Source organism: Periplaneta americana, chromosome 1, assembly GCF_040183065.1.
Source record: "Periplaneta americana isolate PAMFEO1 chromosome 1, P.americana_PAMFEO1_priV1, whole genome shotgun sequence".
NCBI lineage: Eukaryota > Metazoa > Arthropoda > Insecta > Blattodea > Blattidae > Periplaneta > Periplaneta americana.
In genome coordinates, this window is record NC_091117.1 from 84,136,241 (window position 1) to 84,267,162 (window position 130,922).

Below are 130,922 nucleotides of genomic sequence, written 5' to 3' on the forward strand. Positions count from 1 at the left end.
TCTTATCTGGACTTCTTGAAATGTGAACATAAAGTACTAGCAAAGCTATTTCTTCCCGAAGTAATGACTTTTAAAATTCAAAAGTCACTTCAGACTTTAAATTGTTATAAATTGTATAATATTATGGGGAGAAAGAAAGAAAAACATCACTATTTGGGCAAACAATTAGGACTGCAAATTTTGACAATAGTCTGTAATTTGAAAGATTTCAGATGTATTTTCTAATTTACAATGTACGAAAAGGACTAAATTTTTTAATAGACTACTTTATTTACTATTGCTTTATTTTATTTCAGTAGGTTATTTTACGACGCTTTATCAACATATAGGTTATTTAGTGTCTGAATGAGATGTAGATGATAATTCCGGTGAAATGAGTCCGGTGTCCAGCACCGAAAGTTACCCAGCATTTGCTCATATTGGGTTGAGAGAAACTATTGCTTTATTAATTGTAACCTGATATAAATAATAAATAATCAATTCTAAATTAACATGACGTAAACAGCTATCCAGGAGCTCATTTAGGAGGTGATTCCCCATTCCTCTCATTCTCCCGATCTTTGTATCCTTAGATTTCTACCTTTTCCATTCTCTATCCAACAGTCTTCAAAGGAAAAATCTTTGATAACAAACATGACATACAAACTTGGCTTCATGACTTCTTTAACTTCAAATTAGTAGCTGCCTTCGGACACAGACTCGAAAAACTACCCCAGTGTTGGCAGAGGGTCATAGATAATGTAGGAGAATATATTACTGATTAATGTCTTCCATTCATCTCGAATAAAAACTTTTGTCATAGCGACAAAATGCTACGAACTTTTGCGTCAACCCAATAAAATAATTTTAGACCATTATATTACTGCAAAGTACAGATGCAGAACAACTGTGAGACCATCTAGTGCAAAATAAAAATATGTTGAAATAATATAATTTTGGGGTAGACATAATTGGTGCATTATATGCTCGGAAAAACATTACACATCTTATGAAAATACACACAATTAATTTAATTAACTCTGTTTAATGATTTATTGCATGAAACATATCGATGATGTTTGGATATAAGGGCTTATCACTCATTCTTTTAAATTTGACTGTAATTAGTTAAAATTTAGTTACATAATGTGAACACAAGGTTTTGACAATTATGTTTACATTCTTCATATATTTTTTTACTTGGATATTTAACGAAACTGTACCAACTACTTACTAGGTTATTTAGTGTTGCAAGGAATGATGATATCGAGATGGTATTTAGCGAGATGAGGCCGAGGATTCACCATAGATTACCTAATATTCGCCTTACTGTTGGAGAAAACCTCGGAAAATCCAACCAGGTAATCAGCCCATGGGAGGATCGAACCCGCGCCCAAGCGCAACTCCGGATCGCCAGGCAAGCACCTTAGCCGACTGAGCTACGTCGGTATCTAATAATAATAATAATAATAATAATAATAATAATAATAATAATAATGTGTTAATCCTAATGGGCAACTGGAACTCAGTAGTAGGAGAAGAACAAGATGAAAGAACAGTTAGAAAATATGGAATGGGAAAAGGAAATAACAGAGGAGAATCTTTGATTTTAGTGGTTGTTGGAAATACATTATTCCAACAACATAAACGAATGCGATATACATGGACATGCCCAAGGGACGAGCAGATATCAGATAAACTATACAGAGTGTTTCAAAAATACGGGGCATAATTTCTGGTATGTATTTCCCACATGTAGACAATCAAAATAGTTCATTACAACATGTGTCCGGAAATGCTTCATTTCCGACTTATGGCCTTCACAACATTGAAATTCACCGGAACGTTTTTCTTTCCGCAGGTCGTTGTCATTACAGAAGATGTTCAAAATGTCCACCTCCTGCTTGAATACAGACCTCACATCGATGTCTCATTGACCTGCGAACACGATCCCAAACTCCAGGAGTATTGCGTATGTCCTCAGAACATGCCACAATTCGATTCCGAAGGGATTCCAAATCAGGCACCGGAGACGAATAAACCAATGATTTTAAATGGCCCCACAAGTAGAAATCGAGAGGGTTCAGATCAGGTGAGCGTGGAGGCCAAGTAATTGGGCCACCTCTACCTATCCATCGATCAGGAAACCTTCGATCCAAGTACCGGCGAGCCGTACGACTAAAGTGTGCAGGAGCGCCATCATGCAAGAAGTGAATGTGTTGACGATTGATCAGTGGAGTGTCTTCTAAAACATGAGGTATGTTGTTTACCAGGAAGTTTGTGTACGCCTGCCCCGTAAGTCTGTTTACAAGTAGCCTACATGGGGTCCAACTAATCGATCACCAATGATACCGGCCCACATGTTGAGGGAGAATCGCACCTGGTGATGAGATGGAACAGTTGCACGTGGGTTTTCATACGCCCATACATGCTGATTGTGGAAATTTGTTATGCCATCTCGTGTGAACTGTGCTTCATTTATAAATAATACTAAGGCAGGAAAGTTCGGATTTACATCACACTGCTGCAAGAACCACTGACAGAACTTAACTCGTGCAGGGTAATCTGCTGGTGACAGGGCCTGTACACGTTGCAAATGATAAGGATACAGTACAATTGATACTCTTTCAACAGTCTCCAGACAGTCGTATGAGGAACATTGACTTGCAACGCTACCCTTCGTGTGCTGATAGAAGGAGTCATGTTCACAGCCTCCACAATCTCCTCCTGTACTTCTGGAGTTGTAGATATTGGTCGTCCCCTTCCCAAACCAGGAGAGTTAAATTTTTTCATACTCGCACAGACGGTAATGGAGACGTACAAATGTCTTCCGATCTGGACATTGTCGCTGTAGGTACCTCTCCTGGTACAAACGACGAGCCAGCGCAGCATTGCCGTCCGCCTTACCGTACATGAAGTGTATCTCTGCCAGCTCTTGATTTGAATACATGTCGCACAGTCTAACCCGTACACAACACTGAATGTAACCTTCGCCTCGGAATGAACTGTCAGAGTGCCCTCTTAATGTCTCCTTTGACGGCAACGACCTGCGGAAAGAAAAACGTTCCGGTGAAGGCCATAACTCGGAAATAAAGCATTTCCGGACACATGTTGTAATGAACTATTTTGATTGTCTACATGTGGGAAATACATACCTGAAATTATGCCCGTATTTTTTTAACACCCTGTGTTTTGGTACAGGAAAGATTCCAAAATTGTTTAAAAGTTGCGAAGACTTTACCAGGAGCGGATATTAACTCAGATCATGTTCTCCTGACAGGCGAAGTAGATATTCGTCTGAAGAAAATAAGAGGAAGACAGGTGACGAAGAAATTTGACATGGAAAAACTGAAGAACGGAGACGAAAGAAGAAAATTTGAAGCAAACGTTCAAGAGAAAGCCGCTACATTAGAACCCACACCTGAGAAAAGTAATGAGTACTGGACTCATCTAAAAAGCTGTATACAGAAAACAGCAGAAGAAACAATAGAATACAGAGAAGGAGTGAGAACGAAGAAACATTGAGTCACAGGTAAAATGTTGGAGAAGATGGAGGAAAGAAGAAAATGGAAAAATAGTAACTCAGATCATGTTCTGACGATACACGACGTAGATATTCGTCTGAAGAAAATAAGAGGAAGACAGGTGACAAAGAAATTTGACATGGAAAAACTGAAGAACGAAGAGGAAAGAAGAAAATTTGAAGCAAAATTTCAAGAGAAAGCCGCTACATTGGAAACCACACCTAAGAATAATAATGAGTACTGGACTCATCAAAACAGCTGTATACAGAAAACAACAGAAGAAACAATAAGATACACAGAAGAAGTGAGAACGAAGAAACCTTGGGTCACAGGGAAAATGTTAGAGAAATGGAGGAAATAAGAAAATGGAAAAATATCAACACAGAAGAAGGTAGAAGAAACTACAGGAAACTAAACAACGAATTAAGAAGGGAAACTGATAAGGCCAAGGAAGATTAGATGAAAGAGAAATGTAAAGAAGTAGAGGACCTAGAGAGAAAAGAATGATATGATTCAATGTACCGTGAAGATAAATGTTTGGACTTCACAAATAAGAACAGAAAATCCATATCATTGATAGAAGACAAAATAGGAAATGAAATAACAGACAAACAAGGAATACTGAACATATGGACGAAATATGTAGAGTGTTATATGAGACAGAGAATCGTCCAGATGTTAGACATAAAAGACGGAAAAAAAATCTATTTTAAGAGAAGTTTAACTAGCGCTTAGGCAAATTAAGAATGGGAAAGCAACAGGAGTTAATGGAAGCCCCATTGAGCTAGTGAAATGCTTGGGTGAACAAGAAGCAAATTCTATCATTATGCAACGAAATATATGAGAAAGGCGAATGACCTGAACATTTTACGGAGACGATGTTGCTGCCAATACCGAAGAAAAATAATGCCAAGAAATGTAAGGAGTTCAAGACTATCAGCCTAATATCGCACTCGGCGAAGATTCTCCTGCGAATAATCGACATTTATATTCTGAGACGAAAGGACAGTTGAAAGAAGAGCAGTTTGGCTTCATAAAAGTATAAGGTACAAGGGATGCCATTGGACTACTGCGAACAATCGGCGAAAGATACTTAGAGAAGAATAAAAAAGTATATATAGGTAGTATTTGTGGACCTAGAAAAGACGTTTGACATCGTAGATTGGAACAAACTGATCGACATCCTGAAGAAAATGAGTGTGGATTGGAAATACAGGAGGCTGTTCAGTAACCTATATATGAAACAAAGACTCAAAATCAGGATAGGAGAAGAAATATCAGAAGGAAGTGAAATAGGGAGAGGAGTACGACAAGGATGCTCTTTATCATCTATCCTGTTCAACAACTACTTGGAGGATTTGGTGAAGAATTGTTTTCAGAACATGGAGGGGTAAAAATAGGAGGAAGAAGAATAAAGAGCATAAGATTTTCTGCTGATATGACGATGTTAGCAGAAGAGGAGACGATACTAAGGGATATGCTACAGAAGCTAATGACAGCTGTGAGATGAAGATAAATGCAAACAAGACGAAGACCATGGTTGTCGCAATAAAAATAAAGAAGGTAAACTTGCGAATTCTAAATTAAACAGTACAGCAAGTGAACAGCTTCAAATACTTGAGAAAAACTATAAGCAGTAACATGACCTGCAGCCAGAAAGTCAAGAGGATAGCAATGACAAAGGAAGATTTTACTAGAAAAAGGAGCATCTTTTGCGGACCTCTCGAAAAAGAACTAAGGAAGAGACTAATGAAGTGCTTACTGTGCAGTGTGGCATTGTATGGAGCAGAAAATGGATATTACAATGAAGATGAACGAATAGAAGGATTTGAAATGTGGATATGAAGAAGAATGGAGCATTTGAAGTGGACAGGCAGAATAAGAAACCAAGCTGTGTTGGAAAGAGTGGGTGAAGAAAGAATGATGCTGAAATTGACCAGAAAGAGAAAAAGGAATTGGTTGAGAAGAAACTGCGTACTGAAGGGTTCACTGGAAGAAATGGTGAACGGGAGAAGAGTTCGGGGCAAAAGAAGATATCAGATGATAGACGATATTAAGATATGTGGATTATATGAGCTGTTCCGTAAGAGAAGGGTGAACCCGCCAAATGTACCTGTAGAGATTATCGATGTTCAAAGTATTTTACCTGCAAACGAGATAAGGGCGAAGCCGCCAAGGACACGTCTGTAAATGATAATGATTACTTTGTACACTGACAAACGAATACCTTTATTGAAAATTGCAATTAATGTCCAATTTAATATTCCAACTTAATAGCGATCATTAAAGAGAGCAGATGGGGTACCTTATCAGTGGACACAAGTTTACTATACCGAGAGCTTTGATTACGTCACGAGGTGGGGGAAGGGGTCTTACCTACAAGGTGCAGTCATTGTACGCGCTGAGCTCTCTGATGTTACACGTGCTGTCTGAGATAGTTTTGAATACTTGTGCATTTCCTGAGGTATTTGAATTTCCTGAAACAGGTAACGGGGGGAGGGGATTGGTGAAAGAGTGCAACAAAGATTGGAAAATGTCCCAGCAAAAAATACAGACTATTCCGTTATGTGTGATATGAGGGACAAACTATCAAGGAACGAAACGAATGGAAATAGTGAAACACATCTTTCAAGTTCGCCCCGATCACATCATGAGATGTGGAAAGAAGTTTTTCTCACAACCAGTATAAACGCTGATTCACGGAATATCGTGCAAATTCAACTCTGAAAGCTTAATGAGTCGTGCACTGTACAAATTCAGTCATGAAGAAGAGCAAAATAGTACAAAGTAAAATACTATGTCTTCTATGTTGTTGTATTTATATACAATATATATTGTTCTTATGTGCATTAATATCATGTAACACAGAACTATGTATGTTGTAATTAAATGCACAATATAAAAATAGGTTATTTAATATTATAAAGTAAATTACTGAATAATAAAGATAAATAATTTGCTGCAGGAACTGTACTCCAGTCGTCGTTATTGTAGCGACACGATGACATTCCCTCCCCTCCCCACCCCTCTCTTCCTTGCTCCCTAATACATTACGATATAGTGCGTGTAGCAGTTAACTCAACGGTTTACGTACAACAAATGCTCTCTCTAGTGATCATAGATGACATTATAAAATCATCAATATTATAGAATAATTTGAAAAAGGTATATTAGAAAAAGCAAAGGGCATAGAATGAACACAATGGTGGCGGACATCAATATTAATAGTAATAGTATTAATATTAATAATAATAATAATAAATAAAAACACTTAATCGGACTGTGATGTCACATTTACAAAGTGTCTGAAACTATTGAGAAACAAAAATAAGTAGATGCCTGTCATGTTACCCTTGCTATCAAAAGTGGTCTTACTTGTTCTGGGAACAGAGGCGCTAATAATCCATTACATCATCTTCATGAAGATGTTCCTCTGAGTCGGTCACTGCTAGTTGCACGTTTTGTTTGCCGATCACGGCGGCCAGAAACGTTCTGTGGCACATAGATAAGGAGAGCTTTCAGATCCTTTACTTTATCAGAAGTGAGCTTTATTGGCGTGGCATACCTCTTTGGCAAAATCAACTGAGAGACATCGGCCTGTTCTTAATGCGACATCTGTTCACATCAACACTGGTTACGAGCTTAGAAATATAGGCATTCTGGAGGTCATAATCACCCAACTCTCAGGTTGTGTTTTCTGCATACTTAATGCGTTGAAGCATTCACAAGTACATGGCGGCCTATACCGCGAGCTAGCACATGTCGAGATGTTTTCGTACTAATGTACGATTCACATTCGCTCCTTTTAATCTTTGTTTGTACGTTTTTCCATTTTTCGACATGCCTCTGACGTTTCCTATACTAACCAGATATGCCTGGTTGATTATCACTGTCACTATTACTCATACTAAGCTATTACAATGGTCATAAATACACGTAATTCTTCACTACGGTTATACTCGTTTGTGTGGTTACAACAAGACTGACACAATGAATGGCGCGCCTTCAGGCGGAGTGACGTATTCGCCCTTCTCGTAAGGAGTAATATGAATATTATGAACGTGTCACAGGCTACGTAGTTTCTCCAACCTTACAAACAATGATAATTTCGATGTAGTAAGGGCGAGCTGGCCAACGTCTTCCAGAATTATGATGCAGATATGTCTTAAATATTTGAAGGTTTAAAAAACACACAATACGACCCTTGGCGGGCTCGCCCTTCTCTTACGCAACGTCTCATATGTGGAGACTAAGAGGAAGGAGAAAATAGGAAAGATTGGAGAATGCTGGGGTTGCAGTGAAAGACCTGCCCTTGGGCTGAACACTTATGTATGTAAAACTTGATTTTTTTATCTTGAAAAATACTCTTTTGTGGGATATGCCCTTTTACCTAAACACCTTCGATTTCATAAAGAATAAAATTATGCGATTTACTAAGCGTAATTTTTATTTTTAAGAAGCAGAGTATTAGGAAAGCCGATGCGGGGTTCCGATGGCCGCAGACTGCGAATGTTTGTTGTCTTGCTGCTCCTACCCATCAACTTGGACTGTAGATCTGCCAGTAGCACCATAGACAGTTTCTTCGACTCAATTCTCAGTGAAGAAATGTGCAGCAATGCTCTTACTGAGAACTCAACTCTGCCCACATCATGCGGTGACGAATATAATCAAAAGGATGGATTCATGGGGTTGGTGGAACGTTTGCTGGAGCACCAGTGTGACCTCGTTGACCCCTTGCGAGGTAGTGAGTTACAGCCAGCTCTTCAAGATGAACAGGTAAGAACGGCTTAAATTAATTTCATAAGTCTGCAATTAAAATACTGTAAAATAAAGGAAGGAACACACAGATTCGACTTTCAAAATTGCACGAGTTGTTTTGATATAATATTTCACAACTGAAAATGTTCAAATAAAATTTCTTGTGATTAAGAAAATAATTTGGATAAATATATTTACTTGGGATAAGTTACGTACGTATATAAAAGATAATATTGAACAAAATATTTAGAATGGAACAGTTTGAAAACTACATAATAAAATTTGTATTTTTAATGTGAACTTATGTAGAAAGAGTCCCATGTACCCAAAACAATTTTAATAAACCTAGATTAAATAAATTAACGTAATTTCTTGAGATAACTAATTTAAGAATATAATATAAAATCATAAAGAGAAAAGACATTCTTGAATTTGTTAAATCCAGCCAACGCGCTAAGAGAAATATAAGCAGGTATGAAAAGTTCGCTAACACAAAATTTTAACATTTTCCATATATTAATATTAGGTCTGAGAAATATATGCCGTTATACTACCAGTGTGAATCGTGTGCCTCTAACTTTGAGTACGTCTCTGAGTTGGGGTGAGTTAACGCAGTGTCTTTCGTTCGTTTGACTCATGCTTATCATCACGGTAAGTTAGTCCTCAGCATTTGGGTGCTTGAAAACCACTCCTTTGACTTCGAAACACAACTATCTGCTAAAGAAAATTTTAAAGATATCATTTTTTTTTTTTTTTTTTTTGTTAACGAAAAATTGTACTATTTTAAAGACATGTTATTTCTGTCTGTAGAAAATATCAGTGGCGTAGCGTCAATGTAAGCTAAAAAGCTTAGCTTCCCCAGTTAATAATAATTTTATAATAAACCTGCAGTTTATGGAGAAAATTATTTATCAATTTTAATAGAATTTATATTTACGCGTTAAAAGTTGTGATACGGCAGTTCAGGATGATTTGTGATGAAGCAGTAAACAAGAAGCTTGCACACACCAGCTTCCAAGCAGACTGGTTTCTTCTGTGTGATCCACCCCGCAGATTTTCCATCCCTTTCTAACTAAACTACCCTATTCGCAAGGCTTCCAAGAAGCTAGCTTTAACATTTAAAATAAGTAGTTTCTGAGTTATCCCTTTTCGTCAGTTGTGTTCAGTTGAAGTGTTAGTGTGCACTGTGGCTGATATAATAAATAATGAGCGAAATAACAGTTCCTGACACTAATTTACTTGAATTTTTTAGGACAATTGTATTATCAGGACTGACTTACGAACAAAAGTGTGATTTAAAAAACAAATGACCGACTCCCTTGCTATCAATGAAGGACACAACCAAAAGACAGACGCATACTTACGTAATGATACTAATATTGTGATTTCTCTAAGTATGACAGGGAATGAGCTAATGTTATACGTATACGGGTCTATTTGTTAGAGATATGTGTAAACCGTGAAATCATATTTTATTAAGTCTCATTTCAGGTCATGCCTTATTGGTGTTACTTACGAGGTTCCAACCAATCTTCGACTGCTGACTTGAAATTGACTACTATTTATTTTAAGACTGTATTTTTGTAATACGTTTTCTCATATTGCATGAAAGACAACTTTAGTTAGCTTCCCCTGCTCAAAATTTCATGCTACGCCACTGGAAAATACACCTAATACAGTATAACATTGAAAAGTATCAGCCTTTTTATTTCAGTATGTTAATATGATGTTGTATTATGTTTTTGTTTTACATAATTTTTCATTTCATAATATATTATATTGTTGCAGTGAATAACAAACCATATTTTCAAATTTTCAAAGGAGAATGATTGTATGTGGCTAGAAAAAACAGCCTTACATCTAGAGAAACTTCGTTCCACTTCTGCAGAAACGATGAGGACATATTTGAAATAATTTACACAAGCATTATCTATCTCAAAATCTGTATCATTATTAATAAATTTCCTCATTTGAAATTGTCACAAATTTTACGTAGAGCCAAATATCCATAATGTGTATGAGTACTATTTTCATCTTGTTTGCTACATTTTTTCCTATTTCGTGTTCCAACTATTCAGTTTCGTCATAATGTCACTGACTACATGTTATTTTCTGTCTGTAGAAAATACACCTAATATAATATTGACAAGACGTATCAGCCTTATTATTTCACTATATTAATATGATAGTGTATTACGATTTTGTTTTACATAAGTTTTCATTTCATATATTGTTGCAGTGAATAACAAACCAAATTTTCAAAGAAGAATGATTGCCTGTTTATATAAAATACAACCTCGTATCTAAAGAAACTTCGTTCCACTTCTGCGGAAACAATAGGGGCATATTTGAAATATTTTACAGAAGAAATATTTATCTCAAAATCTGTATCATTATTACAAATTTCCTCACTTGAAATTAAGTCACAAATTTCGTCCTCGGCATCTTGCTATTATTCTTCTTTACAGGACGTTGAATGTTGCCTGTTACGAATAGCAGTATTCGGTCGTAATGTAACCGATCAACTGAAGTTCACTGCTGAACGAAACACACTGAAATCCCCACCCCAACGCAATTACGTACCGATACCTAAAGTCAGAGGCGCATGAAGCGCTATGTAACAGCATACAATACTTAGCCCTAATTATTATTATTATTATTGTTATTATTATTATTATTATTATTATTATTATTATTATTATTATTATTAACGAGAAATGAACATGGTACACGTCATTTTATGATGAAACTTTCAAAGTTTCTGTTGTAAGTTTCGGAAAACGTGTTATTTCTGTTGCCATAGGAGACTATTTAAAAATTGCAACTCCATAACGTAAATCGTTTTGCGTTCTACAGCTTACGGAAACAAATTCAGTAACAATGGCATATCGTTGGATTGGACGTACTATTACCGCCGCTGATTTGACCTATCGCCCTTGACCTCCCAGGTCACCAGACTTGACACCATGTGACTTCTTTCTTTGGGAAAGCATGCAGTTTATACACCACTTCTTCCACAATAACTTAAAGAACTAAGACGTGGAATCATTTCTGCGATTGCATCCAGGGATATGTTGGCGAGAATATGGCAAGAATTTGACTATCGTGTTGATGAACGCCGTGTAACAAGGGGTACATACACTGAGAGTTTATAACATGCCAATAAAAACTATGAGGTTTTCTTAAATAAGTTATATATTTCAAGCAGTTGTATCATTAATAATATAATCATGTGGAAATATTATAGCCATTGGAGTAGTTCAATCGGCTTAGGAGTCTGCCTGCTGATCCGGAGTTGCGCTTGGCATGGGTTCGATTCCCGCTTGGCCTGATTACCTGATTGGTTTTTTACGAGATTATCCGAACCGTAAGGCAAATATCAGCTAATCTATGGCGAATCCTCGGCCTCATCTCGTCAAATACCATTTTGCTTTCATTAATTCCATCGATGATAAATAACCTAGTAGTTGATACAACGTCGTTAAATAACTAACTAAAAGTGCTACCATAATTTTGAAACATTTTGTATTATCAAATTTAAAGAAGTGTCCCTAAAGAGTTTATAGTCCGCATTATAGCCAACTCGAAAAAAAATACATTATTATACGAGTATGTTCACAAAAATGAAAAAAAAAAAAAAAAAAAAAAAAAAAAACTAATATTTTGTCCTGGAGTAGAATATCTTTAAAGCAAGAAACATATATAACAATTTTCTCTAGTTTGAGAAAAATTAATTTTTAAAACAGTTAGAAACACCTGCAAATTTACAGATACGAGGTATTACTTCTTAGTCATCGATATAACAATGAAGGAACATTTTTATTACCTGGGTAATTTAAAATCATTAGGCCTATTTTAATTTCGTTTTCCAGGAGGTGGATTTTGTGGTTGTAGGAGCAGGAACTGCCGGTTCAGTGGTGGCAAGAAGACTTTCTGAAGCTTCCGAAGAATGGAAAGTGGCTCTGCTGGAAGCAGGGGGATCTTACCCCACGGCGACGATGGTGCCTAGCACTTATTACAGTTACTCGAAACCGAATATGACCATCAACTGGGACTTCGAATTGGAACCGCAAATGCATGCGTGCCATGGCATGCATGAAGGAAAGTGTCGCTATCCGAGAGGTAATATTAGCTTCCACTCTGCTCTATTTGGGCATTGTCTGTCACGTAGATATAAGGAAAAGAACTTAAGAAATGCCTCCGTTAGCAGAATATCTGCCAGTAATGCAGTAAATACTGTCCCTGACAAGGAGAATGAAAACGAGTGTTCCGATGTCTTTTAACGTATAGTTAATCATCTCGACTGAGATACATCCTGATAGAAGAATCCCCTGGCCCTCCATTAACCCCAACTGTTACACAGGGTGATTCACGAGGAAAGGTAAAAAATTTAGGATACGATGCCATTTTGAGTGAAAAAGTTCATATGAACATAGGTCCGTTTTCGAACGATGCGATGGCGGAGCTAGATGCATTTCTTTGGTAAAACGTCTCGCCCCAATGTGAACCAGACGTTACCATATGCTGCTGACGTGACGCGAGACGTGAGACAAGGTCAAGGTCGCAATAAATGACATAACATTGGAATCTGCATTGTGAACGATGTAGATAAGAGGAAGAAACCAGATGGTGGGGCATTAAATGTCCCATCGCCTGCCCTTGTCTGATGTAACGACACAGAACCAGCACATAACACAAATAGCCTACACTATCATCAATCCACAGCATTCCAGTCAGCTATCTACAGTACAGTAGTTATACAGGTACAGTTATCGGAAGTGTTAAGTTGTGTTTTTCAACATGCCTTATAAATTTTAGACTACAGAATACGCCGATATTGTGTATGTTTATGGTTTGTGTGATGGAAGTTCCTTGCGTGCCGTCGCTGAATATGAACGACGCTTTCCTAACAGAAGGGTACCATATGGAAGAGTACTTACTGTCTATGGGATTGGATGAAAGACTTGGTATAGCATAGGAAGGGGGAAACGAGAGAGGCGCTAATCGACCGTATTTTGGATGCGACATAAAGAACAGTTACATGCAACTCTCCCGAGCGATGAGCGCGATTCACGCCCGAGTGCAACAGTGAATTGAAGCAGAAGGAGGTACCTTTGAAAATGTGCGAAAATATCGACCCCGAAGTCTAGAATATTAGGTATGTATGCATACATGAATATAAACTTTAAATTTGTCCGTTATCTGTCTCTAAATGCGAGTTAGTAAAACGGAATCTTATAAGTTTTTGTGAAATCAAAGAGCCATATCTCCGTAACCGTTCGAAAACGGACCTATATTCATATGAACTTTTTGACTCAGAATGACTTCTGATTTCCCATCCTAAATTGTTTACCTTTCCTCGTGAATCACCCTGTATATCACTTTTGAAAAGCACAAAAAAAACATAATACAAAAAGAAGAAAGCAACAATGAAGTGGTTCCTAAATGACCTAAGTTTTTCACTATGTCTTTCAAACGTTACATTACAGGTGGTTTTGGATGAATTTCAAGCGCTACATCAGAGGTGGTTTTGGATCAGTTCCAAGCACTACATCAGAGGTAGTTTCCGGTGACCTTCAAGCGCTATATCCAAGGAGGTTTCTAGTCAGTTTCAAGCTTTAAACTGTAGACGTTTCCGATATTTTCAAGAATTTCATTCGAGGTGGTTTCCTGTCATTTTCAAGCCTTACGACAGAGGTGGATCAAGCGTAAACCTGAGAATGTTCGCGGTCATTTTTAAGTGCCATATTCAAGGTAGTTCGTGGTCAGTTTCACCGTGGTTTTCGGTCAGTTGAAGCGGTACATCTGAGATGAATCTCGTTTAGTTTCCAATGTTACGACCGAGATGATCCCCAGTCAGGTTCAAGCGTTACATCCGAGGTAGTTCCCTGTCAGTTTCAAGAGTTACATCTGTCATTCGCGGTCATATTCAAGTTTTACAATTTTAATTTATCAGAAAATCTCAAATACTATGTCTATTACAATGACTAGGTGATGGAAACGTTACCCGAAGATTATTATGAGGGATAGATAGAGGGAAGGGCACAAGAGAAACATATCCAATTGTGAAGATCCAGTCGGTTCATATAATTGTATGATGTCCTGTATTGCAGGTAAAGTGATGGGAGGAACTGGTATGCTTAATGGAATGATGTACATGCGAGGAAATCCTTATGACTACGACGAGTGGGCCAGAGCTGGAAACAAAGGGTGGAGCTACCATGATGTTCTCCAGTATTTCAAGCTTTCAGAGAACAATATTGACCTAGGGGAAATATATCGAGAGGTAATTACAAATCCGTACTTCTCACTCACTTGTAGACAAGATGTGAGAATAAAGTAACGAAGTTGCATATAATATTGACGGTAGTAATGCTTCAACATAGAAATTTACTTTGTATTATTATTTTTCGGGTCTGTCGTAGATTTCAGGTTGGGTTCCTTCGGAACAAAAGTAAAATTCTGCATCTTATGTCTTAGCGACTTGCACATCATAATTATATTTCATATAAATGACTGTAATGTTTCAAAGTAGAAAAATAATTTTAGGCTGATATATACCTTCATGTTTTGTACTCTTTTCAGTTTTGTTGGTAAGCTTTCATTGAGGAGCTGAGATCAAAAAGTGACTTGTCGTCAATTTGATGTATCTGAGTTAAGAGTGTTACCATATTATATGAGCGACCCTTCATCATTTTATGTAAAAGTGGAAGGTGTCATTTGAATGGAATATTCTAGAGTTAAGTTCTCAAATGACTAGTCCCCTTCTTTCAACAAAGTGTTTCACGCGCTTTGAGATTCAATGTTAAACAAAATCACCCAGCATTCCAAATTTCTTGGAGTGAGTTGTATTGTACTGTAATGTATTTATTTACAATCCTTGGTAATCGTACATCGCTTCACAGATAGAATATGAAACATGTCAAAAAAGCTTAATAGTACTATAAAGTCTTAATTATAGTCACAGTCTAGTTAAAATATACTCAGCAGAGTTTTACAATATACAGTAGTCTACTAGTACAACACAAAAGTCTAGTATCAATACTTTATACAAGACAGAAATATTTATGCAGTGTTGTTGAATGTCATTCATAAATTCACCTACAGAATAGAGGGCGCGAGAAATTGTACTTCTTTAATTTGAACCTAAATAATCTACGTTTTGAGTTTGATTTTTTTATATCCATACGGACACTATTACAAATTTTTACTGCTATATGACGCATTCCTTTTTGATAGCACGATAGACTTGCTAATGGAGTATGAAAGTAATTTTTGGCGCGTATTTATGCTATGAACTATTTAATTATTACAAAACTTTCATGATTACATACGAGAAAGTTTATTAATGAAAAAATATATTGACAAGCCATTATTTGTATTTTTTTTAAATGGTCCTACATGATTCCCTATAATTGGCACCTACTATTATTCTAATTACTCTTTTTTTGTAATAGGAATATGCTGTTAATATCTGTAAAATTTCCCCAGAATATTATTTTAAAACTCATTACCAAGTGGAAGTATGCAAAGTATATTGTTTTTAAGGTATTGATATTTACTATCTCTTTCATAGCTCTAATAGAAAAACATGCTGAATTTAGTTTTGGGGTGATTTCTTTAATACGAATTTTCCAATTTAACATTATCGATTTGTAAGCCAAGAAATTTGGTTGTTGTTTCTTTCAGGGACCTATTTTAATTGTCGCGTTTGAAATTTTCGAGGTTGAATTTAGGCAGGATTTAAATTGAATTATGTTAGTTTTGTTACAATTTAATACTAATTTATTGGCTGAGAACCAATCACATATTTTGAGGAGAATTGCCTCTGTTGAAGATTGGAATGCGTTGGAGTTATTGGCTGTAATTACTATTCTTGTGTCAGTTGCAAACAATATGGAATGACCTACATCTTTTATTAGGAGGAAAGGTCATTTATGAACACTAGAAAAAGCAGGGGACCTATTATTGATCCTTGACGATTTCCTCTATTAATAGTTTCCCATATCGAGGCAGATTTCATAGTTGTATTGATTTCGACTTTCTGTTTCCTACCTATGAGATATGCATGAAACCATTGGTCTGTAACCCCTTTAATTCCATAATCATCTAATTTGTCTAGCAGAATTTTATGATTTATACTGTCAAATGCTTTGGATAATTCACAGAAAATCTCTTCAATATGTAATTTTTTATTACTTGCCTCCAGAATTTTGTCAGCTAAACTAAATGTGCATTTTCAGTGCATTTATTTTTCCTAAATCCAAATTGTTCTGAGACTAAAATGTATCTTCTAAGATGATGATATAAAGAAGTGATATGGTCTGTAATTTTATGGAGACGTTGTTTCTCCTTTTTTGAAGATAGGAATAATTTAATCTCTCCATTGAACATTGAATAGTAACATAAATAACTTAGTGGCCTAACTATAATATGTGAACTCATATTTAATATTTTGCTTGTTATTTCATCATGCCTTGAGGAGTTTTTTTTACTTTAGATTTTTAATAATTACAATTATTTCTTGTTTGTATGTTGAAAATATTTGAATATTTGGAAATTTTCTTGGAAAATATTGTGTTAAAGAGTCTAAACTGTTAGTAAGATTATTTTGGGGAATGTTGAGGTTATCAGTTAACCGGTATTGAAAGAAAATATTTGTTAAATATATTTGCAATTTCATTTGGGTCTGACGTTTTTGTATTGTTAGATATAACGGTATAGTTTGTTACTTTACTTTTTGATTTTGAATAGTGAAGATGTCCGTATTGAATAGTGTGTCACTGAGGGTCAACTTGTTTGTAGGTATAATTTTGTGCTTTAAAGTTTATAAAATATTAAAAACAAAAAATAATTACCACTTTAATTTAGTTACTTTTTTAATGAAAGTCTGTTTCTTTAGGTCAAAAAGGGACATGTCACCTATTTTCAAATGTAGACCTATGAATATATATATATTTTTTTTTTTTCTAAAAATATTAACTCTTTATGGAACAAGTACATGTGGTGATTAAGGCTAGCACAATGCAATGTGTAAAGTTTGTGTGTTTCTCAAAATGACCTCTTCATGTCTTTGATTTCAGTTTCTCATTTCCGTTAAGGGATATAAATCTAACGTTTTATGAAGGTACATATCTAACGAAGACTTTTAATTGTCTGACAAATCATATTTATATTGCTTCAAGATATTAAGAATATCTTCGGTTTGAAATTGAAATTTTCTCTATGTTTATACCGAATTGTCTAGTTTTTGTACTTCAAAGCCTATCTCCCTAGTCAAATGGGACACAAGTTTAAACAGATTTCGTTCTATAGGAGTTCCACGGAACGTCAGGTCCTGTGACCGTCTCGAAGTTCAGGAATTATCCACAATTCGCCGAGAAGCTCTTGGCAGCAGCACAGGAGATGGGGTACAGAACGAACCATGACATGACCGGAGAGCATCAGATTGGCTTCAGCTTGGCGCAGGCCACAAATTTCAATGGTTCCAGAGTCTCTTCTTATAATGCGTACATCTCTCCTTATGTGGGAAATAAGGAAAATCTTATCATCAGCCCTTATTCATTTGTAAGTATAGGCCTATAACATAGCCTAATTTATTATATTTACAGTTTACAGATCAAGTGGAAGGTCACTCATTATAGTCTGTCCTCTATGTTGTTTTGTATAATCTTCATTTATTCTTAGAGATGATGTTTGAAGCTCTCATGGTAAACGAATAGTTTAATTCCTATAAAAATACCTGTGGCCTATTCTCAGATCCCATCTTGTTTCTACATGTTTAAATTCCCTCGTGGTATGTATGTACAATTAATAAGTATAGAAACGTCATGCCTACTAGATTGTTTTTACTCAGATAAAAGAGAGTCACACAGAAAAAAGAATGTATAGTAGTAGATTTTCGGATGATATTGCAATATTATCAGTTTCTAAGAAGGATATGAAAAGAATGTTAGAGATATTATTTCCAAACAAACTGAAAATTAAATTAATTGTTAGGAAGCTCGGATTATAGACCAATTGATGGTGAGTGAAATGCCGAGCCTTCCTGTCAACATCAAAATTAGAGACGTTAAAATAGAACAAACTAATCAGTTCTGCTACCTTAGCAGTTTCACCACAAACAGTAGCATTAGTCTAAATTAAAAGAAGAATTGCTTTAGCTAAACAAGACTTAATTATTAAAATTAGTACCTTGACCTGCCGCCACTCAAACATAGAAACAAGGAACATTTATCAAACGTTTCATCTGAAGTGTTTGCCTGCCGATCAGAAGTTTCGCTAGGGCATGGATTCGATTCCCGCTTGGGCTGATTACCTGTTTTGGTTTTTTCCGAGGTTTTACCCAACCATAAGGCGAATTGCAAGTAATAAATGGCGAATTCTCGTCTTCATCTCGCCAAATACCATCTCATTATCACCAATCACATCGATGCTAAATAACCTAATAGTTGATAGAGAGTAGCTAAATAACCAAATACAATATCTGGAGTGTATTATTTATATAACAGTGAAAGTTAGCAAATTGGAAAATAAGATAGGAATCGTTTAAGAGCCACAGAAATATGGATCTGGTGCAGCACTTTAAAAATCAGCTGGCGTAATAAAGTGTCAAATACTAAAATTTAGAGAGGGTAAAAGAGTACTGAACATTAATTAACAAATTAGGAAAAATAAAATTAATTAGCCACACAATCAGTCACAATATATTATTTTTAGTTAGTAGAGGGGAAAATGTTTCGCAAAGAAAAAGACAAAGATCGAGCAGAAAATATATTTATGTTAAGTACAACTACCAAGAATTTTTTTAAACTATGTCGGGTCCGATAAGTTGTTTGAGTAATCAAAGTTTATTACTAGTAGGCCGTCAAAACTTATCTAATTGTATTACAAAATCACAATGTTTTTATTTTAGCATATCGATGAACGTTTTCAGTTTAATTAAACCATCATGAAATCTTTTGTAAACTCCTTAAAATTATGAACAAGTTTTTATGTATGTATTTATTTACATGCAAGTGGACAAGCACCCGGTGGCAGTGGTATACACAATATAAACAATACACAATAAAATTACAATATACAATATAATTATACAATACACAATACAATTATACAATACCCAATATTATACAATACCCAATACAATTTTACAATACACAATACAATTATATACACAATACAATAAGAATACACAATACAATTTTACACAATAATTACACAAATTGTTACATTGTAAACCCCTTAAAATTATGAACAAGTTGTCACATTGTAAGGGGTTTACAAAAGATCTGATGATGGTTTAATTAAACCGAAAACGTTCATAGATATGCTAAAATAAGAACATTGTGATTTTGTAATACAATTAGATAAGTTTTGACAGCCTACTAGTAATAAACTTTGTTTATCAAGAATTTAAAATAATAATATAGTATTGAAAATATAGTATACGAAAATTTGAGTGCCAAATCATAGTGTATTATTTTGGTCATGCTTTCATGGTGGTATATGTACTGTTTTCCTGTTATTATTTTACAAACTCATTTAACTCGTTAATTTTCATTTCTGAATGGTACAAGCCACATTAATCACTCCTAAGTCCGCATCATTCGCAATATCCTTGATATTTTCCACCTTTCTCCACTTAATCCTGACTAGAAACCACATACCTACCTACAGTAGAGTCCGATTATTAGGATTATACAGGCCGAAGGCAATCCGGATTTAAAAAATCGGATAATACGGAGGGTGAGAGCGCCATGTGGTTTTGGATGATGTAATCTCAAAGGGACAAAAGTCGGACCCAGTAATGTAGAAAGACGTTATTCACATGTACATAATAAACGAATTTTTATTCATGATACAGTACATTGTGGGACTTATTGTTCAGTACTACATGTATGTACACTATTGTAATTAAAAAAAAGATCCGGAAACACGTAGGGCCGGATAATCGAAGTCCGGATAATCGAAACTCTACTGTAGTCCTCTGTTTGTGGAAATAATAAGTAGATTGAAGATACTGGGTTCAATTTCGAGTGATTGACGGGTTTTTTCTGGTCAAAACTTCCAAAAAGACCCCTAGGTTCACTCAGCCTTCTATCCATTTGAGCACTGGCACTTAAAGGGGTAAAAAGCGGTCGGGGTATGATGTAGTGCCGAGGTCAAGATAGCATGGTCTCTGCCTCCTCGCTCACCGAGAACTTTCATGGCGTCGTTAGGCAATACCTTTGCCACGAGTAATAGGTTTCCTTAAGTGATGCTAATATATTCTTGACCATACACACTGTATATTCCTGAAGCTGATTATTAATCACATTATATTCTACAAATTCGTTTGATTATTCTGTGTTATGGTAACTGAATTCCTGTCTATGTGTTGTAAGTCAAAGTAATGTAAATCTGGCATTTATTTATGAGAACTACGAAGATAAAATTCTCAAATAAACTGACAACGAAAATAAGCTGACACCACTAAGTTATATTTTCGTAAGACAAAATAAGTAAATACATGATCATACAAGTAATACTAAATTATTCAGCATTGAAAATGTGAAACATACAACAAAAACAGCCAGTTTACTATGAATTAATTTTATTATACTGTTCAGTCGCACGTCTGACTTTATTGAAATATTTTTCATCAAACATTATACTTATTCATGGCACTTTCCCTCGTAGTTTAATTTGCAACATATAATGAAAGAGAGATTTCTGTCTATCTTCATTGAGGAACGAAATTGGATTTTATTTTGTCGTTTTTATAAAAAAAATGTGAATTGAAAATTGAAATAAACAAAGTTATAAATAATAGAAAATAGAGACTGGCACAACATTTGTGAAAAAAGCTGACAAACGGGTACCTCGCGCTCATAAACTGACAAACCTTAGAAAACACTGACGTCAGCTTCAAAAGCTGACCTTGACAGCCCTGTATTACTGTATATAACGAATTAAGATGTATTTCGTATGGTATTAGTCTCTTTGTTGCCATATTTGAAATATAAATATTTCTACTACTGTCCTCTTCACATTATTATTATTATTATTATTATTATTATTATTATTATTATTATTATTATTATTATTATTATTATTATTATCTGTCTCGTGACTTTACATATTACAACAAACCAATGTAAAGTTATATGACCTACATATATTATGACCTATCTTCTTGGTCTCCATGGCACACAACTTTTGCTGGAGAATTATTTTCGGACAATGCCACATGGACTCAGCACATTAGTTACCTTTCAGATTTTTGTAGTTTTCATTCGCAAATCAATGTAAATTTATTTTGAGATGTTAATTGTATATAAAGATAATGAAATTGATATGTTTGGGATTGTTAAGTATTCTTCGTGAAGAGACTATAAAGAAACCGTAACACGGCGACCTGACTCTCGGCCGATCCGTTTGCAGACTCGCTTACATAGAGAACCTTAATATCAATGATACGTAGAGTCATATTGGTAATTCGACATATCATAAAATATGAACGTAAAATCTTGCTAAATTTAAGTAGTTGCTCCCTATATAAAAAATGCATACTGTTATTTCAAACATTCGTCGCAGTTGTTTAAGTGATGCATCACTCGCTGTAATTCCCACTGAGAAAAGTGAAGTGATGTATTCCGGATAATATTTCTCAGTCGTTACAGTGTAGGCTCTATGTGAATTATTTTTGTACACTTTGTCTTTTAGAGTTTGTCACATAAAGTCACAAGGTGTTACTAGGTCCGGAGATCGAAGGGGCCACTATTTTTACTGGTAAAAGCTAATGTATAATATATATTACAAAACAGAATTATAATAATGATAGCTTATAGTGCGTATTAGTAGTGATTATTTATGGGCGGTTTTTGATGCAGAATGTTAGCTATCAGATAAGCCTACCTCTGTTTATAACAACACTATATTTTTATTATTATTATTATTATTATTATTATTATTATTATTATTATTATTATTATTATTATTATTATTATTATTATTATTACTATCATATCGTTATAAGAAAAATATAGATTGCTTTTTCGCAAGTTGTGCAGTTCTGCACAATAGCAAGTTTATTTATTTTATTGCTAGTAACTTTTAAATGAATACAAGTCAATACAATATAACATAAACTAGTACGCTCCTGAATGAGTAAGACTCGTGCTCAGAAGGGAATTCCAATACAAAGAAAAATAAAATTGAGAGTGAATAAATTAGATTGACATGTGTTAAATATCTAAACCCAACTATAAATGCAATATTTTTTTTTTTAGTTTTTATTAATTTGGAGATGACTAGTAATCAAAATAATATTAGAATAAAATTTGTTTAATAGTCTAGGACCATGACTCATGCTATAATAAAAATCTGTATTGGTTTTACATTTAGATTCAGATAAACGCAGATGGTTCATATTTTTAGTTCTACATTTATGTATATGCCTTTCAAAGTTATTAAGATTTCTGTGAAAATATTTTAATAAAATAAAATAATAAATTTGTTTAATGTTGAAAACTTTGAAATATTTAAACAACAATTCAGATGAGTAATCTTTCTGCTTTTTTAAACAAATGTTTAATATTTTTTCTGTAGCCTGAAAATGACAGCAAATTTAGCAGCTGTTCGTTCCGTTCCCGGCAGATCTCTCGACGTTACCCAGTGCAGACATGGCTGCTGCCCGGAATTTGAAACTTTAGCACACGTCTTGGGATTCTGTGAACAGGGTTGCTCTTGAAGAACTCTAGACACCATCTTATAAGATCCAAAATTTCTGCCACATTAAGAAATAAGGGCTGGATAGTAGAAGAAGAAATCTCCTGTCTAGTTGAAAATGGGTCAACGAGACGAGTAGATATTTTAGCGTACAATGCTGACACTAAACAGGACATCATTGTGGACCCCACGATACGTTTTGAAGTAGAATTTCATCAGTCAGCCGAGGTCCATCTTGAGAAGAAGTCGATCTATGAGCCTACAGTCAACTATTTCCAAGCTGAAATATGCCTTAATTCACTTTGAGGTATTCGGCTTGCTCATAGGTGCTCGAGGGACTATACCAGTTTTTTTCGAAGAATGTCGACGGCAGTTTGCTCTGCCACATCTCTGAGAGATGACATTGTGATAACTGTGTTAAAAAAATCTGCCAAATCCTAATTAATCACATGGTGCCACATTAATTGCAATTGTAATCTTTCACGCCCTTTTCCTTGTTTCCCTTTTTTAAAATTTAATATCTATGTTTACATATGTATATTAATTTTTTTGAGGGTATACTGAGTCCGTAAGGGATACCCTCAATGGGGAGCAGTTCAATATTATTATTATTTAACGGATAAAGGTTGGATTTGTAAGTTCCACCCCAACTTGTAATACCATACATACATATAGATTGAAATAATGCTAAATAAATGTACGTAAACAGTTAAATGACAAAGTATTTCTTAGAACAACAAAAGAATATGTTTTACGTAATTTACTGTATTACACACATAATGAATATGATTATTCCATTTTAAATAAATACTCTACGACAATAAAAAAAGTTCCTTTCACATCGCTTTGCATGGAATTTGCTTTCACTTATTAGCAATGTAAATAAGTTAGATATTGCAAAAAGTACCAGCCAAGAAGAAAGGAAATGGGCGTAGTCGATGTAATTCGTTGACCCTGATATTCTGAAATCTCATGTGAATTTATGACCACTTACAGAATTGCTGTACTGTCGAGAATAATTGCAGAGATACGTATGACTCGTGAAAACGAAAGCTATTTAGAAAGTTGCCAAACACGCATAATTTTGTCTGAAAACAAAGTGAGCATTGATAATAGTCGTATTTTATTTTCGTCATTCCGTAGATATACACACGTATAAGTATACATTCACAGAGCTATTCATAATAAATTCAAGGTATATTACACGAGTAAAAAGAAATAATATATATTATCTTGGGAAAGATAGTGTGTACGTTGTATGTTGTACTGTTCCATGTTAAGCATTACAATCATATTCAGATAATGCTGAAGTTTTTTCATGTCGTATATATGTGTGTTTTACAAAATTATTATCAGAATACTTAAGTAGCTACAAATGGCTTTTAGACAAGCCGGAAGTTCATTTCCGCCCCCACATAAGCCCGTCATTGGTCCCTACCCTGAGCAACATTAATCCAGTCCCTAGCATCATATCCCACCTCCCTCAAATCCATTAAATATTATCCTCCCATCTACGTCTCGATCTCCCTAAAGGTATTTTTCTCTCTGGCCTCCAAACTAACACTATATGTGCATTTCTGGATTCGCCCATACGTGTTACATGCCCTGCCCATCTCAAACGTCTGAATTTAACGTTCCTCATTACGGCAGGTGAAGAGTACAATGCGTGCAGTTCTGTGTCGTGTAACTTTCTCCATTCTCCTGTAACTTCATCCCTCTCAGCCTCAAATATTTTCCTAAACACCTTATTCTCAAACACCCTTAGTCTCTGATCCTCTCTCAAAGTGTGAGTCCAAGTTTCACAATCATATAGAACAACCGGTAATATAACTGTTTTATAAATTGTAACTCTCAATTTTTTAAAGCAGGCTAGATAACAAAAATATGTTTTCAATCAAATAATAACAGGCATTTCACATATTTATTCTGCGTTTAATTTCCTCTCGAGTGTCATTTATATTTGTTACCCTTGCTCCAAGATATTTGAATTTTTCGATTCTTCAAAAGATAAATTTCCAATTTTTATACTTCCATTTCGTACTATGTTCTGGTCATGAGACATAATCATATACTTTGTCTTTCGGAATTTACTATAACAATAGGCATATTTAACTTCACTTCTTTAACAACAAAAAGTTTTCAAATATGACTAATAGTACGACAACATATGCAACTAGCCAAGTTAAACGTCGATCAATATCTCTGAACGAAATTTCTTATTTTTATTCTCAACTACAAATATTTATTGAAAATCCGTCCTCAAGTGAGGTTGACATTGGAATCCGGAATTACAAGCATCAAAATATGAAGAAAAATGATACGAGTGACATAATTATTCGTTTATATATATATATATATATATATATATATATATATATATATAAAACCAATATTTCTGTGCTGACATGTAAATTATAATGTAGGCCTACAATTTGATGAGAGGCCTTCAGAATTTTCCTGATTAAACTCCACATATTATCTATCGGGCTCAGTTTTGTATTTTATTTCTTGATCATTCTAATTGAGGACGTTGGTTATTTTTCGAATTGTATCGACAATATCATCTCCATCTAAAAATTATGAATTAAGTAGCGTGGGAAACATTTATAAAGTGTTTGGAAGGTCAGTGAATCCCCCATTTTAAGGTGTAGAATACTTGGCGTTTGAAGAAAATCATCTTTATGAAAAGTAATAAGATTGTCTAAATTAATTTTCACACTCGTGTACTTAACTATTTCGAAACATTCCTCTAAATTAGGAAACCAATCATAAAAAGGTGGAAAGGTAAACAAAGTGAATGATGGAATAATTGGTACAATTACCATTCGTTACAAGAGTAATAAGCCCTGGGAAGTTCAAGGGTCCAGGATCAGGAAAAGGGAAAAAAAATTCTAAGTGACTGCATAATATTTACGGAACCAAGTTTGGATTAATAATAGATCTATGGCAACACTGAAACACCTTTACGAAGTTAATCAGCAATCGTCCCGTCATATCCATAAACATCAGCGTTTGAAATGTTTATAGTAGACTATTGTTTAAGTTTGAATTAATCAGTAGCAATGGCCAAGTATTCAAATTCTATGAAAGCAATAATAAACAGAATGATGTTAAATTTTCCTGATAGTGCTTTGAAACCACACAAAATATACACTATCTACCAAAAAGTAATTGGGCACTGTTTTTGCCCCTTTAGAACCTCGTGGTACCACCTCTTGTTGCTATATCAGCAGCCACCATACTCTCCACTAGTTTGTGTAGGATATCCACTGGAATGCGTCGCCAATCCTCTTGCAACATGGCACTCAGTTGGACAATGGAAGTCGGCCCCATGTTTCGGCGACTATTATGCAGTGATATGCAGACAATAATGTTCACCGGTTGGACTGGCCTGCACAGAGTCCTCATCTCAATCCCATTGATCACCTTTGGAACGAATTGGACCGGCGATTGAGGTCTCTGGAGATGCGGCCAACTTCCATTGTCCAACTGAGTGCCATGTTGCAAGAGGAATGGCGACGCATTCCAGTGGATATCCTACACAAACTAGTGGAGAGCATGCCTGACAGGGTGGCTGTTGTTATAGCAACAAGAGATTGTACCACGAGGTTCTAAAGAGGCAAAAACAGTGCCCAATTACTTTTTGGTAGATAGTGTACTACAAATATAATATAATTATTTTAGTCTGATATCTCTTATTCCCTTCTACAATGATATGCTTGCTCTTCTACACAGGTCACCAAAGTCTTGATAAACTCGGAAGGAAGGGCAATCGGGGTGGAGTACAAAAGAGATGACAAGACATACAAAGTATATGCACGTAAAGAGGTCATTCTGAGCGCCGGAACCATCCAGTCACCGCAAATTCTACTGTTGTCTGGTATAGGTCCGAGAACACATCTAGAAGAAATGGGTAAGTTACAGCTGTAGTAAAAGACTTCATGAATGGTAATGGTCCCGTAAATTTCAGATTCCTACAACGGTAACGCTTTCAAAGTGATATAAGTAAAGCAAAGCTATCATGTAGATTCTGAAAGGCTTTTAGAGTAGCAGGATGTTAAGGCTCCCATCTAACACAAAGTAGTTTCCTTGCGAAGAAAGACGATAACCACATAGCACTGACATTCCTACTACTACTTAGTTTCGATTGTCACAGTAGTAGGGGTGTCAGTTTTATGTGATAACCGCCTTTGTTTCCAAGGAAACACACTACTAATCATGTAAGTTGAGACTCAGTGCATAGAGCGGCATGAAGAATTAGGCAAGCGGGAAAAATCAATAACACAATTGGAAAATGAACGCGGGACTTTCTGGCAAATAGCACAACGCCTGAACCATCACGTTTACGCGTTCACTTCTATATAAACCTTCACCATTCGAATCAGTTATATCCAGAGCTAGAAAGTTGCTACCAAAACTATTAAGTTGTGTGAGCTTGGACTATATCTCTACTGAATGAAAAGTCTAGTAGCGCAGGTCTCATTGTCAGTGAACCAGAACGACTAACATGTAGTACAGCCGTGTGGTAACCAAACATGTGCTCCAATCGTCCACGGTCTTGGAACAAGAAATAATAAAAGAATAATATATGTAAAACAATAATTTATAATTATAAACTTCGTAACTCCCACTCTAAAATAATTTACCCATAGGCCTACATATAAAAAAACATACCAAGTATACAATTATGATTCTTGCATCATTATAACAAATAACAATGAATATTTTCATTTTATCAAAAGAAATACTCCTTTTATGTTCAGAAAAAAATGTAAAACAATATATGTGCTCTGAAAATACTCATTCTATGTCAAAAGACGTTACTGGAGCAAACCTAAAATATGATACAATGACAACAAGTTTAATCCCATGATTGACTACTCTCAAAAGTTTATTTCACCATTTCTCACAATTTTATAGGCATACAACCTTTGTATTTTTACCCATCGATTTATACTATGGTCTGTCCAAAACTACTTCCGACCTGACAAATGGTACCTTTAGCATAACCATGACAACCATTCAAATCAACCAATCATGAGAGACGCGTAACCATGGTAACAGGTTGGTGTTGCCGTGTCTATGTTTACAACTTGCACGTGAATACCACGGCCTAGTGGTGAATACAGTGCCCGGCTGGTTAGCGCGTGCTTTGTGTGAATTAAAAATATTATTTAGTTGTATTATTGTTTTAGTGTATCGATAATTATTGTGTTTAAATTATATTATACGTATTATCTTCGTTATCATTGGTGGTGTGTGTGACTAGTGTGCGTTTTCTAGTTTCTGCGAGAGTTTCTAAACAGGTGACTTGTGCAATGTCGGAAGAAAGAAAAGGCAGGCGAAGAACAAAAAATATTGGACAAGATGCTCCGTTAAAGAGTCCAGCGCGAGAGATGGTGTGTAACGTAAGAGAGTATTCTGAGAGGGAAAAGATAATGGCGGGCCTCTTTTACCTTTGGCGCAAGTCGTAATGAGAACTGCTGCTTGTGTTAAAATTAATAAGAGCACTGTTATCGATATTGGAAAAGAAAAAGACCGTGTAAATTTTTAATCATAAATATTTTTACAGTTTACAATTTTCTCAACGCCTTTCTAACAATATTACATTGAAGAACACCGGCACTCATAAACGTAACGGCTTCGTATTACATTTAAACCTGTTTTTACAGTTTACAGTCCTTTCGACGCATTTCTAACGGTATTACATTGAAGGCTACTGCTACTGCTACTACCTACAATAATAAACTAATAAAAATAATAATGTACGCCAATGTTAATGCCTAGTGTTAAAAAAATTGGTTAGAAATATATGTGTCCATGTCAGCCGTTCATTACTGCACTCTATCGGCAGCGCGCTCGCTTACACGAAAGATAGGCAACATGACAACATTGCTCCCCCTTCTCTGTAAGCTGTCAAGTCGGAAGTAGTTTTGGTCAAGGTATCATCACAGTCTTATACATACAGTCGCGCAACTTCAACACTTTTTTTGCCAACATTCGCGACACTAGCGCCCAAGCGGCAGGCAAGGCACTGGTCATAGGGTTGATACAGCCAGCACGTGCTTTAAAGGGATGCGAGATGTTATAATAACGTTTTAATCATGCGTCGGAATAAAGGCAATGTGTGCAATGAAGAAAATTGCAGTAACAACAAGTTTAAATCTCCGAATTTGTCGTTCTTCAGATTCCCTAAAGACCAAGAGAAAATCATAACTCAGTCATAACCAATAATCCACGTTGTAGATAGCCTACGTCTTGTGTTCTATAAAACATTTACTAGTTATCAGTTACCTATTTGTATGTCAGGAAGGAGAGTTTAAATAAAAACAAAGTAAATACCTGTTACAGTATATTATTTTTTTGCAGAGATCATATGTGTAAATGTGTAACCATTCCGATTTTGGATATTATATCTACAGTTTTTAATGCAAGTAATTCCATAATTTTTGTATTCGTGTTTTTTTTTTCTTTATATTTTTAAAAAGTTGAATGTTATATAGCATTCAAGTGGGTATCATGGTGTTAATTTTGCAAGAATACATGGAGTATAGTAATCCTTTTGCAAAATATTCACTTCTTGAATAAATCCAGACTGTGTCGATAAATTTCTGATGTGTTGGTGTAGATTCATGTGGCAGACGTATTAAGTTCTCAAGAAATAAAAGAGCCTTTTTAAATTTAATATAAAAAGCAATCTTTTCTGTAATAATTTGCATGACTGTTATTGGTGTTGATTTTACATTCCCAGTGATTATTTGAGCCGTTCAGTGCAGAAGTGGTGTAAGCCAAAAGCAGGTAATGAGGTTTAAAGTAAGAATTCTGTAAAATACAGCGCAAAGCAGCAATTAATATATCCTTCGTTCTATTCACCGACTATTAATAGTTTAAATACATTCAATATTAACTGCCGCATTGTGCTGTATTTTACAGAATATTTACTTTAACCCCTCATTACCCATTTTTGACTTACATCACTTCTGCTCTGAAAATAAAATTAGGCCTACATTTTCTGAGTTAATTGAAGTTACAATTTTTTTTAACAAAATTGTGTGTTCATTTATTTGTTCTCACCTACGTCATATTAACAGTAAGTGCATGTAAATTACGTATTATATAGGTAGGATAAGTTAAACTTAGGCATTATGTGTGAAAACTGGAAATGTAATGTAAAATGCGGTAAACTTGCCATAAAAATTTAAACCATAACATCAGCACTATTTGTGGCTCAAAATAATAAAGGAAATACAGGTTCTTAAGAAATGGAAAAATAATGAACTTCATATTAATGTTTAAATCCTCCCCTTTTCTTTATTTTCAAGTTTACCTCAGCGGCCGAGTTTACCCCAATTTGCGGTATGCAAAATCGTTAATTTCTCAGGAAATAGGGAGAGGAGTTCACCACGCGATGTGCCCTACGAGATATGCCCTACAATTCTGAAGCTACTAATTTTTACTCTTCTGACAGGAAATACAAAGTTCCAATGATTCATAAATATATTTAGGAATGAATGAACTAACCGACCACGCACGAACAATTATATTATTTGAAACCATGATACGTGATCAGAGCCATGATTCAGTTGTAAGGAGCAGAAAGAATTACGTTTATTCCCAGCTTCTGAAACTTGTAAATTAGCTGCGTGTGAAATTCTCCCAGGATTCTGAAGTAGAATTAATAAGAACCATATACACTTATTGTATAGCATAAAAATATAAAATAAACTACGCAAAACCCGTTTTATAATGTGTTATCATAAGTCGTGTGCACACTTTTAACTTGCCTGCCGCTAGAGGGCTACTGTCGCGCCAGCTGTCAAATGTTGGCATATTTTATACGTATGAGTTGCGTGACTGTATCTATTAGACTGTGGTATCATTTTAAAGAGTTTCATAGTCTATTTACTGTCCACAACGTTTAATTCAAATGTACGCAAATAATTGATCTTGAAGTGCCATGAGAATTTATGCCTTATGAAATATAACATAATTATCATCATCCTCATAATTATCCTCTGCCTACTACCTCCTCCTCCCTGATCTTGATATACCAAACGTTTCAGTGTTTAATACTTTCTTTAATGACAACTCGATGTTAATTGCAGATATATCTGTTGTGAAAGAGCTCCATCGGGTGGGAGAAAACCTACAGAATCACGTATCGTTCAGTGCCCTTTTCGAAATTAAAGAAGAGTGTTTGGAAAATAATAACCTGAACGCAGAGAGCCTATTACTTTTCCTCACTAAAAGACAAGGTCCGATGACGTCCACAGGTCTGTCACAGGTAAGGAAAGACGTCTATGATTTGAAAATAATAGACAATGTTAATGAGTTAAGTAACTAAACTAAAAACTTCAGTCGTGTGAATGAGTTAACATAAGTATTATTAGTGAATGTATATAAACATACGATAGTCTGTCCGCAGAAACTCTACGTGATTACAAACTGGCATAATTTCGTAACGGTGTACATTACGATCTTTATACGAGTGATACAGAAAAAGAATATTGTGATGTCCAAATCCCGTCGGAAACAACAGATGGTAGCAGAAGCGAATAGAAATGGTTAATATTGGTTTCGTTCGTTCCGGTTTGCCAGTCCTTTGTTATTTGTGCATTGTTGCATTGTAGTAAATGTTCGTGAGAATCTTAATGATTAACTGGCATGAAGGTGGAATGGGCGCGCTGGAATCAAGACATCTGCAAATGGCCACCCAGGTTCCCGACTTCAATATTTGACTTCTTATGGGACTACATGAAAGATATCACCTATGTACTTCCACTGCCTCGGAATATGCAAGAGTTGCGACATCGTGTTTCCTGTGTCATTTATTCCATTCTAATAGATATGATGGAGCGCGTGTGACATGAGTGGGAATATCGCCTTGACGTCTGCTGAGTAACACGCAGGGAGCAAATTGAGTGCCTGCGAGTTATTCACTTAAATTTTTTTGGTTGCTCTTTCTAGTATTACCATATTCATGTCATATGACTACCGACGCTATACCCGTTTATAATCACGGATGGTTTCTCTGGACGCGCTGTACTATATAGAATAGCATTTAAATCGTTATTAATTTTTGTTTATGAAACTTCGGTGCTATAAAAGACAGATATACTGAATATTTCTTAACATTTGGAACCCCCATTTCATTGGTGAATAAGAGACACAAAAACAATGCATTGCACATAAACATTTGTCCCGTTAAACTGGAGAACTCACAGGCCAGCCATAACATACAGCAAACAGTTCGAGAGATAGCATGTAAGTACATCTGAGTTTAATTTAAATCTGCAAAAAGACACATGTGATAAATATGTAAGCCTATATATATATATATATATATATATATATATATATATATATATATATATATATATTTCAATGTTTTTGTGTTTCCCATCCACCGGTGAAGTTGGTACCACATGTTACGAAACAACTTGTATCATCAATGTCATCAAGGTGATACAGACGTTCTCAACATACTTTTTAATATTCCGAAACAATTTAGTTTCAAACATCTCTTTTTGCTAAATAACAACATTCTTACATTATACTTGATTATATTTGATCTCCGTTACTTCGATCCACAGATACACACATGCTGACACCTTCGAAAAACGATCAGACACAGATTCACATGAAACAGCTATTTATAGAAAGACAAGAAAAAAGGAAAAAAAAAACAGAAGTAAACAATGAAAGAAAGAAAGAAGAAAAAGGGGAAGAAAGAAACAGAAAGGCGACGTAGCTCAGACGCTATCACGTTTCTTTTCTGATCCGGAGCTCCAATCGAGTTCGTTTCCCGCTTGGGCCGATTTCATCTGGTTGCCATTTTCCGAGGTTTTCCCCCCAAGTGTAAGGCAAATGTGGGTAATCCCACGGCGAGCCTCGGGTCATCTCGCTGTCACTAATTCATTGACGTTGAATAATCTAATAGCTGATACAGTGTCGTTAAATAACCTACTAAAGGGGTATACTCTATCGAATAATCTTAAGTAAATTGAAGTGGTTATGAAAAGAATTGAAGGGAATCAAAATAGACATCAAGATTGTTGAACAATACTGTATTAAGCAGAAAATGAGCATACCTAAGAATGAGAGCATATCACGCTCAAATATTCCTCCTTCCACTTCAGGGCACTTGGTCACACGGATGTGAATCGTGCGAGTAGCATTTCTTAGATCGACACTGCTGATGGGCGCAGCAACGTTCACAATACGGGCAAAAATTGTTCCCTTATTTGTATAAAAAAATATTTTCGTCTGAATTACAAGTCTTCCATTTTTTTTTTAATTTTATTTGGTTATTTTACGACGCTGTATCAACATCTTAGGTTATTTAGCGTCTGAATGATATGAAGGTGATAATGCCGGTGAAATGAATCCTGGGTCCAGCACTGAAAGTTACCCAGCATTTGCTCGTATTGGGTTGAGGGAAAACCCCGGAAAAAACCTCAACCAGGTAACTTGCCCCACCGGGATTCGAACCCGGGCCACCTGGTTTCGCGGCCAGACGCGCTGACCGTTACTCCACAGGTGTGGACTACAAGTCTTCCATCAACTCCCAAATACAAAAATACAAAAGTACAAAAAGAGGTTACGTCTTTTGACCCTCATACAGTAAGAGAGGGCAACATCGTGTTATTAATATTTACATTGCCTGGTGTTTAAATGGATATCTTTAAATATAAGATTCCAAAATGCAGATGACAAGCCTACTCGTCGATAGCTGATATCAGCAAAACTTACCTATACTACGCCTCTCCCCGTATTTCACGTAACATTGAACTCCAGTTCCCTTAGTGCAACTTAGTGTTCTGTTGTGATTTGAGTACCTGTGGTTTTGTCGCTGTGATAGGTTTGTCACTGGTTCCGACTGTGACAGCTCCGAGATATCGCCATTTCTGATTGATGCGCGATTCATAGCAATGGCGACTGATATATGTATATCACAGGTTCAGGGTCCAGACAACTGCAAGTCCGAAGATTAACTTAAAGGACAACATATCTGGGATCTGATTACTATTGTCCCACTCTAGAGGTTAACGAGGGCAACTCTTTGATACTGAAGCTATAATGACTCATCTTCTTATAAATTCTTGGAATACATCGCGGTAACACAGATCAGGGCGTTCTGTTTTTAGTATACTCGTCGCATTAATCATTATTGTTGCTAACAGACATGGCAGCGGCATATCAATTCAATTCGCAGAACGATGCTCGTGATGGGAAACATTGAAATGTCTTGATTAAATATAGGGTGATTTATCGTTCGGGGAATGTCAGATTTAGATTATATGTCACTTGACAGCTAAATTGCAGAATGGCTTCGTCATGATGGAAGAACATGACCATCCTTGTAAAACTAGGGAACTACAAACACCTGCTTCTCTATACCCATTATTTATAGTGCTGCCCTCAGACGATTTCAGAAGAGCAACATCCCTTAAATATTACTATTTCTGCTGAGTCACCCTGTATTTATCATAATATATGCATTTCTATGATAACAGCAATATAACGAAACTGCGATTAAACGACATTTAACCTCTAAATAATAAACAATTGTTATTTTAAAATTAATTAGTGACATCAAAACCAGAACATTCAATAATGTGATTTCTATTTCCGACAGGTTGCTGGCTTCATTCGATTGAATGAAACGGACGTATTTCCAAAAACTGTTCCTGACATTCAAGTATTTTTCGATGGATTTCTCGCCAACTGCAGCCTTGATGGTCATTCTAGATGTAGTGATAAATATTTAATCAAAATAACGCCTACACTTCTGCGCCCTAAAAGCAAGGGAGCTATCAAACTTCGGAGTTCTAACCCTGCAGACCCTCCAATGATTAATGCCAACTACCTATCCCACGTACAGGATAGGAAAACGCTGATCGAAGGCATCAGGTAACGCACACAAATTTTAGATTACTAAGAATTTCAACGATGGAATATATCGTCGTTGTTCCTGCAATAACTCTTATATGCAAAATATAAATTTTTTCGGTAGGAAGAAAAATCACATTTATTCATTCTATGGCAGTGGTACATAGGAGATTATGAATTCTTACATTTTCGAAAGAAAGAAGTATAATTACATATAGGAGATTTTATTATTTGCTATATCACTATTTAAGTTATTCAATAGAGCAAAAATCTGAAAATCGATAAATATGTAGCATAGGAGATACTGCAAGAACAACGACGATATAAGGTCCCTAACGAAATCTGTATGATTCAATGTACATATAGCATAACAAGAATATCTCCCGCATCTGTGGCTACAGTGCTAGCGCGCTGGTCGTCCATCCAGGCGATCCGGCTTCGAACCCTGGACAGGTCATGGTGAAATTTTGGTGGACAAAGCAGACATTGCATTTGGTTTTTTCTCAGGGTACTCCTTTTTTCATCATTCCACCAACACTCTCCACCTCCCTCTCATTTCATCTATCACACTCAATAGTAAAAATATGCCTGGCTGAAGTCTGGGGATAGTACGGGTTTCCGATCCTAACATAGGAAAGGCGTGGGGCTCTGGGAACCTAGGACTCATCAGGCTACTCGTCTGCGGACGAGAATGGATGGAAGCGTTTATGATCTTAATTGCTAATTATTGAAGAAATTTATTGCAGAACCCAAAATTGTTTTAGTATTTGCTCAGTAAACTTAGGTATAGTGCCCTAAGTATTCAAATGAGTCCTATAGTATATTGTATTTTCTACAGCTGAATTTACAGCCTGGTATTTTGTTTTCAGAATACAGGGATTTGTCAATAAATGTGTACGGTACAGTAATATCTTACGTTCAATGCGTGGTATATTTTGTAATGATGAAATGTACACTGAAATGTAACACGGTTTTACATTGCATAAGAACACACACTCAGTATGGAATATATATTTTGCTTTCTGCATTCGAAACCAACCATCTATAGGGGAACAACTTACAAAACTCCGTTGGTCTGCGCATGCGTCAATCTTAAAGAGTGACACAATATACTATTCACCTTCTCCTTATTAATTGTCAACAAATAACGAGTGAAGGTGGTATTCACGTAGACTTCCAATGAAATACAATATTTTCGCATTTTCTATACTTAATAATAACTCAAAAAGTAGTAGTCAGATTCTAATAAGGAAAAAAGCATGTTGAAGAGTACCGATATTGTTTGCAGATTTCTAAAATGTTTGATTCGCTGTAATATAACAAATGTAAGACTTCTTAATTGAGGTTTGTTATACTATTGTAGTGTGGAAAAATATGTTTTTGAAGTAGAAAATCAATCAACGATAACTTTTTTTCCTTAAAAAGATAAGTGGGTAGTTGCAGTGTATGAAATCGTCTAAATACATTATACTTTATTTTGAAAAAACCACGTTAATAGAATGAGTCTACAAGATTTTATCACATGTTAAGTTTATGTCTGACTGCTCGCGGTCCGTCACGTAGCTCGCGCATACATAAACATTATTTATCTTCAAAACCCAACAGTGCTTTAAAAATGAGAATTTATTGTTTTGATTTGTTTCCTTTACTTAAAGGCCAGAGTAAAATATTTAATCAGTTGTCTCCAGCCTTTTCAATTGGATTTTTGTAACAAAAATCCCACTTAACATAAAGGAACGATTCTGTCGCCGCTTTTCGCAGAATATGGAAAAAACAAGTGGAAGGAATGTGCTGATCACGTTAAAAATAACTAAGAACAATATTTTTGTAGTGCTAATGTAATAGACAGTGAAACTGACAGAATAATTTCGTTAGAAGTTTAAGTGATGCATCGGATGACTTGTCAATCAGTGCGACAATGGTTCAGATTAATGGAGGAACACTCCACCTCCAGCGCAGCGGTAAAGTTTAGTAACCTCCTACAGCGGAGTTTTGGCAGTTGTAACCTATAGATCCCGATATTCTATGGTCAGAACCACAGCAGATAATTGAAGTATACTTGTATATTCAGTCAATAAATTTGTCCTATACAGTAATTTCTTGTAGATATGCCATGTATAATATATTTTCTAATGAATAAATGTTCAGGTTTGCAATGAATATGTCCAGAACGGCAGCACTGAAAAATTATCTAACACTTGTCAAATATTCTGGACACTGTTATGAAGAAGAGTTTGACACTGACGAATACTGGGACTGCGCAATTCGTCACTGGACAAATCCTGAGAATCACCAGGTAAAACATTTCGAAATATATATTTCTTCATAGTTTCAATAAGGTCTCAAATACTGTACACATTAGATAAGAGAATGATTGTTCTGACCATAAGAACTACTTTCAAATTCTAAGTAAGAGTCTATTCGTTTGATTTATTATGTACTTCATTTTATTTATTATCACGAGTAATATCAGTTGCTTGTGAACTTATTCAAATTATATGAATGGTACGAGTGATATTTGTTTAGACTATTTCATGAATATGATACAGAGTCATCGAGAATGATAACCGAGATTTTAACCTGTTATTAAAAAGAAAGCACTTAACAGATATACAAGTGTGAGGTCTCAAAATATTCATAAATGTTTAAAGTTTTAAACTTACTTTGTACACTTCTATATGGACGCAATTGGTAGCTCTGCAGAGTCTAGACGATTTTCTATCTCCTGTCATGTCTTGTGAATCGTGTCTGGAGTTACAGTTGCAATTCCTATTTAAGGTACTGAATGTTCTTTATCTTCTCAGCATACACAATGTTTGTAATATGTTCCCACAAAATGTGGTGTTAGATCTGGGCTTCGGGATGGCCAGGATATGTTTCCACACTTTCCAGTCCAGGCATTTGGGAACCTTTAAGGCCTAATACTATCAGACTTTTTTTGTGGGGACACATTGTTTTTAACGTGTTCCCATTAAAAAAAAATGTCTAGTGGTGTTAGGTCTGGGCTTCGAGGTAGCCCATAATATTGGTCCCCCGCTTCCAAAGAGGCGTATGGGTACTGTCCACGCAACTTATCTAGGCAGCTGGGTTCCCTAATGCTCTCTCACTGCCCCGTAGCTATCTGATAGCTACCTGACCATCGCTGCAGCAATTGTACGTACAGTTACAAAAACATCATTCGGGATTTATCTTCAGTGCATTCCATTGGATATGGTAGGTGAAAGTGCAAATATAAATAAATTATATTTTTCTTCGTCTATGTACAATACAGTATAACCACAACTCCAATTGTTACAATTCGTATCTGATCTTGAACTACTGATGGTATGCGATACGTAAAGTCTTTCACGTAGAAGAGATATAGGTCTGTTACAGGGGCATACGCAAGGGGGGTTACCGGGTTTGAACCCCCCTCTTTGAACTTTAAAATAAAATTACATATATTTCATTACATTTGATTGTTTCCATGGATTTTCCTGTTATATTAAGTGTCTTAGCTATCATATACAAATATCTGTTGACTATATAATATAATAATTATCGTGTAAGTGTAATAATGACACAAGCATTTTTTATTATATAAAATTAAACATACGTAAAAATTTGTTAAAAATTGGATGGCTGTGAAAAAATAACGTTTCAAAGATTTTATAAGGATACCCATGAATATGTTCTATTAGAACATAGTATAATATTAATAAATGTATCGTAAAATAATAATAATAATAATAATAATAATAATAATAATAATAATAATAATAATAATAATACACAACTGTAAGTACATCGGACTCTTCGATCACACTGAGCAAGCAAATGTATTTTACCCGTCTCGTAGACTATCTTCCCTTCTCTTTCTCCGCTAGAAGAGACCTCTCTACACCCCGCGCGTCTCTCTTTTAACTGCCCAGATAAGTTTTGCGGACAATACCTTTCATTTAAAACAACACAAACAAAGTAACTGAAATGAGCAGGATTTCTGTCCTGCATGAAAAATAACTTTGTGTACGCTGAGAAAATAAGGAACATCCAGCATCTTAAAGCGAGGATCGTTGCAGTAATTGCAACTATACTGTAACTCCAGACACGGTCCAGAAGACGTGGCAGGAGATAGAATATCGTTTAGTAGTAGTAGTAGTAGTAGTAGTAGTAGTAGTAGAGTAGTAGTAGTAGTAGTAGTAGTAGTAGAGTAGTAGTAGTAGTAGTAGTAGTAGATTTATTTCTACTGGCAGAGTTAAGGCCATAAAGCCTTGTCTTCCACTCAACTAGAGAATGATCCCAAGTCTAAGTCCAAAACTTTAAATATTTCTGAACATTTTAAGAACCTACACATGTACATCTATTAAGTAATTTTCATTTACTAATAGGTTAAAATTTCGGTTATCATTCTCGATGACCATATATATATATATATATATATATATATATATATATATATATATATATATATAAATAACTTCAATAAGCTAGATATATACATAAGAAATAAGTCGTTTAAAACAATACATTAGGTGAAATAACAAACTCACGATGCTTATTCACGTTCATTTTATTACATTGCATCTGGATTACCTTCGATGAGTCTGTTCGTGTTCCTTCACATCGTACACCGACAGCTGCAAACAAATTTAATAACCTAGCTCACTATTTTGTAATTAACAAAAAGTTTATATGACATGGTCGACTGCTTTTATAGTATTAAACATTGATATTAAAGGTATTCAGATGTCAAAAATTCCAGATGCCCTAACATTGCGATTAATTTGTCACGATATCTGCTTACGAACTGCAGCTGCCGTTGAGACTTCGGCTATAACTGATCTATCTTACGGTATAGACAAGAGAAAAATCAATACTTCATTTCTGTTACGTAAAACCAATAAGTTCAAATTAAAACTTAACATAGAGAAGCTATTGAAACACAGTTCATGGTATATCAAGGCAAGTGTAGATAGGTAAATGAACAAAGCAAAATTAAATTTCATACCAGCTTTGCAGCTACGCATTACATTCACCGGTAAACATTTTTTTTTTTTTTTTATATATTTGAAGCCTTTAAATATTTAGGTGCGCATTATATTCGAGTAAATTCGAGTCAGCAAATAGACGTAATAAATACATCATCTTGGTTTATTGAAACCCGTGAAGTTATGAAGTTATGAGTCCATAAATTCAATAATAATAATGCAATTATTTCCAAAATTAATAGGCAAAGTCAATTACTTAACATTTCATGTTTCAGTCTGGGACTTGTGCGATGGGCGGATCTGAGGACGACTCTGTGGTGGACAGTTCCTTGAAAGTGCATGGCATACGTAGTCTGCGAATTATAGACGCTTCTGTAATGCCAAATATCATCAGTGGCAACATCAACGCTCCAATCATCATGATCGCCGAAAAGGGTTCTGACATGATTAAAGCAGACTGGACTATTGGAGTTTGATAGGGGATCTAGGAAATGGAACGCTCTCATTGCAAACTTCAGAAGATTCTAAATAACATCTTGAGCAAAATCTGTCTAAAATTTTATAATGTGAGCCTATATTATCAAATAGTCTTCTCATTCATAATTCGGCGGTAGTTTGACTTTTCGGAAATACTGAAACTTCTCACAGTTTTCATCTTCACGTATATCAAGGATGTTGAGAGAATACAAGGCATGTCCATCTTTAGCGATTTTATGGTGTATAGTGCTGTTCATAAGTAAGTGGTAACTGGAACTACAGAATTATTCAACAACAAAAAATTTAAAAGTGGAAATGTTCATGTGAGGCAGTGGTTAACAAACGGGAGGTCGTATAAAGATCTGAGGGAGGTGAGAGATTATTTACAAAATAAAATAGAAACGTCTTTTTAACATACACTTACTGTGTGTTCAGAAACATGAACAACATTTAACATTAAAATAAAAAACAGTAGTTTATAAACTAAAGTAAAATATAATTTTATTAATGCAACAAACGTGCCTGTTATACAGAAAGTCGCTCTCAAATCTGAACTGTGTATTCAACAAACATATGATGATATCACTTTCAAGTTCAACGAGATTTCTCGTCTTTTGTTTGATGACAATCATAACGAGAAGCTTATTTTATCTAAATATGAGGTTGTGAATGTTATTTAAAATGTAAGAGCTTCTTTTACAAGCTCGAGGTATTCATGTATTCCAAAACTGATCTACACTCTGCAAAAACCCCAGTTCCAACATCTTATCAATAAGTACGTACATACCACTTAAATGAATTTTTCCATTTCTTTTTATTTCAGCCAGTTAAACGCAACTTTTTAAAAACGGATTTAATAACCATTTGTGACAGTCTTATTGTTTTGAGAGTCTTCCGGAAAATACTCAAAAATCTATTGCTTAGAATTTCGCAAACTTAAATGCATGTTCGTAAAGACAAACTTAGTATTTGTCATATCATACATAACAAAATTTTCCAAGAGTTCTTTCCTACACTTCAATGCATCTCTTTCCTTTTTGTCAAGAAATTTCCACCAGAAATCAAGTTTCTTTATAAATCTTTTGACTGTTATGTTAACATCTTGGCCTTGCAAACTAATATCCAAATTGTTTAAGTGTTCTAAAATATCAGCATAGTAGGCTATTAGAAATGATGTTCATGTAATACTTCGTGTCATTGTTCCACTATATTCTTCTATTTTAGTCATTCTTTGGGTGGTATTCACTAATTTTGAGTAAAACTGTTGTTTTCGATTTTACAGACATTTGTATTTTCCGAGTCCCGCGCCGTGACGTCGCGGTCTAAGGCATCCCGCCTAGGACTCGCTTTATGGAATGCGAGCTGGTTCGATTCCTCATGGGGGAAGAAATTTTCTCATGAAATTTCGGCCAATATATGGGACCGGTGCCCACCCAGCATCGTGACGCACTTGGGGAGCTACGATAGGTAGCGAAATCCGGTTGCGAATACCAGCTATAACGGCTGGGGGGATCATCGTGCTAACCACACGATACCTCCATTCTGGTTGGATGATCGTCCACTTCTGCTTCGGCATGTAGGCGTGAGGCCAGCAGCCAGCTGGTCGGTCTAGGCCCTTCACGGGCTATAGCGCCACGGATTATTATTATTATTATTATTATTATTATTATTATTATTATTATTATTATTATTATTATTATTATTGTATTTTTCGAGTAGGGTTAAGTACCGTATCAGTTCCGCTGTGGGGTTGCATATAGAAGTCTCGCACAAAAGTAGGTCGCACCTTCACAAGTTTGTGAACCACTGATGTCAAGTAAATATTTGGTACACCGCTTAAAAAACAGGAGTGTTCAGATATTGAAACTTGTTTGTCTCGATAATGATGCTCTGCGACATTCCCTGTTCTACCCCCCCACCAACACCCTTTATATGTCAGCTATGAATGATAGAAGATTTTGTGTGATCCATTACACCTTGATTATTCTTTTCTCCAATACCATCTCATCGCAGCGTGGCGTAGACCTGTCTCCTATGGCGCACCCTGGGCAACGACTCTGTCCGTAAATTGGTCTACACAACCGGCTTCACATGGGTGAATGGCAAACAGTAGAGTACCAACCATCAGTAAAAGAGAACAATTTTGGATGAAGATAATTTTGTGACATGAAAAACTATTTGTGTGATCACACGTTGCGTCATAGATCAAAATCACAGTCAGTGATCAGTAATTGTTAAACTACTTAATTTCAATATGTTAAAAATTTTGTAACTTATTGTAATTGATATGTTCCATGTGATGTCAAAAATGGGCACTTTTGTGAACAAATTATTACAGCGACAGTGAAAATGAATGTTGAATCAGCTGTGTGAATTGTCTATTGTAGGTAGATTTCGTCTCAGCAAAGGTGAACGACCTTCCAATTGGTATAGAGTAATCCTATGTGATCAACAGGTTAGCAGATACATGGTCCAATACTGAAATAGGCCTATCCATATTACGAAAATTTTCATAATGTGGTAACGACCATTTATGTAAAATGTCCAAGCTCAGAAAATGTCCAATTACATAAAGTCCAAAATTAAAGTGTCCGAACTGGTCATGGGCCAGATCTGAAAAGGTCCAATTCTTAATTGAATATGATCCAATGCCTAAAATGTCCACTTGGAACGAAGTTGTGTAAAATGTCCAGACTTACTAATAATATATTACTAATGAATAGTGATTAAAAAGTGTTACGGTAACTGTATTTAAATTAGTTCAGTTAATTTATTCAGAATTGTTATAACAAGGCACTGAAGAAATACATTAAAGTTCACCTTGATGATCATCATTATCTTCAGGTTGTGGATCAGGAAGCAAATTTAGGCGGAAAGAAATTGCTCTTAAGTAGCGAGGTGTATCATTCTCGTCTTTGAATTACTGGTATCTGGTTACAAGATTTTCCACTTGTTGATTGTGAAGGTATTTTCTACTCAGTGGATGTTTAATATGTTCATGTCCAACTAATTATTGTGTCACCAATACTTCAGTTTCATTCTGCTGTTGTTTTAAATGTTCTATAAGTCGCCATAGGCCTAGGCTTATATTTACATGGTGAGATATAACTAATCTTTGAAACTGAGAGTGGAATCCCTCCTTAGTGTTGTTCGTTCGTTGGCGACCATTTAACACTAATTCATAAACATTCCACATTTCAGGTAGGAACTAAGAGAAAACAGCCCTCCTCCTTCCTCTTGCTGGCCTACTATTGATGTATTTAGTACCCACATATTGGACGAACTCCATAATTTCTTCAAAATTATCATTGAAATTTACTACAAAGTACTAAGAATTTTCAGAGACTTTGATTTCCATAACAAAAACATTGCTTTCGTGAGTTAATCACTTGTGTGTCACCTTGGAAACATTTCCGTATAGAGTTTTTTCTCGTGGTATTGCTTTCATACGTTTGCTCCCTTTTTAAATTAACATTTTTATATAATGGTCCATTTTGCCTTTTGGACTTTTTTGTCTATTGGACATTTTAAATTTGAACATTTATGCTTTTGGACTTTTTGTTTATGGACTAAATATCATGGACGAATACGTATCTGGAGTTTCCTGTATGGACCTTTTATATATTTGGACCTTTTCGTTTGGACCTTGTCTCTGGGAATGGATTAACACGATGATCTCCCTAGTGAGCATTTCATAGATCTTAAATACAAAGTTGTTCAATTTGTGATGCAGTTCCTTTAAGAAAGACAATAAACCATATATAATAAGTTCCACTTATTCAATTTTTAAAAAAAGCTATAATTTACTTGAAAATATTTATGTTATATATGCAAAGCATTAAAATATTGCTTAAAATAGTGTTTTTATAATGTTCATTTACCTTATTCATTTTCCTTTAATATGATTTAAATTTCAAAACTGATAGAGATATTACAATAACCACGGATTTCACAACTTCCTGAACATGATTTGGAATGGAAAGGAGCCTCCTCATTGCTGGTCAAAATCACTTGTGATACCAATCTGCAAGAGAGTGAATAGATAGGATTGTGAAAATGGGGGAATTAGTTTATTAAGTACTGGTTATAAAATATTTGCAAATTTAATCAAAAATAAATTATATCAATATTGTGAGAACATTTTGGGTGAAGAACAAAGCGGATTTAGGAAAGGCAGATCATGCTGTGATGGTTAATTTTGATTGAGAAAAATCGAGAATTCAACATAGAAACACACATAGCATTTCTGGACTTCAAAAATGCTTTGATCTTGTAAATCTAACATCTTATTGAATATATTAGTAGAAGATTTTTTGCATCCCACAACAAATTGTTCAAAATATTTATAATATATATTTTAAAGGTAGCCTATTTAATCTCAATTAAAATTGCAGATAAATTGTCCGCCTGGAAGTTGGTTTTTTCTGGTGTCCGACAAGGATACCCACTGTCCCCTCTTCTATTTAACATATATATGAATGCCATGATATGTGAATTTAGGAAAACAAGGCACGGTCACATACAAATAAACCGCAATTTAAATTTGGACGTATTGTTATCTGCAGATGATTTAGCTTTGCTAGCCTGTTCAGAGGACGATTTACAAAGATTAATATACAATTTTAAACTCATAGCAGATAAATACTCATGTAAATTTCTACCGACAAAACTAAAATTACGGCTTTTTGTGACAAATAGCCCGTTCCTAGCAAGATTTATATTAATGGAAGTATTTTGGAAAGAGTTAAAGAATTTAAATATCTTGGCTACAAATTATCTTCCTTAGCAGATTTAGACATTCATGACAAAATTTTACAATATAATAAATCAATGGGCATCATAAACAGAATCATGAAACAATCTCTAGTTCAGCAACATAACCGCACTCGTGTGTATAAAACCTTAGCACGATCAGTCCTGCGCTATGGAAGTGAAGCATGGACTCTAAGGAAATGTGACGAAGTAGAATCACTGCTAGTGACATGAGATTCATGCGCCGAACAGTTGGCTGTACCAAGTGGAACCATAAAGAAATGAAGTCATTATATAGGAACTTGAAATGAACTCTATACTAGCAGACACGTATGTCTGCTAGTATAGAGTCACTATCAAGATAACTGGCGTCGCATGTGAGGCGTATGTCTAGGACTAGAATCCCTCGTTAAATCCCGCATTACCAACTTAGAGTAGATCAACTGGACGTCCAATGAAGAGATTGGGCTCAAAACTTTTTTTGGACCGTAACAATCCTTCTGGGACTATAACCTATATGGATTATGATTATGATTATGATTATGATTATGATTATGATGTTATTAATTACTCTATATGGCAGTGATCATCAGCATGCGCTGAAACGAGTAAAGGGTAAGGAGTGTCTCGGAATATGCACCGTCGTGTAGAAGGTAGAGAAAGAGAAAGCATACCCGCCAGCAGCCACGGATGCGCGATACTGCAATGTCTTATCCGCGGATAGGAGATGCTAGCCCGAGGGTACACTGTGCTGATGACCGCTGCTATAAGGCTATAATGAAGTCGCTTGGGTGATTCATTCATGCCCAAAGCCATCAATCAGTGTTAACTAAGACCTTCTCTTTTCCAATAACCTGACAGAGATGAATTCTATATCTGAGATGGATTATATCTTTACGAAGTAATTACAATATGTACTGTTAGGTTAACTGGCAACAATGTAGAATAGCAGAAGTATTTTTACGTCATTCTCACAAAGTACTATTGACGGTTAGTCTCGCGTGGTGTGGTGTGGTGTGGTGTGGTGTGGTGTGGTGTGGTGTGGTGTGGTGTGGTGTGGTGTGGTGTGGTGTGGTGTGGTGCGATGCGATGCGATGTGATGTGACATCTGTGTGGCGGAAACAATTCGGAAAGTAACAGATCTGACATTTTGATGCATTTTAATTTTAAACTGTATTATTAATAATTTTACCAATGGTTGGTTGTGCGGCTCCAAATTGTACAAATAGGGCTAATAGTAAGCATGGAGTCTACAAATTCTACAGTTTTCCTGCTGACAAAGAAAGAAGAGGCTCATAAATTCGAGACGAAAGGATTGGAAGTCAACAACAAATAATTACCTTTGTAATATAAGTATGATGAAATATTCCAAGAAATGAAATGTGATTTCAATATCTGCATTCACTAGGTAGTCATCAGGAATTCTAAGTGCATTCATTGAAACATTTATCCAGCAGGGGCGGTTATTCAGGTGAAGTAGGTGAAGTGTCACTTCACGTATTTACGTGTAAAACACAATTTTATCTCATATTAATAATTAATTCTAGTTATTACCGATACCGTATTTCTAAAATAAAAAAAGTTTTCTTTTCAGTCGTTATAAACAGTGTTTAGTTGTATAAATAGTACCTGTAACCGTCCGCTGAATAGAATAATGTCAACTGTTACGAGCGCCGAGCGGTGACTAATGGAACGTACAATACTGTGAAGGTGAAATTATTTGGGCTCCCATTCTCATACAGCACTTGATTTCCATAGTAACGTGACATACGCACTAAAGAAAGATTGTATGAGTGAAGTGCGTTTCTGAGTCTTTCAGTTACGGAGAATTGTCAAACTTATTGTACTGTCATCCTCTGAGCAATTTAGTGCTAAGAGGAATGCGGTTTCGACTAGTCTAGCGCGGTACTGGAGTGGGAGGGGACAGTGACAGCGGCAGTCTGGAAGTACAATCATACTGAAAACATTCGCCCAATTTACGAGAGCAGTATGCCTATTAGTTTTCTAACGTATTTTTGGCGAGATAGAGATACAACCATTCGTACTTACGTGTTCAGAGAAGGAAAGTATTGTAGAAAATTTTATTTATTTATTTATTATTCATTTATTTACTACTTATTTATTATTTATTTTGGTGAAGTTAAGGCCATCGCACCACCAGAAATACAAATACAATAAAATAAATAAAAATAAAAATCATAATACAACTACAATAATATTAATTAAAAAGAAGCATCATACTATAAAATTTAGCGATTAGTAGAATTGAATTAAATTTGTAAAGTAATCAATTTAAGTATACTGTACTGCTGAACTCACTTGAGAAGTATAACTACTTGATTTTGTATTTTAAGATATCACCAACAAATGATTTTCGCATGACATTATAAGAATCTGTTTTTCACGATACCAATCACACATATTCTAAAATTCTAATAGAATAAAACCAAAATTTTTCCACAACATGTTTCCTTAAAAATTACTTGTAACGGTGAAATATTTAATGAGTAATTCATATAATATTAACATAGCTAACATCAGGGAGAAGACTGAAGACTGCATATTTTTGGACGATTAATACTTCCCACTCCGCTCGGCTCGGCTTGGCTGTAGCAACAAAAGAATCTACCTGCAACCCCCCCCCCCTCGCACCGATGGCAAGAATACCTCCGGTCCCAGCGCTAAACTCGTCGGAGGAAGACAGTAGGTGGAGTAACCAGTTTGCAGATCTAACAATACTAATAATAGAGAAGGGTTGAAGCTGGTCTCTAAGGCCGGGGGCTATTGTTTAAGGGCTGTGAAATTTTAGAGTATGTACTACCTGACTCGAGAATAGTATCCTCATTCCTTGTTTCCAAGCAGCCACCCCTGCAGTGGTAAATTAGCTGGCTCTATGTTATTTTGTCAGGAATACACCCCACATATATTCGCAAAGTTTAAAAGTTATTTTCGGCGGCGTGTATTATTTCTTCTCATGAGCTCATGACCTTGCCTGTTTTGTTCCAGCTCTTGTATTTGAAAGTTTAACGCGCGCGTAAATGTACACGTGTAGTTTAATATTGTATACGTATATATTAACTTATTATTTAATGTATTTAGAGTATATTAGTGATAAGTGTGTATAGTGTATTAATCCTACATCATAGTGTATATTATATGTTTAATGACTATAGTGCTATTATACAAATACTTAGGTACCAGTACATAGAAAATGTTGATAAATGAGTGCGAAATATTTATCCTGAAAATGACACGATTTGTAATTTATTAGAAATACAGTTTTGTAGACTTAAATATGAGAATAAAAAAGATGTTTCAAATTCTGGACGACCTACAGTTCCATTTGTTATTTGTTTTAAAAAGTGCTAAGAAAATAGAGAAGTTGTATAAAATAACTTTAAAAAATTCTTCCGATGAAAGAAGCTTTTCTGTTTGAAAAGATTGAAAATTTCACTCGGAATGCTACATCACAGGAGAGACTTTCATCATTAACCCCATAGCTTTGCATAGAGATATACTGTCCACCCTCATTTAAGCTCAGACTTTTATGAAGACATCATCGACAGGTTTGCTGCTTTAAAATGTAGGAGGATTGACTTGGTATGCAAGAAATTGGGTGAGTCCTGAAATAAATTAATTTTCCTGTTTGCATGTGTTCTAGAACTAGTAAAATTGTACGTTAGTTTACGAATAATAGGTTTACTCATTATATTGGTAAAACTGTTCATGCATTTGTGTATGTAAACAGCACTACACCTATTTTTTTTACGGCGAGCCGCTACTGTTATCCAGCTTGCACTACTTCAAATACGGAGTTTAATTCATTGTTGTCACTGGTAGTCTAGTGGTCAAAATGCTGGTTTTGCTGATTTTAAGTCGGAAATTCGAGAGTTCGAGGTTCGAGTCTCTATTTCCACCTTTATTTCTTACTTGTAATTGCTTTGTAACTTTAAATTAATTGATTTTCATTGAAACACTAATTGATATAGTATTAACTTTATTTAATAATTTGTAATAAATTAATTTTCATCGAAACATAAATCTACATAGAAGTATAAATGATGACTCGAATTTGTGGAACACTTATTCTTGGATTTTTGATAACATGATTACTATAACTCTCGTGTCATGTGCATTTAGCAATTTTTGCTTGGTTTTTCTTGCCAAGTTATTCCAAGTTCCATGATTTCGAAATTTTTCTACAATATGTTGTACTATACAATATGTTTTATGCACTACTTTACTCTTTTCCTATACAAATAGCCCTTCAGAGCCAGGCGAACAATAACTTCTTTAAATCGGAACTGAGCTCCTTAAGACGCTCCACTGTACACAATTCTGAATGACAGACTAACACCAAGTGACCTCCACTGAAAGACAAACCTGTGCACACTACATGCTTGTTTAATATGCATTTAACCCTTAAATTCGCAAAGTACCCTATAGGGTACAATTGGTTAATAGGCTATATGTTATAATTTTAATAGTACAATAGAAAAAAATGATAGAAAAATTAAAATTTCACAATACTATAATATTGTATGGTTCCACGCCGTAGCGTCGTGGTCTAAGGCATCCTGCCTAGGACTCGCATTACGGAATGTGCGCTAGTTCGAGTCCTCATGGGGGAAGAAATTTTCTCATGAAATTTCGGCCAGTGTATGGAACTGGTGCACACCCAGCATCGTGATGCACTTGGGGAACTACGATAGGTAGCGAAATACGATTGCGAATACCAACTATAATGGCTGAGGGGATCATCGTGCTAACCACACAATACCTCCATTCTGGTTGGATTATCGTCCACCTCTGCTTCGGCATGTGGGCGTGAGGCCTGCAGCCGGCTGGTCGGTCTAGGCCCTTCACGGGCTGTAGCGCCACGGATTTTATAATATTGTACGACATAATATAAAATATGGACATTGCGATAGTTGTTTTCTTTACAGTCCGACACGGTTTAATAAATTAGTGTGAGAAATGAAGTTTTGCCAATTTAAGGGTTAAACCTCGTTAAAAGTAACTGGTATTGATGATTGTCAGTCAGTTTCTGTTAGATGCGTTTCCAATTCACTGTGGGCTAAAGCAAGGAGATGCACTATCACCAGCGAATAGGGATTATAAAGAATGGACACTTCGCGTCGGTACCTTTGATGTAGCCGGACTGATTTCAATGACCTTCAAGCCAGCTAAAGCGTGAGATTCTGCTTTCTCCCTAGAGTTGGCGCTGACATCACATCAGCTAGCAGTCGACACAGCGGAAATATAACACATATAATTAATACATCTAGGTACATTATGTACTCAAATAAAATAAATTGGATCCATAAAATAATAAATCCGTCATTAACTGCAATGTCTAGACTCTAGAATTCCTTTAAAATGATAGTTGAGACGTTGACCCCAACAACAATTAAAATATGTAATGATTTGATAGCGCTGAAAATGGAAAAACAAAACTCTTACGAGAAGTAAAACCATACAGGCATACCTATATTATATTATATACAAATATTAAACGAATTCGATACTTAATTTTATGATGTATTATATTATTTTATAATATAATTTATGATATCTGAAATATAAAATATTATTATTACAACTAGTTTGTCACTGAGAAATAAGGAAAAGCTGTTAACTTGAATTTATTTGAAGCAAAGCGTTACTGGATTTTGCAATAAGGTAGGCGATGTTTGGATCCTGTGTCTCAACTCTATTTTCAATTATTATCTTAGCGTATGCTCGATTACACTAACCTCTAGCGCTTGAACGTGGAACTATACGCTGGCGCACAGAGAAACAAAATACAGGAAAATTCGCTCAGTGTCCATTCTTTATAATCCCTATTCGCTGCTATCACCTTTACTTTTTAACTTTGCTCTAGAATACACCATTAGGAAAGTCCAGGATAACAGAGAGGGTTTGGAATTGAACGGGTTACATCAGCTTCTTCTCTATGCGGATGACGTGAATATGTTAGGAGAAAATCCACGAACGATTAGGGAAAACACGGGAATTTTACAGGAAGCAAGTAAAGAGATAAGTTTGGAAGAAATCCCGAAAAGACAAAGTATATGTTTATGTCTCGTGACCAGAATATTGTACGAAATGGAAATATAAAAATTGGAAATTTATCTTTTGAAGAGGTGGAGAAGTTCAAATATCTTGGAGCAGCAGTAACAAATATAAATGATACTCGGGAGGAAATTAAATACAGAATAAATATGGGAAATGCCTGTTATTATTCGGTTGAGAAGCTTTTATCATCCAGTCTGCTGTCAAAAAATCTGAAAGTTAGAATTTATAAAACAGTTATATTACCGGTTGGTCTTTATGGTTGTGAAACTTGGACTCTCACTTTGAGAGAGGAATATATGTTAAAGGTGTTTGAGAATAAGGTGCTTAGGAAAATATTTGGGGCTAAGAGAGATGAAGTTACAGGAGAATGGAGAAAGTTACACAACACAGAACTGCACGCATTGTATTCTTCACCTGACATAATTAGGAACATTAAATCCAGACGTTTGAGATGGGCAGGGCATGTAGCACGTATGGGCGAATCCAGAAATGCATATAGTGTTAGCTGGGAGGCCTGAGGGAAAAAGACCTTTGGGGAGGCCGAGACGTAGATGGGAAGATAATATTAAAATGGATTTGAAGGAGGTGGTATATGATGATAAAGAATGGATTAATCTTGCTCAGGTTAGGGACCAATGGCGGGCTTATGTGAGGGCGGCAATGAACTTCCGGGTTCCTTAAAAGTCAGTAAGTAAGTGTCTGTCCATGTAGTAGACTAAGTGTACAAACAACAGTGTTACATGAATTTCACGGAATATGTAGTTTCAAATTTTTCATCATCATCATCATCATCATCATCATCAAATACAACATGGTTTAGGCCCTTAGGCCTTTTCCATTTCCAGGATATCAGAACTGTTCTTTCCATCTCTTTCTGGGCCTGCCAAGATCCCTTCAACCAACAGATTGATACAGGAACATCTGTAGAGGGATGCTGTTTATGTCCATTCTCATCAGATGTTGGTACCACTGCTGTCTAGAAGAGTCTATGAAGTCGAGAAGACTTTGTATATGTAACTCTTCACTAATTTCACTGTAAATTAATTATGCATGTCCCTGTGTTCATGTTTAACCCACGAAACATAATGAATTTAGTTTTATTGATCTATTTGGAATTTTAAAGTCATTTCAAAGATTAGTTAAATAATATATAAGGTGTACCAACACTGTTGTACACTACATACAAATACCTTACTATAATAATACCGCAGTTTTGCGTGCGAACGACGCTGGTGCTGCTACCTACCTCCAGGTGTGGAGATATTCGCGAAACAAGCTGTAATCAACTGCAATGTATATTGTTACTGGACTAGTTAATAGTTTTATTTTAGTACTGTGTTAAAATGTCAGTGTGTATGTGTGCTGTTTATAATGGCTACAATTGCAGTATTACAAATTGCTCCAAATCGTAATTTCGATTTCCGACAGTTCATAACACGTGAGTCAACAAAATTCGTTATTAGGCCTAATGCCTTTGTCTCTGTGTTGATAGAACAATAAAAATTTGCATTTTTATGTAGGCCTAATAAATGAATAGAAGTTAAAATATATTGGAAATTTTAAGGTTTTAGCAAATTAAGTTTTATTGTTGTCTACATGCCTTTACTAATAATTTATTATTACAAGCATCAGAATACTACCATTTTTATTTTTGCAGTTGTCAGCAATGGGTATATAAAGCATTATTGTAAATTCATTCCTAACGTCAGAACTGATTTTGTCTCACTAAAGCAAAGAAAAAATATGTAACAATGAATAATTACGGGAAGTAATATGAAGTATGCAATGTTCTCATAATATGCAGCTCTGATATAAGGTACTAATAATTTTACATTAAATACTATTCAACATTTCTTAAATGTTTCATATATAATTCCACATTAGTAACTCACGTTTTAAACAATAGTCCGAATCCCGCTATGTTAATATTTGTATATGTGGACGTAATTCCATCTCGCTCCGCTAGATGTCAGGTCCGCGATATTTCGTACTCACGCCGATGCTGCTAGTATACAGCTGTCCGGTATTATTATAGTAAGGTATTTGCTATATATGCATAGCTGCGTCCGTTCTCGGTTTGTTGTGAATCAAAAATCTTCACGTTCACGTCCTCCGCTTCCCGTTCCCCTTTTGGCTTTCGTTTCTTTTCATTCTGGGCCAGCCTTCACTTATTTCGCCCCAAGGCATTATTATTACAGTAGCACTTTATGTTTTTCCATAAAATTGAGGATAATTCTGAACCAGCTTTATTATTTTTTCTTTATTCACATTATTAAATTATCATTTTCTGTGTAGGCCTACGTACTATTTCAACAATAAATTTCCATAAAAAATTTACGCTACCAAAAATGGATATTGCTCATTTGTTTTTTTACGAAGGCTTCACGAGAACATACGATCATATCCGGAACAAGAAATTCTGTTCCAGGAGTAGAATAAATTAATATCCTAGCTCATGAATTCTATTCGATTCGTTTCGATTCGATGCGCCGCTTTCTGCTATCTTCCATTTAAATACATTGTGAAGAGAAATTCTGTTCGATTCGATTCCGCTAAGTGGGAGCGGGCCTATACACTGGGGTGAAAAAGAACTCAATTGATAGCTATCGCTTATTTTCAAAATGACGTAGTATATTTATTTATTTATTGGGTTATTTTACGACGCTGTATCAATATCTAGGTTATTTAGCGTCTGAATGATATGAAGATGATAATGATGGTGAAATGAGTCCGGGGTCCAGCACCGAAAGTTACCCAGCATTTGCTCGTATTGGGTTGAGGGAAAACCCCGGAAAAAACCTCAACCAGGTAACTTGCCCCGACCGGGATTCGAACCCGGGCCACCTGGTTTTCAGCCAGACGCGCTGACCGTTACTCCACAGGTGTGGACGACGTAGTGTAAATTGGATAGATTGTATTCTTTAGTGAAGCCCACAGTAACCGATATACATAAGTTATACAAATTATTTCTTCACCCTATCATGGCACGAAAGTGAAAATCGAAATTAATTTGAGCGAGTTGGGTGGGAACACATCTCTCCTAGTGATCGCAGCTAATTTCCATTACCTCTAGTATAAACGCTAGCGATTTTCCACGTACTATTTTAGAAAGGTTTTCTAGCCATGCATACATATTCAACTTTTACCAAGAAAGCAAGTTAGTTATGTTTTTATGTATTGCTAAATAGTCAGATATTTAAATTTTCATAGAAGTTTAAAAAATAAATAATCATTATTATTAATATTACTTATTAGTATATATTATATTATCATTATAATCATTGTGTTCGCGGTCCCAATTAACTGTTCTTCGGACCCCCAGAGGGCCGTGGTGCCCCGGTTGAAAAACACTACTTTAATAAGATTTATTTACTGTAAGTATAATTTGTTTAGTTAAGAATTAAGAATTAGCCAAGAAATCCCGTGAAGGGCAAGGGCCTGCTGACTATGCTGGGTGGCCTGTCAAGCAGTTCCCGGGATAGTCACTTTTGCAATGGAATAGTGCAGACGTCTTCAAAAGCGTACTCGCGAGTAAGCCCCTGAACGTAACTGAAGCCAGTACGTAATGACCGCGCTCCGCCTCACCCATTCCCACTTGTACTGTACTCAATGTTTATGCATAAACGAAAAGCAGTGAAGGACTGCCATTATCATTGTGTTGGTCGGAGTGTTCCACCGTTTCACAATGTCTTCTAATCATGGACGTAGTACATTCAAGGATGAATAGGAAGAGAAATTTTTTTGTGTTAGTGGGGAGAATGTGAAATGCTTATTTTGTTCGAAAATTCTTAAGGGTATATTACAATACGTTTACACTCAGTTCCGCATGACAAACATATAGTTTTTTCGTTTAATTTTATGTGAAATGCGTAGGCCTACAAATATTTTGATAAATATAAAACAAGAAAATACAAACACAAATCACACACGTGTCCTCAGTATTAAACAAAAACAGCTTCTTGCTAGCTATGTTCTAGCTTGAAATATTGGAAAATCAATGAAGCCCTTTACAGAAACATCATTTATAAAATCGTGCATACAGGACGTTACTAAAATACTGTGTCCAGAACAAAGTCAAAGTTTAAGAAAATTAAATTGTTTCCAATTACAGTTCAGAGCAGGAATTTCAAGATTGTAAATGCAATTGAATCTAAAGTTGAAACCACAATTAACCAGTTTGTGGCTTACTCACTTGCATTGGACGAAAGCACAGATAGAAATGACAAAGCTCACCTAGCCATTTTCATCCGAGGAGTTAATGAACATTTTACTGTGTCTGAATGTCTTCTAGATGTAATTACAAAATACAACTGGAGAAGATCTTTTCCAGGCACTGGAAGGCACCATAGAACAGAAGAGGTTGAATTTGCAATGGCTTGTGTCAATAGCAACAGACGGGGCTCCATCTTCATAGTATGTCAAAATAACATACAAACGTATAATATTTCTTATTTTTTGATATTATTTGTAAACATAAGCAGACTGTTGCCGCGATCCTCCACTGATCGCTTCCATATGTTGAGGTACGAGTCTCTCCCTCTTCTCTAGCCTTACAGCACCTTGTGTTCGGCGGGCAGTATCGAGAGCACGAATGACGATACGCTTTTTGGAGACCTCTGGAATAGTGCGTTAAAATTCTGTCTGGATTAACATTCAATACGAACATTACAAACCCTAGTGAACAGGAACAGCTTCTGCACTACACTCGTCTGAGGTTTTGACGCGTAATATAGGCAACGGTTATATCAAACGGCTAAAAACATTTGGTGTAAACAGAATATTTGTGGAAGTGTCAGTAACGGCAATGGAAAAAAAAAACAGTGAAACATATTTTATGGGGTTTGAAGGAAAAAAAACATGAGAGAAACGTATAACTGAACCGTCATTTAATTCTGCAAAAGTATTAATTTAATAGAATGTGATTGTTTTTACAAAATAAGTCAGTTCAGCTATTTTGGGCTGCTTGCTGCTAAGAAATAAATCATACCCTCAAATTGTAATAGCTAAGGTTCGGATAAAGTAGCTGTATCAGGATAGGCTGTATAGATGTGTAGAATAGGGTCTTCACTTGCTTCAGATAAAACACTAGGGCCCAATTGTATAAAACTCCCTGACTAAAGATCAACTTTGATCGAAGATCGAAAAGTAAACCGAGTTCAGACACTTCTTCTATTGTATAAAACTTTTCTGCGATCAAATTACCTTGGTTCAAATGCAATCTAAGTTCACGTGAAAAGGATTTGGCAACATCGCATAAACAGTTGAAATCGAGCCCCTACCACGCTGTAGCGGAGAAGTGAGAAATATGTTCCCAGATTGAAGCAGCAGAAAGCCGCCATTTGTAGGTAGAAAACGCGCGGGATTTCGAAACCGCTATTTGACTACGTGTTGTATTGCGTATCCGAAAGCTAAATGTTTTTGTTTAAAGGAACAATACTTCCTTTGCGATACCTTTAATACCGTGTCTCTACTGTCAGCAGAGTTGCTAGGTTTTCTGCGAGGGAAGTCGGGATATCAGAAGCTAACCAAGACATTAGACTTATCAACAATTTAGCCTATCATAAGATGTATAGCAGTTTTCTGCACAGTGTTCACGTGCTTTTTAATGCCTAATAGGCCTATTCGCCACCGTGAGAAACACTAAAAGACGAAGGACACACAGTACAGTGAACACGACAATAATTTTTTCTTTTACTAACCAAGAATAGCCTATGTTTTAGCAATTTGCTAATAAATTAATTTTGGAACCGGTACCGCAAGCGTTTCACTATCTGACGATGAATCCATGTTTAAACATAGTTCACTAAACTATAAAACGCAGCAATTGTATGTCTCTGTTATTAGTGTAAAGTACGATATCAAAACGCTATCTTTCTTGCCACTCAACGCACTTAAAATACACAATGTTTACTAATTGCGAGAACAGGACTAGGGACCGGAACGGAATAATCAACAATGCGGTAGAACTAGAAGAAGTATTATTTTGCGAGTTTAGTTGCCTTACGGCAATCAGCTGGGCTACCTAATAGACTTACTAAATATCCGCAGGTTATCTCTGTGTGTACCATGTTACCATTTGAGTCAATATATAAATGAAAATATCGGATAATAGGAAATACAGACTAATTTGTTTAAATATGTTCGAGGCTAATATTTGTAAAATCGGGATTTTTGTCAATCTCGACTCCCTTTAATCGGACTCAACCAGGAAATTGGGAGAATCCCGCCTAAATTGGGATACCCGACAACCCTGGCTATCAGACATAGGTATTGTGTTCAGACTTGCATCATTTTCATAGGAACTCTGAATGTGAACATTCATAACCACGGTTAATAAAAGAATTAATGTCACCTTTTTAATTAAATCTGTAGGTTAAACTGCTATAAGAAGTCAAAAAAGTAGTAGCAGCAGTAGCAGGAATAGTAGTAGTAATAATAGCAGTAGCAGCAGCAATAGCATAAGAAAATGTTTCATTAATCCGTAACTAAGACAGGAATTACTTTCAATCAGTTATATTAAAATATATATATATATATATATATATATATATATATAATTTATGCAGTTTCTGTATGTTTAAGATCGGTGAATAATTTTATTATTCATGTATGCTGTTTGAAGAAAATGAATGATATAGAGTGAATGAAGGACAATAACAGTGTGTAATAACGTAGATTGAAAGGTAATTACTATCTTCGAAATGAGTTGAACACACTGAATGTTTAAATGAAGGGTAGAAATTCTCTCTGCGGATTGCACCTATCCACTTTCGGTTAAGGGAATCTTTACTCAGAGGAAACTTGAAGCATAACGAGTCACATGGCAAGTACAATAGTTTGTCTTCTGTAACATAATATGGAGAAACGATCGTCGTAGAAATTAAAGATTAACTAACCAGTGAAATGTAACATTCCTTCCTTCTTTATCTTTACATCCGTGTGCATTGCTGCAATAAAAGCAGCATACTAAAGTACCATACTTATTCAGCTCTACCAAACAAATGGCCGCTCATCGACTGTTCAATTTGGGAACATAACACTAGCGCCAGTGAGCGGTCTAGTGGTTATTTAGTAAGTCTATGGGTGAAATACGTGATGCGCGGACTATGTTATACAAGTTTGTTCAGTGTTGCCAATCTAGCGATTTTAACTCTTTTTCAACAACAATTTCTTTTAACTTTTATATTGCTTAAATAGGGATTTAATGACCTTTTTAGCACCCCATAGTGACAAAATTTAATCTTTCTTTGTTGATAATGAGAAATCTAGCGACTTTACAACTACTTTTTCGCGACTTTCCGTATTACACTCTATTGGAGACGCTGTTTTTTTTTTGTAATGTAAATAATGGCGGACAATAAGAAGAAGGTTGACTGTTCTCCAAGTTGTTATCATGTTATGGTGTTTGATACTGCTAAACATAATAAAGCTTTATAAAACGACAATTTTCGTTTAGTAATAGAGTTAATTGAACATTTATGAATGTACCTATCATATCCATTAATAATTAATGGTTGTTATAAACATAATATAATTATAGGTTATGTTATTTGATAGGCCTACTGCTGAACACGATAGAGCCTTATAAAATATAAGAATGTTTGTGTATTAAGGCAAGAAATTGAAAGAAATATATATAAATGTACCTAACATATCTATTAATATTAATAATAATGGATATTTTATTTGCACAATCTGTCACTCGTATATTTCAAACAGAAAAGAAATAACTGAACTTGGATCATCTAACTTAATCGGAGAAATTTCTTCAGTCAAAGTTGACTTTAGTTTGAGACAAATTAATCTCAGATTAGACTTTATACAACACAAAATTCCAAGTTTAGCTGAAACAAGGATCAATTTAACCTCTGATCTAAGATTAAATGGTTTATACAATCGGGCCTAGGCCTACTCCCTTCCACTAGTTAAAACTCTACCTACTGGAAAGAATGCTCCCCACACCCTAGCAGCCTAGCTAAACAACCGATAGGAACTGAATATGTATACGTCGTCACTACTGTCGGCTGGGGGACACGCGACAACTAGTTAATGTTCGTAAACAAAGCGCAAGGACCAAGAATGCCTATCCTGATATAGCTACTTTATCCGAACCTTAGTGATAACTGTTCCGTAACTTGTTCACTTACAATTCAGGATGCAGAAAAACAGCGCAAGGCGCGCTCTTGCACTCCTAGTTATACACGCAGTACGTTACCATGTGTTAGGGAGTGAAGACTATCAAGTAATAACACAACGGTCAGTGGCGTACTTTACAAAATGTGTTCACATATCCGACTAAAGCTTAATGAGTTCTAGGAGAAGTATTTTTTTAATGTTTGTGAAAATAAAGTAGTTTGATATGTATGTATGTATGTATGTATGTTCAGTCAACAGCCCAGAGATAATTGGAATCTCATGACTGACACCAATAAGGCATTACTCTTGAGGCAACTAACCCAGGAGATAATTGTGTAGGGTGGCCACTTCCTTTCCCCCTCGATTGCATATATCGCTGTCTAGTAACAAAATTCACTAATCAGAGTTAAATGTATGCAACAATTTGTTCTTCCTCTGACACATATCGTCAAGTGAAGTATAGGCTACTGTCTCAGACAGAATCTCATACTCATACATTACAACTTGAAATAATTGACCTCCAAAATAATACACATTTGTGTACATCAGGAATGACAGGATTGGAACTCTACCGTGCACTGCCTGAAAGTAGATACCGAAACCTTCAGAGAAGTTAAATAGCTGATCACACTGTTACATTAGTTTTCTATCATAAACTATTAAAATAAAAAATGTATAAATGAAATCACAGAGTGATAGTGTAAGTACGCCACTGAATGTTTACATAAAAACTCCGACCGCTGCATGAGGGTACAACGGATAGGTAAAGCGACGAACGAGATCAACATAGTCGCGCATGAATTTTACTGAACGAAGCGTTTCACTGTTTATAATGTAGTAACAGCGTCAATGAAGGACAGAAGATTGTTGGAGGCAAACATGGACAGCTTCGAATTTCCGCGAATTCAAAAGTGGATCGCATCTTAACAAAGAAAACGTATTGTATTTTCGCGTTCTTATATTTTCACGGCGAATCTAATTTCAAGCAAAATTGGTTTAGTACGTATCAATGAAGTTTCGTATCTCCTGCGGTTTCTGGGTTCAGTCCTACTCAGGCTTGAGAATTTTCGTTGTGCCAACATTTCTCAATTTCATCATTTCGTCAGCATTTCTCCGATCACCGGACTGCGATGTGAGGAGAAGACTGGTCTCGGGGACAAGACCAGCAGTTTACATAAGTTACATAAGTTTACATAAGTTTAACAAAGGGGATGAACACAAAGCGTAGAGATCGTAAGAAATACATGAAAAAACACGAAATGTAAACTTATGAATTGGTGGGAAACAATAACTGGCCTTGTGTAGCTCTGTAACAGACAATTCTTTACCAATCCGCTGCAGATTTCTGATGACCTGGGCAAATTTTCTTTGAATACTAAGTTTTACCTGTCGTTTTGACATCAGTCTTTTTCCATTGTGGTCTTAGTAACATTCAATAACAGTATTTTCAGAGCAGGTAGAAGAGAAAGTGACATTACTTCTTCTAGTTCAGTGGTTCGTCGCCGAGTGGCGCTAGCTCTGTTTTCTGTCCCCAGTTTCAGGATCGCTATTCGAGCGAATGCAAAAGGTTTTTAAAAATAACCCATTAGATAAGAGTGTTTTGTAGAGTATTTTGTTACAATGTTTTACTTGTTTAAAAATGTAATATTACTACATTAAGAAATTGTGAATTATATAACACAACCCTGAATAGTAAATATAATAATTAACCGAAAAATGGAACATTGTGCCGGCTTCAGCCAGAAATTCGCAAAAAAAAGTACAGCTTAGTAAAACTGAACATTTTTATAGTATTATAAAGTACGCATTGACATGAAATTAGTTTTTTCTATACACAAGAAAGAATGTAATATAATAAAAGAGACACTTTATTTTCACCAATAGTTTTTATCTACTATTTCGTCATTAGTTGCAGTTGTATCTGGTTTATACGTAAGTCAGGGGAACAAGAAATATTATGTGCAACTTAGACTCAAATTAAGCTTCGATATTATATCTATGCTAATGTAAGTTTTGATCTTTTGAAATACCTAGGTTATTTTGTGTTTTGTAACACAAATATAAATGACACTCGGGAGGAAATTAAACGCAGAATAAATATGGGAAATGCGTGTTATTATTCGGTTGAGAAGCTCTTATCATCCAGTCTGCTGTCCAAAAATCTGAAAGTTAGAATTTATAAAACAGTTATATTACCGGTTCTTCTGTATGGTTGTGAAACTTGGACTCTCACTCTGAGAGAGGAACATAGGTTCAGGGTGTTTGAGAATAAGGTGCTAAGGAAAATATTTGGGGCTAAGCGGGATGAAGTTACAGGAGAATGGAGAAAGTTACACAACACAGAACTGCACGCATTGTATTCTTCACCTGACATAATTAGGAACATTAAACCCAGACGTTTGAGATGGGCAGGGCATGTAGCACGTATGGGCGAATCCAGAAATGCATATAGAGTGTTAGTTGGGAGACCGGAGGGAAAAAGACCTTTAGGGAGGCCGAGACGTAGATGGGAGGATAATATTAAAATGGATTTGAGGGAGGTGGGGTATGATGATAGAGACTGGATTAATCTTGCACAGGATAGGGACCGCTGGCGAGCTTATGTGAGGGCGGCAATGAACCTTCGGGTTCCTTAAAAGCCATTTGTAAGTAAGTAAAATTAAAACAGTTTAGTAGCACTGTATTAACTAGTTGTATGCTACTTATTGGAGAATATTAAATTAAGGACTTTTCCATCAGATCTGTTATTTTCTCATGTGCTCGATTAGAAACCTCTTATGACGTGAAAAAGCGTAATAAACAATTGTAATAAAATTGTAAATCAAATTAAGTTGTAGCCTAGACGCAAAGTCGAATGCTGTACTTTTGTTACCGAAATAACTTTTACGTTAACTACGACTTAAATGTTACTATTAAAAATGAAATAATTAATAATTAAACATGTAGAGCGCGCTTCCGAACAGGGGCAGCGGTATTTCCTCTAAGGTTAGAGTCCAGTTTAGGTGTGTGTGTTAATCGAAAATTAGGGGCTAGAAAATATTGAGACTAGGACGCATGTTTATGCGACATTTTTTTCGATTAATACACACACACCTAAACTGGGCTCTAACCTTACGGGAAATGCCGCTGACCCTGTTCGGGAGCGCGATCAACATGTATATTTAATGAAATAGAAGCTAGGTACTTGGATTCAATTAGGAGTTCACAATTAGCACTTGAATTCAGCACATTTTTTAACCGGCACATAGAATGAAAAATGTTCAGATGTAGAAAGTCTATGGTGATCATCACAAGATAATTATTTTCTAATTCCAAAATGTCGCTCTAGAGGATCCTGGTTAAATTTTTTCTGTCAGAATATATTTAAATCTGCTATCCCACAAGAATTAATATATTTCGTGAGTGCTCTGAATTGTCATTCTAAATAATTCAAGGGTTCTTTCTTAGGCAAACGTGTTCTTTGTATTGCCAATTACGTGTAATATATTTTCTAAAATCGTGTAATGTTAGAATCCTTTCTACAGGGCAGAGGGGGAGTCTTTGAGTTCAGCGTATCTGCAAGGTCGTTCATTCACCTTTGAATTCTTTTGTATTTTCACTTTCCTCGAATCCATCACAGTTTATGACTCTCAAAAATGTATCGACTTTGAAAACTCACACTAAACAGCTGAAATGCTGGTCTGGGGTTCATTCGCTGGAAAGAATTACAGTCAATGTAACTAGACATAATTTTGGGCATTCAGGTGTGGAGTAATAGCACATAAATGTACACAAGCGCAAGATTAGTTAAGATGTTCTTCTGATTTTCGGGTGTCACATCAAATTTTTTCTTACTCGGATATTTAACGATGCTGTATCAACTACTAGGTTATTTAGCGTCAATGGAATTGGTCATAGCCAGATGGTATTTGGTAAGGGTACATTGTTATGAGAAAGGATTGATGTCCTCTTGGTTGGATATTTTCTCTTCTTTTCTTCTTTTAAGATATCGAGGCAAGTTTGGGAAAATATGTGTTATGGCATACGGTCTTGGTCGCCAGTTCTTGCGTGGAAGTCTTACCTCTTTATCGGCATTAATAAATTTATCGGCTCTTACAATCAAAACCGCAGAAAAATAGATATTACAGATATCAGAACGAGCATACAGTTTTCTGTCTTCGTGGAATTGCTCTACACCACTTCTGAAAAACTGTCTAGTCTTTGGGTGGATAAAATAAACGTCTCTTCCTTACAGATTATATAATTGGATTTACATCAAGAATAAAACAATTAGGCTTATTACTACTTGCTCACATAAACGGCACAATAAAAATCACCCGAACACCACAAGAAAATATCTCCTTAATTCCATAGCAGAACGAGTTCTACCTGCTCTGTCCACAATATTAAGAGGAAAACTGGAGTTTTAGAACGATCGCCACGCCAATGTTTCGCTCAGTTGCCGTGGCGACACTAGGGGGTTTAAAAGTCCCATTAGACCATTGTCGAGTTACCACACTTTCTATTCTAAAATACTCTGATATTTTAATAAAGTTCCAAATTAAACATTTACCTGGCTAATTCAGCCTCTTGGGGAAAGATAATGTACCTACAATATTATATATTTCTACTTCAGCATGTTTCAGAAAGTGTTTTTGCAACAATAGTAAACAAGCGGGATTCTTTCTTTATAGGATATTATTATTAGTATTATTATTATTATTATTATTATTATTATTATTGTTATTGCTATTGTTATTATTATTATATTTATTTATGAGTAATGACACCCTGAGGAGGTTTTCTCCAACCGTAAGGCGAATGTCAGGTAATCTATGGCGAATCCTCGGCCTCATCTCACCAAATACCACCTCGCTATCACCAATCCCATCGACGATAAATAACCTAGTAGTTGATATAGAGTCGTTAAGTAACCAATTAAAAAAATGACAACCTGAGTTTATGTTGAGAATCAAATGATTATTACCATTATCTTGGTTCCAAGGGGCTGAATTTTGCTCATCGCGAATTTTAAAATTTAATCAAAACATACTGAAAATTCTATTTCGCGTAAGATAACTACCGGTACAGGATTTACACAGGTAGTACGTAGATAAGCATAGTAGGTAGATATAACTTACCCCATTTACCAAGGAATGCATTTTCTTATCAACCGCGCAGTGTAGGCCTACGCATCACGACGAGATTCACTAGCAAACTGACGTGAACAGCTCAAGTGAATAGAGCAGCGCAACCAACTCTTTGAAATTCCCACCGAAAATCGCCGACATATGTAAAAATATCCCGGAATATTTCTGCTAAGAAAGATCCATGCTCGTAAGTTAACATTTCAATAATGTCAGTTTGTGGAATTACGGAACAATATGTATGCACACACTTGTGTAGCAGAAAACTGTTCAAATGACTATTACACTTCATGTGCAATACAACTATTATAAAACATTAAACTTCGCATTGTGGCTCAGAGTATAGCCAGAACGGTATAGCTCATACGCTTCCCAAATAAGCGGTCCACGTCAGGAGCGCACCCAGAAATATGATTTGGGTGGGGGAGGGGGGTTTATAATCATGCCATAGAGCAACATTAAAGCTGATATCCGTGGTTGTCAGGCTATATGATTATTTCTTGTACAGTAATTTTATCCAATAAACAATATACCATAATGGTATTAAAACCCTCCCTAAAATACTATATATATATATATATATATATATATATATATATATATATATATATATATATATATATATATAAATCACAATGTTTGACAACTAATGTAGGCTACTTCAAACATTTCAATACATTCACACATTGCATTAGTTCTATTGGCGGGATTTTTTTTGTATAGCCTATTTTATTGCAGAGAGTTAGTTTAGTTTTAATACTTCGTTTAAGATGGATTCGTTGAATAATCTTTGGTAGAAAAGCGATATCATTTTTGTCCCCCATTTATGGCGGAGGAAGCTGAAGGCTTACACTGCAGCCTGAGGCTCATTGTGCTTACCATTTCTGTTATGTGAATGATTGTGTAGCTGAACGACCAAACTCTTGTACAAATACAGCATACTGCACCTTGAATTTAACCCAGGCTATGGTTTTTTATGTTCTATTTACCGCAACTGCCGAGATTATATCAGCGTCGCCGATGTACCGGAATTTTGTCTCGCAGTTCTTTTACATGCCAGTAAATTTACTGACATGAGCCTGTCGCATTTAAGCACACTTAAATGTCATCGACCTGGCTCCGGATCGAACCCACTACCTCGGGCATAGAAGGCCAGCGCTATACCGACTACGCCAACCAGACCGACCCCAGGCTATGGTATGGATGATGATATGTGAATTAATGATGGCGAAATGAGCCCAAGGGCCAACCCGAAAGTTACCCAGCCAGCAATTCTGCGTCGATTGGTTCAGGGAAAACCTCGGAAAAACTCTAACCAGGTAGCTTGTCCCTACCAGGATTTGAACTCGGGCCCACTCGTTTCACGGTCAGATGTGCTGTTGCACCACAGCGGTGGACTAGCTGTGGATGATTTGAGAAGTATAGACTGCATCACTGAGATGTAATTGGCTGGTCGGAGCTGCCAGACACGCTCCGAACAAAAGTTACATTACTTCGAACATTATCGAAAATTCGAGATTTATATATATATATATATATATATATATATATATATATATATATGTATATATATATGTTATAGAAAGCCCATTCATATACAGGCCTGTTTCAAATTAATGTTTCAAAGATCACTCACTTTTCATAATAATAGTACTGACACATCAATACATTCAATAGCTTTCTTCTTTCTCCTTCCTTTCCTTTTGTTTATTTGGAGGGGGCTTGAGCACCCTTAGCGCCCCCTCCCATGGGTGCACCACTGGTCCACGACGATTCCTGGCTTACTTGTTGGTCGGAGGTTTACCTCCATTCCACGGGAACGGGTGTTGATGCTTCTCTTGTACTTTGTCCTGTAACATCTCCGAAGTGAGTATGCATCGTGCTGACCATACGGTCAGGGAGAACAGTACTGTGACAGAGTCTAGTGTTGGTGCATCCAGGGTAAGCTAAGACATCTAAAATTTTAGTGGCAAAGTGGCATTTTTAACCACATCACATACTAAAATTGAAATAAAAAATTTCACGGAATTTACGAAAGCTTAAGTAAGCCTATTTTTAACATTTTCTAAAAAATAACTTACCCTTCTCTTGATGTGGGTAAATAGTTGAATTGAAGGTTATACCATATTATTTTAGAGCCTAAAATTGGCTGAGGTGTGTTTTGTTAAAATAAAAAAGCATGTATTCTTCTGATGGCGATGAAGAAATTCAGATTTATCTACAGTAATCTCAGTAGAGGTTTTGATTCATCTGGAGAAAATCAAAACTCGAGCGGGTTTTAATTGACTATTACACGTTTACAAGAAAGTATATGAAGATTAGAAGAACTAAAGTACTCTAATACAATAAAATATAATTGATTTACTATAATATTGAACTGTCTTGAAAATGTATTATTGTACCATCTATTCATTACAAATATTCCGCTAGATGGCAGTAGTGTGTTATGATGACCTGTTCTCTTGTTACCAGTTGTGAAAACTAGGATACAATATTCATTGAACTCTATGGACGATTACTAGTCAAGAGGCCTTTGTTCTTTCAGTTTAATTTCTATTAAAACAGTTGCATTCCACTTCGATTAGGCCTATCAATATGTACAAAACAATCTCTGCTAAGTTGCTATCTATAATCTCATACAGCAGAAGCTATAACGTGACCTAAATAATATAAACAAGATAAACGATAAAAATAATCTTAATTAAGGATGACGAAATAAACATGAATCGTTTTTAAAGGGTGCAATTATTGAAATACAATGTTGGCAAACAAAGAAATAAATGCTAGGCAAGGTAATAAAAACAAACAAATGCTAGGGAGATGATAAAAAACAAATGTTAGGTAGATGATGAAAATAGTAGGATAAGCAATCATGATTGGTTGAAACAGGTCGTTCCGTACCGTTTTATGATCAAAAGTAGTATGACGTAATAAAAGTCAACATAATCGTCGTAGAACATTTTTATAAATAAAATTAATGTTAAATTTGAAACTTCTGTGCAGTTTAATCAGACTTTCAGGATGCATAATGAGAAACTTAACTGCTACTAAATGATGCTATAAGTACAATATTGTATTTATTATAAAGTATAAAGATACGTATATAGGCATATAAAATATCTATTTACTCTGATAGACCTAAAGACAATAATGGGAGATGTTAAACTGACTTACAAAAAGTCCATAGTTATTCTTTATTACCGAGCCTACATCATATTTAGTTGTAATGTTAATTTGACATTCTATTCTGTTTTGCATTCAAGGACAATGAAAGTGTTAACAATGGCATTTATGTAAACCAAAAGCTATTATATACATTACTCATTTTAAGAGTACAGGAAAAAAACAAAGTCAATTCTCTTAAGGGTGATGTCATCTTCTAATTCAGTATATTACTGCAAAATTTATTGCTGTTACTAATGAAAAAGTAGGAAAGGATAACTGTATTCGTGATGATTATTTTCCTTTACCAGTTTTGACAAGAAAAAAAAACAAAGTTTGCAGTAATATACTGAATTATATGATGACATCACCCTTAAGAGAATTGTGACTTTGATTGTTTTTCCCCTGTACTCTTCATTTGCACATCACTGTTACAATTACATGAATGTTTACCAAAGTTTTGTGAAGTACATTTTACTGTAACTTGTAGCTATAGGAACTACTTCCTGTAAATTTGAACATTTGTAATTTGTACTTTCGTGAAATTGGCCCCAGATGGTGCGGTATGCTACTTTCGGGTGAAAGGGCGCTGTAGCAGGACTTCACCGAATCATAAGTCTTCATAGTTGAATTGACAGATGGCAGCACATATCTCAATCACGATAGTGGCCATTCGAACTCAACTATCCCCACACAGAGGAGCGCTAGAAGGCACTCTAGACTTCGGGCTCTTTCCCCATACAAAAGGGAAAAGAAAAACAATGTCACTTCCATTATTTGCCACACACTTCACATTTGAAGATTCTTTATGTCACAATACGTGATGAAATGAAGTGTACCATGTTAATTTCTCATTAATACTTAACAATAATTGTATAAAAATTTTTCGGGTACACGGTTCTTATGAATGATAAATCTCGTGCTGAAGTTTTGAAAATTTTAGACACTCTATAGAATGATGAGTACATGATAGTCTTAAAAAATAAGTTTTAATCAGAAAATAAATATCCTGTGTCTTACTATACGAATCTGAAGATGTAAATAAACTATCTTTAATAAGTCTATACAGAATACTGATATTCAGAGGAGCCTGCTTTCTCGGTTCCCAGCTTCTTAGTGTTTCTTGCTGTGTAGTGTCATGTAGATGATCCATTTTTCCCACAAAGTTTTATCTGTGTCATGTTTGTCAGAACTCTCAGGTGGAACTTCGTTGTCTTCAGGCAAATTGGTGGCATTCTCCGAATCCAAGTCATTTATTGTGCTTGATTCCTCGAAGTCGTTTTCGTATCTATATGCATAGATGTCCTTAGTATCTCCGGCACCGGCCACTGTACATAGAATATGAAGATATTATATTCAGAGTAACTTAATAACAGAATAATAAATAATTTTATCATATCAATCATAATTATCTATAGTAATCTCAGACCTCGAGTGACATTTATTAGCATTATTTCGTGAATAAAATAAAAATGTAAATAATATATCTCTAAAATTCGCTCACAGAAAGTTTATAATTGTATATTTATGAATACTCAACCTATTCAGACATTGTGAAGTCGAAATAGATTAATAACGATTAGTCCTACTGCAATAAAGAAATTAAATGTTATTCAGTAATGCCAATTGAGAAAAGCGAAATACAAGTTTTAAAAATGTTAATTACATGTACTGCGCTTTTCTCTTGTTATTACAACAGAAATACGTTTTCATTATCTGCTGAAATCATTATTTCATTTAAACATTTTACAATATAATTACAAATAACCTGATTAATACATTAATTAAATGAACAATTGTTATGAAGGAGTGTCATTTCCTTTAGATACAATGAACATGGAATTAGAAGATGAAGATGTAAATGTGGAAGTATGATTTCGCACTTTATATAGTACAATGGATAGATGGGATAATTTTATAACGGAAATAGAAAATGATGTACATGGAAAGCAAGAACTATCTTATAAAATAATTAGGCATCTGAATTGTACTGAAAGAAATGTAGCAAATATTAAAATAATCAAACATCAACAATGGCTGGAATATTATAAACAACTGCTAACATTAGAAGATAAAGAAGATATTAATGAAAAGGAAGAGATAAATAACAGATCTGGAACAAATGTAGATGAAATAGAATTAGAGGAATTGGAGATAGCTTTGCGAAATACAAAAAATAGGAAGGCAACGGGAAGTGATAAACTGAACAGTGAATTATTTAAATATGCATCCAAAAATTTTAAAATAAGATTTATAGAATTTTTTAATAAATGTTGGATACATAGACAAATACCTGAAGAATGGAAAATGACAATTATACAATCAATATTCAAAAAAGGAGACAAATCTAAATGCGAAAACTATAGAGGAATATCTCTACTAAATGCAGCGTATAAAATTTACTCCAAAATAATAACAGAAAGGCTAAAACCTATAAGTGAAGCGATAATAATGGAAGAACAAGCAGGCTTTCGGAAAGGAAGAAGCTGTGTAAATAACTTTGTATTACAACAAATAATAGAAAAGCATAAAGAATTTAATAGAGAAATGCTTTTAACATTTATTGATTATATTAAGGCGTTTGATAGAATAAATAGAAATGAATTATGGAGAATATTATATAATAGAGGTATTCCATTGCATCTAGTTGACGTGATTAGAAACATATATATTAATTCTAAAATACAAATAGCTGGTGATACACAGATAAGAGTAGAGGAAGTTAACTTAGGTTTGAGACAATGCTGCAGTATGTCGCCGATTCTATTCAATATATATATATATATATATATATATATATATATATATATATATATATATATATGGACGAAATATTAAGAAAATGGAAAATAAAAATAAAGAACTATACACAGAATTTTAATGAAGATAACTTCATAATGACGATGCTATTCGCTGACGGTCACGTAGTAATAGCAAATGATTAAAATAACCTACAGAGAGCAGTACATGAGTTACGGAAAATAAATAAGAACTATAATATGGAGATATCTGTACATAATACTAAAACTATGGCATTTTGTGGCAAATCTCCTGTAAGATCTAAAATAGTAATAGGAAACAGTATCATACAACAGGTAAATAAATTTAAATTTTTGGGCGTTACCTTATCTTATAAAGGAGACTATGATCAAAAAGAAAAAATAGAAAAATTTAATTACATAAATGGAACAATAAGAAGAACCCTGAAATCAAAAGCTAGGAAAGATACATTGTTAAAATGTTATAAGGTGATGTTAGTGCCCAGTTTACTATATGGAAGCGAAACATGGGTTATGAAAAAGAGAGATGCCTCTAGATTACAAACAAATGAGATGAAATTTTTGAGAAGCGTAGCAGGTTACAGGAAAATAGAACATAAAAGAAATGAAGAAATAAGAGAAGAACTTGAGATATATGAATTAAACAACAAAATAGAAGAATATATAAATACATGGATGTTTCACATTTCAAGGATTCAGAACGACAGGATACCATATAAGTTTTGGAAATATAAACCTTGGGGAAGAAGAAATATTGGAAGACCAGCCAAAAGATGGATGGACCAATTTCAGTAGCTGCTACAGGAATCAATTTCCTAATGCATGAAGGATGATGTTTATGTTTATATAATACAATGGATTCATGCTCATGGATTTACGTGGAAACAGTTAGTGACACTGACTAAACAAAAGATCGAGCTGCAGAAAATATCGCCTGTATGACTGTGATTGGTTGGAATTCAAAATTTCATTACATTTCATTGGCCGAAAATGGAATGACGTTGTATAAACGAAATAGTAAAAATAATACAAAGTACGTATATAATATGTGATTATCCCTATCACAAAAAAAACTAAGAAATAGTATATACTTGAAGTAAATAGGGGCATTTAGTGAAGAAGAAATGTAAGTAACTTAAGACACAGGCTAGGCCTACTGTAAGTATAAAACGGAGGTGCATAATAACTCTGAAAGAATAAAATCAAATCTTTTATTTTGCTGTTCATGTAATAATAATGATGAGTTGTTAAAGGTAAAATTGGGATAAATTTAAGCTCACAAGAGTTATCCGGAATGAATCAGGTAGAGGAAGAAAATCAAGTCTTTTATTTTTTTGTTCATGTAATACGAGTAATAATGACGAGTTGTTGAAGGTAAAACTGGGATAAATTTAAGCTCACAAGAGTTATCCGGGATGAATCAGGTAGAGGAATAAAATCAAGTCTTTTATTTTTTTGTTCATGTAATACGAGTAATAATGACGAGTTGTTGAAGGTAAAACTGGGATAAATTTAAGCTCACAAGAGTTATCCGGGATGAATCAGGTAGAGGAATAAAATCAAGTCTTTTATTTTTTTGTTCATGTAATACGAGTAATAATGACGAGTTGTTGAAGGTAAAACTGGGATAAATTTAAGCTCACAAGAGTTATCCGGGATGAATCAGGTAGAGGAATAAAATCAAGTCTTTTATTTTTTTGTTCATGTAATACGAGTAATAATGACGAGTTGTTGTAGGTAAAACTGGGATAAATTTAAGCTCACAAGGGTTATCCTGGATGTATCACATACATTATAGACAATCTAATAGTTACGGCGAGTACTAGAAAACCGAAATGTGACGGGACCTCCTTTAACGGATAAAGTAGAATTTGTACAGTCCCAGAAACAAAAAATGACCCGATTCTTAAAACTCCTTCACATCACAACGATTTAACAACGTTCTTGAACCTAATATTATTTGAATAGTATTACAGGAACGTATTTCTCAAATAATGCAAAAAGCACGCAATTAATCCGAAAATAAGATCAAATTAATACCTAAGAGTCATTATGTAACAAACAGATACATACAACCCGATTATGACAGTTCACCTCAAGCATCCCGATAACTCTGTCCTAGCGTGCTTGCTCGAAGACTACAAAGTTCAGGATACGGATACTGTTGACGAAAGGGCTTTTTAAATCATTTAGGCAGGTTAATTTCGATTGTCATAATTCTATTTTAGTGCACGATTTATAAATAAGCATATAAGAATAGATAAATTTTCATCGCATCTTTTCAAATGCCTTTCGGGTTACGACAAAAATCTATGTAAAATAAATTCCAGCAACTGCCAAAGCGATCTCGTGTATACAACTCACTGCTTTGGAGCATTGAGCATGCGCAATGCGCTGAATTTGGAACTTAGAAATTCAGGCGAGTCTTTTTTTTTTTTTGGAACTGTACATATTGTTGATGGCTATAAGCTTTATTATTATTATTGTTACTATTATTATTATTATTATTATTATTATTTATGGCTTTTAGAGAATCCGGAGATTTATTGCCGCCCTCACATAAGACAGTCATCAGTCCCTATCTTGAGCAAAATTTACCAAGTCTTAACATCATATCCCACCTCATCATTATTATTATTATTATTATTATTATTATTATTATTATTATTATTATTATTATTATTATTATTATATGGCTTTTAGAGAATCCGGAGATTTATTGCCGCCCTCACATAAGACAGTCATCAGTCCCTATCTTGAGCAAAATTTACCAAGTCTTAACATCATATCCCACCTCATCATTATTATTATTATTATTATTATTATTATTATTATTATTTATGGCTTTTAGAGAATCCGAAGATTTATTGCCGCCCTCACATAAGACAGTCATCAGTCCCTATCTTGAGCAAAATTTACCAAGTCTTAACATCATATCCCAACTCATTATTATTATTATTATTATTATTATTATTATTATTATTATTATTATTATTATTATTATTTTATTTATGGCTTTTAGAGAATCCGAAGATTTATTGCCGCCCTCACATAAGACAGTCATCAGTCCCTATCTTAAGCAAAATTAACCCAGTCTTAACATCATATCCCACCTCATTATTATTATTATTATTATTATTATTATTATTATTATTATTATTATTATTATTATTTATGGCTTTTAGAGAATCCGAAGATTTATTGCCGCCCTCACATAAGACAGTCATCAGTCCCTATCTTGAGCAAAATTAACCCAGTCTTAACATCATATCCCACCTCATTATTATTATTATTATTATTATTATTATTATTATTATTATTATTATTATTATTATATGGCTTTTAGAGAATCCGGAGATTTATTGCCGCCCTCACATAAGACAGTCATCAGTCCCTATTCTGAGCAAAATTAATCCAGTGTTTACCATCAATATCCCACCTCATTATTATTATTATTATTATTATTATTATTATTACTATTATTATTACTATTATTATTATCATTATTATTTATGGCTTTTAGAGAACCCGGAGATTCACTGCCGCCCTCACGTCATCGGTCCCCATTCTGAGCAAAATTAATCCAGTCTTTACCATCAATATCCCACCTCATTATCATTACTATTATTATTATTATTATTATTATTATTATTATTATTATTATTTATGGCTTTTAGAGAACCCGGAGATTCACTGCCGCCCTTACATAAGACAGTCATCGGTCCCTATCCTGAGCAAAATTAATCCAGTCTTTACCATCATATCCCACCTCATTATTATTATTATTATTATTATTATTATTATTATTACTATTATTATTATTATTATTATTATTATTATTATTATTATTATTATTATTATTATATGGCTTTTAGAGAACCCGGAGATTCACTGCCGCCCTTACATAAGACAGTCATCGGTCCCTATCCTGAGCAAAATTAATCCAGTCTTTACCATCATATCCCACCTCATTATTATTATTTATTATTATTATTATTATTATTATTATTATTATTATTATAAATAAGAATACAATTAATTTTTTTTAGTAGTCTAGGTTATTTTACGACGCTTTATCAACATCTTAGGTTATTTAGCGTCTGAATGAGATGAAGGTGATAATGGCGGTGAAATGAGTCCGTGGTCCAGCACCGAAAGTTACCCAGCATTTGCTCATATTGGGTTGAGGGAAAACCCGGAAAAACCTCAACCAGGTAACTTGCTCCGACCGGGAATCGAACCCAGGCCACCTGGTTTCGAGGCCAGACGCGCTAAAAGAAAATGGTACTACTGCTACTACTACTACAAAGGTTAAAAATTATTACGAAATGAAAATAAAATTATAGTCTGCTTGCTATTGTTAATAAAAGTTTGTGTGTGTGACTAATGCATAGCCATTTCATTTGCATGATTCGGGTTCCGCATACTGCGGATAGAAGGAAAGTTAAATACTTAAAAATACGCGGGAGAATTACGTAATGATAATGACGCAGTGATCCTTTGATTGAGGTTCTGTTTGATATGTACATCTATTATCAGGCAGTACATCTCACTTGACGATATGTGTCAGAGAAAGATATGTAGCTAGTCGGCGATGTATGCAATGGAGGGGAAAAGGAACTGGCCAACCTACCCCATTAACTCCTGGCCTAGTTGCCTCATAAGTGGTGCCTTCTTGGTATTACTTGTGAGGTTCAAATCTGACGAACATTTGATTAAACAACAACAATGACGCAGTGCATAGGGCAGAAACATAGACATTACTACCGATCTGTGATTACGACGAAGTGAAGAGAAACGAATAGAAGCATTTTAAATTTGGATATGGAGAAGGATGGAGCGTGTGAAATGGACAGACAGAATAAGAAATGAAGCTGTGTTGGAAAGAGTGGGTGAAGAAAGAATGATGTTGAAACAGATCAGAAAGAGACAATGGAATTGGTTGGGTCACTGGCTGAGAAGAAACTGCCTACTGAATAATCCACTGGAAAGAATGGCGAACGGGAGAAGAGTTCGAGGCAGAAGAAGATATCAGATCATAGACGACATTAAGGTATATGGATCATATGCGGAGACAAAGAAGAAGGCAGAAAATAGGAAAGATGGGAAAATGTAAGGTTTGCAATGAAAGACCTGCCCTTGGGCAGAACACTATGAACGAATGAATGAATTAATTAATGATGACGCAGTCTACGTCAGTCATGTCTGATGCACGTATTCCCGGCCGAGAGCAGAACTGAACGCTCTGTTTACGTGTAATATTCAAGATGAACTGTTAATTTGAAGACAAAAAAAATGTTTCATAATTCTGTAAGTAATTTAGTTTAAAAAGTTACTCGATGAAAGTTTAATTCTGTTTCTAAGCTGAGTATAACCCTAGATCATAATGTCTATATAACAGATTGCTCATCCCTATGTTAAAATCGGTAGCACTTTGAAGAGAACAACCGCCAGGATCGCCACCCGTCCGCCGTAAACGAACACGAGATAGAAGTATAGTCGCTAATGCAATTCAAATGGAAATTATGACGTGACTCCTTATGTAACAACTAGATGGCAGCATAGTCATTTTTTTTATTTTCTTGGGTTATTTTACGACGCTGTATCAACATCTAGGTTATTTAGTGTCTGAATGATATGAAGGTGATAATGTCGGTGAAACGAGTCCGGGGTCCAGCACCGAAAGTTACCCAGCATCAGCATAGTAAACCTGACAAAAGTTATTACCGTCAAACCCTATAAGGCCGAGCAATCTGGGTATAAATATAATCTAGGGTATGACTGAGGTTTCTGCTGAGAGAAAGACGGGAATATTTTAAAACGAATATTTAAAAGAATAATAAAATTCAGACTTATAAACGACAAAACATAAAGAAATTCTTAAAAGAACTGAATCACTGATAACACAGCAAAATATGAAAATATTAAATATTGTATTCAGCACGATTATTTTAGCTTGATCATCAGAAACATGTCTACGATTGTAATTCGCAGCGGTAGTGGTAGTGATGATAACTATGACGATTATTATTATTATTATTATTATTATTATTATTATTATTATTATTATTATTATTATTATTAGAAGGTGATGGTGGTGGTGGTGGTGGTGGTGGTGGTGGTGGTGGTGGTGGTGGTGGTGGTGGTGGTGGTGGTGGTGGTGGTGGTGGTGGTGGTGGTGATAATGCCAAGACTGGCAGTGTCTCGTTAGAATTTTACGGAACAGTTTCAAATCACAAGTGGACGAATCAAATCACGCGCTGCGGTCTATTCTCTCTCTTTCTCTCTCTCTAGCCCGTTCAATATCTCTAGCAGAATCGTGCGCCGCGTCGTAGAGATACGGGCTCAAAAATATCGATGGATGCAGCTGAGTGTAGGACAAAACCCGACGGTCCCATGGTGTAATGGTTAGCACTCTGGACTCTGAATCCAGCGATCCGAGTTCAAGTCTCGGTGGGACCTGCCAAATTTTTCTCTCACGAATATTACTGAATGCAGGAAGAAAATAGTTCGGTTATATATATCCCTTAAGACGCTTACGAAAACTTATTTTTACATTATAGTTTGCTTATGTTGATACGACAATAATTAAAATGCGAACTAACTGTGTATAATAGGCTATATACTTAATGGGGGGTGAAGGGTAAAATTTCTATTTTCTACAAATCTTAAGGTAGAGAGTTAATATTTTGTACAGTTCATCCCCTTCTCATATGTATTCTTGCATATAAGTTTCATTATGATCAGATGAGTTGTTTTTGAGTCAATCAAATTTTAAAAAAATGCACATTTTCAAAATCTGTCTCCTTTTACAAAATTTAAGTTTCATGCGTGACTTTTTTTACATCTCTGATATGTTTAGACACGACCTAAGTATTTTAGACACGGCAATTTTAAATTTACGTCTATAAATGGAGAGAATTTTTTAAAAACTTATACGCAACTTAAAAAATTAAATTTTTAGTGTTCACTAAATACTAGGACATTCGATAAGTAATGGCAAAAATGCTGTAAATCAGTGCTCCTAGAGGTGACCATTGAAATCTTGTGCTACGTAATAGAGCAGCGATTGTTTCATAAATTTGCAGTATTGAAAGTCTCAAAGTAGCCATATTTTGTGGCTGTTTCTTATTTGTAGTAAACAATACAGCCCTAAAGGTACAAACAAAGGTGCTTCATAAAAATTCCAGTTGCAAGAGAAAAACATGCAACTCAGTGCTTTAGTGCACTACAAAAGAGAAGTCCTACCATACTGAACTATTTCAAGTTGGGTGGAAGCGAGGCATTCGCTTTCAATCAAGAGTTGACATCCGAAGAGCTTCAGATTGATCAGTGAGAAAGATATTCAGAAATGCTGCTGCCGATGGAGTCCACCATGTTCCAAGAATTTGGAACCGTAATGACGGCCTCCAGGTATGGAGGGTAGCTGCGAATATATTGAATATGCACTCGTGTTAGTAGGGGTGGTCCTCCAGCTTGGGGATTGTTGGGAGGATAATAGTAAAATAAAATGGATTTGAGTGAGGTGGGATATGATGATAGGGACTGGATTAATTTTGCTCAGGATAGGGACCGACGGCGGGCTTATGTGAGGACGGCAATGAACTTCCGGGTTCTCTAAAACCATAAGTATTGTTGACATGGCAGGAGACTGTATTTGATGTCAAAAGTAACCTAAATTAATTTAATGAGAAACATTAACTATGTCGCAATTACTTTTCGAATGCTCTAGTACAGCGTTTCTCAAAGTGTGTTCCCCGGAACCCCGAGGTTCCGTAAGCAACTCTTACGGGTCCCGCCAATTCCTGATGTGAAATTATTTACTTTTTAATCTTTAAAATATAATGTTATAAAAACATGAAAAATAATAAGAACAGGACTATAATTGTTTATTCTATTGGCAATTTTCAGGACAACAATGGATACCGTTCACGGCAATCCGGTCACTAATGCACATTGTTGAAATAATAATAGGTGCGCTTGAAGTAACTTAAGTGTCTGCAGCTAACACATTTTCCAACAATAATGCACAGGTGTAAATTGTACATGGAATTAATTGAACATTCTGTGAAGGATAATTCGCAGAGTTTTGATGTTCCTTCAAGAAAGCACAGAAAACTTCTTCTGGAGAGGAAAGACCATTGTTTTGAAGTTCAAGGTGAATTATGTGTTAATTTTGTGTCTCGAAGTTTATTTAATAATATCAGAAAAAAAGTCAAATATTTTAAAGAAAAATTGTGCTATTTTTATCATTCCTTCTTCAAAATTGTGTAAATGGAAGGCGAGACCAATCATTGTGAGCTACAGTACGTCATCCTATTTTTAATACAGAGTGATACCGATCCTCAGCCTACTTTTTTTAAATACAGAGTGACACTGAATCATGGATCAGTGGCTTAAAACAGGATCATTAAAACAATCAACATCCAAGTGTGCCACTACAACTTCAACTATCCCTAAACGTGAGTCTGATGAAGGCGAAATGGGGGAGGGGGGGGAGGAAACACACACACAACCCCTCTCCACGAATATTCACTGGATTAATTGGGTTCCAGAGTTTTATTTTGGGTTTAAAAGGGTTCCGTGAATAGAAAAGTTTGAGAAACGCTGCTCTAGTATATTTAATTTTTTTTTTTAAATTTCGAAAGTAGCCTACTCGTATAGGCTATATATAGCTTATGAAAAAAGGCCATTGTGTTTTGTTAACCACATTATGCTATATAAAACATGCAGTAAAAACGTAATTTTAGCAGCATCAAAATTGCAATAGTCTTTACACTTTCAACATGATGAAATGCGGAAAAAAAGTGTCGGCAAATAGCTTGTAAAGTTTGCATGCCATTCAAATTCAAGAGTGCAGCTACTTAAATATGACGTAATTTTTATGTTTCCAAGCGCCGCGTCGCAGAGCGCTGAAATTTGTTCAACGTACATGTAAATAAGAGGTTGCAGATTAATTCTTAAAAAAAGGGTTGTTATTAAAAATGAGCAAAATTTCATCCTTCAAAACTTTACTTTTATACTAATGGTGTTTGAAATGATAAAGGGAATAATTAAGAGTCGAATTGTTATAGTAGGGGAGAGTCGGGTAGTATCGGACAGTGTGTTTCTTTCATCTACCACCATATGGTAGTACCTGAATGACATGGTTACTTTTCTCTATGCGACATCACGTAACCCTGTCAATAAGGTACTATCATCGTGTGGTAGATGAAAGAAACTCACTGTCCGATATTACCCGATGTCCGATACTACCCAACTCTCCCCTAATACCACAGTCTGTGAGGGTACTAGAAACAATAGACTGTGCCGGTAATATTTCGCATTGTCTGTGATGAGGTGATATTAGCGATCCTAGTGGTTAGCAACTATCTGTGGATGCGTATTCCCTACGTATTGAGCTTCGTGACTGTATATACTAGACTGTGGTAATATTTACTGTAAATTTGTGCACAGAAAAATATAAAATACATTAAAATTCATTTTTATAAATCAATAGCGGGAAACATGGAATACGAATACATAATTAAAATCACAATTATTGCAGTCAAGATACAATTAGAAATAATAATAATAATAATAATAATAATAATAATAATAATAATAATAATAATAATAATAATAATAATAATAATAATAATAACAAATAATGACTATACAATTATATTATTATAACAATAACATTGATGGTGTCATACGAGGTAATTGAAAGTTTTAAATAATAACTTCACACACTGTTAGCCGGGCAGCTAGAGCGTTGCTTCCACGCTGGTATACCGGGTTCGAATCCCAGCGAGTTCAAGCGAAATTTGTGGTTGACAAAGATGGTGTTTAGAGGTGGGTTTTTTTTCAGGGTAATCCCCTCTTCCCCAACATTATTTTGTATGTAGTTCGCCTCCTATAGTGCACTAAGAGCAACGTATTCATGGTGACTGAAAGAACTACACGCTTAGGCGTCTCCAATTATAAATGGGGACACTTGGGTGAATGACACAAGTCAAGTTCCCGCCAGGAGAGAGAGAGAGAGAGAGAGATAAAGGGCGGAGAGACAAATTGATTTCAGTGGCGAAGACCTACAATTTTAAAATAATTCATATTCACAAATTTTTGTCGACAAAAATATGTCATTTTACTAATTAAAATATAGCTAAAGAGAAAAAGTATTGGCCTATTATGATACAATAATTTTGCAGTTTCAACTGTCTTTATTGTATCAATATCTGGCATACAAAATAAATTACATTCACATCGAATGTAATGAATAGAAACTACTGACTGACAAGTACGTACAATAATTAAAGGGACATTGCTGAAAAAGTACATAGACAATAGCCCTGATCACTCTATTACAGATTGCTCAGCCTTATAGGCTTTGACGGCAACAACTTTTATCAAGTTTACTGTACTGCCACCTAGCGACAGTAGAAGGAGTCACGTCATAACTCTCATTTGAATTGCATGGAGCAACTGTACTTCCATCTAGCGTTCGTTTCCAGTCGACGGTGGAGATCCAGGTGGTTGTTCTCTTCCACATTCTATCGTTTTTAACATTGCGATGGTCAATCTGTTATATACGTGATCAGGGACAATAGTGACATTTTACGAAGATATAGAGATTTCAGTGCTTATGGTTAAGAAACTTTGGCACACAGTAGTAAACAGCTACAAACAAATTAACTCTAGCCTATATGTCCGAAAGTCAATCATCTCCACTCCCTTTCATATCACCTTTCCTTCAGTTTCCTGTACTTCATAAATAAATGCATCGTTTCAGCTGACAACATGCGTGTCCTATTGAATATAGGAAATAGTGAACTATGAAAACTCTCTTCAGTTTCAAAAATATGTGTAATGTCTTTTCGAACTAAACTGGAAAATATGTCACCATATAGCAGCATTGTAACCATACTAATATCAATTAATATCATTCAGTGTTGTGTGTTTAAGTTGCATGTTTAGTCTCAGGTATATGAAATTTTTGGTCTATAATCACTTTAAATCCAGTTGTATTTAAAGACAAAAGGATCTATACACCATATCAAATGAAGATACAGAAAGTAAAAGTTTCACAATTCATGACAAATCAAGGAAAAAGCATACTTGAAAGAATTCCTGGTGACGATTAATGAGTAAGTGAAAACAATATAACCTTTTGAAAACTGTAATTGCGAATATAAAAAAGCCAAATTTGTCTATTTTACCATTGAAACGTGCAAACTTTAAAATGGCAAGTTATCTAATTTTAGAAGCAGGATGGAACTTATTTCAAAGAGTACTTCTGAAGAGAAACTGCCACAATGATCTAGTGGCTAGAGCTCTGAACTTATAATCTTTGGATCCGAGTTCGAGTCCCGGCGTACCCAGGATTTATAACTTGTGTTGGGCACGAAGCGCGTCATCTCCGACAGTGGCCATTATGTGTGACATTTCCGACAGTCTCATGTAACTGCCGGTGGGTTTTCCAATAAAACACTTTTTATCCGCGTCATTTGCGACAGTTGAAAATTCTTACGAACTCGCAATTTTTCCCTCACACTTTTTCTAGGCTTGAGACTAGCTACCCTCCTTGAAGCAGGCGAGGCAGGAGGTTTAGAAAGTTACGTAAATTGTAAAATGTTATTGAAAACAATGTTTTCATGGTCCCAGTTTGTGCAGATATGCAACTGTTTTCAGGAAGCCTTTGATATGAAGGGTTCAGAGCCATAGTGGGCCAAGCGCCATTCATTGAAAACAGAGAAAGCAAGGTTTAAAGTTAAGTGAATACCATAGTTTAATGAAGATTGATATGTCACATAGTTTTAATATGCATACTTTATATTACTTGTTATATGTTTAATTAAATTATAATAATTACTTCATTATAACCCTTGTTTTCTTCGCTTTTTAACTTTTGGCGCTTGGCCCACTATGGCTCTGAATCCTTCATTTATTGCCTGTCTGAATCATATTTTCTATAAGCCGTGCATAAAGCTTCGTCAACTTTAATACATGTATATTTCGTTTTTTTTTTCTTTTCCCCTTCATTTTTTCTGGTAGGTTATTTTACGACGCTGTATCAACATCGCAGATTATTTAGCGTCTGACTGAGGCTAAGGTGATAATGTCGGTGAAATGAGTCCGGGGTCCAGCACCGATAGTTAAACAGCATTTGCTCATATTGGGTTGAGGGAAAACCCCGATAAAACCTCAACCAGGTAATTTGCCTCGACCGGGATTCGAACTCGGGTCACCTGGTTTCGCGGCCAGACGCGCTAACCGTTACTCCACAGGTGTAGATCCACCAATATATTAAGGGCATGTCTGTCACATAAGAAATTGTTGTATTGGGCTTCTTTTCTTTTCAGATTATTAATTAAAACGAACAAGTTGGGATGTGGTTTTTTTGAAAGTTGATTTAGTCTGCGATTCTATCCTTCCACTGCATTGTTGGTTCCGTGCCTTCTTTTGTAACAGTTTCAGATACTGATGGGTATTGTCATTCTCAAGCCACTGATTCACAAAGTCGTCGTTGAATTCTGTTACTTTCTGGTCGTCGGTGAATCTTCCATGACATATAACAACCCCTTTCAACGTCTTCAGGCTGTAAGAACGCCAATGATGCACACATACGAATGCAAAGTCGAATCGCTTGGTCCTCGTTGTAAGACTGAACTAAACCCAAGTGTTGAACCTTAAATCAAATGCACTGGTGACGAGCATGAAGAGTATAAAGATAAATTATGGATCTGTCGCAAATGACTTACTTGTTTATCAAGTTGTCGAGGGGAATATTAGCACTGTCGGGAATGACACACTGTAGCAAATGTCGCGGATTCGTTGGGCAAGCCTACGGCCCAGATAATGCAGGAGTTTTCTCCGGGAGCTCCGGTTCTCCTGTGGCATTTTAACAAATCTTTGTCATATGACATCGCAGGTGTAGTGAGACCAGCCTTCTATGAGAGGCTCTGGACAACAAGTCTGCCGGTAAACTGGTCTACACAACTGGTTTCATATGGGTAAATTGCGAACAGCCAGGTATCTGCCGTTAGTAAAAAGAAAAACTTCTGAAGAGATATCTCATTTATGCGATGAAATGTGTTAAGTGGTCTATCACTAACATTAACCGTGCTCCCAGGAGCATTTCTGAAGACAGAGAACATGTTAAAGTAATCCAGGAGAGGATTTCTCAAGCTACAGACTTTGTTTACTAAGAACGTTTTTTTCTGATTTCATAATTTTTATTGCTGATAACTATTTTGTCTTGTAATATGAGATAATCCGAGTGAAAATAGAAAGGCTGAAGTTAAATTGTGCACTTAGGGATCAGTCCTTGGACAGAAAGCTATGACAGACCGAAAAAGAGGTGAATACAACCATTCTAATTCACGAGACTGGAATCAGGCTTGCGAGGCTTAATTAATCCTGTAATTGATGATGATGATGATGATGATGATGATGATGATGATGATGATGATGATGATGATGATGATGATGATATAAGAAGGAAATGCTTCGTCCTACTTTATAATTTTCTGCGTTCTCCAGATAGAGGTGAGAATGAGACAGTCCAAAGCCACCCTTTTAACAAAGTTAGTTTTTTGTTCGAGTTCATGGGGGGAAGCCACTGGTAAAATATTATAAAATTTACTCTTCAAGTAACAAAAGCATAAGTTAAAAAAATTATCATTTTGCACCTAATAGCACTGCAAATTAAACTTTTAGCTTAGAACTCTGCCATTGAAATTTTGTCTTCTTAGCTTAGGATTATTATCATTCTCACCCCTTCAATTACGTACTTATCACACTCATTCATTAATGTTATTTGATAATAGTATAACCCAACTTAAGAGATTTTTTATCTTATGATGAAAAAACTTATTGATGTCATTTCAAACTTTCAGCAAAGATACACAAGCATCTGAGTTGTAAAAGCAACAATTCAAGGACACTTACCACAAAGCACATTATCACATTCAGAGTCTTCTGGGCAGAGGTAGCAGGGATCACCTATGATGTACAATGGTTGATCCCAGTAGTTTCCTGTGGGTCCATAGTTGCACACATAGTGCTCTACAAAGAACGGCCCATTTCGAAACCCACGTCGACCACACCCCACAAATCGTGTTTCGGCCCACACCAATTGCGTGTAATGTCCTGTCATCATTTCATTTCCTGTAACTCTGTCCGACGAAAATCAGAACATTAAATTGCCGCTAATGTAAAAAGAAATCAGTACAAATTTATAGACCTATTATATTTATTATGATATGTTTAAATATTTTAGAAGTAGGCCTAATTGGTCACAATCACGTCTCTGAATACATATAATTATTAGTAATACAGTTTATTAAAAATATGTTGTTATTCTTGTTGTTGTTTAGTCAACTGCCAGAAGATAGGTCTGAACTTCACAAGTGATACAAAGAAGACATCACTTATGAGGCAAGGAGATAATGGAATAGGGTGGTCAGTTCCTTTCTCCCTCCATTGCATACATTGCCGACTAGGTATGACATTAGTCAGACTTCAGATGCATACAAATATTTGTTCTTCCTCTGAGACATATCGTCAAGTGAGATGTACTGCCTGATAATTGATGTGCATATCAGCCAGAACCTCTATCAGAGGATATTATAAAATACAATTTAGCTAATATCTACTGTCTTCATTGTTGTAGATAATTTTAACATTAGACATATGCACACAGTGAAAATTAACTTCTATTACAGACCGATTATTTAGTCCTAACAGCTCAGAGACGCGAAAGAGGGGAAGTAATAGGATTAGTGGGGAGAGCTCCGGAGTAGAGATAAGGGTGAGCGGTCGGTAAAGAAATGCAGTACAGCTTAACTGTATTAGAAACGTACAGCTCTACCGCATGCGTGACATCCTATCGCAATGAGAGCAAGTGACTGACTAACCTGAACACCCTTTGGCGTAACTTAATGGACTCGCCTGATCCAGGCGCACATTGTTGGCGATTGTCAGGACTAAATATTCGTACTGTACAATTACTGTAAATTTAGAAAAGGAAAGGAATAATCACGATCTGGAAAAATTTTCCAGATCAAAGGATCATCCGGTTTTCTACGATTGGTTCCGAAACGAATATTAAGAACTGTATGTAATAGAGTATTCAACAACAACAAAGATTCTGAAAACTTTTGTATTCCTTTTTCGTATAACAAAAGACTATTATGGGAAGAAGAGCACCAGCACAGCAATGAAGGACAGAGATTTGCTAATGATGTTTGTCCTAAATCGTCTAGTTTAGCAATTATAAAATGGCGAGGTGACGTACAACCTGGGGCTGTTCTTTAGGGTTGTAGCAAGTTTGTGCTACAACCAAAACTTTTTTAAGCCATTAACTGTTTAAAATTAGAGTTGAAGTATTTTAGTTCTGTCTACTAGAGCAGTGTTTTTAAAACTTTTTGGTAATAGGTCCCCCTTTTTTACATTATTTTAGTGCGGCCTCCTAAACTAAAATGTAGAGGGACGGTTAGTAATAATAATTTGGTAGAAATTAGAAAATATATATTTAATTGCGTTTTATTTAATGTCAAATAGTAGGATGTTTCAATTCATTATTATTATTATTATTATTATTATTATTATTATTATTATTATTATTATTATTATTATTATTATTATTATTATTATTATTATTATTATTATTAGCTTTCGTATTTCTATGAAGGACATGAGACATCACAAACTCTTCTATACTGTATTAGCAATTCTAAATCTTTCTCTTCGGTCTCCAGATATATTAAAAATGCTAACTTACATGCAGGGGATTTCGATCCATTAAATATATAGAAATATTAGAACATGGCAATGTCATTTGCTTTAATATTAGTTGCATAATCTTTCTACACAAATTTGTAATACTTTCTGTAAGAATTAACTCCTTTCCATAAAATTTAATAGTATTGATTCCTGTAAATTAATAATTGTAATCTTTTTGCTTTATTTTGTTGTTTTTATCTCAATTATTTACTTAATTTGTACCATACTTGTTCATTTTATTGCATTAATTGTATCACTGTGCTGGACTTTTATTGGCCAATTGCTGTTGTACAGTATATAAATAAATAAATAAATAAATAAATAAATGCATTATTATTATTATTATTATTATTATTATTATTATTATTAAAAGTTCTTCTATGAAAATTTAAATATCCAACTACTTTGCGTTAAATGAAAACCTAATTCAATTGTTTTATTTTAAAATTGATATCAAATTTCACATTACTATGTTCTACATTCTACTCTATACTTTGGTCGACCTGGTTGGCAAGTTGGTATAGCGCTGGCCTTCTATGCCCAAGGTTGCGGGTTCGATCTCGGGCCAGGTCGATGGCATTTAAGTGTGCTTAAATGCGATAGGCTCATGTCAGTAGATTTACTGGCATGTAAAAGAACTCCTGCGGGATAAAATTCCGGCACATCCGGCGACGCTGATATAACCTCTGCAGTTGCGAGCGTCGTTAAATAAACCATAACATTCTATACTTTAGAGCAGGGGACCCCACTGAAGTGATGTGAGGAAAAGGGAGACCTCATTATCAAAAAGGTTGAGAAGCTCTATTCTGAAAAATAATAATTTTTATTCTCTCTTAGTGTGGAGTTTATATGGCGAAGGGAAATAGAAGAAACTCAATGTATATAACTTCTTTTATTCCACTATTTTACGATGCTTTATCAATTGCTTGGTTATCTAGCGTCTGAGTGAGGTGAAGTTGGTAGTCCTAGCGAGATGAGTCCAGAGTTCAGCGCCGAAAGTTACCCAGCATTTGCTCTTAGAGTGTTGAGGGAAAACTCCGGAAAAACTTCAACCATGTATCTTGTCTCAAACAGGAACTGGACCCGCCAGTTTCACGGTCAGATATGTTAATATGTTAATCGTTACTCTACAGCGATGGAGGACTGTGCTTGGAGTCAGAGAAAATTTTACATAATATATGTGGTTTCAGAGAAGTGTCATCGAAGTTGTCGCAAGCAAAGAACTCATTTCTAACGGTTCCGTAACACCTATTTTTTAACTGTGTTCTATCTGCTGCCTCTTTGAAACAGCCAATAGAAAACAAATTCGTCACTCGCTTTCGGGCGCCACAAGGAAAGTGAAGACGGCGTCGCCACATCGATCCTTAGCTCAATTGTCACTGTAATGTAAATACTTCTTTCCATGCGTAAACAGTAATGGCAGTCTACTATCTGTCTTCGGAGAAAGGTGGGGAATGCTGCTATTTGCAAGGCACGCTCTGGCCCTTACCTTAGTCGCAATTCACACAGAGAAGACGTGGCTCGGACATCGGGCGGATGCATTATTACTTTTCGAGTCTCGTCCATGTACTCTCGGCTCCACAAGTAAAGAACCCTGGCCTCACACCACTTCTGCACAGATGACAGTGATTGACAGGCCAGTTAGGGGAAGCTGTTGCCACGTTTGCTCTTGGCTGGACTCTTTAAATGTATTTTCTTTTGCAACTGGTTGGATTCTTTCAAAAATGGAAAATTCACAACACAGCATTCTCGGCGGTCTCCTGGCGGTATCTTTGTCCACAGTTTCACTAATTGGGGGAGCGTGTCAGTCAGATTTATGGCTTCCTGAACCCAACCCTGCAACGAAGGTTCTTTACTTGTGAAACCAAACAAATCTATCAGTGCATACAAAGAAGACGGGATGGGGCACGCCACTCGGAAGCCAGCGCCGCGTCTCTTTCCAGTCACGAGTGACCATTCAAAGTTACACGTGGTGTCTGACTGCAAAAGAAAATGCGCGACGATTTTGAATTTGATATTCAATTTTGTGAAGCAGATTGTTTGATATGGTATAGAAACATTAGTGGAACATTATAATGTATTTCATTACATCGAATATATAAAACTTCCCTTTCTTTTTCAACCACCAAGGATACACCTAAAAACTTCTCTCTCTCTCTTTTTAACTCTTTTTTTTTTTGTACGAGAGCCAGGTCATCCTTATCGGCTGAAGACATCATAAAAGCTGTGTGACGCGAAAGTGTCGCAAGGGTTTTTGACTCTTCAAAGCATACCTTTGCCCACGTCATGTCCGTGTCATGTCTTCGCCTCATCCTATCTACGTCTTCTCTGTATGACGTCAGAAGTCGTTTCTTTGGCTGCGACAGCTTAAGAGAATAACTGAGAATAAATGGAATGAAGCCAGCAGAGGTGAGAAGACCTAGAGATATCGAATTCATATCGACCCGGTAAATATAAATTGCTTGAACATACATGAATTTTGGTGTGTCATCGGCAGACCAGTTACCCACTTCATTGTACCAACCCTCGATCACTTTCTCCCATTCCACGATTGGTTCCAAGTTGTTCCAGTATTGGGCAATATTTTGCCCCACTTTGAAGTCCACTGAAATATAATTAAATCCCAAGATTATTTTTGATGGAAATATCTTCACTCGTTTTGTTACTGCATTCCAATTCAATTTAGTGAATTTTTCCAAAATGAAAACCTTTATTGCTAATATACTAATGAATTCCTATCACTACAAGACAGACCAACTAACAGACTAAAAAAAAAAAAAAAAAAAAAAAAAAAAAAAAAAAAAAAAAAAAAAAAACATTTATTCCATTATGCAAATCAAGATTTCAGGTATAACTCCCTGTAAAGTTGATTTGAATAATTTCGAGGGAAAAATTGTTCCGGAGCCGGGTTTTTTCCCTCGAAATTATTCATTTATTCCATTATTTTATTTTATTATGATTAGTCTACCTTTAATAAGTATGGCTCGGAAGTTGATGAAATATTATCTTTTTACGAGACATAATTGACAATGCAGTATGCAATATAAACTCTTTCACTTCAACACGAACCAATATAACCTACTTTCATTTTACTTTTTTTTTTTTTGTTTTTTTTTGCATTTTTCGGTTTTTTATTGACTAGTGGTCATTTTTTTTTAGGAAATATTCTACTTCTTGTTGCATTTTTATCCTTTTCTGCTTATGAACGGACACTTTTTTATGGCGTAGTAGTAGTGTATAATCGACAATCCACTGAAAATTCCTTACGCAATTCGATTGCATCTTACAAGAATTTTCCTTAAGGCTGCATTAGCCTTGACTCCTGTATTACGTGTTCCTCCCCATTCAACACAACAGAACAAATACTGCAGCCGCAGTGTACACAGTCAGCATATTGTATCACACAGTGAAGACATAAAAATGGCGAAAGTAAAACAAAGCAGACAAAGTTTTTTTTTTTTTTTTTTTTTTTTTGCGACGCTTAGTGACTGAGTTTGGTAACAATGTATTTTCTACAGATGAAAGTATACCGGTACTATTTTGTTTGTATTTTACTTTTAAAAATCGTGGCCCTTTTTTTAAATTTTAAGGTCATATTTTCAGAAATTTAAGGTCATTTTATAGGCCATTTTTCTGTGATTGTTAGGTCATCAACATCCGAGCCCTCGTAATAAGAAATACAAGTGAGCGAAGCTAAAAATATAACAAAATATTAGCCGAGGCTGAAACGAGAAAGTCTTCAAAAATATGTATTAGTGTTGTTTTCTATTTGCTATTCAATGCCGCTGTAACAATTACTAGGTTATTTATCATCGATAGAATTGGTACTAGCGAGATGGTATTTGGCGAGATAGGCCGAGAATTCGCCATGTGTTTATCTGACATTTGCAGTACATTTGAGTAAAACCTCGTAAACGATCTCAACTATATAATCATCCTAAGCGGGATTCGAATCACGTCCAAACGTAGCCTCTCACATTTCTAAGTACCTATCTGTTTCCTCTTTGGTGAGGTCTGATTTTCAACCCGGTACTTCATTACAATTCATTCTTAATTTCTTATTCTGAAGTAGAATTTAAAATCGATACAACAGTCCACTTGACACTATATGTCAAATTACTTCACCGCGTTAAACTGCAGTTTGAAATCGCTAACTAAGCTCCTTATGTGGAATATGGAGATAAAGGAGAGCTGTGTGACCAAAATAAGAATGACGTGCATAAGTAACGGTCTAAATAGCAATTTTCTTACCAACATGTCGACAGTCGTGAGAGAATGTGCACTGATCAGCCCACGTTTGTGCTATCATCGCCAGTTCTTCGTCCCAGTTCTGTAAACAAACCGAAGCAGCCCTTGAACAGGAAAATATGCCATACTCTTCTGAGCTTTGACTTTGGAAAGTGTGTAAAACATGAAAACTCAGTCATCTCAAGCAAATCAAATACTGACCCAGTTCAAACATTACATTCAAGCTCTAATGCAATTTTTAAGGAGGCTTTCACACATGCGGCAACCGAATCAATGTGATGGTCGGAAAGTCCCCGTTAACAGAGGCTTTGCTAGCGGTGACAATGCTGAGAATGACATCATGTGAAACGGTACTGAAGGAACTGAATGATAGTTAAGTAGTGTTGCTTGTATTAATGTTTTTTTGTGTACCAGAGCCATCATATTGGCCGCGGGCGGTTGTGGCACGTCTTCTATTAGGCCCCGGGTCTCGTTGCCACTGGCAACCCAGGCTCTCAGTCGGTTGTGTACATCTAAAATGAGTTCCTTTTCGTCCTCGGTCACTCCTCCGTCCAGGACGTCTGTACATGCCGAACCAATGCCCTACAATAATAATAATAATAATAATAATAATAATAATAATAATAATAATAATAATAATAATAATAATAATAATAAATTATAACGAAGACGTATAATTAAGGTAATATTAGTAACCTAACATTATTTTGATTTATGTTTTATTAATAATACATTATTAAGGGGTTAGGTACAGCTTACAGCAGTAACATTTTTGGAAATATTCAACATTTTTTCCTCCATTACTGTATACTGTACAATAATGAAAATTGGTGTGTGTAAAACACTGTCCTTCTGCTATATGAAAAAAATATTTTTACGATTTAAAAAAACTATACATATATATATATATATATATATATATATATATATATATATATATATATATTTCAGAATTCAAAATGATGCCAGTTTACTTTGCAGTGATGAAGCGTTTCCCTCATAACTCATAAGCTTGTTAACTTTTTCATGTTCTCCCTATTTTATTTTATTGCTGAAACTCATCTTTACAATATTATGCTATTTCAACTACATTCCTTAATACATAATATATTTTTTATTTTGTGTTAGAAGGGAATACTGATATTTGACCATTTTTTTAATGAATTTATTTTTATCAGACAATCTATCGAAGATAGAGAAATGATCTTTCATCACATTGTAGATATGACATGCATAAATACACTCAAAAAATTTCTCATCACAGAATGTTGGATAATTTTTGAGTTATGTGGGAAACGCTTCATCATTGCGCACAGTGAACTGAATTTTGAAAAAAAAAAAATGTAATTTTTTTTGTTGTTGTTGAATATTTCCAAAATTTTATTGCTGTAAGTTGTACCTAACCCTTTAATGTGCTAGCCAACAGAAGGAGTAATTAGGCAATAACAAGAGTTACAATAAAACAATATTTACAACAATGATAAAAAAATAAATCAATATTAGTATAAAAATTAGATACTACCTATTCTCCCCTACAAGTTGGCAATTTTAATGCATCTGGAAAAAACGGGAAAATATTTAGAATTTCTATTGTAAAAAGTTTGTGAGTTTTCATACCTTTCATAGGAACACAAAACTAAAATTCAGAATTATGCTTCTGTGTATTCCACCGTGTCCTTGAACTTGACATTTCCAAAGTTTCGGAACTACATACAGGTTCCATCATCAACGTAAGACCAGAGGTCGCCAGACTAATCCGGATGACTGAGCCCAACAGAATAGGCAACGCCTTTCGACTTATTTGTCTGCCCTTTTGATGAAACCTGTATGTAGTTCCGAAACTTTGGAAATGTTAAGTTTCAGGACACGGTGAATTACCCAAAAGCCTAATTCTGATCAGGCACTTCAAAGCCTAAAACTCATATAAAATCTAACATTGTTTATCAAAGAGTCACAAGTTTATACATCGGATATTAGGTAAGAACCTATTTTGTTCTTGAATAGATAGACTCGTATTAAGTTGTATTGGTATGTTTAATGCTTATTAAAGGTAACAGTGCTAATTTTCCAAAGCCTGGTAACGCCTAATTTGAAGGCAGAATATATTTTAGTCTATTTCATATTAATACACAGTACTGCTAATACAATTGTTTCTATTTTTAAAGAAAATTAACTCGCTTCATCTTGACGAAGTGGCAGGCATCATTTTGGAAGATGAAGCGACTTCCATCTACTGTGCTAAGTCCTTCTTAAGGATGACTATTTCACATCAAGGTGGCTTACATCAATCACAGCTTACACTTTTGATTGGTATGGTTGCTCCTTTGAAGAAAATAGGGAAACGAATTCATTAGCAACTCCATATTTCAGCCACGATAAAGAGAAACTAGTTAAGCATCAGAATCAACTGGAGAAAAAGTAAGAAAAAATCTAGCAAATGTTCTACATAAGAATTCTGGACTTACCTATCTCAATGCAGCAGCCAATGTTTACCCGGATGATGGTTTTAAGTTCTTCCAGACTACGTGGATTGCTTTTGTACTTTTTGTCTTTTGAAGTTCCCCATAGATAAGAGTCACATGGGGTGAGGTCGGGAGATTGAGGGAGCCATACATTCCTACTCCTAAATCTACATTCAAATATATGTAGTTCGTCCATAAAACAGTCGGTTGTATATGCTGTTACAGAATCGTGTTGAAGACAAAGCGTGATTTTGTCTTTTTCCTTGAATTTCATCTCTAGAAACTCTAAAAGACAAGGTGCACACTGGAAGAACTGATAAATAGCATCTATGAAGACATCACCTCCACATCTCAACGGCGAAAAAGTGAGTGATGTTTTACTTCAACAGGAGCAAGAATTGTTTGGAATAAAAAGCATACATTTTCAACATGTTCTTTCTTAATTTTGGTGAATAAAGTATGCTTTAATAGCTTATATTTAGTAATAATTTACATTAACAGTTTGTGATGCATCCAGTTACTATTACTGCGGGGCGTATTACCGGTAGCAAGCTGAGTAAACGGAGTCTGCGAGCCGCTTGGCGGAGTGCCGAATCGCCGAGTTGCAGTTTCCTCACAATCTATTGACCCAACAGTATTCAATAATTTGAACTGTATTTGAATTTAACAAACGCATATAGCATTTATAGATTACGAAAAAGTAATCAATAAAGTGAGTTGATATTAGTCTATGTTATGGTAAATTTTAGAAAATAGTGGATTCCCAATTCACCTAAGCCAAATCATAAAATCTTTGTATATTAAGACAATAAATGTGTTTTTCACGAGCGGAAAAGATCTCAAAAATTATATTATATTAGCACAGTCTAGTATATACAGTCACGAAGCTTCAGTTGCGAGGGTGCTAGGAACAATAGACTGTGCCGGTACTATTTCGCATTTTCTGTAATGAGACGATATTAGCGATTCTAGTGGTTAGCAACTATCTATGGATGCATATTTGAGCTTTGTGACTGTATATACTGTAATATTAGCACAAGTGTAAGACAAGGATACAGTTTGTCTCCAACTTTATTTAATATTTATATTGACGACATTCTCAGAGAATGGAAAGGAAATAGTTTAGATGGAATCAAAATAAACAATAAATTAAATACTTTAACTTTTGCTGACGATCAAATAGTAGACCCTAATAAAAGAAAATAAATACGATTTATTAAAGCCATTTATCAACTTAGTGAAATATTCAGAAAATATAATTACAAATATAAACAAAAAATACCAAAGTTACTGGAAAACTAAAAAAAAAAAAAAAAAAAAAAAAATAGTAATAAAATATTAGTATAAAACTTCTACAGCAACTTAATCATTTGCAATACTAGTCTATTTAGATTATGCATGTGGTTATGATGCAGACATTGATATCAAATTACAAAACTTTCGGAACATTTGTGGAACTATCTCTAAAAATTTAAAGAAAAAAAGAGGAAGTACACAATTAAAGTTTCATAAAGCTATGGCAGTGCCGACTTTGCTTATGGCTACGAGACATGGACTTTCAAAAAGACATATTTTAATAACATAAAGCCCGCCTAAATGAAATTTTTAAGAAATGTAAAAGGTTGCACTGGAATGAATGACCATAGAAACGAAACAATACGAAAAGAACTAGATATATGTATTTACCATAGATAATAAAATTACACATCATAGGGTTGGCTGTATAAAGAACTTGGAATGAATGGACGAAGAACGAATTCTGAAACAGATACTGAATTATAAGCCCGAAGGAAAATGAGATGTTGGCCGGCCAAGAAAGCAATGCAAGCTGAAGTCAAAACAGGAGCTTCTACTAATACCTGATGTGAATAAAAATAAGAAGATGATTATGATGATGAATTTTAAATTGATAACAAGTGGATAATATAATTCAGCGTGGGAACTTATTATAACTTGTTCCGCAGGATGTTTCGCCGTAGCTTCAGAGTAAGAAATAATTTGTAATTTTTCGTTGCTTTTGGACTGGTAATAGAATACGATTGTGAACAATGGATGGATGTGGATTTATTCAACAGTTATACATGCATATCACACCTACAAAATTTATCCTCAAATCCAGTGCACGGGTCTTATGATACTAAGTGCTACGCAAAACAAGTCTTACTTAGTAGGTTGCGTCCCTCTTATCTACAATAAATCCAACCACTCTCTATAAAACACACAGATTAATATGCAAGTGGTACATACAAAACACATTAAGTTATATCATATACCCTACCTTATTTATTGACAGACATACAAGTGTATTATTTAATAGCTATCTTTATCTGTGTAATATCTTCGTCAATTTGTGTTATAAACTGCAACAGCTGATATTATAAGCTGCCTCGTCTTGTAGAGGAACAATCCAATCTTTTGTTGGTGTACTCTGTTCTCGTACTCTTATCTCTTACACACATTTTTAATTTATCCTTTTTATCTGGTATATTCCCTAAGTAATTTAAATCTACTATAATTAAACCTATTTATAAAATATGAGATAAAAAGAGTATGAAATTATCGACCTATATCATTACTACCTAGTATCTCCAAATGTTTCGAAAAGTGTATTAAAATCGCTTATTTAAATATTTAGAAAATATAGTTAAATATTTTATATTTTAGGTGATAGCAATTTGGTTTCCGTAATAAAATTGGTATTAGGCCTATATAATGCAATATTTAAAGTTTCTGAAAAAATAATTGGAGAGCTGGATCGAGGGAATAAGTGTTTTGGTATTTTCTTAGATATAAGAAAAGCGTTTGATACTGTTAATCACACAATCTTAATATAAAAATTAAATATGTTAGGTATTAGAGAAAAAGCTTTAGAATTACCGGTACTAAAATGTTAGCTGAACGATAGAATTTATATAATAAAAAATGATTATCTTAGTGATCCTTACAATATTAATATTGGTGTTCCTCACGGTACAGTTTTCGGTCCTATTTCGTTTTTCATATACAGTACATAAATGATTTATTAGCAATTGATGTACAAAACCACAAAGGTGTAGTCCTGTGAAGATGTTACAGTATTATTGTTTGGGGAAAACTTGGCACGACAATTATTTTAACGCAAGCAGGGTTTGATTAGAATATTCTTTCTCTTAACATTGCTAAAACCACAGTCATTCCTTTTTCATTAACTAAAACTCTTATAAATTCCTAATTCCCCTTAAACATTATACTGCACAATTTTGGTTGTTTTACAATTTCCTCTAATTGCCTAATTATAAATGAATCTTCAGAGGTTAAATATTTATAAATCATTATTTATAAACATCTGAAATGGGACAAACAAATCAACTACCTTTGTAGAATTATATATTACTTTGTTCAGTTACGGAATTACTTATCAATGGATGTATTACGTACAGTTTAACTTGCCTTATGTCAGTCTATAACCCAATATGGAATATTAGGATGGGATAAAAATAATCTTAATCCATTCGATTTATTACATAGAAGAATAAGTAAAATACTGTATGTTTAAAAACCTATTGATTATCCTACCGAAAAATTGTTTTCAGAATTTAAAGTCTTGGAAATACATGGAATTTAGATCAATATATTATTAAATTTTATACATAAAAATCTCACATATTTCCGATCATATACTCACAAACAGAAAATCAAAAGCATAGCTGCAATACGTTTGTTTGAACCCAAGTGTTTAACGAGCACTGCTTTCAATCATAGTACTAATTTCGGCCATAGAATTTATAACAAATTAATAAAAAATAGCCACATCTATTTACCTGCAACAGTTTTAAATTTAAGAATGTATGTAAGCAATTTGTTATGAATAATTCTTAATTATCATGTTATTTTATTGTAATTTATTCATGTATTATTTATCGAATCCTCCCTTCAACACAAGAACTCTCTCTTTCAGAGGAGTGCTAGAATTTTGTTAATTTACAATTTATTGGCATTGTATTTTTCTGGAAATAAACAATATCGTATATCTTATATTTATGACGTCAAGACATGCTACCGATCTCCTATTCCGATCTAGCTTCGAGGCTGTAGATAATTTCTTTAAAATTTACAATCCGCCAGAACAGGATTCAGGACTGAGAGAGAGGGGTGGAAGCAAGGGGAAAGGATTGGTTTCCCTTCCAAGTCCATGGGCGTTGAATGACGTGTCCGAGATTCGTCCACAACAATGTGACGGATTGCAACAAACTGTGCTCACAAACAAAATGGCGAAAGTATTTCCGACTGCAATAATTATAACAATAAACTTAACCAACGAATTCGGATTAAATGCATTATATCTATTGGTATGCAAACGATTACAATACGTTTATATGTAAGAAAAGAGATTTGGAAATACTTAAATGAATTTAAATTTAATTGGTTAAAATTAACTCATGATAAATGTTTAAACAAAACATATTTTTGTTGTAGTCTTAGCAGATTAGGGAAACTTTAGTGATGAAAAAAATATTTAACACTTACTTTCAAAACATATTGTTATAAACAAAAGATTAAATGTCTTACCTTTCTATTAGTATTATGACTGTAGGCCTATAATACGTTAGTATGTAAAAATTAAAGCATTCATAAGATTTAAGTAAGAAAATATATAACTTCTAGTTTAAGTGAAATATACTATATTCATCTCATAATAAAACAAATCTAATTTCTCACATGAATATAAAGTAACATAATTCCTGTAATTAACTTAGCTTTAACTACAACGCGCTCCAGATCTTTGCATTCATTTTTTAATCACCAGTTTCATTATATTAGGCTATACTGCCTGAGGAGGGAAATCAGATGTGCATCTGTCAATTTAGAGCGATCGTCGCTTTTATTGAAGTTCATTTTCGAGAATGTTTGCTTACATACGTATGTAGAACCAACACAGAACTCATTCGCGCTTTGTGACTGTTGTGAATACAGAAGTATTCATTTTCCCATTTCTCTTTAAACTGGTATTTTCCGAACGACATTGCATTGAATTCCACCACTAGAAAGTGAATACAAATCCGCTCTACCTTATCACGTGAATGACCAGTAGTAATGACGGAAGGGATGAATGGCGTAATCCAGCTTGTGATGTATGCCACAACTGAGGCTGAGTTTTGCACCCTTGCGCTAGAATGTGCTTCCAGGATTCCTTTTCGACACATTATGGACAGATGCTTTGTTGACAATTTCACAACCCTTCCATGCACTCAGTCTTAACCGCGCCAAACCCGTTAAGGGATGGAATAATAGTAAGGGGTAAAGATAGTACTTCTAGTGAATACAAATTATATATATTTGAATAGATATTATAAATAAGTTAATAAACACTAACTCACCTCAAACAGACACATGGTGTGTTCCGCTAGATCCCCTGTTCCGCCGCCAGGATCACACAATTTGCAGTATTTGTCTATGTCTTCAGCGACAGCAACGATGACAAGCGCAGCAAGCACCACATACATGATGTAACTGCCACAGATACGTTGCGGTAAGTGCGGGTGTAAACGGTACAATGTATCGGGATTTTAATGATATCTTTCTGCTGAGGCAGTGACTCAACAGAACATATCACTAACAACGTGATGTTTGCTAACATCAGTGGCTTTTATACTTTTCTTGTACGAAATTTCATTCTCTTTTTGTGCGCTCATACAAATCTTGACCTTTCGTCTGTAAAGGTCTTGCGAAAAGCACGATCAATATTGCAGTTTTATCTGTGTTTGGGAAGCAACTCCTCTGTAGTTAATTTTATTTTAATAATCATGAGCCTCGTGTTCAAGGTAACGTTACATCTTACTCAGTTTTAAAACGGAAACTGCAACGAATTAAACGTAAGAAATTGTGTAGCATCTTTTGTTTTGTTGCTTCACCTTGGTTTTTACTTCGTTACGAACGCATCTTAAGTAACTAGTAAGCACAATATAAAGAAATAAATAAATCTTAGTTTAAATATCCTCAACAACAAAGGAATACACCATAATGCGTCAGGTAGCTGAAGCGTGCTTTATTTAACGCCACAAAGAGAATACTGCATTCCCAAATAATTTGTAAGATGATCAGCAATTTTCGTATCAGTTCCGGCTTAATAATAAGACATTCGCGTTTATTACAGTGTGGAAATTATTTTAAGTTATAATTACGATTCCATCCTGTTCCTACGTGACTAAAATCTTCATAATTGTAGATTACATTGCAAGAAGAACAAGATTTGCTAGGGTTATGTTTGTATTTCAAACCCAATAACCAAAAAGAAATACACATAAAGAATACTATACAGTATACGAAACTCTAACCTCTCGGTAGAGCCTTCGGAAAATATCTGTGCTCTTGTATGATCCAGATAGAGAATTTGTTTTTTCCATTTTCCAAAATTCTAAAGCCATGACCACGTTGATTCTTGAACAAACATAATATATTAATTATTTTAAACTTTATGAGATAGATGTCAACTCTGCGTTTCAAATATTGCCGCTGTTGTTGCCTTCCATCGAGTAGAGGTCCTGCTTTTTTTTCACCGAGTAGAATGGTTTTATAATAATAAATAATAATATTATATTATATTATGTTACGTTATATTATATTATATTATATTATTATTACTATTATTATTATTATTATTATTATTATTATTATTATTATTATTATTATTATTATTTCTGAATTAGAAGCCGATAGGTATACGGAATTAGTGCAGCCGAATTTTTTTGTGAAAAATTTAAAGAATCACCAGTTCCACACTGTAATGCATTTCGTGCACTTATAAATTTCGTGAAATAATCTCAGTGGAGGACGCCGAACGGAACAGGAAACTACCAAAATTGACAGAAGACAATATATTATTTTTCATTCTATGATGCAGAGTCCGTCAAAACCGTTACGTAAAGTAGCACAATGGACATATATTAGTCTTCCAACAGCGCATAAAATCGTTCGAAATGAATTTAAGCTGTTTCCATATAAAGTAATGGCAGCACAAAAATGAAAGCGGTGGATCACGAAAGACAATTAAGCTTCAAAATTTAATTCAACAGATAAACATTAATGTGCTTTTATACGAACGAGGCCTGGTTTCACCTTTTCGGCCACAACAATTCACAGAATATAGGATTATGATCGTCGGAAAATCCTGATATTTTACATGCCATAGGCTATCATTATATCATCAGAATCTTGGAATTAGTGTTGGCATTTCCAGATGCCGCATTACTGATACAATTTTCATTTATAAAACAATAAGTACAGTAGTTAACATTATTGCTCTGGCATTCTGAACAATTTCACTGGCTAACTTGCAAAATATTATGGAGATAAGTAGGCATGATTCCAACAAGAAGCGCGACTGTACATTCAACTTACAAATCTCTACAACTTTTGAGTAAGATATTTGGTGAACGCTCAACTCAAAAAAAAAAAAAAAATATATATATATATATATATATATATATATATAGCCCACACGCTCCCCAGACAACACCAGATTTTTGTTTATGAAGTGTAGCAAAATGTGCAGTATGTCAAGATCTCTTACAAACACTTTTTATGAACTGCAAGTTACAATAACCGCATACATACATACATACATACATACATACATACATACATACATACATACATACATACATACATACATACATTACATACGTAGCTAGGAAACAATAGAACAACATGTTGTTACTCAAACGTCTTCCATACTGCCGATGTGGCCCTGTTGCATGCAGTAAGGATTGTTAACATGATTATGATGCACTCCAAGGCGGCCGTTGGTCGCGCAGGTGGGCCGTTTTGTATGTCCATTTCCTGGCTGCTCGCTCCCTGAATAACGAGATCGTTACGAAGTTCCTAGCTCTGGTAATGAGCTATGAGTTTGAGTTTGAGTAACTACTTTCATAGAGTCTACTACTTAATTATAATATCACTTGTATTTTTCGTGAGCTTACAGTTTCCAATGTTGTCTAATCGGAAGAGTCATCGTCTGCGTCATCGTCCTCCTTATCTTCTTCCTACTCCTCCTCATTCTTCTCTCCCAGCTGCAGCCGCTCTTCGTTCGCTTCATCATCCTTCCCTCTTGGCACGCGCACGTCTTCACTTGTACTATAAGTATGGGGTTCCTTCAACATTTGTCGCACTTCAGCAGGAAAGGAATTCTTTTTTTTGTCTTGAAACGGAGAAATACTTGATATGATAGGATCAGAAGTTACAAGAAGATGATTTAAGACAGTGGTCCTCAGCACTCGCTGAAATGGGTAAAGGGTAAGCGGAGCCGTCCCGTGTGCCCCGTCGTGCAGCAGAAAGAGGTAGAGAGTATACCCGCTAGCAGCTACGAGTGCACCATAGTGCAGTGTGTTCTCCGCGGGTAAGAGACGCTAGCCCCAGGGTGCTCTGTGCTGATGACCGCTGATTTAAGATATCCTGCATTGTTTGAATTAGTGAAAATTTTCTTGAATGATCTTCAGGGTACTTTCTAATGTTCTTATGTACAGCTTCTTGGGCTTCTTCTGATATCTTACCTATAGGTAACACTGCACATTGAACTGCCATTCCCCCATGTATTAGGATTTTGTGGACTGTTACTGGCATATAGAACCAAGACCAGAGTTGGATATAGAGGGTTGTAGTATCTTTAGCATATTTGTCATATTCGTCAACATTAATTGAAAACCCACTTGCCATTGCACAAAGAATTATAGAAACACGTTTAATCAGTTCTTCATCAATTCCTGTGATTGAAGAAGACTGTTCTGGATTTAAGAAGAAACGACGAGCCGTATTTCCGTCATTGGAATTTTCACTCTGTCCAGGCTTTGCTTGATCTACGATCAATTCCATTTCAGTACGAAACAGATTGATTATTTTATACTTTCGTGAAGTAACTGAAGTGTTTTGTTTCCTTGTCCTGGTGTGCCACGTTTTTATTTCTAAACTGTAGGTAGGCGATCTGTAAGAGGCACTCAAAGAACTGATCCAAGAGTCCAAAATTGTAAACTCCAATGCCAGGTGACATTTTCATTGAGCTAATTTCATTCATGCGTTTTGGTGTAGAGCTACAAATGTAACAAGTCTGTGAAGATGTATCTGTCATTGTATTGCAAATTTTGCCATCAACCATATTCATCACTAATTTTTATGAAATAAGCAATGTTTTATCATTTATTACGACTTCGGTTGGTCTAAGTTCAGTAATTTGGTCCTGAATTCCATTTAACTCTCTTATTGTTGTTTGCTTGGTCTCTTTTTTATGAATGAATTTTACTCTGTAGAATCTGGTTGACGATGGTCTAGGATTATGTATGCCACATAACTACTTTATCAGAATCATCAGGGTTACAACAGTACAGCTGTAATAGAACAACTGATATAACAAACATCGCAGAGTTTTCCTGGAGCACTGCTTCAAGCGTTTTTCTACATTACTTCTAAATATGCGCACTACTTTTTCAACACACTATATAATGTTCTTGGAACAATGTCGTATTTCTAATTTTGTCACTACGAAATCAGTAAGAGTTTGAGTAGATCCTTTTTTCAGTAGTCTACACCTCGTATAAGTCCATTCGAGTCACGGTGGACTGGATATGGGGATCTACCCCTGAAATTAAAAAAACGTAAATAAAAAAAGGCAAGAAAACGCAAGTAAATCTTAACTTTTGTAATAAACTATAAGGATTGCTTTATAACCTGTTCCTAGATGTTAAGGTGACATTTGGTACAACATATTTTAAATATCTAATTTAAAATGAAATAAATTCCGCAATATTTTAAAGCTATGTTTAACGCATCCGCGGTAATAATTCACGTATACAATTAAAGTATGAATAATGAAAATACGAAGTACGAACCTTCTGTTAACACTTCCATCACAGAAAGACACTTTTCTCCACATCAACAACACACAGATGACCCTCACATCAGTACCATCATAAACCATCTGGCGCTCGGCGCTCGGGTTCTTACACTTAGCGGTTTTTAGAAGGCAGCCCTGTTGCCATTTCGCTCGATAAAAAATTGATGGCATACAGATTTGTGAAGATCAGTTTTAGTACTTCCAGACTATATAGCGAGAAAACGTTATTTAAAACATTTCAAAATTCAACATTTTCGTGCTAGATTTGAATTCTGGCCCACTATGCGATAACGGGCTTATGTGGAGGCGGCAATGAACCTTTGGGTAATATGTTTTCATTCACTCTGTTATGTTGTTTTTCACAGTTACATAGTTCACACATCCCAAACTACCAAACTCACATCCTACTATAGTACTAACATTTATAAATATATAAACGCTTTCTAAGAAAGTACAGCACAATTTAGAGGAAGCTAAAATGAACTGTATAGATAATGACTTCGATTGTATGCCGTAGATTTAGTTTAAGATATTCTTACCTTGACACCAAAGACAGAAGCTTACAGTCCAGGCTGCTACTCAATGAAGAACATCCGTCCAACTGATTCACTGTCACCGCATGTCTAAGCAAAGGCAGTTCCTTAACCATATAATTTTATGTCTGTTTTTGCAAAATTGAACTTTAAGTCAAGAAGCTTAGAATGAGTTATGTCCATAAGAGTTCGTATTTATACACTTTTAACGTATTTCCTCATAATACTCGTTTCCCATAAATTTTCATACTTATACGTCATTTTATTGTTTCCTGTAAACGTAAAAAGATATTTACAATATTTCTTTGTGAAATATCTCATAAATATGTAGATTAAACCTAGGTTCAGAGCTGAAATTAAACGGAAGCCCGATAGATCACTTTTTCTCGAAACGAAATGGCAAAGCCAACTGCATTATTACAGAAAACAATTCTTACTGGGTAAGACGGCGAGTGTCTGAGTTTTAAACAAATGACTAAAGAAATTACCGCTATGCAAGATGACTTGAGAGGATACAACCAATTAGGATCCAGGATGCCTTGTAACTATATTTTGTTCACGCTGTTCTCTGATTACATAATAATGCGGTGGTAATCTATTCTTCATGTTCACGAATAATTACAATTCCTTCATGCTATGCACCGCTAATGCAATATTTATGACCTTGTTTAGTATGAAAAATTGCTAACATGACTTCTCACACCACACAGAAGTCCTCTTTTTTTAGGTTTATCATATTTTTCCTCAAACAGAGATATTTTTAGAGGTGCAATGAAGGAGTCCCAGAACATTGTTCCGTAGATATGAGATCGAAGAGATCGGCCGTGTAACTGTGAGAAAGATAATGGACTGTTTCCGTGATAGAATGGGGCATTGTTTGGCTGTGAATGGTTCTCATTTTGAGCATTTATTGTAAAGTTTGGTTAGTGATAGTGTTTTGTTTAGTTTTATTACCTTTTCAACATAATCTTAGTAAATAATTAAAAAACATTGTTGGTGAATGAGTAAAATTTCAACATATTCGTACGTAAAATTTAATGGAATTTCGGAATATGTAAATTTTAATATACAGGTGTTTCCGAGGTGGTGTTACAAACTTTCAGGGATGATGGCGAAGGGCACGTGTATCAATTTGAGATAAGGAACCCTGATCCGGAAATGACCGAGTCGAAAGTTACAAGCAAAAATAGTTGTGTGGAAATGAAATAATTTTATTCCTCTGTACACCTTATTTATGTGTATTTATCTGTACATCTTACACATACTGTATTCATCTGACGTTGTTTACGTTGTCTACTTACAGTATTCCATTCACTGCGCTGTATGAGGGATGGGGACAGGAAATTACACTAAAGCAATGCAGATAGCGTAATGTGTAACGGACATGGTCGGTCCTGACATGCACGTCTGTAGACAGAAGTGTATGTGTACAAGTTGCAGTGTCTAGTCGATCAGTCCTAGTGAAATGGAGGAGTACACGAGAGCGGAATAAGCAGACCTGATTTTCGAATACGGATAAGCCAATTGGAACAGTAGAAAAGCTCACAGATTGTATCGAACAAGTACCCACGTAGGAGACACGACTGTTCGAAAGATTAACCCTTCGTTACTCGCGTTAAATTCCGTAACGCCAGTACTCACCTGGATTACAATGGTAATCCACATTTGGTTTTGTTTACAGACAAGGTTTAAACATTGGAATTAGATTTAAATGTTAAGAAATATATTGTTTTCAGTTATTACAGTAATAAGAATAGATATGGTACGCATAACGGAACGTATTAAATATAAATATTAATAATGAAATGGATAGCACACAAATTGCATTCAAGTGACATGTTTGCATAATATTTCAACACTGGTCGTGTCTTTGAGTCATAATTTATTGTTGCATCATAGTTATGAGTTAGTTCACTATCATCATAATTATGTAGGTTATCTAGCATTGTTGCTCACTCGATACGTCATATTTGATAACCGAATACCTCACTCAGGGGTGTAGCAATGAAAAAATTCAGGGATGTAACAATCATTCTCACTTCACTTGCAATATTTTACAGATGTTTTTGTGTATTGTAAGAAGGATATTGATGCACTTTCATGTTTATGTTTGCATTTCACACTTTACACACGTGAGTCTAATCTACATCTGATTCAATTATCTGAGTAGGCCTATGCATTTCTTCTACACAGTTCAAACAAATTACATCTGAATTAGTAGGACAAATTCTCTTCAAGCACTGGGAACAAGATTGTCTTGTGCTCTTGTTTCTTGTTCTACCACACATGTAGCACCTACCAATACCTTCTGGCCGTGTTCCTTCTTCTTGACCTGTTTGTGGAATGCCTAACAGTTGCTCTCCTCTTCTCTTTATTTCTCTTGGAATTGTCTGTTGGGTGATACGCTCGGAAATTAGTGGCTTCATTAGGTCCAGAGCAAGGGTTTTTAGGAAGTTTTTCCGTAGAATTTTTTGTTTGTTTGCAGAATAAACAACAAGAGCATTGACACCTGCTATGTTTAGTAAGTCAAAGAAAATAGTCAGAGGCCAGCGGCGTGAATTTCTGCTTACATCATAGGCTGAGCATAACTGGTCCAGGACATCCACAGCACATTTAGTTCTATTATAGAAAGATATTATTTCAGGTTTCTGGCTTCCTCCTGTTTCCTCATCCATTGCCGTATCATAATGCATGGTTGATAATGCTAACACTGTTTTGTTTTTCTTTGGTACATACGAAATAATTGTGCAGTTTTCATTGAATCCAAACAATGTACTGTTAACTTCCCTGTCTTGAGTAGTTGTGAAATGAGGAGGGATTTCTCTTTTGTTTTTTTTCAAGGTTCCTACAAGTGTAATTTTATCATTTTCTAGAAGATCTAAACACAGAGGTATGCTCGTGAACCAGTTATCGGTGGTCACATTTCTTCCTGTTCCTTTGATGGGATGAACCAGCCTCTTCACCACTGCATGTGCACTGTTACTTTGGTGAAATGGACCATCTGGTTGAATACCAGCATAAATTTCCAAGTTATGAGTGTAATATGTTTTCACATCCACCATAGCAAAAATTTTGATCCCATATTTTGCTGGTTTAGTAGGTATATACACTTTCATGGGACATCGTCCTCTGAATGCAACCAACTGCTCGTCTATAGTTACATATTCGCTTGGAATGTAGCACCTTTGTGAATTCTGAACAAATAACTCGAACACTTCACGTACAGCAGCCAGTTTATCAATTTCTTTCCTTTCCTGCCTGTCATGAATGTTATCAAAGCGTAGACATCGTAACAAAAATTGGAATCTATTGTAGGTCATAGTCAGGTAAAATTGACTCTATACCTGTTCCATTTTTATCCCATAGTTCTCTTACGTTCAGTCTTCCCGATTTCAAAGCACCGGCAAGATACAAAATACCTAAGAGTGCTCGAATTTCAACGTCATTTGTTAATTTGCAATCTCTGTCACGTCCGTAATTACGCTTCACTTTTTCAATATAAATATTAGTACACCTTACTATTACATTGATTATTGTCTGATCAATAAAGCAGTCAAAACACTCTGTGTGTGTCCGCGCATTTTTTGCAGCTCTTTTAGGGCCCGGTAAATGAATCACTATATTTTGTGCTCTTCTTCTCCCTCGTAGAGATACTGGTTCTTCCTGCCAAATTGTAGTGTTGTCTCTTCCCGTATAGCAGTTTCCATCATTTATAGACATTAGTCTTTCATCACCATCACCATCACCATAATCATCATCCTCCTCCTCATTGTCTTGTTCTGAATTAGAATCGTGAACTTCATTCAAAAGATCTTCTTTGTTGCTTTCATCATCACTTTCATTTTCAATGCCAACATCCAGATCTTCATCTAGCCACTTGCAAATATTGCTTGTATTTTCCGTACCCATTGGAGCCAACTACAAAGAGGATGGAACGATATCACACACTTTTTTCATAAAGTTCCTGCATTGCATCACTCATAACCATATAAAAACTATTTCACTTACCTGAGCAAGAAACTGACGTCAGTACTCGCGTGGATTACAATGGTAATCCACTCGGAAAAACTGCGTATAACTTGATAAAACTCCGTATAACTTTCCAAAGCGTTGCGACAAATACGTCTAAACACCAGTAATGCCTCACTTAGACTGTGACGAGAAATTGCATTGACGCTCAGCTACGCAGTGCTGAAGGCGGTGACGTAATACAGGATTAAATATCAGTGGATTACTATTGTAATCCACGCGAGTACTGAAGGGTTAAGGGAAGAAGGGCACTTGTTGCCAAATTACAATTCCATTTCCACACAACTATTTTTGCTTATAACTTTCGACTCAGTCATTTCCGGACCATGGTTCCTTATCTCAAATTGATACATGTGCCCTTCGTCATCATCCCTGAAAGTTTGTAACATCACCTCGGAAACACTCTGTAGAGTGCTATTTAAAAAAATAAAGTATACTTCACATCCTGTATGCCTAAATAAATAACTTATTCCGAACACTAGCATCTTATTGTATGGTTTATCTCTAACAGCTTTTGTATACTGTAAAACCTTTTTTTTTTTTTTTTTTTTTTTTTTTTTTGTAATATTAAAATTTAAGACTTTTTAGCAATATTCCTTACTTACTCTTCACTCTGTAGGCTGAAACCAATGTAATTTATCGTTTGCTATTTTATGAACTAAATCAAATATTTTTCATTTTTCTCTTACTACGCTGTTACGGATGTGATCTGTTAGTATATCCTGCTATTGTCTTACGAAGGGAATTTCTGTAGTTTCTATTCTTTTTTACCAGATCTATTCAGTGTCCAGTTTTCACTTCCATATGTTAGAAATGAACAGACATTACCTTACAAAATCTCATCATTATGTCTCTTCTAGTTTCACTGCGTAAAGTTTTTATAATATTTCCACACATGTGCTGACATTTTGCAAGTTTATTTCCTACATATTTTTCCTGTCCAAAAGCGATTGAAACATCTCACTTGTTCTATTATTTGATTATCCATGATTATTTAAAATACATCTCCCCGTTAGCCTTTAAAAGCCATAATTTTACATTTTTGTGTTGATATTTCCAATTTATAGTTTTGATAAATGTTTTGGCTGGTCCACTCCCCATTACAGATCATGTTCCGAAGTTCAGATGATGACTTGATCGTCAGCAAACAAAACTGTATTTATTTAAAACTGTTTTTCATAATGTAAAATTTCTATTTAGGGTAAAGTTGTCTAATGCCGTGATACTCCTAATTCCGTGATACTTTTTTAAAACTGAATGTCAGTCAATCCTTTACAGTTTGATCATAGCGCCAGACATCTTTCTCGAAAGAGTGCATCTTTCAGCTACTTTTCTGACATTGGTGAACTTCCTACCAAGATACCCAATCCGGTGATAGTCAGTGAAAGAAACGTATCACGGAATTAGGAGTATCACGGTATTGGGCAACTTCACCCTAATTCTCTTTTCCTTGACTTACAGCAGCATCAGTATAAATATTAAAATAAATTGAGACAATGGGCAATCCTGAAATATTACTTGATTTAATATTTCAATTTTCCCATTCGTACGTTTAATCGTCATAATATATTCCATGTGTAACTTTTATTAGGTGCGTAGGATAACCTTTTTTTCATAATTTCCCGTGATTTATGTCTAAGAATTTTATCACAGGATTTAACATAATCAGCGAACAAAACATGGGTTGGCAAGTTCAATTCTCTTTGTTTCTCAATGACCTTCTTTGAAATAAGTACGAATCAGAGCATTATCTTCCTTCTAAAACAGTTTTCTTTCCAAATCAATAATATTTCTGAAATTGCTCCCACTTTTCTTACAATTAATTCTGCATAAGTTTTATAAGGAGCATGAAGAAAAATTATCCCTCCACAATTGTATTTTTACGCGTACAATCAAGTTCCGGCTTCATTTTCAATACGGATGATATAGGAAGATGCAGAACTCTAGTGGAATGATAAGGAAATGGGAGTACCCCGAGAGAAAAATCCTCTGCAACGTCTGCTTTGTCCATTACAAATTCCACCATGACCTAGTCGAAGATCGAATTCGGACCGCCTGCATGCAATATTAACGCGCTAGCACTTGAATCACAGACTCGGCAGTGGCCAGAATTACTCTCTGGCCGCCTTTAACCACAGGAAGTTTCAATATATAAATAAGGAAATCGGCATAGCCCTGGTGTTTTAACGAGAAGTATCCCTCCTTCATCAGGGTCGTTCTACCTACACTCTAGAGGTGGGGAAAAAATAACGTAACGGTTATTTTGGAACAGTTCCTTGCTTGGAACTGTTCCAAAACGTAACAGCACCTTGGAATACTACGTTCCAAAATAACGCTAGTACGAAATACTTGCTGTTACAAAATATTCATTTCACTTTGGAACTACATTATGACAACGCCTGTTCCACAGAACGGAACATGTTTGGCACTACTGAAAGCAGCGGCCCCAACGTTTAGAAAATACTAGGTTCAAACATACGAGGTATAACAGTGGTCGTCAGCACTCGCTGAAATGTGCGAAGGGTACGCAGTGCCGTCCCGTGTGCACCGTCGTGCAACAGGGAGCGATAGAGAGCATACCCGCTAGCAGCTACGGAGTGCACTATGGTGCAGTGCGTTTTCAGCGGGTAAGAGACGCTTGCCCCAGCGTGCTCTGTGCTGACGATCCCTGAGCTAGAAGTTAAATAAATGTCGTAAGTATAATGGTAACACGATAAATTATTGGGTGGGCTCCGATCTCACGAGCCCATATACGAGTAAGTTGGCGCCACCGTTTAAAAGCAGAATTGGGAATCCTTTCGTCGCGCTGAAAGGAATGTTGGACTCTAAAGTGAAAGATAAATAGTAAAGATATGAAGAGCCTCATTAAAAAATGTACACATTATCTTGAAACAAATGTTACTGAGTATAGGATTCTATCAAAAAATTAATTAGCATAATGCCTGTATTAGAGTATAGTAACTACATTGTAAATTTTATCAAGGGAGGTGAAAATATATAGGTTATGTTTATTTACAAATACTTTACAATTTTAGTTTCATTATCAATTCTTGAAATTAAACTTAATTCTGATGAAACATGACTATTGTCGAAGTTTTTTATTTACAAAAATACAACGGTAAATTTTCATATTTCATTACAATGAAGTTATTACTCTTCATGACGGTATTAAATGAATTTTAGCACGATCGAAATGATTATAGCTTTTATTTACTAATTTTTGGACAAATTGAACACTATTGCAAATTTGAGCTGAGCAGAAGAGAAAGAATAGGTTAGGTTTTATTTGCCATTGGGATCCACTTCGATTTCGTGACCAATAAAATTTACAAATAATTTAAAATTGCATTACATTTGCTGCTTCGAACAAACCTGATCTACGAATTCAATTTGGCATTAGAAATATTTCTTTTCCACGAATTCACATCTCGACTCACTATGACATCATACTGCATCACATGGCATACAGGGAAGTATGTGAACATGTAGCGTACTAAATACCACTGTTATATTACGTACTAGTCGTACGTGCATGTTCCAAAATACCACTGTTACATTACATACTAGTAGTACGCGTATACTATATAACGTCTTTGGTAGTACGTACCTGTTCCAAAATACTACCGTTCCATCAGATACTAGTCGACCGTGCGGTTCCAAGATACCACTCTGCACTTTGTAGTTACAAACAAGTTACCTATGGTACTGTTATTTCGAATCTAGTATTTTCAAGGAACTGGAACAGTTGGAACCGTTACGAGAAAATAACAACTTTTCCCATCTTTACTACACTCCTACAGTGTCAACTTGGCTTTGTGTTGATGAATGAGTGTAGGTCAGCCCGATTTCCTGCATGAAAACATTAGTAACAGGATTGCCATGGATACTGGCGTCTCAAAGATCAAAGAACCTTTACACACGTCTCATTCAGATAGGAAAGATCTGTTGAAATACTTGCGTCCGGTTGTAGAAACGGTAATAAAATTACTCATTGTTTAGCCTTAAACAGTGTCTAATTATGGCTATCCCATTGCAGGCACGTGTTTTTGTCTTCAGCGCTATCTAAACTCGGTGTGTAACGATCAATGTTTTAACACAGCCGTGAACTGGAATACTTTTACAAGAAAATGTTATTTTGTATCGCAGTGCATAATAATATTAATAACAAATTGTTTACTTTTACCAAATATTTCATTGGTCCACACTGTTTTCCTGTACTTTTTCATATAGAGAAAAATCTCTATACAGAGTTCCAGTACAAGGAATTTTTTTAGTTTACCGAACGCAAGAAAGTTATAACGAACTGTTTTTAGAAAGAATAGGACATTATCGTGTTGAAATTCGAGCAATTCGAAAAAAAATCTATTGTCGGTTATTCAGAAGAAGACGACCTGAAGGGATGTGAGCTTCTTGAAAGTCGCTGTTGATTATTATAAACATCGCTCAGATAAGCATCCCAATAGCCGCAAATATTAGTGAAAAGGGAAAATGTAGGAAATACTCCTTTTAACACATTGATTACATTGAATTTCTATCACTAAACTCTCAACTCTGCTATCTTTCTTTAATTTTAAGTTGCTAAAATCTACTATCTTTACAGATAGTGATATCGATGATGAATGGTGATGCGACGACGACGAATTTATGATTTATTTATAAACGGGAATACATGAGAAACAATATGAAGTATTAACCTTGAATAGGGATGGATTGGGATTCGGGGGTGTGGGTCAGTTCCCTCCCGCGGTCAATTTCCACAGCCCAATTCCCTCCCGGTCGATTAAAGTCCTAAGATAATATCTCCATTCCCTCCCGGCTATATTTTATTTAGAAATACAAATAGCTCTTTTCCCTCCTGATTACTGTACACGGAGTAATATTATTTTGTGAACGACTGTGATTGATTTTGTTTCTGCATGCGCTGTTCACTTCTAGTGGAATAGTTCTGTGCTTGCTTTGTAACAATGTTTACATGTAATGCAACAGTTGTTATGTGGTTGTATTGGGTTAGTTACTACTATGACTAAGGTAACAAAAATTTTAAGTGAGAAGAGAAAGAACTTGATTTTATATAATGGATTTAAATTCAGTTTTCAGAAGGTATTGAAGGACGATATACAAAGAAGGACATGCCTTAAAAAACTTGTAAGTGCTTCATTAAAACTGATTCAAATACTGAAATAATGTTTGAACGAAATATTGAGCATAATCATGAATGCGTTAGTTCCGATATCATGAACCGAGATATAATTTGGAACTTTGCTAAACACAAAGCCATGGAGGCTATATCAGAAAGATCATGGATGAGGTAAGCCCTACTAAATTATAGTTATTGACAACAGCAGATATTACATGCATTATGGAAAGTATTTATAGAACTACGAGGTCAATTCGACCAACTCTTCCAAAGAACACTGATGAAGTGCACAGTGCCTTAAATCTTATGGAAGTTAAAACATTAAATGAGGAATAGTTTTTGCTAGTGAATGAAACCGAAGAGAACACTGTAATTTTTAGTTGTCAAGAGAACTTTAAAGTGCTGAGATAACGCGTGTATATATTCATGAAACTTTCCGGTGTTGTGTGAAACATTTTTTGCACTTATTTACCCTCCATGGTTTGGTCAATGGCTTTTACATACCATTAGTATTTACGTTACTAAAAGACAAAAGATGCGCTACATACAGAACTGCTGTATCACTTTTAGTGAATGAATGTTTCAAATTAAGTTTGAACTTCAATCCAACTGAAATCGTTGCAGACTTTGAAATCGGTATGCACAGTGCAATAAAAACAATATTTCCTAATGCTACCGTGATTGGCTGTCCTTTTCATTTAGGACAGGTATTGTGGCGAAAAATATAGAATTTAGGTCTAATAGCTGAATTCAGGAGTCAGTCTTCCGAAATCGGAAAGTTTTTAAGACGTGTCTTTGGGCTTGAACCAAATTTGGTAGGTTACTATTTCTCAGAACATTTTATATCTAACATGTCATCTTCTGAGGAACGTCTAACTTTTTATGATTACTTATGTAACAATTATATGAAGGGTTCAGAGTCATAGTGGGCCAAGCGCCATTTATTAAAACCGGAGAAAGCAAGGGATAAGTTAAGTAAATACCATACTTTAATGGAGATTGACATATCATTTAGTTTCAATATGCATACTTTATAGTACTTGCTATATGTTTCGTTAAATTATGGTAATCATTTAATTTTAACTCTTGTTTTCTCCATTTTTAATAAATGGCGCTTGGCTCACTATGGCTCTGAACCCTTCATATATCAGAATATTCAACATTACGCATTTGGGACGGAATCGGGCAACTCCGGGATTAGGGAACGGTGGCTAGGGGCGGGTTAGGAATGGCCCTTCAGCACGTCGGCCAGACTGGGGCCTACTGTGCACCCCGAATTATGGGATGAATGAGGATGAGGTGTACCAGCCAACCGGCAACATGAGAGTCTCATTCGCCCACCCAATGGGCCTCCACCTTCCCCCCTAAGTTCATACTGCCAAGCAGCACAAGATCCATTCCAACGGCCCTTCCAAGGTGTCGAAGCGCCCTATGAAGTGCTCTTAAGGGATGAATCCTGGTAGAGATATTGCGAAAGGTTTGGAACCCAGAGACGGTTTCGGAGAGGACGCTCCTCCCGTAAGCGATTGAAGACATGCGTCGTGACCTGAATATGTCTATGGAATGGGATGATGAAGATTAATGATATGAAATCTAAATTATTTTTCTACAAGGAAGAGGAATGGAAATGGACCGTGTCAATGAAAATTCCAACCCGATATTTGCCTAAGTAACTGTGGAAAACCGCGGAAAAACCACAGTCAGTTTAGTCGATCCGTGGACTTGAGCTTCCCGAATGCGAGTCCTGTGCGGAACGCATGAGCCACCTCGCTCGGTAACCTTGAATAAGCGTATACTGAAGTACGGAACCACACAATGAGGAGGGGCGTACATTCATATGTTGACTAATTACTTGCTGGAACACATGCTCGTCCTTAGCGAGATTTATTTATGGCTCTATAATGTTACATTAGCAAAAGATGCTGCTTATTCGGACATAGTAAATATAAATAAATGCGTGTGGAAATCCCTGCGTTAATTGTACATTTCTCAGATAGAGATAAGATCCACGTAGTTTATTAATACTGTGTAGTGTGACTCAACTCTCTGATCCACGAACAGCGATATATAGTAAATCTACAAGCAATCAAACTTTCAAATAAAGGCATGGGGCGTGCATTATTCCTCATAACTTAAAATTCTACAAGACAGTACACCTATTTCCACATGTATTAAAACTCTACATCAACGATCTTTATTTACTATGTACATAATTATGCATTATATTATTAAATCATCCGTGAAATCAGCTTGGTATCATTCGAGCGGAGTGGAAGTTAGCATTCAGCATTTTAATATATGCACTCAACTTCTACATGTAAATTACATCTATTTAAATTTTGTCAGGAATCTTAACAAAGAAAGGCAACATGATTTAATTAATCTTAATATCTCTGAAAATGAATTTCCAAACTTAAAGAAAGGACAGCAACTGAGAGAAATCCTAATGAAGAGATAATTTTCTTCATGGTGTCAATTGCTGCATAAGGACAAAAGGAGTCAGTTTTTATGCGGAATGTCCTAAGACAAATTCCTGAATATCCAATACGCACGGTCATTCGTATCCTCAAAGAAATATGGCCCAATAATTCCTTTGGAAGAGACAGCACTCCAGGTTTTAATCGTATGTGAAGAGAGCATAGGATCATGATAACGGAGTTGGAAATGGCGACAAAACTTCCTACGAGCAGCTTCTGCGCATTGACCATTTAGAATTTAGATAATAAGATTTTACAGCAAATCCTTGTTGCTCAATAGTCCAATGCCCCATGTTTAAAAAATTGCAATAATGAGATGGCATTTTACAGTACCATCTTCTCTAAATATCAACCACACTTTACTTTATTTTATAAAATAGGCAGTAAACAAAATGTAACATGTAGACGAATTATTTACAGGGCCTGATTTAGGCAGGAGCCTATGGTGCCTCTACTCAGGGTCTTATGATTCTGGGGGCCTCAAAATCCAGAAACAAGCTTTCTTTTAAATGAATTATGCAAATCAAACAGACAAAAACTCTGCCAACTGAAAATCAGAACTGAGGAAATAAGTAATTACAGAATAAATTTTTATGTTAGAAAACGCATCAAAAATCACTTTATTGTTTTACATTTAGAGTAATAATGTTGATTGCAGAATTTAATGTGTTCAACTTGTAAAAGTTGTTGGCTACCATGTAGGCTACAATTGTATAATTTATTCAAATTGTGACAGCAGGTCTAATTAATAACCAATTCAGCAGCCAAAGTCATCAACATTGTCAGTTCTCACTGTATTGAGTGTTTAACCAAGTGCCTATGCTTGTGTTCCTTGCAGCTTATCTAATTTTTGTTAATATAGGACCATTACCGGTGTGTAGTGGTAGTGTTAAAGTCTTTTTTATAGAAATGCCCATGATTAAAAATGAAATTCCCAAGTAAATTTGAGTTAGTAGCCAATAAAAGAAAACGGAAATCTATTAAAATTCAACAGGAAAAAACAAAGCTGATCATTGAGAAAATATGTTCGTTTATATGTAATTAGCAGTAACTCCTTAAAGTGACTCCTTTACAGTGTTGCCAACAGTTCGTATAATCCCGCTAGATGGCTTTCGAAAACCCGCGATTTTCTAACAAATATCTCTAGATTTTAGTGTATACTTATTATTCAATAATAATAATAATAATAATAATAATAATAATAATAATAATAATAATAATAATAATAACGGTCATGATAGAGCATCCACCCGCCAATGTAACGACATCCGCCCGCCAATGTAACGAATATTGCACACTTTTATCATAGCCAATGTGGCGCTATAAAGCAATTTTGAACATTTTTAACACAGACACAACATATTTAAATTCTTATTGCACGATATATATTACCGTTAAAACCCAAAATTCGACAAAACCAGTTTCAACTAGTAAAAACTAGTTTTAAAATATAGGCAGGCAGGCAGGCAGATAGATAGATAGATAGAAAGTGAGTTTTCGTAAGATCTAGAATCAATGATAGGTCAGATTTGGTTTGTTTAGGTTTTTTTTAAGCTTTTACCAAACAAAAACCTAAACAAACCAACCTAACCTGACACTGATTCTAGATCATACGAAAACTCACTTTCTATCTATCTTTGTTTGCTTAAACTAGTTTTTACTAGTTGAAACTGGTTTTGAAGGATTTCGGGTTTTAACGGTAACATATATAATATGGAATTATCACTACATTAACACATCCATTATTTCACAGAATACACACTGAACGAATTAAATGTAATATTATGAAAGCCGCTTATGATGCCAATATGAATTTCATTTCAGAAATTTTATAGATTAAAAACCGTTAGTATTCCCGCTAAGCGTAATAATATAATTTTGCCCGCGAGACAGTTATTCAAAAAAGCTAGATTTAGCGGGAAAAGCGCTGAATTGGCAACACTGCTCCTTTACCCACAGAGACCTCTAGTTTCAAAAAGTTGAGAATGTTTTAACACAGACTAATGAAGATTTTGGCATACAGAGACAATTCGCCACAGCTACTCAATTGTGTGGAGCCAAGGTTTTTTTTTTTTTTTTTTTTTTTTTTGTATAAGCCAGAATTTAGGAAAAATGAACATTCCTTTCAAACTCCTGAATTAAGTTACTGCATTAGAGGAACTGAGGGATAGTACCGGTACTAAACCAATGTAATCAGGTCTGACCTGTCTTGTGGCCACACATAATCACTGATATCTTGTAGGATCACTTTATTTTTAATCGCTCTCCTCAAAATACAGAATTAATAACAATCTCTGTGAAATAAATACATGGTGAAAGAAGATAGGTGACAGAATTTAAATAAAGTAAGATAGGCCTAGTTATCATATATAAAAAGAAGGGGCCTCATAAAGAAAATTAAGCTCCGGGTCTCTGAAATTGTAAATCAGGCCCTGATTATTTACATGACTTATGCAATTCTTACATGTGTTCGTGTCCTTACCGTTGACAACCTTAAGGGGAGGTAGAGGTGAATATTTCAAATCCACAAACTTTATCCGATTTGTTTGAAATTGATCATGGATACTAAGTATGTTATTAGTAATGGACATACCAAGTTTCAACTTTCTAAGTACAATAGTTCTGTAAATATTAATAATTTTATAAAACTTTACATCGTTTGATATAAAATGCTCCATGCACCATATTGTAAGAAATTTTCAAGATTTCTTTTTATTTATATGTTCAGAGAAGGTATATAAATAATGATAAGTATAAGTTTATTATGGGAATAATATAGAAATACAGTTATCTTGGTTTTAATTTCATACTTTTAAAGGGCACAAAATCAAAAACTAACATCAGAATATGAAAATAAAGATAATAAAAATGGAAAAAACCAAATTTTCATTTTTTCTTCAGTTTTGTTCGAAAATTTCACCTCTGCCTCCCCTTAAATTGGAGTAGTCTGGGATCAAAAGAACATCCACAAATTTTAAATTTTAAATGCTTTATATAGCGTCACGTGTTACGCAGTATCTTCAACAATTTGAATGACCGTTAAGATCAGTATGTTGTCAAATGTTGAAGATTTCTCTTTAGCTGTCTGACAGCTGGAAACAGTAGGCCTACTGATGACTCACTTGCTCCAATTGCGTAAATTTTCTAATTTCACATTTTTAAATACATGCATCATATTAATATTATAATTCTGTCGTTGATTTGCAAAAGAGGACACGTCCAAAATAATAAAGTGTTGGAAAATCACAAAAAACCATAACAGACTTAAAAAATTAAAATGTTTATGGATCCTGAACATATGTATTCATAGTGATCTAATTAGAAAAAAATATATGAACATTTTAATTTATTAACTTAGTTATAGTTTTTGCGATTTTCCAAGAAATTGTTATTTTGGACATGTCCCCTTTTGCAAATCGATGACAAAATTTAAGTGTATATTTTTAAAAGTGCATCAGTCAACCATTTGATTTATTTTTAGTTTCTTGTTGTTTCAAAATAAACATATATGTGCACTGGTTATCACTGAAAAGTCATCAGTCAGCCTGTTCTTTGAACATCTATAGTGAAGTAGAAACTTGTTTAGTATTTCTTAAAGGGGCATCAGTCAGTGACTCATGACCTTCTAAAACTAAACAGTAGATATCTTCTGGCACTTTTCTGCACTACATCTTTGGTAATACCAGATAGGATTGTAAATATTAAAGCAGTGCTTCTCAACCTTTGGCAGACTGCGGCCAGGTAAATTATTTTTGTATAAGACGAATAAATTTACTCGCAAATACCTTTCCAGTTTTTTTTAAGTTCATATAATGTATTTAACTAACATAAGTATTAATAATTAAATATGGCGTAATCTTAAGTATTGGTACACTATGAAAACGGAGCGAAATGTTGAAAAATAATTTAATTATCAATTACCGGTACTAGATTAATGAATTTTTAGCATGTTCTAGTTCCTCACGCCAACATCATTAAATAACTAATGCTAATTTTCATTGACATATTATCCTTTTCTGACCGCCAAAAACTTATAACATTTATAACATTGATCACTGTATTATTAAATTTGTTTTAATTATGTTGCTTTGAAAAATAAATGGTAATGGAAGAATGATTATGCACTGTAACTCATCACAGAAGTCAGCTGAGCAGGGGAACGATGTCAACATATCGGCGAAATACGCATAGGCCTACACACGCCATAATATTTATATATGCAATGTATTTATGTATAAAATGTATGAATCTCTCAATTATAAACATTATTTCCAACACTAATTAATACTGCGAATTTAAAACGCAGCACATTTAAACCGCAATAATTATAAGTTATTGAAAAAATTAACCTTATTGCTTAGTTTATTTTATTTTTTATTACACCTGACATTTTAAGATTTTAGCAAGGCTAGTGAGTCTTGTGTTGCTGTTTTCTGTCCGTTAGCTTGTTAATTCTGGGATCAATTGAAGTGATAGCCAAACGGAGACAGAAAGTTGCAGGCGGTTCCTCTATTTCGTTTTAAGTACGGCCATGGCAGAAAATACAGTTTTACAAAGATGAGTGGTGGAAAAACAAATAGGAAAGCTGATTGTTATTTCATGTAATTCTGGATATTTATTTTTCATTCTGACACAGAATTTCAAATTACTCATCGTACTGGTACTTTCCAGTCCTTTGATTATGATTCAAGAAGTTAAAGGGTTTCTTCGTGGGAAAGAGCTGTCTCTTTATGTTCAATAAAAGGGTCCACAATTCACGTCTTGTTATAGTCGGCTTGCAGGCAATGTTTATGACAGATCAGAAATAGCGGTATTCTCTTTCCCGAATGTTGAAAGTTGTATAATTTGAAGAATTGCCTATCATTAAAAAATAAGTGGCTTGGTCACTGAAATTTGTTTCACAGTTATAATTTAGTTACATTTTTAGAATTTAGGGTTTAGAAACGATTTTAATCTGCGGGCTTGCCAACTTTCGTAAGTGAAAATTAGGGACACAAACGCTACGGACAATTTTATTGCACTAATTATATTCACCAGTGACCACAAAATAAGTTGAAAAAGAGTATAAATTCGCTAATATGTTTTCGCGGGATATCAGCCGAGTTAAGATTTTGGAATGCTCCAAGCTTTCGACTGCTATCTCTGCAGCCATCTTCCCTGAAGATGGCTGCAGAGATAGCAGTCGAAAGCTTGGAGCATTCCAAAATCTTAACTCGGCTGATATCCCGCGAAAACATATTAGCGAACCAACGCCGAGAAAGCCTCAAATCATACAGAGTATAAATTCATTATAAAATAAATGTTAGCTCGTTGGAAATTAGGAACCCATCTTATTTATGTAATTACTGACCTAATATAAACTAACAACTTAACGTAACCTGAAACAACCCGAACTAACCTACACAAAAGACTTCAACCACTCTTCTTGGAAAACACGGAGACGTTTACGTGATTTATCACCAGAGCTATCAGATCTTAACACACTTGAAGGGCTACGGTATGTTTACAAGTCTTGTTGTTGTCTTCATAGATATCTATATCTATCGTAAAAGTGGTAGTATATTTTTTTCCTCCACTTTTCCGCCGAAACCAATGAATGCTGCATCAAATGGAACAAATTGGACATAATATTGAATGGCGCCAAACTAAAGTCAAAGTGCATACCCTAGTAGATAGATGATTCAGTAAGTATCCTGTAGCCTCCGCTGTGATCAAGCCTGCCCTTTGTGTATTATGATCATTGCACTCGTCACTCTGTTGACAAATCAAAGATTACTAAATTTCTGCCTTGAACATACGTAGTAGAGTCATTTCTGCATTTCGTCACATATTGGAAATATGTCTGTATGAAACTGTGCGGAAATATTTTCCAATCCAGACTAAATTCCAACAATATGATAGGAACGAAAATCAACTGTAAAGGTCTAATAGGCCTATGCTATGAAATCGGACATTTTGATGCGCGTGCATATTATTTTGGGCCGAGGGACACAATGGTCGAAATCGGAACTGTACCGGGAAATACGGGACGGTTGGTAAGCCTAACTTTTCGTCATAATCATTATTATCTATAGTAATGTCACGAGAGGTCTAAGATTTATTATGACTATTTCTTGAATAAAATAAACATGTCAATAATATATCCCTAAACTTCGCTCACAAAATGTTAATAATTGTACATTTATGAATATTTACCTATTCAGACATTGTGAAGTTGAAATGGATGAATATCGATTACTTCAATAAAGAAATTGAATGTTATTCAGTAATATACCAATTGAGAAAGCGAAATACAGGTTTAAGAATGTCAATTGCATGTACTGCGCTTTTGTCTTGTTATTACAACAGAAATATATTTTCATTACCTGCTGAAATCATAATTTAATTTAAATATTTTATAATATATTTATAAATAACCTGATTAAATACATTAATTAAATGAACAATTGTTGAAAACGTAGCTATCAAATTTGAATGAAGGAGTGTCATTTTCTTTAGATACAATGGACATGGAATTAGAAGATGAAGATGTAGATCTAGAAGTAGGATTTCGTACTTTATTTAGTACTTCATCATTACATTAAAGCCCGTAACACACTACACCGAGAACTATGAACTATATGTGGAGACAGCTAAACAATGCTTGTCTTTACATTACAGTGAGAAATATGTTGCTACACAGTGGAGCCATCTCTGTATTGACAATTAAAACACGAATTTTATTACGCCATACGGAAGGCAGTTTTACCAAAGACATTGTATACAAGGTCTTTGGGTTTGATATGCGCTGATATAAAGTTACATAAATAATAATAATAATAATAATAATAATAATAATAATAATAATAATAATAATAGTTTTATTTTCCCTGGCAGAGTTAAGGCCATCAGGCCTTCTCTTCCACTCAACCACTCAATGTGAACACTGACTTTCTATTAGTTGTTCAATTCCATTCAAGTAATATAAATTTTATAAGCTACAATTAGGTTAGGTTACCTGTGGGAACGGGATATACAGGTGGTGTGGTAGCTATGTTTTCAGAAAATCGCTAGCCCACCAATGTCAGCTATGCCTTATTTCAAGCGTTACTCCGTGTTAAAGGAAAGCGTTTTCCATAGCTCGATAAACGTATTACATATTCCTTTTTTCGCTGTAGTATGTTACGGGCCTAATGGATTGATGCTAATCGATTTACTGGGAATCAGCGACATTGACTAAACAAAAGAACAACCATGCGATAAATTGATTGATAAATAAAGTTGCAAAAATTATCGCGAAGTATGAATGTAATTGGTTGTAATTCAAAATTTCATTATACTTCATTGGTCGAAAATGGAATGACGTCATATAAACGAAACAGACCTAAGAAAAGAATATTATTTTCCACTGTAAAATATTTATTTGCAAAATACGCTTAGAAAAGTAAATTGACAAATTCCAAGAGAATATCCCGCGGCCCAGTAACGGACCACGGCCTGGCGGTTGAGAAACATTGTTTTAAAGCATCTACAACAGGAATGGGCACAATGTTCCCCCGCGGGCACTGTATACATCGCTCCTTCATTTCCACCTCCACAAATATTCTACTTTGTGCTTGTACGTCCAGCAAGCAGAAGTTGAACTCGGTACCATAGCGTTCTAATCAAAGTTTGTAAAGTGATGGAATGTGGCGAATAAATTGTAGGTTTCTTATTAATTTCCAACAAACATGTGTCCCAGACACTTTTGTTATTATGAATAAAGATAAAATTCAATGCCTCAACTGTTCAGTTGAGATCTATATGAAGCATATCAGACGACACTTCGATCTTGAACATATGAAGAATTTTGGTAAACATACGAAGTGTTTTAACAGGATAGTTAATAAAATAGTTATTACATGTGATAAAGCAATGTGTTATTTTAATGTAATTTGTTGTGCAGGTTGAAATAGTAAAAAGTTTTCAAGAATCTACAAGAATAATTTTTTAATGGAAAAACCAACCCACTAGTTGAAATGCAGTGCGATGAATTTATCGCATTTGAAACTCATAGGCAAGTCATAGAGAAAAATACCCTTTTGTAAATGTCAGATAAAACCAGCAAAGAATTGTATGAATTATTACCCAATGACAAGTCTTCTAACTTAGATGTAATTTCGCAACTAAGATGCTGCCAATCTTTGAATCAACTTAAGTATGCGAATATTTTTTTCTAAAATGAACCTAATGAAAAATATTGCGCGTACAAGTCTAACAGCCTGTCATCTCGTAACTGCTTTATGTTTATGTAGTAATAGTATTCATACTAACATAATCAATCTCGTCTGACCAAACAGTATATGCGATGTAAGTAATGATTTATAATGACTTCTAAACCATAGTGACCATATGAATGCCTATATTACATATTTTACTTGATTTGAAATGTTTAATGTAATGGCATGCCACATTAGTTTTGTACAGCCCTAAGCGGAAGAAAAGCCAAGTTCATGTGATGTAAACACGTCCGAAATATTATGGGACGGGTGAACTGGATCACATTTACCTCCCCTCCGTTATGCCCATTCCTGATCTCCAAAGATCAACGGACCGAACAGGCACACTTTTTTTACGGGTCTCCAGCGTGGACCAGTAATTGCGCCACAAAAAATAGTTTATCCATCAGGAAAGGTTTCAATCAAGTACAGTAGAACCCCGATTAACTGTCACCCTATTAAACGATCGTCGGATTATCCAACTGTCCTCTCGAGTTTTTTTTTTATTGTAGGCAGAAAAATATGTGAAGTACTGTACATTACATTAGTATATACGTACTTTTACTATACTCCGTGTCAGACCAGCAAGTTACTGCAGGCTTTATGGACAACAAACCCTCACACCACAGCTACAGCCAAACAAAGGATTATTTCCAGCTTTACCGTTACACAGTATGTAGCAGGAATGCTGCCACTATGCGCAACAGACAGTTACTTGTGGAAGGGGGTGTTTTTCCCAGCTTGTACAATAACCACTACCTGCTTTCAGAGGAATGACCTGGAGAACTTCCACACAATTACAGCCAATGCACCATTCAGTCATTGTTCTACTGTCGTGTGACCGAACTGTGTAGCTACTATGCAAAATGTCTTCTACGGGCGTCAAAAGAAAACGTATTGTGTCAACTATCGAAAAAAAGTGCAAATAATCGAGCAGTTCTGGAAAGGAGAAACTGTGGCTCGTCTGGCATCAGAATACGAGATTGGCGTAACAACTGTGCGCGATCTAATAAAAAACAAGGATAAAGTGCTACAATTTGCGTCTTCTTCAGACGGTATTACTGGATTAAAAAATTGAAAAACTATGAAAGATTCCATGTTCGAAACCTTAGATGAAGTTCTGTCTAGCTGATTCCAACAAAAGAGGGCTGAAGGTGTGTGAAGGTGTGCCAATTAGTGGGGCAATTTTAATGAAGCAGGCGCAAATTTTTCATGAGAAATTGGGTCTAAGTCAACCATTCACGGCATCGAATGGATGGTTGGCAAGGTTTAAATCTCGCCATGGAATTCGTGAACTTTCTCTAGTGGGAGAAAAACTTAGTGCCGATATAGATGCTGCAGAACAGTTTAAAAATGAATTCAAATGTGTTATTGATAGGTACCAGTTTGTGCCCGATCAAATTTATAATGCGGATGAGACTGGACTGTACTGGAAATATTTTCCAAACAAAACATTTGCAGTTTCATTAGAAAAGACTGCTCCCGGACACAAGTCAAGTAAGGAACGAATGACGCTAATATGTTGCGCAAATGCAAGTGGAGAACATAAAATGAAGTTGTTGTGTATAGGCAAGGCAAAACATCCACGATCATTCAAAGGTACAGAAATTAAACATTTTCCCGTCGATTATTATCACAGTAAATCGGCATGGGTGACACGTGGTTTCATTCCAAGTTTGTACCCGAGGTTAGTGCCTTTCTGAAATCTGTAGGATTGCCCGTAAAAGCGGTTCTTTTCATTGACAATGCTCCCTCCCATCCCAATGAGACAGAACTCAAATCTCGTAATGGGACCATTTTTGCTTTTTTTCCTGCCACCTAACATCACGCCACTTCTTCAGCCTATGGATCAGGGGATAATTGTTACAATTAAGCGACATTATAGAAGGGAGCTGTTGAGCCTACTGCTTGCAGAAGAACAGACAATGACAAATTTCTGGAAGAAAGTCTTCAATATAAAGGAGGCAATATATCTAGCAGCTAAGGCTTCGGGCATGATTTCAAATCAGAACATAATGCGGTCATGGAGGAAACTGAATAACAATGCTGAAGAGTTGGCCGGTAAAAATCTCGCATCCGACGACGAAGAAACCGACATTCAGATAAGTTCGCAATCCCTTTGTGAGATGATCGGACACAATAACGAATTTGGTGATGTGGATGAAGAAAACATGCAGCAGTGGCTCAATGTTGATACTGCGTTGCCAGGATATGAACTAAAAAGTGATGACGACATCGTTGCCAGTGCTAGTAACCAGTACGACAACGTGGAAAATAACTCCGACTCTGATCAGGAAGAAGAGGTAGCGGAGGAAGGTGACAGAACAAGACGTGTGCCACTACAAGTAGCGCTTCAATCAACAGAAACTTTACTGGAATTTTTAGAGCGTGAATATGATACTCAATTTCCTGATATTTTTGCCATCAGAAAATTAAGAATGGACATAAGGACAAAGTTAAATAAATCTAAAGTCCAAAGAAAAGTAACTGACTTCTCAGCACAGAGGTTATGAGAACCTGTAGATTGTGTAAATAAATCAAATTTTCTTGCGTTTTTAGTTACATATTACTGTACTTCTTTGTGTTTATTAGTTATAAACAGCATAATATTATACAGTGTAGTGTTTTGTATGAAGATGCCAGCGGTTGCAGTACAGCAAAAGCTTCAAATTACGAAACTGTAAGTACTTTGCACTTGATTTATGAACATTTTTTATAGTACGGATTATCCGATTTTTTCGATTAACCGTTCAGGCCACCCCCTTCATTACCACGGATAATCGAGGTTCTACTGTACAAGGAAATTAAAGATTTGGAAAAACTAAAGCATTATGTGTCTGAAGAACACCTAGAATTCTGTGAAGAGATTTTTAAGTGGCCTGTAAACAACGACAACCAAGAACAGAACGGAAAATAAATAATGATTTTTTTAGATCGCTGCATCAGTGTTGCAAATTTGGAACTGTAAAATTGATAAAATGTGCAGTTAGACCTAATATTATGTTAGTTTGGAAATACGAATGAAAAATACAGTATAAGCAAATAATCTATGTCTAGTTTTACCAACTGCTGTTCAATACTTTTAAAGGGCATCAGTCTCCAACATTTAACGATTAATTACAATAATCAGAAATTAAAACAGTATTACAGTCTCTCGTCTTAGAATCAAATTTGAACCCTAGAACTTGGCAACTTCAATACAATTAACCACAATTTATTATTTTGCATTTTAAAAAAAATTATCTCAATTTTCCAGTAAAATGTGTCGGTTGACTGCTTTTTTTTTTTAAGATACAGTTCAATTACATTTGTTAATGTTTTATTTATGATATTTTTCAGATTTATAATGTTCAACGTCCAGACAAAGAAGTAAACACGGTAGGTTCAAAGCCTGATTTTGTTGCAAAAAGTTTCAAGGAATCTGCAAGTGATATTGTTGACTGTGGAAGTGAATAAGCAATGGAAAGTAAACACAAGAGAATATAATTTATGTTTGTTAGAAACCTCCCCCACTAAAAAAAAAAATGAAATTCAAGCAGGTTTCTTCCTAAAAGCGCCTGAACATTTCACAGTTTATGGGCATACGAATGATATGATTGTTGGCATACGATTCTGAAAAGGACAGAGAAGTGATTATGTTATCCATGCATTTCTGTTCAGAGACTAATCCGGACTCGAACAAGCCAGAAATAGTGTTATTCTGCAACCTGACAAAAGGTGGGGTGGATTCTTTACACAAGAAGTATGCTGGCTATTCATCTCTTCAGTAGGTATTCAATAACTATCTTTCATGCCATGTTAGATATAGTTGGAGTGATTTTTCATTCATATTGCTTCAAACAAGGAGGCAAAGTTTTTTTTTTTTTTTTAGTCGACACTTTCGATTAAATATTGTCCTTTGGAAGAAGCAAAGTATCACTTTTCCGTTGCACAGTCGACACTTTGGTGCAAAGGAACACTTTGGATGAAAGTGTACTTCCGAGCACACTTTGAGCCGAAAGTGTCACTTTGTAGAAAAATTGCGGACGTCTTGGAATTTGTCGAATTATTTATTAGAACGTGCGAAAGAGGTGGCACAATTAGTGGACAATGTACGAAAGCGCTACATTAGGGATAGGTCTAAAGACAATCCCGTGGAATTTTATAATGATATAGAATTTAAAAAAAAAAGGTTCCGATTTGATAAAGAAACTATTATTGAGATTGCTCATCTTTTCGAGGACCGGTTGATAAAAACGAATAATAAAGGTTTGCCAGTGCCTCCAATAATACAGTTATTAACTGCATTAAAATTCTATGCTACAGATATGTACCATACATTAATATCTATAATATTACAGTTCAGGTATTTCTGTAGTAACATTCGTATATTTATAACCTCAATTCGATGAAGTGATATGTGGGTAGATATGCCTATATAACCTATTTTTTATGACTGAAACGATTTTTTAACTTAAATAATATTAAATAAACTTCCATCTAATGTAGGCGTAACTATCTTAAATTAATATTGAGAGATCTCACGTCCCTGCCTTCTAAGCAGATTCCATAATTATACTGGGTTTAAAAAGATTTTGATTTTCGTTGACTACCTGTATTTTGGGATAAGATTTATCTTGATGTTCATATAATCATTACTGTTTTGATAATATATTTTTTCATGCCGGTAAGCAATAGTACTGTCTCTAGTTCATGTGCAGTCATAACCTCACCATGAAACGAGATCGCATACCATTAGGCCTATTTTGTTTTGCATTGTAGAAAAGTTTGGCATTCAAAATATTCCTGAAGAGCAGGCAATAATAGAAACAAGAAAGAGAGAGAGAGAGAAAATAATAATAATAATAATAATAATAATAATAATAACAATAATAATAATAATAATAATAATAATGTGTTTATTTTATTCCTTTGACTTCTATTCACAAAAAAGACAAAAATGAAAATAAAGGGAATAAAACGATATATCAATGAAGCAGATACGTATAAACCCTAACCTAACGATATATATACACACACAAAACTTAACCTACTCTGTCCAACTTAACCTAACTATATAAACCAATAGAAGATATGTACAAAATCTAACCTAACTATATAAATCTGTGGAACGGATACATACAAAATCTAACTTAACGATATAAATCAATGAAAAAGATATGTACTAAACCTAATCTAACTATATAAGTCAATGGATCAGCTATGTACCGTACAAAACCTAACCTAATTTCATCAGCAGTATCACTACCTATATAATAAAATATTACATATCTGAACTGACTGAAATAATCTAAACTATAGGCAACAAAAACTAAAAACTGAAATAAAACAACTACAAATATTTATTTTCTTTCTCGCGCGATCAATTAGGCTCCCAACTCAAGTCACAAACGTTATAATCTGTGGGTTACACATTAATTTGTTGTTGTTTGTTCACTTATTTTGAAAGGCGTTGTGGGACTTTGCTGGCGTAAAGTGATACTTTGTAAAGTGCACTGCTTCAATCGTCTATGAATGCCACTAATATGAAGGAACCACTTTCGTCAAAAGTGTCACTTTGCAAAGTGGTGATATAAAGTATCGACTATGAATACCAGCCTTAGTAAGCAGGCTTATGCTGCCACAGTTGCATCGGACTGTGTATCAAACTAGATTGCCCCTAATTATCGGGCCCCTTACTTCTGATATCCTGGGAGTGGATTGCCCTCCAGAACTACATATTCATGGGGAAGATAAACAACCATCCGTAGAAAAAAAAAATAAAAAAAACTGATGTTTTATTTCCTCATCGAAAGAAATTGTAAGAAATTAAGAAAACTTGTTTGCCATTAGCATCTTCCAACATCCGCAAAAATTGTATAAAAGAGAGCAAATGAGTTTTTTCTTTTGATTATTATATTTTTACTACGTCATACTACTTTTGACAAATAAAACGGTACGAAAAGACGTCATTCAAACAATCATGGCTGCTTATGGCTCAGTTTTATCACTCCCCTAGCATTTGTTTCATTGTATCACTTTCCTAGCATTTGTTTGTTTTTATCACTTCCCTAGCGTTTGTTTCTTTGTTTTCCAACATTTCAAACTGCAAATTCTTTATGGTACTATAAAACATGCTTTGAGATCATCATTTGATTCCCGCATAGATAGTCGGCTGAAAATGGCGGCTCCGTATTAATAAGTCAATTAATATCTATTTTATTGTATTAGAATATTTATTTCTTCTAATCTTTATACACTTTCTTCTGTTTTTATCAGCTCAATACTATTTGTTTCTTTGTTTGCCAACATTTCAAATTGCAAATTCATTACGGTACTATAAAACATGCTTTGCGATCGTCATTTGTTTACCACATGGACAGTCAAATGAAAATGGCGGCTCCATTCAAAAATTTTGGTGAAGCTAAAATTAGAGAAATAGAATTTAGTAAGTCAATTACTATTTTATTGTATTAAAGTACTTTATTTCTTCTAATCTTTATATACTTTCTTCTAATCGTGTGTAAGTCAATTAAATCCCACTCGAGTTTTGATTTTCTCTAGATAAATCAAAACCTTTAGTGAGATTACTGTTGATAATGTTTAATCCTTGTATTGCATAGTATTGTCTTCCTATCCATTCAAGTTATGATTTAAAAAGATACATGCATGGAAAGACTAGTGAAGTGCGTGGAGTGTGGTATTGTATGAGGACAAAAATATGGACATTAAGACGAAGTGAAGAGAAGCGAATAGAAGCATTTGAAATGTGGATATGGAGAAGAATGGAACGTGTGGAGTGGACAGACAGAATAAGGAACGTAGCTGTGTTGGAAAGAGTGGGTGAAAAAAGAATGTTGCTAAAACTGATAGGAAGAGAAAAAGGAACTGGTTGGTTCACTGGCTGAGAAGTAACTGCCTACTGTAGGATGCATTGGAAGGAATGGTGAACGGGAGAAGAGTTCAGGGTAGAAGAAGATATCAGATGATAGACGACATTAAGATATGTGGATCTTATGCGGAGACAAAGAGAAAGGCAAAAAATAGGAAAGATTGGAGATACTGGCTTTGCAGTGAAAGACCTGCCCTTGGGCAGAAATGAAAGAATACATGAAAAAATGTCCTATGTATATTTTATTCTTTACTAATTTTAATCAATTTTGTTTTACTTGTGCAGTCTTAGAAAATAGTTTTGTCGCACAGATACTTTGTAAGTTTCAGAAAGGAGGCAGTGCGCATGAACAGAGGATGAGCGACCTGGTTCACAAGAGAAGGACTAGTTGGGCTAATAAAATTAGTTTTGTTTCGTTGTATGTCCGACCACGCGCACTGTCTCCTTTTTGGGACTTACAAAGTATCAGTGCGACAAAACTTTGTTCTAAGACTGTACAAGTTTATACTTACTATACTAGTATCTATTCGCGGTTCAAAAAACTTAATTTCAACATAATATGTAATATTATTAAAGGCAATAGGTCTAAAAAAAAAAAAGAAAAGAAAGAAAAAGAAAAAGAAAAAAAAAAGAAAAAAAAGAAGAAGAAAGTTGGTCACTGGGATTTATCGGCTCCAGTTATGTGTCAATTATTGTTGACCGCTGCAGTTCAAGGTTAAGATAACATCAGAGGATGATGGTGCGGCTGTATATTTCCAATTATTCTTTCATTCAACCTAGTCTGTAATTCACATCACTGGCGCCGACTGTAGTAGGGCAAGGAGGTACGTCTCCCATATTAATTGAACTGTGTGGGGCATGACCCAATATGAAATATCAGTTGTAATAATAATAATAATAATAATAATAATAATAATAATAATAATAATAATAATTACTTCATCCTCTCGTCTGC

At 35.1% G+C, this 130,922-nt stretch overlaps 2 protein-coding genes and 1 non-coding gene across 3 annotated transcripts; 2 read left to right on the forward strand and 1 right to left on the reverse strand.

Moving 5' to 3' along the window:
- The first annotated feature begins 7,966 nt into the window (after positions 1-7,966).
- On the forward strand, positions 7,967-44,447 carry LOC138697573 (glucose dehydrogenase [FAD, quinone]-like). The gene is made up of 9 exons (XM_069822934.1): positions 7,967-8,279; positions 12,134-12,383; positions 14,375-14,547; positions 17,577-17,828; positions 26,709-26,886; positions 31,079-31,257; positions 34,612-34,886; positions 37,014-37,161; positions 40,108-44,447. The coding sequence occupies exons 1-9, from the start codon at positions 7,983-7,985 to the stop codon at positions 40,306-40,308; spliced, it is 1,953 nt and encodes a 650-aa protein (XP_069679035.1). The 5' UTR covers positions 7,967-7,982; the 3' UTR covers positions 40,309-44,447.
- A 23,447-nt stretch (positions 44,448-67,894) lies between these two features.
- Positions 67,895-103,405, reverse strand: LOC138697577 (venom allergen 5-like). The gene is made up of 7 exons (XM_069822947.1): positions 103,223-103,405; positions 98,179-98,311; positions 90,771-90,941; positions 90,363-90,441; positions 88,584-88,716; positions 84,276-84,502; positions 67,895-68,891 (listed from the first exon to the last, which is right to left on the reverse strand). Exons 1-7 carry the CDS (start codon positions 103,330-103,332, stop codon positions 68,677-68,679), a joined length of 1,068 nt encoding a protein of 355 aa, XP_069679048.1. The 5' UTR covers positions 103,333-103,405; the 3' UTR covers positions 67,895-68,676.
- On the forward strand, positions 76,734-76,805 carry TRNAQ-CUG (transfer RNA glutamine (anticodon CUG)). The gene has a single exon. It is a non-coding gene; the product is annotated as a tRNA-Gln (tRNA).
- Positions 103,406-130,922: the final 27,517 nt, after the last annotated feature.

What these genes read in the sequence shown, in the direction of transcription:
- LOC138697573 (XM_069822934.1), top strand. Translation starts at nt 7,983, where the DNA reads ATGCGGGGTTCCGATGGCCGCAGACTGCGAATGTTTGTTGTCTTGCTG. An exon ending in AAAGTGTCGCTATCCGAGAG is followed by an intron (nt 12,384 to 14,374) that starts GTAATATTAGCT and finishes CCTGTATTGCAG; the next exon opens with GTAAAGTGATGGGAGGAACT. An exon ending in TAGGGGAAATATATCGAGAG is followed by an intron (nt 14,548 to 17,576) that starts GTAATTACAAAT and finishes TTCGTTCTATAG; the next exon opens with GAGTTCCACGGAACGTCAGG.
- LOC138697577 (XM_069822947.1), bottom strand. Translation starts at nt 103,332, where the DNA reads ATGGTTAAGGAACTGCCTTTGCTTAGACATGCGGTGACAGTGAATCAG. An exon ending in CGGCCAATATGATGGCTCTG is followed by an intron (nt 90,442 to 90,770) that starts GTACACAAAAAA and finishes GTTTGTTTACAG; the next exon opens with AACTGGGACGAAGAACTGGC. An exon ending in ATGTGATAATGTGCTTTGTG is followed by an intron (nt 68,892 to 84,275) that starts GTAAGTGTCCTT and finishes TTCTATGTACAG; the next exon opens with TGGCCGGTGCCGGAGATACT.